This window comes from Vigna radiata, chromosome 5 (assembly GCF_000741045.1).
Source record: "Vigna radiata var. radiata cultivar VC1973A chromosome 5, Vradiata_ver6, whole genome shotgun sequence".
Classification (NCBI taxonomy): domain Eukaryota; kingdom Viridiplantae; phylum Streptophyta; class Magnoliopsida; order Fabales; family Fabaceae; genus Vigna; species Vigna radiata.
Window position 1 is genome coordinate 26,487,356 of NC_028355.1, and position 143,449 is coordinate 26,630,804.

Below are 143,449 nucleotides of genomic sequence, written 5' to 3' on the forward strand. Positions count from 1 at the left end.
GAACATAGTCATAACCCTTTCACCTTTTGTTTCCTGTCAAAATTTCAAACAAAGAGTTAAGGAACAGAAGTCAAAATGCAATATCACTCATCTTTCTGCTGAATCCATATTTCCTAACAGATATGGGGAAAACACTATGAACAAACCTTCTGGACATTCTGAATTAGTATACACAGATCTTAGTTTCAATAGATAACTGCTTTCTGCAAAATCATGCAATGATTTATATCCTCGTCCCCCGCCATCATCCTCAGATTCCGCAACATCCTTAATTGGCGATCTTCTACATTTATCAGCTTCCTAGTTAAACATCAACAAATTGAAACATAAATAATAATTGCTGAAGATATGATTTAATTACATTAAATTGGAAAACATGATATGATATGATATGATCACATAAAATATGGAAATATCTGAGAAAATGTTTTGCAACACTGGTTATCAATTTTGTTCCTAATTATTGTATCTCTTCTTCATTATAAATAAGAGTACAAACACGAGTACAAGATACACAACAATAAGCAATCTTTCCAATATAGTATCATCCATGACCATTTTAGTCACTGATCCCTTGATAAGCCATGACTTTTTCCCTAGAGGCAATGACGCTGTCTTTGCCACTGAGACTTTCTCTTTCAGGTAAACAATACCCGCTGCAACATTTTTACTTTCCAGCAACCACCGAGCATATTTTGCTCTCTGGCAGCCACCACATGCTCTGACCATTTTTGCTACACAGTAGTCACGCCTTCCAAGCACTTTTGCTCTCCGACAACCATCACATCCTCATATACCATTTTTGGTCTTCTGCAGTCACCATATCCTCCTAGCAACTTTTTCTCTCCAACAGCCACCACGTCCTATGAATATTTCTGCTCTTTAACAGCCACCATGCCCTCTAAGCATTTTTGCTCTTCAACAGCTGTTGTGTCCCCTGACCTTTAACACAACCCTGTCATCAAAGTCGACCCTTCTCTGACAACCACTATGCTGCTCAACACATGGCCAACAGCTGCCATGTGCCACCAGCTCCTTAGCATATGACCTTCACACCTGCTCCAAACTGATGCATGAAGCTTGACTTTGTCAGCTCCAGCAACAAACTGGCTTATCTGCTTGCTAAGTCTCTCAAGGAGTCTCATGTTGATGATATTTATCACAAGCTTGTCTCATATGAAACATATGTTCCAACTTGAAGGAGAGTATTAAAAATATGATTTGATTACATTAAATAAGGAAATATGATTTGATCGCATCAAATAGGGAAATAACTTAGAAAATACTTCTCATTAGTAGTTCTTGAATTTGTTCGTCACTACTATATATTCTCCATTATAAATAAGAGTATACTCATGTGTACAAGATACACAATGACAAGCAATCCTTTCAATAATAATAAAATCTAAACAAAAGCAACTGAGGAGAATATTTTCAGCAACATATATGAAGGACAACATAAACAAACAACGCATTCAGAAAGACCTATCATCTAAGGTTAAGGTATTACGCTCAAATCAAATGGCGCCAAGTACAATTTATAGAGATTCACCTGTAAAAAGCCTAGCATTTGCTCTTCAATTGTACCATGCATAGCTAGTGTTTCAACGTGAATAGGACGAGAAGCACCCATTCGATGAGCACGACTAATTACTTGCTCCTCCATACTGACAAGATTTCAAGTCAGAAGATAATGAAATTGGATAAACATTCCAATTTGAGTCAAAGTAGAAAAATCCAACAAATTGGTAAACCAAAAGATTCACTGCCAATCACTTTATGCATCTGCATGGCTACAGTTGGCAAGTTGAATTCCAAAACAGAAAATTCAGTATTGACAGATAATGTAAATTAACCACACCCTGGACCACAATTTTAAATGACTAAACCATTTATGGCAAAAAAGTTCACAAAATTTTAACATGCTCATGACTTTAGAATATCAATTTATTCCTCAGCCAATAAAAAATTATATCCTTGTTTGTAAATTAGAATAGTCAGATGTATTAACCTTCTGTCCCAAATTGGCTCCATTAGAAATACATGCGTAACAAAACTCAAGTCCAGACCCAATGCAGCACTTCCATCCATTAGAAGCGCCATACAACTTGAATCATGCTGGAACGTGGCTAAAGACTTCTTCTGAAAAAGGAAAAGGTAAATTAACCAAAGGTCAGACACCAAAAGTAAATTAAAATTTTCAGAAACAACCAAGAATTCCAACATTATACCTTGTTACTGGAATGCATTGGGCTATACATTCCAGCATATTTGATACCAGCAATAGCTAACTGCCAAAGAGAAACAAGTCCAATTTAATAGTTAGATCATTTGCAAAAGCATCCACAAATGCCAAAAAAGTAAAATAGAAACACTTCACAAAAGACCATACACATAAATGCACCTGCTGTTCAATGACATGTATATGCTCAAGAAATTGAGAAAATATAAGAACTTTCTCAAGGTTAGAATTGGTCTTTGTGCTGCTCTTCAAACATTTTTGAAATGCTGATTTATCATCACTTCTATGCAGAGAGAAACTATTCTCAATAGGCATCTCATCATTGTTATTGTCTGTACAGAAGCTAGTCTCTTCGTTGGTTCCTTGCAAGGCTTTCAACTTCTGGACAAGATATGAGACTTTAGTACTAGATGTAGATTGCCAATCTGGATCCCAATTATCCTGGGTTCAACAATCAACATTGCATATTAGCTTTGTAAAACAGAAAAATGGAAGGAAAAGATAAATGTGAATGCCAACTGAGCTCTTCATAAACCATGCCTGCTTATATGACGGTTGTAGCTCAATAAGATCTTTGGGTACAGGCCACTTTGGATTAGGATTTTCAGGTCGGGGAAGTCTACTTTGCATCTCATACAATTTACTGCAGCCAGGATAAGAACACTTCGTATGGTCAATAGAAACACAATCAAGGCACAACAAATGCCGACATGGTGTAATGACCGGAAGGCGGCACCATTCCTTGCACCTTCACAATTTATTTAGAATGATAAGATTAATAAGCAGCAACAAGACAAAAAAAAAGATACAAGAAAATACAAAACCTAGGTACTACCTGACACAGTGACCACCATACAAGAGATTACATCTTATGGAGGTATACTCTCCAGAAGTAGGATCCAGACCACTTTGTACTAACATATCCATTGTTTCTTGAATATCTTCACCAGCATGTGTAACCTTAATATGTCCAGCAACACAGCACGAAAGCCTGACATTTTTTATAGTTGCCCTACGAAACTTCCACTGCTTTGGATTCAGTAGACTCTCAACATGTGAGGGATCATTCCAATCAGCCATCAATATATTACGCCTTACAGTGATTACCAATTCATTGTAACTTCTAGCATGCTCCTCATTAAAATCCAGATAAACAACTTTCTTGATGCATGGTGGGATGCTTTGTAATTCTGTCTTTCTAGCACTAATCATGCATTTGTGAAGCAGATCTAACAGACGAGACCTCCCTTCCTCCATTTCTGCTTCAAATGGCCTGAGCACACCAGCTTCCCATGACTTTTGATTCAGTCCATAAGATTCTTCATGAAGGAACCTTAGCAATGTTTGCAGATGTGGAAGTTGGCTGTTAGGAGTGTTAGGTGTAGGAGTTCCTGTTAGTATCCATCGATTAGAAGCTATCAATGAAATGGCCATTTGCAACTTGTTTGTTAAGTTCAGGCTAGACCCAAGAGTGTGCCCCTCATCTAAAATTACCCGAAACCAATGTACTTGCATCAAAACACTCCTCTTACGAGGGCCCCACTCTGCACTCAGACGACTAAAAGTGGTTATGACAATGTCGTAATCCCATGCAAGACAATGCACAGATGGCTTCCGGTGATCAGTCCAAACATAAATCCGCAATTGACCGGGCCTCACATGCTTTTCTATTTGTGTTTTCCAATGATCAACCAAGTTTGCTGGAACAACTACCAGGGTAGCCCTTGACAAGTATAACCTGACAAAATCTATAGGCTCACGGAGTGCCATGCCAAGGGCAGCCACATCAAAAGTCAAATTGTTAAGATGTTGAGGATAGAACCACTTGCACACACCTTTGTCTACTCTCTTTAAGAGGCCAAATGCTTGAAATACTTTGTGGAAGGCATTAAAATGTCTGCCAGATGCAGTACACGTGTTTAAAATAGGACCTCTTATTCCATTTGTTTCCATAGCTGCAAGCTTGTCTGTTGAAATTTTAGCCAACCAGGCCAGGGCTTTTTTTGTCTGAGAATTTATCAGTGAGTAGTGCTCCTTAAGCACGCTGGTGAAAAAAGAAACATTTTGTCTGTCACCACCATGAGTCCCTTTTAAGTGAAACCCTGGCAAGTATGTTATCCTAGATGTAGAACGAAAATGTTGTTCAGGGACACTACAACTTTGATAAAGAGGGTCAGGGTTCATACTACAAAACCATGCTGCACTAGAACTAGCCATACTATTGTCTGCCAGCTTTCGCCACTTGTGACAAGCATCACACTGAATCCATGTATCACTGTACTCAAAAGGATCACCTTGAGGCTTCCCAGGCAGCTTCTTTTGAGATAAATGAGGTGTAACATCTGATGCATGTTTTGCTTTAATTAATCCTTCAACTTCTCTTTCCTTGGATATCATAGCTTCCTCTTCATTTGTGAAGCATAGGTTTTTCTTTATGCGGCTCAAACTCCTAGTGTACTGATTTGAATGCACAGATTCCTTAAAGCGTGCCTCCACAGGTGATTTGTTTACTTCCATGGAACATGAACTCTGAAGTTTAATCATTTGCTGGTCAGGATTTGACATTCTGGCTCTTTTGGAGGAGTATTCATGGTTATCATTAGTTCTACTGATATATTGGCTCCCGTTCCTTTTACCCAATGCAGAACAACCAGTTATGTTATTACCACAGATCTCATAATAACCACATTTCTGATTACCATTATGTTGACACCAGACAACTTGTGCCTCTACTGGTGGATCTGCCAATGTACCTCGTGTCTTCATAATAAGAGAGAGTGCCGTTACAGTCTTACCCAAACCAGGCTCATCACAAAACATTCCTCCTCGAAAATCCCTGATGGTGGGAGCTTCCCCAGTGACAATTTCACCAGAAACGGTATTTACATGGAAACTAAAACCATCTTCAGTTGAGAGAAATGCATATAAAGGGTGTGGCAAAAGCTCAGCATTTCGCTCACGATGCAACATCCACTCAACTGCTGCCTGCTGATGAGGAAACAGATTTAACTTTGTACAAGGCATTACAGAAGCAGCCAATGATCTTAGATGACGACACGTTTCAGAAACCCTAGTGAGGTCCATTGGGTCAAGGGAAGATAAAATTTTTGTTAAAATATCATCAGATAACTCCCAAATGCCTGCTCTGCATGAGTGATCCATAGGAATTATTTTGGAGCTATTAAACATCCGCTGTTTTCCTATGCCAGGTAGTGTCTTGAAAAGTTCATGAAGTTCAAATAGGCTTTTCCTTGAAGAACTGCTAACATGGGGATGGAGCTTGCAACAAAGTACATGACAATCAGAAAGGTTCCAAAAGCTCTCGTTTGCTCCATGAGTCTTTCTACAATAGTCTGGATATGAAAGCATTGAACTTCGCTCATCCCAATCACAGCTGCAAACATTTCTAACTGTTAGCAAACTAAAAAGTCAACGACATGTGTAAAGTATATTACACAGGAAAATGAAGGCAATAGATTAGTCAATTTAAATTATTATTACAAAATTATGAGAATATAACTGGTGAGTTTAATAGAGAAGGTATTAAGTTTGACAAAGGTTAGAATTTATGTAAACTCGTGAGAGCTCCATAAGAGCTTCATAAACTCATAATAAGTTACTTTACATGAAAAAGAAAAGTAATATCCATAGATAGCAAATTAATGCAACAGTTCAACACGATAATTAAGCAAAATAGTTAAAAAAATAATTCCACAATAGTAAAACAACTACATTCAATAGCACATGACTACTATATAAGTATAAAGCACACCAAATAAATAAGTTCATACAATGACAAAGCATAAATTGTTAAAGTCACATACCAATTAAATAACTAGACAGAGACATCATCTAATGTCAAATTTCAATGTCCAATCCTCTAATGACATCATCATCTTCATCAGAATGTCATCACCATCAAACTCTTTCTCACAAGAAAATTGTGTATCAATATTGGCATCAAAAGTCCTATTATCAAGATCAAGTGCATCTAGAATTGGATCTCTTGTTGCTCTATCTAAGTTAGCATTTCCACGTTCATCATCACATTGAACTTGCTCAATCTCAACAACATTATATCCCTTTGTAGTTATCAATTCATCATCAGACAAAATATCATCAAACAAAAGAGCATCAATTTTTCTAATTAGTTTATTTTTCAATTTCAAGTTATACATCACATAAACCAAACCATTCATCTTTTTCTGATAGAAACAATTACTTCTCTTTCTATGAATGTATAATAAATATCAAATTCGGTAAATATATAAACCAAATGTAGAAAACTATAAATTATAAATAACTTCAATTACTATTTCAAATAAGCTCCAATTATGCTCACACCCAAAAGAGCTACAAGTCAAACTCAACTCAAATAGCAAACCACTATAACTTTGGAGTTCTATCCCAAGACATCTCCCACCATTTTCCAAGAGGCAACACTTTCCTACAATCCCTCGCATGTTCCATGAAAGAAAGTCCTCTAACATAATGAAAATCAGCGAGTTGCAAACTAATTTCTTTTTCTTTATGCAACATCCTTAAACCAATATTTTCATGCATATATACAAATCCTCTTTCACCTTGGAATCATCATGCCAGGTTCATATTCGAAATACTGAGGTAATTGGGAAAAAAAGAATCCATATATGAAACAGAAGGATCTAGAATACAACCCGTCTTCGATTTGATACCCTTTTTGGTATTGCTTTTTTCAATCTTCTTTATTTAGACTATTGTCTAAATCAAATACCAATACGTTTAACCTTCCTTTTTGCGGTAGTAGTTGCATGCAGAGGCTTGTGAAGTTGATCTTTCCACCTTTCATCAATGATTTTCCAAACAGCTTCATAACTACTTTCAATACCAACTATCCTGTACTAGAAATAATTTCACAAATAAGTAATTAAATTTCAAAGAATTTTTACCTTTTCATAGTATTATTAAAGTAGCACTTAATCTTCTCTTTTGCACAATTTATCTCCTCATATTTGAAACCCATTGTGGGTTTTATACATCCACCAATATTAGGGTCACCATAAGAGGGGTAGCAACTTTGAGGTATGTGGTTACATTCTTCCAAAACCAACTATCCAATACTATATTTTCAACTTTTCTCCCCTCAAAGTTCCAAATTTGCTTGTTTTCCACTCTTCAAAGCTAAACATGGTCCACCATGGTATTTTCAATTCAGGAAGACAGGCTAGAGTCATGAGTCGTTACAAATCTAGTCATACCCAATCTTATCAAGTCTCTTCCTTTTGTGAACTACTTCAACAAGCTAATTAACATTGTTTTACATAAATGTAGGTGTTGATCATTCTTCCCTTTTTGATAGTAACTTGATGAACTTTCAAATTCTTTCCAAAAATCAAATCAATGCTATGGGGAGCACATGGGGTCCAACACAAATGCTGCTTTTTTTCAGCAACAAATCTCGAACTGCCTTAAAATTTGAAGCATTACCATTTACCTGCACTACATTTTCCTCTCTCACAAAGTCCACAACATTATCTAACATCTTAAAAAATTTTCTCTTGCTTGTGATAGTTTGCAGTATCCCGTGAACAAAGAAACATAGTTCCTTTAGGACTACTCACCAAAAAGTTACAAACAAAAACACTTTTTCCTCTCTAACAAATTGAACTGCTTGCACTACATTTTCCTCTCTAACAAAGTCCACAACATCTTAAAAACTTTATCTTTTGTTTTTTAGATGCTTGAAGTATCAAATGAATAAAGAAACACGGTCTCTTTAGGACTATCCACCAAAAAGTTACAAATAGAACACATTTTTCATCCATCCACCCATTAGACATAATTATGCAATTTGTTCTCTTCCACTTGCCAAAAATTCTTAAAGGACTAAGTCAGTTTTTAACACTGCTTGTTTCAAAAGCTTCTCTAACATAATAATGAGATGGAGGTTTATGGCAAACCCCATATTTACCAATCATTCCAATTTTTTGGCAAAAGTTGGATTTTAATTACGTTGAATGGAATGACACTCAGGTAAAAAAAAAAAAAAAGCAGAACCTTGAGCATCAACTTCTTCTTTACAAGCTTATAATCATTTAATTTATAGTTGCTTGAACTCTCGTCTACTACTACTAACTCTTTCTTTTCCTTTAAAACCCAACATTTGTTGTCTTTCTACAAACCCCCTACTTGCTTCCTAGTCTTCATTAATTACATTCAACCTTCTTTTCTTCAATAAAGCTTCCTTGGTTTTTGCAACAGCTTCTATAATCAAAATATTTATTTCTTCTGAAAAAAAAAACAGCACAATGTTCAAAATCCTCTCTGGTTTCCAATTGATGTGGAATCTCCATTATAGGGTGCTTGGCTGTTGGGGAGTTTTGGGGCACTCTTGGGTTGTTCTATCTTCTCTATGCATTGGTGCTCGCCAAAGGGGTGCTTCAAATGTTCCCTGTCATTATGAAATGGCTTTAAATACAATATCAGTGGCAACAAACCCAAAAAGTTTATCCAAGTGGTGGAAGCAAACCCCCAAATCTAGTAATGGAGTGAAGATTGATGTGGCATGGAAGCATTGTGTTTCAATTATTCAGAATGCAAGAAAAATAAAGTGTAAATACTATGACAAGGTGCTTAAAAGGAGAACTATTGATTGAAGATCATTGACAAGAACTTTGAAGGATGTTGGAGAATGTAGAGTCGTTCCTACAAAGTTAAGAAACTAATAGGGGAGAGTTCCTCAGTTACAGCAAAATCTGAATAAAATGTCACAGTTCAATAAATAAGGAGGTTGTAGCATTGCTAAAAAATCTCCTTATTTTTCATCTTTTAGGGAAACTTCTTCAATCTTTTCCTCCCCAACCAATTGCTTCTTCCTCACTACACAATATTGATCAAAAAGTTGACCTAATCTTCTTCCTCCCCAAATGCAAAGAATTTTTTGACAAACACCCCAAGGAAGGTCCTAATACACATTTTCTTGATACACATTAATACACATTTTCCTAATAATATTTTAAAAAGAAAAAATAGTGAATGATGAAAAAACTTTCTCATCTTCCGTTACATTTTTTCCCTGTACAAATTCTCCATTGTGCAATTTTTCCAGAAAAGCAGGGTTTTCCAAGAAAACAGAGCACTCTCAGTGTGACAATAATGTTGCTACAGTAACGGAAATACGATGAGGAGAAGTTGAGTGGAATGGATGATACAAGCATCTTCTCTTCCACTAGGGAGGATTTTGCAGGCTCTTGATTAAGGCAACACATGCCATTGAACTTGTGATAAACTTCTCCCTAATTTGTCAGTTTCAACATCTGATTCATTTTTTATTTATATTTATTTGTCACACCCAATCTCATAATAGTTTCAGCCTATAATTTGACTTCAACCTAACTCAACCTCAAAAGTTGAGTTATAAAATAAGGTTTATCTTCACTTGTATACTATAATTTGATCATATCTCTAACCATTACGTATGCATAGCCAACCAAAATTGTTCATGTATCTTTCTAACAATCTAAAGTTATTAACAACCAAATTGCACTAAACCAGTAACAATTTCCGGAACACAACACAAAGGAATGCCGAAGCGAGAAGATGAGAACCTCAAATGGCGAAAAACCGCGGCGGCAACTGCCCCCGACCGCGGGAACTGCCAGCCACTCCACACTTGAATAGGAAGATACACGTCAACCAGCAGCACAACCCTAGGCGACTCGACGCACACCACGCGTGCGTCAACTTTGGCGCACTTGCGAGTGACCATAGCGTGGAGCTGGTGAACCACGCTCATGCTCCCATTCACCATCCCAACGCTGTGCGTCCTCTTGGTTTTCGATCCTCCGCCGCCGCCGCCGCCGCCGCATTGAGACGAATTCAGCACCGTAGACAAAACGACGCCGGTTTGGGAGCGGAACCCAACCTCGCCCCCGTCGCTTAAGATTTCGCAGCGCTCAGCGAAGGCTGGATCGGAGTCCCGCTCAGTGGCTGTGAGAACCGCAAAGAGGAAACCGCAGAGCTTGTGGTCCGCGAAGGAGGTGTCGCTGGACATTGTGGGAAGGAACCGGAGAGCGTAAACTAGAGCATAGAATGCGGTGATTCAAGATTTGCACCGAAGACCAGAAAATAAAAATGAAGAGAAGAAGAAAAAATTTGAGGAAGGAAAGATTAAAGAATCGTCCACAGTTTTTGAAACGAAGGAAATAAGAAAAGATAACATTGAATAAAATGACAAAACGACGTTGTTTCAGTGGGTGATGATGACGTTGCTTCAGTGGGTGATGATGACGTTGTTTCAGAGTTTTAAATTACCCTTTTGTCCTTTCTAAATCCATTAGAATGGAATTTTTTTAATATTAATTCCACTTTTGGTTCTAATATAAAATTCAATTAAAAATGTAATTCTTATATGGCTAATTAACTTCTTTAACTTCTAAAAATATTCAACTAATTCATTTTCACTAAATTCGTATTAATATTGTATACATACACATCTTACACGGTTTTCAAAATTTTTTATTTTTAACTTGTTTATCATATGTCAGACTGTATGTATTGTTGTGTCACCTGACACATGATATGTGACGATGACAATTTAAATTTATTATACATCAACTTAAAATATATAATATATTTGGGATACTAAATTTATAAATAAGCTAACCAAGTAAAATACATTTTTTTTAATTATTTTAAATATTAAACTTTAAAAATTATAAGTCTTATTTTATATTTACATTTTTATATATTAAAAAAATATAAGTTTAAAATAGAAATTTCCTTATTAAAATTAAAAATGTATAAAACTAAATTAATTTTAATGTTTAGAGGAATAATTTGATGTAGAAATCTTAAAAGCATTATTTTAATATATAAATATATATATATATATATATATATATATAATATTAAGTTTAATTACTAATTTTTCTTATTTTAGTAAATAAACTTGTTCTATTAAAAATTAGTATTAAATTGTATTAAAATTTTAAATGTAGAAAATAAATTGAATAGAAGTTAATTTTATGACACGACAATAACTTAATACGTAACGCAATTTAACACTTGACAAAATAAATTCAAAAAATATTAAAACAAAATTTAAAATTAAAAATATTACAAGATGTCATGTAACGAAAATGACTTAATTGGATATTTTTTAAAAATTAACAACTTAATTGCATTAAATAAGAATTACGAGCCTGTTTGGAATTTTCAAATAAATAGGACTAAATAAGCCAACTTGTGCTATACAATAGACTTGCTGAATAGTGAGTGAATACCCAACTATGTGGATTTCAGGACAATTCCAGGAGTCAAACAAATATAGCAAGTTTATTATTAGTATTTTGATTTCTGCTTATTATTATTAATTGAAATTATTATTATTATTATATTTAATATATAAATTAATTTTAATCTATAATAGTAAATTAGTTTTAATCCACTTTTAATTGAATGGAATTATTATTAAATATATATCTATTATTTCTAATTTCATTACTTTTTTATAAAATTAAATTAAAATTATTATTACAATTTATTTTATTACTTAATTAATTTTTTTCTAGTTGAGAATATTAATTATATTTTCCGTTTTTATTTTACTTCTTGCTTAAATTATTAATTTTTAATTAAAATTATTATTACTAGTAATGTTTAGTAATATATAAATCAATTTTAATCTATAAAAGTAAATTACTTTTAATTCAATTTTATTTAAATGGAATTATTATTAAATACATACCTATGATTTTCAATTTTATTATATTCTTTTTTAAAGTATCTATTATTTCCAATTCACGTAATTTTATGAAATATTTTTATTAAATGGTTTAAAGTATATTATTTATAGATAAATTATTATTATATTTATTATTATTTATAGCATATCTATAAAAATAACACAGTGTGTTAAAATTGTTTCTTTAATTAATTTTGATAGTTTTGTTTATTATATTTTGTTTGAAGTTTGAACATTTCATGTTTAAAATTGTTCAAAATTCTACAAAACCTAATGCTACGTGTCATCTTTAAATATTGTCAAATGTCAATATACCATCCAACCACTTATTAATATTTTAAGTATGTTAAAATTCATTTTTTAAATAATTTTGGTATTTTTTATTATTGTGTTTGTTTTAAATTTAAAAAATTACATTTTGTGATAGTTTGAAGTGTATTATATATAGATAAATAAATAAATAGACAGGTAGAATCATCGACATTAATCATTATTCTTAAAATTAACAAAGAATATCATAAAAATAATCAAATTGAATTATTTTTAAAACTTAAAGAATTAATGTCGAAGAAAATAAAAGATTAAACTAAACGAAATCCAAGCTTTCGTTTGGAATGGAAGGATCGAAATAAAAATAGCAACATATATTAAAAATCAAAATTATATAAAGACATTCCATTTTACTTTATTAAAATAAAATAATACAGCAAAAAATACGAATACAATAACGTTGATTTGGACTTGTATTTTTTTAATCTATAATTATACAAAAATAATCAAAATGATTGTATTTTTTTTATGCATATTTCACTTTTGTAACAGTTTATTTAAATTTAATTATTACTTTTTAAATATTTATTTATTTAAATTTAACTAATTAATTTTTTCAAACTATTAAATAATAAACTACCTGAAAAAAAGGGACACACATTCCCGACGGTTTTTTTTTTTTTTTTTATCTCAGATCAAAAGGAATATTAAAGTTAATAAAACCAAATTCTGATTACAGAGAAAAATCCAAGTTGAAGAAGTAAGTTAAGCGAAAAATAAACAAGGAATGGCTAGAGACAGCGTCCTCACTCGCGTGGCGACCGGAGCTGCCGTGGGCGGTGCTATTGGCGGCGCAGTCGGTAAGATTGTACCTCTTATCCTCTGTTTGGTTACCTCCTTCTCACTAAGCCAAACACCGCACATCTTTCGCTATCTTCTTCGGTTAATCTTGTCGATATTGAAATTGGGTGTGTTGCATACAGGTGCCGTTTATGGGACTTACGATGCAATTAGGTATAAGGTATGTGATTCAATTCCTCTATTTATCTAATGATTAATTGCAAAAGGCAATTTGCCTCTTTTATAATTAGATTGGGGGCGGTTATGTCTCAAAAGACAATGTTGATGTTTTAATCAATGAAGAATTGGGGGAAAAAAGGTTTGTTTGTTTTGCATGAAGGAAATCATATTGAAGCCAGAAGCTATTGCAATGGGACATCAAGTTTGCTTCTGATATTTTTTTTTAACTTATCTTAAACCCTAACTAAGTGTAAAATTAATGTAATATGAAGCTGCTAATCTAGGGCCTTTGCAACTTCTTTAACTAATTGTCATTATTAAGAGAACAGTTCTGATGAGGAATTTAACTGTTGATTTTTTTTTCTTCTAGTAGAACTGAATCAGAATGTGGGCAAAATGGAAGACTTATTGAGTAAATCCTTCTCTCTCTTGACTTGTGTCTCTAAAACACTTCCCCATCCCAAAGTTTCACTTTGCAATCAAGATGAAATTTAGTATGTGAGAATATCATTTCTTAGTCTACTGAAGTTAGTTTATCACCAGTTCATTACCTGTAGTTCAGTTACCTGATGGTAAATAATTTCTCAAATCCCCATTAACCGTTTTAAATGGAGTTAGATTGCAGTTAGTTAGGCTTCATGTACTATAAATATATGCTGTAAGCACAAACTCGGTACCAATTTTACTACTTTCCTCATTTTTCAATCAACAGAAAGTTGTCTAAAATTCTGTGTTTTCTCTAAACTCAACATGACCAGTTATTGTCATGGCTTCAATCTACCTGTTGCAAGCACAAGCTCGGTACCAATTGTTTATTTTTCATATTTTTAATGCACAGAAAGTCCTCTAAAACTCTCTCTATGTCTTCTTTGAACTCAAAATAAGAGCCATATCATCTACTCCTTATAGATCTTCCTTCAGTAATTTTTTGACAGAAATGATTCAAGCTATATTTTATCATCCTTTACATCAAAGCTCTTTCTTATTGAGTTCATTTTGTATTTCTGCATCAACGTATCTCTCCAACTCCTCATTGGCTTTCCAAAGTACCTTTGGTTCTGGCTATTGCAGATTCTATCCCTGAACCTTCTGTTTGGGTTTATTTCTCCCAGTTTCCTAGAGCGCAACCTATATATTGTTGTTTTGGATGATTGATAACTTCTAAATGCAACCCTTTCTAAATGCAATCTATATATCCAGTTCTTATTATCTTTTCACATAGCGTAATTCGTCGTCTTTGGTAAAGAATCTACCCAGCACCTCTAAATGTAGTCCTGACCTCTTCAATCCATTAAGAAAAACACTCCCACGAGTTATTCAGGATCGGTACTTTGCGAGGGTCTTGTGTAGTGTTGCTCATGGGATCCTTGGCAAGTGTTGTGAGGCCCATTGTCATAGGGAAAATCTGAAGATGATAAGGTGATATACCTTTCCTGAATGATAAAATTCACCTTGTACTGGGATTTCCTTATAAAAAAAAAAGAAACAAATTTCTTACATTGTAAAATTATGCCTATTAGTATTATTTTATAGTGTGTTTGGATAGGGAATTTAAAAAGGGAAATTAATCTTTATAGAGAATTTGAAATGTTTTATAACAAGACAGTGTTTCTCATCTTGATTTACAATGTCGAAGAAAAGACAAGGATAATAATATACTCATCATTTTCAGGTTGTGGGTAGTTGAGTGTATGCAATTATGATGTTAGGAAGTATCTTACGAATTAACTATTTTAGGGGCTCCTCAGTCCTTGTTGCATATGTATCTAATATTCAAATTTGGATTACCTGTCAGTCATATGCATGCGCAGCCGCGAGGCATTTAAAGGATTTATCTATTTAGTCTCTGTTGGCATATATATGTACACATATATTCAACTGTTTGTCTGGTTTATCTTGAGAGTGCAATTGCTTGTATTTATGAGTTGATGTAGCTTCCGTTGTTTAGTTTCTCATATTTGATGTTGAAACCTTGCAGGTTCCTGGATTCCTCAAGATAAGGCATATTGGACAGACAACTCTAGGGAGTGCAGCTGTATTTAGCCTGTTCCTTGCAGCAGGAACCTTGATACGATCGCACTAGTTTGTGCAGTCATGGTGACGTGTTTTCTTACAATTTTAGCCAACAAAAAAATGTCATGTAACCTCACATTCTGTAATCTTTTGAGTGTTGGAATTAAATAAAGAATTTTTTAATATTATATACATATAAGAAACATATAATTAATTGATTTCATATTTTATTATCTATGCTAATGTCAAGAAACTTTCTCTATGTTGTGTTTCACTAGGTTATCTATTGTTAATCTTGATATCTAGAATCTACTAATTCCTAATTATGAAATTTTGTATTTGAAATTATGGTTTATCTGTTTAAACCTCACCTTTTTTAGTCTTCATACTTTAAAATGTGCCTATACAGCTTAAAGTTCTGTTCTAGGGTTTTAATGTATTCACTGCTAATGTAGGATTTTTGAAATGTGGGTCAGAGGCGTTATGATCCCTTATTGTTAACTACACAAATTTCCCTAGAGTATCTAATCATGTCTTATTGTTTATAGAGTCTCGTATCTTTAATACTCTTTCTTATATAAAGCATGTATATCACAAGAATCAAATGTGTTACGGATAGAGAAAAATTCATTATAGCTCAAGTTATTTTGATTAAATGTTTACGTAATAAATTATAATATATGAAGGCAATTTGTATTTTAGCATTAGATCATGACAGATAAAAGTACTTTTTAGTGACATCTTAAGCATTTCACGGTATAATTCAAATATTATATTTATTTTATATTGAATAATGTTTGTTCTAATTGGCCTTACAAAATTAGATATCTGATTTTTAAGTATTTCATGGTATAATTCAAATATAGGTTGAAGTTTCTCAAGGAACTTATTTAAACAAAATATCCAACTTAAAAAATTGTTCACTTAAGCGTTTACCAATCAAAAAAGAGATGCTACAAATATCAATATATTATTTTTCACTTAAGGGTTTCCAAATCAAAGAAGAGAAATGCTAACAAATATCAAAACATTCTTTGCTACTTTCTTTGAAGGCTTATAGAATTTCTACTCTCTATTAATAATCATGTCCATTCTACTGTAAAGAAAAGCATAAAATTCACTGTTTTAAATTGCGATGGCATTTCATTGATACAGTTTTGTTGAGATCTTACCATTGCAGAACACTATCAGATATGGACAGAGAGCACAAAAACTTTGACATTGTGACCTTTTCTTTAAATATTTGCACTATATACTTAAAAGAATTCGATTTATACATTATTGACCGATTAAAAATTAAAAATCCTGTAAGTTCAATTTCAAAATAATTATGGTAAAAGTCAAGTAAATTATAATGCATAATATGATTGAATGACGGTATATGGAATGACCACCCTTTACAAATCTATTTACTCTACTAAAAATACATGTTTTTCTTTATCATATTTAACAGTTTTACATCACTTAAAAATCGAAATTTAAAATAGTTTAAATATTCTTTTCTACTTTTTGATACTTTTTTAAAGATAAAAGTGTAAGAAGAATTATTTGTGTGTATTTTGTATGATTTGATTTCAGTGATGTAAACTATTCTTTTCTTTGTTTGGTTTGATTGTGAATGCATGGATTAATATAGGGATGTGATGTTTGAATAATGACCAATGGATTGGTAATAACCTTCCTTTTTAAAATATTATTATTGGGTGATACGATACATGTTTCTTTGCATGTTATGTTTTTATTTACAATGTTGAACCAACCTTGTTTTGATGAATAGACTTACTCACTAAAACAAGACTTGTCTCTTCATCAAAATCGAACGTACTAAAGTATTAAAATTAAAAAATTTATAAAATATATCTTATATAAAAGAGATTTAAAGGTTGAGAAAAGAAATAATAAAATTTTTAAATTTATAATTAAATTTGAATGTAATGTTTATATATTTAAAAAGTTTTTAAAGTATACAAAGGTTTAGTAGACAAAAAAATTCTTACTCATAAGAAATGACATACTTTAAACACAGTGATATTTTAATAATTTTTATTTTTAATTAAAATATCAGCATCACTCACTCCACTTCCCTCGTTTATCCAATTTGTTTCTCTCTCATCTTTATTCTTTTTCTCACTCACACACAACAACACGTCACACTCCAATTCGTTTAACTAATTGGAGTGTCACTTTAATAACCAAATAATCTATGATGTTGATTTTTTATTGAAGGGTTGTGTTATATCTTTTTCCTTTTCATTGCCATAACCAAATAGTTTATGAGGTTTGATACTTTGACTATTATTTGGCCTCCTTTGTTTGGTCGCTTCCTTTATTTGTTTTGCAAAACATTTAATAACGAAATAAATGATATGCTTTAAAAGTTAAAATCATGTTGATTTGCAAGGTGGAAAATCATGTTGATTTGCAAGGTGGAAAATCATTACTGATGTGAAAAATCATTACTTATGTTTATTTTATTTTAGTATATTTTTAGGTTGGACTTTTCTCTAAATTTTCATAAGCATAATAACATCCGAAGGAATTGGTAATTGGCCTGGAGTGCTTTTTAGAGATGATGATTCAACATCCGAAGATGATAAGATTGGAGAGGAGAGGTTCGTAAAGACGATGAAATTGAAGAGGTCTTGAATGAACCTTTGCCTAAAAGGGAAAATGTCAATGAACTCTTTACAAAGGTGAATGGTTTAACAGCAACGCAAATGCTTACAATTTGTATTGTTTATTTGCAAAGACTTGTGGTTTTTCAGTTAGACGTGGTCATAATTACAAACGAAACAAGAATAACATTAAAGATATATAGAAGAGAGTTTATTTGTCACCGAAACAAGTGTTGTTAAACAAAAAAAAAATACTGTTACATCTTGAACTTGAACTTTTTCGCTTCCTTTGTTTTTCTACTTTCAGTAATTTCTTTTTGTTTAAAGACACTTGTTAGATGACAAGTAAACTCTCTTTTGTATATATCTTCAATGTTATTTTAGTTTCGTTTATAACTATGATCACATCTAAGTGAAAACCACAAGTCTTTACAAATAAAAAATGGAAATTGCAAGCATATATGTTGTTGTTAAACCATTTGCCTTTGTAAAGAGTTGAGTCATTGACATTTTCACCTTCAAGCAAAAGTTCATTCAATATCTCTTCAATTTCATCATCTTCACGAACCTCTCTATATCATCTTTGAATGTTGAATCATCATCTCTAAAAAATACTACAGGCTCATTACCAATTTGTTCGGATGTCATTATGCTTATGAAAATTCAGAGAAAAGTACAACCTAAAAATATAGTAATATAAAATAAACATGAGTAATGATTTTTCACACCCCTATTCATTCTTCACCTTGCAAATCAACATGATTTTAACTAAAAGCATATAAATTATTTCGTTATTCAAATGTTAAGCAAAGCAAATAAAGGAAGTCGGAGGCCACATAATACTCAAAGTATCAAACCTAAGATAAACTGTTTCGATTGAAAAGGTTCGAGGGTCGATCGCCCTTCCTTGCGCTGCTGTACTCTGATCGTCAAATCCTTTTCAAGAACGCAATCCACACCAACCGGTTATTAACATGCAAAAGACACTCTCAAACTCACAGAGGTCTCTAGTTTATTAGAATAAAAAAAAGGTGGCTTTACCTAGACATAAATAGTATATTTATAAAGCTTATAGCAATCAAGCCTATTAATTAATCATTAATGTCAGATATTCATATTGTATATGGCAGTCAAACCACTAATGTCGTATATTCATATTTGATACAACAATCAAATCATTAATATCATATATTCATATATTAATGTTGTATATTCATATTTGATATGGTAGTCCAACCATTAATGTCTTACCTGCTAACTGTCCATAAATGACCATTGCGCTCTTAATTAAAATTTAATTACCTAAAACGGTTGCCTCAACTGATTGGCTACCCTATGGTAACTTGATTCCCACGGGTATATTTCATATAGTACATAAATTATTCATTCTAAAATTTAATAAAAATGAAAAGGAAAAAGATATAACATAGCCCTGCCATCAACATCAACACCATCCTTTATTTTATTATTAAAGTGGTAAACACAGAGCATGAACAATAAATTGCAAAACTCCTATGTGTGGGTGAGAGAGGAGATAGAGATGAGAGAGAAACAAATTAAATAAGTGAAGAATGTAAATTAGGATTAAGTGAGTATTTCTAATTTTATTTTTTTATTTTAAATTAAAAATAAAAATTATTAAAATATCTATGTCTATATGAATGGTAATTCTTTTGTTTATATATATATATATATATATATATATATATATATATATATATATATATATATATTATTTGTATTAATTAAAAACAGTATTAACCCATGATTAATGTAATTACCCATTTACAAAATAAAAACAGTTGATTCAACAAAATCTTATTATCAAATTAATTTGATAGAGATTTAGTATATTTGATAATGATAAAATATGTATTGAATTAGAAAATTGTCATACACCGGTGTTTTTTATATTTAAATTTAAAAATAATTTCCGTATAAAACTTGAATGGGTATATCATAGTTACTTTTAATCTAAATAAAGTATATGAATATAAAATCAAGTAGAATAGTAAATATTCATTGTTAAAAAAAATATTCTAGCATATTGGATAAAAATAAATTAAAAATGAGACTTAATCGATTAGAGAGAAGGTAGAGACTTGGTGAGCATGTTTATCATGTTTCTCGCTCTAGTGCTTGTTCTCACCTTTTTTTTAAGTATTCTTTGATAAATTTGTTATGATTTTTAATATATTCAGGTAAATTTATTTTAAAAACTGAAAGAAAAAAAATAATAGTTTTCTGTTTGGTGAAGAAAACAACTTGAGTTGTTTCTCTCATATAAAATAAATGCTCCAAAAAAAAACTATTTTTCTTTACCGTAAATAAATACATTTAGTTTGTATTATATAAAAACAATTTTCAGTCATCATTTTTTGCTAGTATTAGCAAAACAACATTTCTTATTGTACTTATTTATTTATATTATACTTTTAAAAATTATCTGAAATAAAAAATATATTTTAATTTATTTTATCTTTTTAGACACACATTGCAGTCGCAGTCACATGCTAGTACTTACTGATGATGACAAGACAAGGGGTTGGGTATGAATAATGTTTACTCGCAACTCGACTCATCGAATTAAATTGTACCTGTTACTCGTATTCGTTGAGTATCCGTTTAGAAAATATCCGTAGGTATTTTAAAACCCACGAGTACTCACGAATATCCACAAAAAAAATATTTTATATATTTTAAAATAAAATTTAAATAAAATTACAAATATATATATATATATATATATATATATATTTATTATAAATTAAAGCTTAATTTTGATTAAATTTAACCTAATAAAATATAATTTAATTTTATTTTTAATTAAACTTAATTAAAAAATATATAAATTAATTTTTTTATTATTTTTTTTGGATAACGGATACTCGTAAATCAGATAGTATAATAGCACCCGACCTGCTTAGAAGCATATATTAAAATACCCAATAATAACTACCTGATAGATTTTATCCGGAGATAACCGTATCTGGAGAATTTTTTTGCCATCCTACTAGTAGCTCTCTGATCCCATCATTTAAAAGTATGTAGATGGACCGGTGAGAGATATTTTTCTGATCCTAGATATATGATTATCTTTTTCCACCTTAGTTTTCACGTAGAGAAAATTTTAAAAAATCAATTACTAGGAAATATCTTTTGACTAATACAGTGAATCGGAATTTAAAATATGAAAAATAAATTCAAATTCAAATTAAAAATATTGCCTACCACATTCAAAGTAATTTCATATTAACTTATGAATTGGTTACCGTAAGTATTGTTTCTAACAAATCAGTTATATAATTATTGATATAAAATCTAATATATCAATTATTATATCTTAATACTATTATATATATATATATATATATATATATATATATATATAATTTGTTATTATTGATTATGGTAGTGTGAAATTCGGTGTATTAGTATTTTATATTCGATAATAACAAAAAAATCTAGATTACAATAATTTAAAAATTCAATTTCTTAAAAAAAAAATTCAAATTGATAGAATATATCGATATTTAAAATATAAATCAAACTTGATTAAAAACTATATTTGTTATACATTATACTCCAATATGAAAATCCAAGTTTGTAATATAAGAATTATTTTTCTAATTTCTGTTTTCAATGAAAGATCTATCTATCCAGTTATATGGTTTTCGTTCACAAAATTTAAATCCAACAATTTACTTTTTATATCATTAATGAAATACATTGGATCAATAGAACTATTCGTTTATTTAAAATTAAAAAAATTGAATAATTTTGTTAATTTTGGAGTGCTTTTATGAATAAAGATATTGCATTGAATTAGAGATTATATATATTGAAATAAAAACAACCATGGAAAAAAAAGATAAAATAATAGTAAATAGTAGTATTTAAGTAAATGCAAACACTAATTAAACACAACCCTCTAATTTTTCTCTCTCACTTTCTTTATTTTGTAGTATTTGAAGAGAGTGATGGCAATGGCGATGAGATCAACTTTGGCTCTTAAATTTGCATTCAAATGTTGGAAGGCATTAAAAAAATGGGTTATTTCCTGTTATTTAATGGCACGAGGCATTGCTCGTTATGTCTATCATATGAATTAGCTAACCCTAGAATCATCATCTTCATCAGATGAATATTAAAGTTTATTTTGTAAGTATTCTTTTTTTTATTTTTTTATTATACGATATAGGATGTTTTGATATATAACCATTGATGTTTAATTTTGATACTTGAGTGATTATCTAACGTGATAGTGATTTGTTTTTGTTATTTATGGTTTTATTTTGGATATACAGTAAATGTTAAGAAAAATTCTATTTTAATTTGCATGTTGAAAATTTTATATTGATTAAAAAGTTAAATATGTTTTTTTTTCATAAATTATTATAAAAAATTGTATTTTTCTCTTTAAATTATACTCACTCAAACAGCGTACGTACAATGGAATTTTGTTTTTAACGTTTTTGGATATCATTTAATAATTTTAGGTTTAATCATTCTAATAGTCCTGGTGATTTTTTTAATTAGGTTAAATTACTAGCTGATATGTGTCACCCTTCTTAACGTGACTTAATTACTTCAATTTTTCAAAAAGAAAAAAAGAAACTTAATTGAAAAAAATCACAGAATAATTATACCAATAATTTTATTTATTTAAAAAATTACCACCAATCGTATTTAATGTTGTCTATGAAATTTTAGACATGATGTTATATGCTGATTTTGTATTAGGAACATAAAATATTTAATCTCATCTTAAATAGTGTAAAACCTCTTACAAATAATGAAAGTTATGTATTGCCTCTTGAGAATTTAGGAATAAAAAATACATTTAATTCGAAAATGTATAAATTATATAATTAAAAGTAAATTTTAATTTACAAATTAGATTCAAAATTACTTGTAAAATTAAATTATATTTAAAATTGATTATATCTGTATTGAATTAACGTGTTGATTCTCTTATTTAAAAATGTATTTATTATATTTCATTTTGATATCTAAAAATTTAAGAGATCAGCTATTTATTCTACGTTTCACATTTTATTTTTAATCTTTGATGGAATTTACAGTATTAGATTTGTTTTTATTTATAAATTTATTTTAAAATTCCTCATACATAACGAAAATCATCGTACCATTTATTTACTATCCTTTTTGGTATCAAGAATGACTTTTCGAATTTCCATGACTTGCAAATAATTCAACACTTCCGATGTTTATCACTAATAACCTTATATTTATAAGTAACGCACGTTCTTTAACTTTTTTTTTATTCATTTTCTTTTTTGAAAGAAAAATATCTATCAAATTAGAGAAAACTCTCAAATTACATAAATTTGCTTTTATATAAAAAAAATAACTCTAATCAAGGGTTTGGTAGAAAATAAAATTTCTATTTTATAAAACTTTGAAAATGGAAAATTATATTTATCACCATTGCAAAAACGATTTTTAAACCGTTAAAACGACATTTTTACTATAGTCTATGAATTGTTGATTTATTATTTTTAAAAGTATGCTAAAAACAACACCATGATCCAATATTGTTATATTTTCAAACTACGATGATTTTTAAACCATCATTATAAATTGAATTAAGAAAAATAAAATTTAAAAATTTGCAATTTCATGGTAACAAGATTCTTATTATAAGATGTTCAAAAATATAATAAAATAAATGTTAAAAACAAAACATGACAACGATTGGTACTAAAATCTTCATTAATAAAGTAATATGACGTCGACTAGTACCAAAATCATTATTAAAAACGATTTTTTTTAACATGGAATTTAAAATCTTGTTCTATCACACTATCATAATTTTTCACAAAAGCAACCGTTTCAAATAGTTCAAATCATATAAACATAAAAAAAGTATATATATATATATATATATATATATATATATATATATATATATATATTTTTATATATATATATATATATATATATATATATATATATATATATATATATATATAATTTTCTAAATAAAGACTAATAATTTTTATTTCAATTGATAATCATTAAAATTCTATAAAAGAAATAAATTAAAGTTAAAATTATTATATAAGAAAACTAAAATAAATCGAAGAAGTTAGGGAAGAAGAAACAAAAAGGTTTTAGTTATAGTAAAAACAAAAATAAAAGACAGTCGTATTGTAAAATATTATTTTTTATTTAATTATATAAGCAATCCTTTATAAAATTTGAAAGATACATCAAAATAAAAATATGTGGGCATATATATACATTACGCTAATCACATTAAATTTTTGTATTGTTTATCTCTTTTCTTTTATTGTATTATTTATAACAAGTGGTATTAAGAGCTAATTTTTTAATATGTTTTATGGTTGTAGTTTTGTTTGATCTTCAACATAAAAAAAAGGTTTTCTTCTTTGAAATATTGGTTTAGAAAAGTTCTCGGAGGAACAATGGCATTGGAAGAAAGGAAGGTGAAGATTGTGAAATTCTATGGCAACGACTTTGGGTTCTAGAAGATGCAAATAGAGGGCTATCTATATTAGAAGAAGTTGTATCTATCCTTAAGAGGTCAGAAGTTAGATGACATGGAGCATTTAGAATGGGAGTTGTTAGATCGACAAACACTTGGTGTGATCTGGTTGACATTAGACAAGAATGTTGCATTCAACATGATGAACGAGAAAACAACTACATATTTGATGCAGGCGTTGTCAAATATGTATGAGAAGTCATCTACAGTCAATAAAGTGTATTTGATTCGCATACTTGTTAACCTAAAAATGTGTGAATGTAACTCAATGGGTGAAGTTAACTCGGTTACTCGTCATATTAGTGAATTTAGTACAATTAGGGCACAATTGACATAAATGTAGATAAATTTTGATGATGAAATAAAAGCATTAGGTTTATTATTGTCCCTTATAGAATGTTGGGGTGCAATTGTTACTACAGTTAGTAATTATGGGGGCCAAAAACAAGTTGAAGTTTGATAACATCCATGACTTAATCTTAGGTGAAGATCTTCGCAGGAGAAATTTACTGGAATCTTCCAATTCTAATTCTGGTTCAACATTGAGTGCTAAAAATAAAGGAAGAAATAGCTAGAAAGGTCATAATTAAGGTCACGGTAGATCAAAGTCTAAAGGGAGGCCACAAACAAAAGTACAAAATATTGGGCTTTAAGGAAGAACAACAACAAAAAGAAGCAAATGGAGAAAACCTAATATAAAAGATTCTTAATCTTAGTGCAATGTCTGTTTTACCAGGACTTAGAGAATTCACCATGAGTTGAAATGCTTTTAGGTCCTAGGTTATAAACATGAGTCTAGGATCACATTAGTGTACTTTCAGGAACAATTGTAACATCCTAATTTTTGTCTCGATTACAAGTGAAATTTAAAATTTTTAAAATCATAATACCATCGTGGAAATCTACTTATATAATACCAAAATTAGTAAAATAAAAACGAAATAATATAAACCCGATTACATTGTATCTAACCTTTATAGTATAAAAACTTTAAATAACACAAGTCTTTTTTTCCCACTCTCGCGTCTTTATCATGCATCCAGAGCATCTGCAAAATTTGCTCCTATATAACCAAAAGTTATATAAGAAGTAAGCACAACTTAATAAGAAATCAATCATCTACAGGGCTATCCTACTAAAATAATCATTTTTACACCCTTACCATCACCAGTGTTTTCATTAACCCTATCACGACTATACCATTAAGGTTATCCTATCAATAACGTCTTCAACACATCTGTTTTTTTTATCACACAAAAAGTCAACAAACCCTAGTCCCTACTAATGTAGTATAGGGCAACCAGGGGATCAATCCGAGGATTCAACTAAAATTAATTTTCAAAAATATTTGGTTAAAGTCTTGTGTTATTTTCTAATTTACTAATTAACAGACAAGGTGGGGAAAAGAAATTAAATAAAACAAAGAAATTTGAAAATAAAATAATTAAGAAAAGGAAACTGTTTGAAAAAAAGAAAACAAGGAAATAAAATGTAAGAAATAAAACATAAGCTAACTATATAATCTATGTATACAAATCTAAACAGCAACTAAACTAACCTATAAATGCTATGAAACAATGACAAAAAAAGACTAGAAATAAACTAGATATGAAATCAAATGGTGTATGAAATCAATTTAGTGAAAATGAAAAATATATACACATAACAGAGCCAAATGAAAGAATAGAAAATCTCATTATCTAAGCTAATGTATCTAACCAATATTCACAGGAAACCAGAAATCAAAGAAACAAAGCAAGAAACACTAGTTAGAACAGAAATTAAAATCAAATCCATGTGAATCAGTTCAGAGAATGTGTGATCACTCTTCAGGAAGACATCCTGGGAAGTTAAGCCCATCACAGGGTCTTAAAGTTTATTTGATGAACTCAAACTGTGTGATCTTCCAATCAATTCACTAAACCACAATAAATCCAATTCTAACTCTTGTTTCTAACCAAGATCAGATTAAGAAACCTATCCTACAATTATCTCAATCAACCTATTAACATGAATTTTATCAAACAAAAACTAACTAAAATATGCAAGAAGAGTACCTAAAATCTAATCATGGAAGTCAGATTTAAAAACATAACCTAAAACACTGTACAGAACAAAGTCATTGGATAAAAATCATAAACCTGAACTGAAATGCTTGAAATGGTGTATCAATTGATTTGTCATTATACAGGAAGACATCTCGTTCATAATATGCCCACCTTGGGGACTCAAGTTCTAATATAGAACTTAAAATGAATAACAGTCAATTGACTTACTAAAACAAAACATATTCCATTCAACTTTATCATTTTTCTAAGTCTACAAACAACATCTAGTAGAAACTAAAAAAACATGATTAATAATAATTTTTTATTTATTGAACTTCTATCTAATTCGAAAAGACCTCTCGTGAATTCACGTCCACTTCAAGAATCTTTTAACTCCAAAAAAAAATTATAAAAATGTAGATTTACAATTTCAATTGATTTCCAAATCACAATATTCACCTACACACAAAAATACGAAAACATTGAAAAGAATTTAAACAACATAATTAAAACAAGGATAATGATATTTAGACAACATTTTTTTGACAACATTTGAACATTGATTACGTGTCAATCTGTGACTGGTCAAAAATTACTCCACGGAACACGTAATCAATGTTCAAATGTTGTCAAAAAAATGTTGTCTAAATATCATTATCCTTAAAACAAATAAACTAGAGACTATTAAGAAAGGAATTTGAAGGAAATTGAAGAGAAGAGAGACAAGAAGACATAGTGAAAATAATAATAGTAAAAAAAAAGCACAGCCTCTAGGGTTTATATAGCACGAAACAGACAAGCGGCGAGAGGTTCGGAGCGGAGAAGCAAAACAAGCGGAAACTGAATTAACAGTTTCGTTCAACGCACAGTGTTTTCCACTGAAGAACACGCCACAGTTCGTGATGCATTATAAGGTTCTGAAATCGAACGCCAAAACCCTTCCAAGGTCAAAACGCCGCCGTCAACGACCCAAATCATGGCCTATTACATTCTCCCCTTTCGCTCGCTCTCTCGCTCGCATGCATTCTCTACCTGCGCCTAAGCGTCGCTCTCAAAACCCTAACCCCACTCGCCCTGTTATGAAACCCCAATCGTCACAGTCTTCTCACCACCATCTGGATGTAAGACTTCTCATCCTAATCCTCACGTGTTTCTTATGGATATAATGTTTCTAATTCAACATTGAACTGGTAAGATTAATCGGAACAATGTGCGTGTTGTTTAAGGGAGTTGTGGGAGAAGATTTTTCCAAACCAGAACATTCCGAGTCTTCAGACGAGGATTCTGATGTAAGGCCTTTTACCTAAAGCTATTTTTTTTTTCATTAAAAGCTGTTTCAAATTCAACATTGGATTACTGAGATCAAGGTTTGCAGTGGCGGACACTCCAAACACTTTGAAGTTGTGGCTGAAAAAAAATGGTCACGGAGCATTTTTTAAAACCTGGACTGAGTTTAATTGAAATAGTTGTGTTGTTATAGGGAGTTGTCCAAGCCGATTTTTCATTTTTCGATCCCAAACCTGATGATTTTCATGGAGTGAAGACCTTGTTGCAAAACTATCTTTACAATGAAGAATGGGATTTGAGTGACTTTGTAGAGTTGATTTTGGAGCAGACCACCGTGGGAACTGTTGTTAAGATAGAGGATGATGAGGATGAAGGAATCTTTGCTCTTGTTACTGCCCTTAATTTCTATAGATACAGGGTAACTGGCCTTCTCTTATGCCTCAAACTTGCTATGCTTTGTGACTGGTTTAGCAAAGAGCATCAACTTTCTAACTGGTTGTAAATACTTTTGCTAGGAGCATAGGTGCATTGTGACACTCAAGGATTTTCTTCTCCATAAAGCTCACCAAGAGAAGGGTGTCGCTGACAAGTTGAGATTGCTTTTGGTGGAGCAAGAACGCGATGTAGCTCTCTTGGTATCTCAGCGCATGGTGAACCTTCCTCCCCAGCTTTTGCCACCACTTTATGATGCCCTTTTTGATGAAGTTTTGTGGGCCACAGAAGATGAGGTTAGATGTCAGTAGTATCACATTGGTGAGGTGTTACTGCGTGTTTCTTTTTTACAGTAGAGATGGTTTTCCTGCTTAGAACTTAAATTGTCGTGTTTTGTATTTAACAGCCAACTGAGGAGCTCCGAAATTCCTTCAAGTTTAAGCATTACATAATACTTAGCAAAGTTTACGTGGTATGTATGATGCTGTAGAATCACCCTTTTTCGTGTGTGGCTTATGTTAAGATGTTTTCTTATTCTCCTACTTCATTATTCCCTAACATTTTACTTATCTTTGGGTGTCAAACTATAGCTCAAGAAGGCAGCAGAAAATGATAGTGAGGAGAGAATAATTTATTTAAATATTGAGGATGAAATATTGCATAAGGTATTGATATTTTTGGGCATCATTTTGTGTTATTTTGTTTCTGATTGATTACTGATTATTTTCCTGATAATATCCAGTTAAGCTCGTGGTCCTTCTACTTTCCATTGCAAAGTCAGCAGCTTGCACCTCATGAGGCAAGTTTTATGTTTCTTTAATCTTAATTATCATTTTTATGTTCATAGTTCTTATTAATATGCTGAAAGTTACTTATTTTTTTAACTTTTTAATGTGACCTATAATACATCTACACTTTATTTGGCAAGGTGGTATTTTTTCGTGGTTGTGATTTTTACATAAATGGAGTAACATGCACAATACTGATTAGTGAAATTAAGTTATATTTTTGTTATTGAGGTAGTATACTTTGCCTAATTACAGCCTCACATAAGTAGTTTAGTAAGGTGAGGTCCACCATACGCTGAGGAAGGGACATCTCGAGCATGCGACTTGGAGAACCGATGGTGACACTGTAGACCCAACAAACTTGATTAGGATAGATTTTGAAAGACTTTGAAACCATTGAGGAAGTAAATTTAAGCCTAACTTAGCATCACACAATCGGCTTATTAAGAAATTTGTATTCACTTATATATTACATGTATTTCTGATAGAGTTTCCTAGTTATTGATTTCTTAATAAGTACTCCATGGGTATGGTTTATAGCACTTATTAGCAAGACCGACCCACCTATACCTGGGAAAGTTCCAATTGGTGTCAGGCCTTATAGATATCCTCACACCCACAATTGAAAAATTGAGAATGCAGTGAAGGAGATGCTAAATTTGGGGATTATATGGTACATTGACTGGGTTTATGACATTCCTGTAATTCCAGTGAGGAAAAGGACTCCGTATGACAAATGTGTATTGATTATTGTACTCTTGATATGATATTATGTGGTGGACGAATTACTTGATGAATTGCACAGGGCTAGCTTCTTTTCTAAGCTTGTTCCGATGAGTTGCTAATGGTGTATGTATGTGAATAAAATTTCCAAATATTGTGAATGAAAAAACTTGCAAGGAATTGTAATGGATAACAATGAGAAAAGTAAAGAAAAATGGTGAGGAGTCAAAAGTTGATAACTAAGGATGAGGATCTAGGTATATCGAATAACTTTTTCAAAGAGCTATAGGCCAATCCAAACTTTCATGATTAGAATTCGTTATATGGATGAATGATGGAGTAGATCATAAGTGACTTGGTTCTTCATGTGATTGAAAATCAATCTTTTGTGACTTTCATTGATATGTAATGAAAGGAGGAGGAGATGGTTATGTTAATTTTTCAGTTGGAATGATATGCTTAGTTTTTTTATCGGATGACTCCATAACAAACATGGGTGAGTTGGAGGATGGAATTAGGTAAGACTTGGGATCAAAGAATGTGACATCAACAAACGTGTAGTGTATCATCTAATATTCAGAGAAGAACATCAATACCCCTTTTTAAGATGTGAGTATTCAAGGAAAACATATTTGATGACCCTGGAAGAAAGTTTGTCCACACTAAGAGAAGCACGAATAACAAAATAAGTTCAGCCAAAGACGCAACTTAGATGTGACACAACTTAGATTCCAAATGTCCCAATGAATGATGCGACACAACTTTACTATGGACAAGAGGATTGAGCTTTGTTTTCTTAATTGACATGACTTGATCAATCTAATACTTGTAAGTTGTTGAGTCGAAGACCATTTTTTAAAGCTTTAACCCAATTGGATAACCTAAGAATCATGAAGAAGCTTAGGAGATGATGTTGCAAAACAAGAAACAAAAGAATTTTTTTCTAAAGAATGGAGGCCACATGACTCATGTCCTATGCCAATCAGACAGCTCTAACAACGTTTTTTTATAACAAAAAGAATTAGAATCAAATGTGACAAAACAAGTTAATGGTTTAGTCAATTAAGAGACAAGATTGGAAGGACAAATAGAAATAAAGGCAACAGACTTCCAAGTTTAGGGAAGGAGATGGAAAGACTTGGCCAACTCCTTTGTTGGAGGCAATCTCAGATCCGTTTGCTAAGGTAATTAGGAAATGTAGGCTGTTGAAAGATCACGGGTTGAAGATGTCTGGGCTTAGATTGGGAAACGCATGCCTATTCTAATAACACATACTGGCACATTGAATATCTCGCCGTGTCTAAAAGTTTGTTTCATGTCTGTTTTTCTTTGATTGTTATGAGGATCCTAGTTCTTAGACAGCAAGATTGGATGTTAAGAAAAAGACTACTGTTATAAGTTATCATCTAAAGTGTAGTTACCTTTATTTAACAGCCAAAGTAATCATGTCAAATTGAATTTTCTTTTCAATACCATTGGATATGATTGATTGCCTCATTTCTCTTCGCTGCTACATTATTAGCACGGGATTAAGTGGGCTATAAAATAAAACTTTTGCATTTTAATTTGCTCACTTTTAATTTTGAATAATTACATTCAAGGTTAGATGGGACTAAAAATTTAAAACTATTAAAGGGGAAGGCACGCAACTGTGTTTAATTCACTTTAAGGTGTAACTCAATAATTCTGAGTTTTGTCGGTGTCTTGCTAAATTTTGATATAGTCGAAGTGAATAGCAGTTTCTCATATCAACTATATTCTGAACGATAAATTCTTTCTGCTTGCTACAGCTTAGGAATTACAGGTCAATGGGATTAATCATGGCTGTTGAAGCAGACAAAATCCCAAAATTTCGTCAAGAATTAGCTTCTCTAATAAATGAAACATGAAGCCATGTAGAAGCTTCCTGAAGAATTAGCTTTCCTGAACATGCATTTCAACTTATATATTGCAAGGGTTTGAGCTGCCAAATTTTGAAATTTGCTTTTCATTATTAATTACCCTTTTCTTCTGGAATGATTGTCGTCTAGATACTGAAGACAACTTCCCCCCCGCTGTTATGCTTAAGCGAAGCAGCCAAATAGTGTGTTCTCCATTGCAATGACTATGAACACCATTTAGAATCAGTACGAAGCTGACTGTGAGTGTTGGTGACAATTTTGTTTAAAAGAAAAGAAAAAAATGGTTGAAAGCAACTTAAACTCTCGAATACTATTCTATAGAAACTTATATAGGCACACGCACACAATTTTGTTTACGTCCTAGTCAACATGAAACTGGTTTCTAGTTGTGGTAAAATAGTACAACATGAATGCTATAATAAGTTGAACTCTAACACTGAAATCCTTATAAATTTATACTTATTATTAAGCTATAAATTTTAGTTATTCTAACATCGACAAAATGCTAATATAATAGCATTTATTTAGAGTATAATATATAATTAAAATAAAATTAATAATTAAAAATGATCTACTTAGTTTACAATGTTTCAGTTGTTTTAAATAATTTCCTGTGTTAGAGGATTGCTAATTGAAAGATTCTATAGAAAGAGGAGATTTTAACGATCTTACTATTATATAAAATAAAATATTATAAATTACTAAAATATTAAAATAAACTGTCGTAGATGATATTATAAAAAGATTTTCTTTTACAAAGCATTTTTCTATTACTGTTCAAAAAGACAGTTATGTAAGTGTACTTTAATTTGCTTTAAAATTTAGTTATATAGTTATAAAATAAAACACAAAAAATAACTATTTGAAAATAAACCAATCTCATTATATAATTTCTATTAAATTTACAAAGCATGGTATCATTCTCATCCATACATGGATTAAGAAAGATCACTAATCATTCAATCCAAATTCTATCATTAGATAACTTTTTTTGGAAGATTTTTATTGATTATGAGTGTACGAGACCAACACACTTATACACTACAAATGGTTATAATAAAAGAAAATCATACATAAAGTCATCATTTAATGACATTTGTGTTGAAGTGAAAGAAACATTATTTTTTGTGGTCACTAAAAACTTCGTCGAAGACATTCAATCCGCAAAGAGCACACAGAAACAGTGAAGCAAATGTTTTTTATTAAGCTATTTTTTTCGTGATTAAAGAGTTTATAGACACTGATCAACAAATGTCTAATGAGTATTTTAAAATACCTTTGCACTCAGTTTTTTATTAATTTGAACACCTATAAAAGTATATTCCTTGACCAATAGACATAAAAAAGACAATTAACATGTTCCTCCAACCATCAAACATCCAATGGATTTCTTAAAGTACATTCACGCTCAATTTTTTATTTATTAATTTGAATACTAATAAACGTTGTTCCTTGACCAAAATATATCAAAAAGCAATTAACATTTGTTCATTGACCAACAAATGTATATGTCGTAATTTTACTTATAAAAATATCATCGATTATTTTTGTTGACTGCTTGATAATTAGACATTAAATGATAGATGTTGTACGTACAATTTGCACTAATGAAATTTTATGAGAATCATTGTTAGAATTTATTACACATATTATTTCACCAATATATAATTTAAACTATTCAGTAATATCTAATTTTATTCGTAAGATGTATTTGAGAAAAATGTAGTAAAAGTAATACACGAATTAAAAGATAATGTCAATTTGAAAATAGCACCTTAGAAATCAATTTAAAATTGAATTAGATATAAACCACTTTTTGAAGCACCTAAATTAAATACATCTTTTTCTCGTAATTATCAGACACACAAGCTTCTCAATTGTACTTAATTATAAAATTGATTTACAATTTTCTTCCTAAGACACACATCCTTCAATGTAGTACATACACTCGTTTGTGTTTTAGTGTATCCTCGTCCGAGAATAAGTGACAACAATTGTAATTGAATTTTCACTCGTAACCAGGGATGATAAAATATTCATGCCAATGTACTATTTATTTGTTAACTATTTTTGTCAAACAAATTGTATTTTGTTACTTATCATATATTCGTGGAAAAATACTTGTAAAGTTTTCTTTTATACATGCGATATCTATCCATGAATATGTATTTTTTATTTTAAATAAATTTATTTTAAAAAACTCAATTATTAATTTAGATAAAATTACACAATAAAATATGAATACAAATAAATTTAGTTTTTCTAAGAAGTAAATTTAAATAAGTATCATAAAATATATAAGTTTTAAAAAATAAATCTTTTAAAAACCTACATAAATTTAATAAGTCCAAATAAAAAAATATAAATATACAAAAGTGATTCTAAAAAATATAGTTGATATTTTTCTCACTCGTTTGATCTTTTTAGCCTATTCAAATAATATTCGCTTTCATACTGATTTTTTAACCAATAGATAATTACAATATTTTAAAAATAATACTCGTAATTATTATTTGCTGGTATAAATTATAAATATAATTTAATATGTATTACATATTTTACACATTCATAAGAATTGTTTTCCTATCCTTACTTTTTCTTCTGATACATTAATCTATATGTTATCTAAATTATTCGTAAGAATTAGGATATCCTAAACTTTTTATTCTTTTACTTAAAACCCTAATTGCTTACCCTCTGACTGCGGCACACACAGACTTCTCTCTCCTTCATTTCTTCTCTTCTCCATTTCCGTTTTCTCTCTTCTCTTCCTCCATTGGTTCCGTTTTCTTTCCTTCCATTGTTCGTGCTGTGGAGGACCGTGGGTGCTTGGTTGGTGCTTTATTCGCGGTTGATTTTCTCCGATCCAGGTTAATTTCTCTCTTTTTTTGATTTATATGTTTGTTTGATTTAGTTTGATTTGTATTTATATTTAGGTAGGTTTCTGTGAACATGTTTTGTTAAATATGTATATATATATATATATATATATATATATATATATATATATATATATATATATATATATATATGTAATCTGTATGAGGCTCTGAAAAAACGAAGAAGACAACTGCAAAAAGGCCAAAACGGATATCGTGTATTGTCTTCTTTTTATTTTTTATTTTTTAGTTTATTAATTTATTTTTTTCGTAGATTTATTTATTTAAATTTATTTAAATTTAAGTATTATTAATTTAATTATAGTTAATTGAAATTGTTTTGAATTGGGGTGGAGAGGTCAGGAAAAACGCATATCCACATCAATGCTTTAGATTTCTAGGTTGAAATACGACACTAATAGGAATGCGTATCTAGGTTGATTGTATATTGATCCGTACTAAGTTTTTATATTGATTTTGGGTTCTCATGACCACCATTTCTTGGGTATTTTTCATTGATGAGCATGCTGGGGTTATCATCAACGTTCATTTGAAAGATGGTTTGGCAAAGATGCCCATTTACATTATGTTTTTGCCTACTTTAGTTGTTTGCACCCACACATTTTATCATCGTTTTGAATGAGACTGTTTACTAATAACATGGATCAGGCTGCTGTTTATTTTGCACGAGTAAGCGTGGAAAGCCAGTACTAAACACCATGTAATTTTACCCAGAATTTGACATTGCATTCTGAGGTTGAAGCAGTGCATCAGAGACTAAGAATTATAGAGTCTCAATGGCAGCTTCAGAGAAAACTCTAACAATTAACAATTGCACAACAAATGAAGGTTGGACAGTCGTTTTGCCCCGTCGCAGCAGACAAAGAAGAAAAGCTACCAAATCTAGAGTTTTGGAGGAAAAAAAAGAGCCATGGACTCCATCAGATTCTCTGACTGATCCAAGCAAAGAAGCAACGTTGGTGCAGAAAATGGAAAGATGTATAAACAAGATTGATAAATCTGAATTCTATCATACTTTCAGGGATCAAATTCAAAAATCAGTTGCTGATTACTTCAATAGGGTTTTGGGCTCAGAGATAAAGATGCAAATGGTCATTTATGGTATAGGCAGCATTGACTTGTATGAGCCCCCTCGATTGCAGCTTAGCCTTGCAATATTGTTGAGAAGAGATTTCAGTTGGATTGGAAACGTAGAGGTATTTGATCCTATTCTTTCTGCAACCGAGTCTCGGGTTTTGGAAACTCTTGGTTGTTCTGTCATGTCCATAAACGAGCATGGGAGGCGGGAGGCACTAAAGCCAACAATGTTCTTCATGCCTCACTGTGAGGCAGAGTTATATAACAACCTGTTGCAAGCAAATTGGAAATTGAGCCTCTTGAAAAACATGGTATTATTTGGGAACAGCTTTGAAACATATGAGCAGCATGTGTCATTGTGTAAGAACTCACCTATTCTTAGTTCAGTGGGGCATATTTTGGCTGCTCGTGGATTTACAAATGAATTTAGAATCCAAACAGTTTCAGATGATTATTATAATGCATTCCATGATTCTAGTTGGCATATTTTCAGCCCTATCCTTGAGTCAGAGTTGCAATTTATCAATTCTTAACGGAGGGTTTCTGATAAACATCAATATTTGGCTGTGCGTCCTTTAAGCATACTGTAAGAACTCTTACCCTCCTATGGCTGTCTCTTGTATCGAAATATGCTAACCAATCGTTTCTTTTGATATTTGGCCATTTGTTTCTTAGGGTATCCTAGAAGCATAAATTCATGTAAAGTTGTTGGTAAATGCTTTTATATTTTTAATTTAAAATTTAAAGCAAAAGTATATTGTTACTAAGTCAGTTTTTTTTTTAAAATAAAATCTTACCATTATTACAATCGAAATGTCAAATGTATTTATATATATATATATATATATATATATATATATATATATAAAGATTTCTCAAAAACTTTAAAATAATATTATGGATTTTTTTTTCTTTATATATAACTCATCTTATTTATCGTCTCAATGTCAGATTTATTACTTTGACACTTAAAATTTTGTATACATGTGTTTAGAATAACTTTTATTTCTACTTTCATTCATTATTCACTATCTTTCTTAATCTCTTTATAAGGACACTTTGTTTTTCGTATTTTTCGTATTCATTTTTTGTGGTATATATCACCTATTTTTTTCGCTCCATTGTCGCAATTTTGTCTGCAGAAGCAAACAAACAGTTAATTCTTTATGCATGTGTTTAGAATAACTTTATTTTTACTTCCATTAATTATTCTATTTTTTAAATAATACCTTTATTATTAGAGGAATTAAAACTAGGTTTTAAGATACTTTAAAAGTTAAAAGCATATTTTATCACTGTTCACATGTTAATTTGTCATTACAACTGCCAACTTCTTTAAAGATAATCATTAAATATAATTAATTTTAATTTTAATTTAATGTAAATTTTAAGTTTTTAATGACCAAGATAAGTTTTTACTATATGTACAACGGAAGCACAAATGTTTATTTATTTATTTTATAAAAAATATTAATTGAAAATAAATATTTAAGTTTTTGAATAAATTTTCTCATACTCATTCATGAGAGTAATTATGAAGTTAATGGTGCATTTCTTATGCTAATCTATCTTGTTTTTGTTTGATTGTGATGAAAAGTTATTAGAAATAATTATAATGCATTTACCATAAGGTTTAGTCGTGTAAAGTAGGCCTGACTTTCACAATCAACACGCATACGACAGAACAGTTGGTACTAAGTTGCCATGACACCAAAAAAGAAGAAAAGTATTCTTCATATTTTGTAAAAAAAACTATTAATTAGTGTTCTCAAAATATTTAGAACCGTCAGCCAATCCAACCTATCATGGGTTTGGACTGAGTTCCATTGAAAAAAAATTAAAATTTTGATGATTAATTTTGAATTCGAATTATTAAGAATTCGACTTATTTAAGTTGAATCTGTGTTAGTTTGGTCACCAATTCAATTAATTTTTCTTACATGTTGTAATTTTTTTACATGCTTGTTTTTAAATTATATTTAGAATTTAAAATAATTTTGGATTGTATTATATAAATATGTATTTTTATTTTGAATTGTTTTTATAATTTAACATCATTTAAAATTGGAATTTATTTAAATTTAAATTAGAAAAAAATTATTATATTTTTAATTAAAAAAATAAAATAATAATCAAGTAAGTTAATCTATTTAATTAATTAATTGGATTAGGTTGATTAAAAAAATATTATATTTTTAATTCAGAATGCATACTTTTATTTCCTAATTTGTAATAGAAAAAGATGAAACAGAAGCTGCACCTTCTTTCCATTTATATTTTATAATTAATTGTTTATTATTATTTGAAAGGTTGTACTATAAATTGTTGGTGTTGTGGATAATAAACACATTCAACCCTTACCTCACCTTTTTCTCTTCATCTCTCAAGCATTCTCCAAAACTAAAGCAAACAAAACCCAATTCTTGTTTCAACTACAAACTGAAACACCACACACAGACACATAAAACCCCAAAACTCAAAACAAACACGAAACTTCAAACAACAAAATATACAAAGAAAGAAAACATCATCGCCTTAACCAAAGTAACACAACTTACCTTGTGGACTTTGTCTTTCCGTCATTCATTGCCGCCGCGTCGGAGCATTTTCGCTGCTGCCGGACGTCAAACGCAGTAAACTCTCAATTTCATCGCTTCCTTTCTTTTCTTTTTTCTTTCTTTCGTTTTCTTTTAAACTTTCATCCCTGAAATTCGAGCTCGGTTGTGATTTCTGATTGAATATGAAAAATCCTCAAAAAGAAACCCTGAAATATTCTAATTCCTGTTAAAATGAAGCTGCTTTGAAATATCAGCTGCCGGAAAACGTAATTTTGAGAAAATTTCGCTTCAGGAAATGCAAATGATTTTGAATTGAATCAATTTCGAATCAGATGATGAAAATTATAGCATTTCAAAGTCAATTTCCGAAAACTAACGCTAAATTCTTTCGATTCTTTGCGCTCAGGAGCTCGGAGAGTGTCGAATTTGTCCAAGATGTCGCGGTTTCCGTTCTTCAGCCGGTCGAACACGATTCATTCTGAGCAGTCGCAGAAACCTTACCTTCCTCAGAGCCAGCAGAGTCTGGACCGGTCCGGTTCGCTGAATCGGTTCTACGGATCCGCTGAGTCGGCGAAAACCTCAATCCGCGGGAAAATGGTGAGGAAGCTCTGTACCTTGTTCGAGTCCTCCTCGAAGAAGACTCCAGAATCGGAGTTCCAATCGGAATCAAAAGCGCATTGGGAATCGTGCACGACGACGACGCCGTTTCGGTTGTCCGGGACGGAGGAGCGGATCGTGGTGTATTTAACGAGCCTGCGCGGGGTTCGGCGAACGTTCGAGGACTGCAACGCGGTGCGCATGATCCTGAAGGGGTTTAGGGTTTGGGTGGACGAGAGGGACGTGTCGATGGACATAGCTTACAGGGAGGAGCTGCAGCGCGCGCTGGGCGAGAGCCATGTGGCGCTGCCTCAGGTTTTCGTGCGAGGAAAGTACGTGGGTGGCGCCGAGGTGATCAAGCACTTGTTCGAGACTGGGGAACTGGCGAAGATCATTCTGGAAGGCTTCCCCAATCTGAAACCCGGCTTCGTATGTGAGCATTGTGGGGATGCGAGGTTTTTGCCGTGCGAAAATTGCAGTGGCAGTCGGAAGGTGTTTGATGAGGTCGAAGGGTGTTTGAAAAGGTGTTTGGAGTGCAACGAGAATGGACTCCTAAGGTGCCCTTATTGCTGTTCTTGATCATGCCTTTTTCAATTCCTCCTTGAACGTGCTTTTGTTTTGTTCAAAGATTTGGTCTTTTTCTTTATTCAAAACGGGAATGTGGATTGTGTATATTGGATGCCATTCATTCCTTTGAAGGCTGTAAATATTTAGTGGTGTATAAAGATTTGCTAAATATTGGTGGTTCTAATGGAAGAAATCTTTCTGATCTTTTAATATTATCCCGTCTTTTTTAGGCTAATCTTGGATCAATCTTCTCTGTACCCTTTTACACACACGTGTGTGTTTGTGTGTTTATTGAACACTCTCACAGTTAAACATCGAATACCATCTTAGATCTTGAAATACTAGTGTGGTTGTGACATCGGTTAATAAATGCTGATGCAAGAAATGTGAGTTAATCTTTAGAATGTCTGTCATCTTCCCTGGGCTTTGTGTATGCTGCTTGTATGGTTTGTTCATGGCATTTTTATTGACCCTGGGATTAAGATTATCTGAAGTTATGAAAAGAAATGCATTGATAAGTTCTTTTAATTTGTTTGATTGAATGTTGAGTTTTCTTTTCAAGTTAAAGTTAATGGTGATTTAGACTACACATATTATCTGATTGACACTGTATTAAAGTTTATATTCAAAAAGAATATAAAGAAAATAGCATTGTTTTCCTAAAATGAGTTAACCTAAGTGTAAACATATACTTTGTAATTTACATACCTCGTTAAAGAGTGGTAAGTTGTCATTATTTAGTGAATAATAGTAATGACAATAAAATTCAAGTTTTTGAGAGGATATGTCATTCCATAATTTATTGGGACATAAATGTACATGTTTCTTTCTTGATGTTCAAAGCACTATTCTATGTTTTCTGTTTGTAGAAATGTGGTATGGAACTGTAGCCATTATTAGTCATTATTTCACAATTTAACATTTAAATATAAAGATTTAAAAAAAGGTTAAATTAAAATTTCATGGAATGCTTATATCTTTTAATTATTTTATTTCAGTCAAGAAAACATCACATACATAATAATTTATTTTAGAAAATTATACTAGTAAGTAACATTAAAAATAATATTAGAAAATGATAATTGTTTTCAACAAATCATACTTTTAATGAATTTTTTTACTTTCATGGTGTAAGAGACATAGCTTAAGATGTCCCTCTATTGAATATTTATATTATTTTAACATACTGTATAAATTACATTGATGAAAGGTTGACATTATTAATTACATATACAAATGCAACAGATGCAGTTTTAAAGAACAAGATATTTCAGACAGAGATTGACAATACAATATAGGTTGTCATTAATGTTATCAGACCTAAGAAAATGTTTTTCTTCATGTTGAAACATCATTGTTACTACTTGCCATTTAGGTTAACAATTTCTTTAACAATATATTACGGGTCATTACTTTCGTATGTTTATTTAAAATGAATTAATTACAAATTATTATATATACGTTGTAAAAAAGTTATTAAAAAAATATTTTTTTATATATTTTCTATCTAAATAAATGTGAATTGAAATTGTTGACATTTTATTTGTTTCTTCACATTAAATAGTGCAGGTGTGCACCTATAATGCTATATATCATATCACGAGATTTGAGACAGTGATTTCAAAAAATTGAAAGGGAAAGAAAGAAGAGAAGGAAAAGAACATTGATGATTATTCTTATTCTTTTCCATACCTAAATTAACTTCAAATAGTTCTCTCTAATATTCTGCCTTCTGTTATAATCTACAATATTCCATTAATGCTTTGTTTAATCTTTTATAAACATCTTATCTTAAATGTTTTCGTGTTGGTATACTGATGATTAGTTTTACTAAAATCTTTAATTCATTATAAATAAGAGTAAACTTAATAGCAGTTTTTTAACAATTAAATGTTTTTCTTTTCTATTTAGTTATAACTTAATGTGATTCCTAATTTTTAAGAAGATTTAATGTAATTTCTCAATTATAGAATTAGAGAATGATTAGTCGAATGTGTTTATTTTTTCAATTAAGATGAGACTGATAGAATGAAATGAACTAGATTGAGTTATTTTTAACAAATATAGAAACTAGTAAAGTTAAATAAGTAAATAAATAAAAACATTAAATTATTCTTATAAATATAAGAACACAATATTATTAATGCTAAAAAAGAATATATTAAGTAATTTTTTTATTTTAAAAAGTTATATTTTTGTTGAAAGTCCCACATTAATTAGAGATAAGACTAAATTATAATACATAAGATGCATACCTCGTACTATAAACCGATTTTATGGAATTAAGTTAAATTTAAACTCCACTTCTTAATAATTCTCACACATTTTTTTTTATTTTCTTGGAAACCATATTTTTTGAAAATGTCATTTTGTAAAATCCAACTTCAGATCTTTTGAAAAAAAAAATTATAGTTTTCATATGTTAGAAGAGTAAGACAAATAATGAAAAACAAAAGTATTTTGATTTTTTTTATCTGAATTTTCAATTTCTTGGATTTTTTTTGTACCTTCCAAACACAACACTGAAATGATTTTGGGTGGTCTGTGAGAAAATAGATATTTGTAATGTGAATGTGTTTATGGATGGTCCATGAAAGAGATTGGGAATGGTGAGAGAACCAAGTATTTTTCTTTTTATAAAGCACTCTTTATTGTTTAGGTAAATTAACATGAAATGCTACCTTATTTCCTAAATATTTTTTAAATAATATTTTCTTATAATTTATAAAGATATATCCATTGCCAAAGTAAAAATTTTACTTTTTTTAATAAAGTTTTCTTTATTAAAATTTTCTTATAATTTATCATTTAAGTTACTTTTCTAGTGTTGTGTGTTAAAGATCAAGCTCAAATAATAAAATAGTTATAAAATTAATTTTTGAATTTTTTTTTTTTTTTTATAAACTATGATTGATTGTTATGTTGTGGACTGTATAGACTTGAGAGCTCTGAAGTCTTTTTCAGATTTAATTGATGACAACGAAGTCCTCTTCAGTTACCATTGGTGGCATTAGCTAAAGGTGTCTTGAGATTATGGCAAGCCACCAAAAGTTTTTTTTTTTTTTTGAATAATCATTTAACCCTTAACATATTTCATAAAATAAAAAAATTTTACTTTTTTTTAGTTCATTTATTTTAAACTATTTTATATCTCAAAATAAAATTGTTATATTATCAAAAGAATACCATATTAGCAATAAAAATTTATTAGATGAAATTCTTTTATTATCAATAAAATACTTTTTATTGACAGATTTTACTAATAAAAAACATTGATAAAATAATAATTATCAATAAATTTTAAGATTTTAATTACTAACAAAAATATCTGTTAATAATTAATTCGTTAATAAAATATATAAATATTTTATAATTTAAAATATATTTATGGATATAATGGACATTAAAGTTTTTATTTTAACTTTTATCATATCGTGAAAAAATTTATTAGTAATAATTTTTAAAAAAAATTTATAGACAATCGATTTTTTTTAAAATCCTTTAATAAATTTGTAAACAAATATATCAGTAACTATTTTATGAAAATCTATCTTGTTATTGTTATTGTGCTTTTTAGAATCTATTAGTAATTTCATTGTTAAATTTGTCAGTAAAGTAGATCATAATTGTTTTACCAAATATAATAAAATATTTGTTATAAATTAAATGGAGATGAGAGAAAAAAAGTATTGTTAGAGTTCATCTGAGTGAAATTTGTTGTTTTTTGGACATATATTTTATCTACTATCAAACTGCTATCTTATTTTCCATTAATGTCTACTTCGATCTATTGTATATATATATATTTCGATGTGAGATGTGTGTGTTGGAAATCTCACATTGACTAGTAATAAAACTAATTTAGAATATATAAATGGATGTAAACCTTATCTTTTTAGACCGATTTTGTAGGATTAAATAGACTTAAAATTCATCTCTAATATAATGTGATATCTTCAATCCAGAATATTTGTATTTAGTTAATAATAAAATAAAAAATTGGATCTAAATCACTCTTATTCTTACACTAAAAATTTAAATTCTAGACAACCTTTGACATAAACTTACATCAACCCCCAATAAAAAAAATATGTATGCAGTGAAAATAATTTATAACATGCAAATACGTTGCTCATTTTACTTCTGAAGGCCGAAAGCCTAACGTGAACTTCGCATTTTTTGGATCAATCAGACTTAACTTTGATTTAACAGTGCTCAACTATAATTAGTTTACAATACACAAATCACTCTTAGGCACGTAAAATGAAGCATAAGAATTGATTAATTATTATGAGATTAAGTTAATTAAGAATGACTTGATATATCCGTATAAGTGAAAAATGTCAATAAGAATATTTGTTACAATTAATTGATTATAATTTATAATGGAACACTTAAAAGAGTCACTTGAAGGGAGAGTAAACATAACATAATTCGCGTGACAAAATTTTCAGAACATATAAAATGTCTTATGGAATAAATTAACAAGATTAGTTCTTACTAATTGATAAAGAGTGTTTATGTCTTTTCCTAGTATTGTGGGGGTGTAATTAGTAATTACGGGAATACAAAAAGTAATACCCTACTTGGGAATGTTTTCTTGAGCCCCATAATTTTTTTGTTAAGTTATACATTTTCCCTTTCTTTATTTTTGTCATCAATAATGAAAAAAGGGAAAATAAATTTAACAAACTATGATATCCTCTATTTTCCATAGCCTTTCTAGTCTATAAAAAATCACTTTATTACTATTGAATAGTATACTTCAATACAAACTCTTTTATCGTTACACAATATTTTTTTAATATATAAAATCAATTTTCAATATATAAATAAAGACAAACCTTAAACCTTATCTAATTGAATTAGTTAGGTTTAACTCTAACATCTATACGTATTTAAAGTAGTTGTGTAACATCAAATAACTTTTAATGTTAACCACTCACTTTATCATTATAAAAGAATTTTCTTGCTACATGTATATATATAATCAGACAATGTCAAATGAAATTTCCCATAATATAATGTAGTACGATGAACTTGAAAATTTGTTTCTTAATTTGCATGAAACTTTATAAACTTGATATTTACTTCATTAAAACTTTCAATTTTGATGGTTGGATTACTAATTACATATATTCACCTAGATTAATTACTCGATCCCGATCAATTAAATTTTTTTTTAAGATAATAATTAATGAATTGGTAATGTTACATGAATATTTTTCTAAATCATTTTTAATTATTGAGGAATTAATTTTTACACACACATATATTACATCAATTATGAGGTAAAAAAAATATTAAAATTAATTGATAAGTTAGTCTCTTATTGATAGTTTTGTATGTTGTGTTGATTAGTGAAGAATGATGATATGCAAAAAATAATGGTTGAAGGAGAATTGACTAAGTTTTTTTTTTAATATTTATCTGAATTACTGAGTTAAAGGAACACATTCAAGTTCAATCTCTAACACACCTCTCTCAACATGTTGCAGTCTCACTGAGACCTCTTGTTTGATTTTGCCATCTTCAAGGGAGATTATGCCATCTTTAATAAGAGTGTTGTCACCACTTGCTACCATTTTTTCAATCTGGACCATATTATCGACTGAACATTTTTCATATTCTGTTGCAGCTGAGACCAAAGGCTGAATGTCTATTTCAGCCTCACCCATAAAATCATCAGTGGAGAAAGTATCTTTATCATACACAATCTGCATATTTCCAAAATTTATTACAACATCACATCATAACAAATGATTAATTTTAAGAAAAAATGATATTTTAACACAATTTTGACACTGCACACGTGTCAAGATGTGGTTGGACGATTTCAAATTAAAAAAAAAACTTTAGTTTTTCTCTTCCAAATATACCCTTATCTAAGCTTTTTTAATTTGAAATCGTCCAATCATATTTTGACACGTGTGCAGTGTCAAAATAGTGTCAAAAAATGGTGTTAAAATATCATTTTCCCACCAATTTTTGACACTACACACGTGTCAAAACGTGGCTGGACGATTTCAAATTAAAAAAGCTAAAACAAGGGCATATTTGGAAAAAAAAGCCAAAGTTTTTTTTTTAATTTGAAATCGTCCAACCATATTTTGACACGTGTGCAGTGTCAAAATTGTGTCAAAAAATTGGTGTCAAAATATCATTTTCCATTTGGGATTTATGAGTTACAAGGAAATGATATTCAACTTACAATTTTAAGAGGAGGAATATTATCAGGAATTGACAACATTAGGCTTTCATTCCAAATTGGGTTTAAATTGTTCTTTATCACACGAGTCTTCACTGACTGCAATATATAATACAACATATATAGAATGTGTAAAATGTTAAGTTGAATTTGTATATGAATGCTGTGAAGTAATAATTTATGGATAATGATACTTTGACAACATTTGAACATTATCTATGTGTTATTATCTGATTGATGTTTATGATTATTATTATTGATTATAGAATAATTTTAAACCAATAAAAAAATAACACGTAGATGATGTTAAAATGTTATAAAAAAATGTTCTTAAAGTATCTATAATCTATAATTTATAGATGAAGAATCTCACTTGGTGACCAAGGGATATGATCACATAAGGATCACTACTCATTACATCACGAACAGCAAGATTAATTCCTTTAACCACATTCACCTTTATCAACCCAACAAATTCAGTCATACCTGCCTATAACAAGGACAAACAACCTTAGAATAATACATATTTTGACATATTGAAATAGGTAACAGTAGTAAAATGAAACATTACCAATGAAGTGCTATTCTTTGAAGTCCTAAAGTCATGAGTTTCTTTTCTTCCTCGACTATTTCGAAATGTTCTGCAAATACGATGTTTAGTCGGTTGTTTATTATCAGAATACTGTTTTTTTTCTCGTATGGACTGAAGTCTTGAGGAACCAATTTGAGAATCTGATGAACTTCCTGAATTGGATGGTATGAAGGGGCAAGACATGTTCTCCTCAGAATCCAAAAACTGCAGAAACTCATATTTTCTCCTGCATAATATATCAAATTACAGTTTTCAACTAAATTATGAATTTTGCATGCATGCATATGCATGCACAAGTACGTGTATTGTGTTGTTCTCCAATTACCTAATGAAATCAGAGCGTTCTTCAATGGAAGAATTAGGTTTTGGTTTTCTTATGTTACTTGGCAGGTAAGCTTCATACTTCTTGTTCACTACTGTATTTCCACCCAATTTCACCAATTCATCAACTTGCTCATCTGTCCATTCATCTAGCTTTAGGGACAGAACCTGTGTTCATGTCAAATCATTGTTACAATTTTTCTACTTACAACAATAGATACTCGTAAGAGGAATGCTAACACGACACACATCGACCTTCATTTAATACACCAAATGATCTTAAAATAATGAATTTTTGTAGTTTTTCGAAAGAGTAAAAAATAAAAAAAAATAGTATTAAAATGTCAAAATTATTTATGTCAAGAAAAAATAATTAATCTTCATAAATTACCTTGGATATATGGACACCGAGGCTTCTATGTACTCCAGAGCATTTGATGCAAATAAAAACTCCAAGGCTTGTAGACCTGATATTCAACCAATGGTGTGAATAGAATTAAATGCAAACACTATTACTTTTTGGTTTTACACATTTAACTTAATTTTTAATAATTTTTTTATCATGTTTTATCTACCTAAATGTTATTTTTTCATTTCTCTAGTAATTTCGAAAGATAAAACATATGGATTTTAAATTTAATTCAATCTTATAAAATTTATAAAATTAATTTATAAAATAAAATTTAACTTACTAATATATTATAAATAAGTTTTATTTATAATTAATATAAGTATAAATAGGTTTATATATATATATATATATATATATATATATATATATATATATATATATANTCTTCTATTAAATCTGTTTATAAATAGATATATATATATATATATATATATATATATATATATATATATATATATATATAAAGAACGTGAAACTATATATTAACAAAGTCTGAAAATAATTTAATAATGAATGGAATAATATATTTTATAAATAATAAATTTGGTTAAGATAGACTAACATATACTTCTTCCATGTTAAAGAGTAAAATTTAAACATAATTCAATTTTATAAAATTGAAATAAGATTTAACTAATTCATATATTATAAATTAATTTTATATTTGGGTTAAATATGTTTTTAGTCCCTATATTTTGGGGCGATTTTGGTTTTAGTCCCTCTTTCAAACTAAGGTACAATTTAGTCTTTCAACTTTAAAAAACTCTGGTTTTAATCCTTTTTACCAAATTTTTTTAACTTTATTTGCTGTTTCAACATGAAATTTTCAACGTAAAGAAAAATGTGCTAAAATAATATGTAAAGATTCTTGTAATGGTAATTCAGACTCATTATAAATTGAATAAAAGAACAAGCTTCCTTAGAGCGAAAAAAAAAATCAATAATTTACATAATAAAATATAAAACTTAAAGGAGAAATAGGAGTTTTTTATATTAATTTGGGATATAAAAATTTATAAGGATATATGAAATAAAATTGAATGAAAAAATCAATAAAATAAAGTCGTTTAAAAATGAATGTAATAAATACTTACACCCATTTTGGCTCTAATGATCCACAATCAGCACAATACCTGTTCCCAGCTTGACGCATCAAATTGTCTAATCTTTTCTGCGGTCCTTCTTATACATACATGCAAATCAAAATATATATTTATATATAACAAATTAGATAAAGATTATAATCTCATACCAATACTATTTTAATTATTTTTAAACTTTTTAAATGTAACAAAATCACAATTAATGTACCACTAACTTTACAAACAACATATAAAATAAAATAAAAATTTGAATAAAAGGATTATAGGTAGAATCACCCTAACCTCTTTTTAATTTTATTATATTGTTAATAATTATTATACTCATTCACTAGTTATTACTTCATTAATTATATTAATTACTTCCAACTTAGCATAATGAATAAATTATTTATTTCCTTATCAATTATTCTAGAATTCTTTATGAAGTTAAAACTTTTAAAACTCCTTTCTACTATTTTGTTATTTGTATGTTGGATTTTTCTCTATATTTTTTTTTCTATAAGTAATGCACATTTTGTAACTCTTAAGTTGACACTTATCATTTTTCCTCATTGAAAGGAGGGTATTTATCCTCTTTCTAATCTTTTTCGATTTTTTAATTTTAATATTTTGTTTGTTTTCTCATCCTTGAGTGAGAACTTCATTGCTAGTTTTATGGATTTATTTGAGTTATATGATTGAAGAAATTTATATAGGAGATCATTTTTCTTCTCTTATCATACTATGATCTCTAGCTAGGATATAAAATTATAATTTCTTATTATGAAAATCATAGGTTTATCTTTAATAAAGAAAGATTTACCTCTATTTATATAAATATGTTTCTTTTTAATCAATATAACAACTCTAAATTTCATAAAATATATTTATATTATAGATAAATTTGTCTTATTTTTAATTGATACTAAATCTTTAACGTTTTCTTGAAACAACGTTCATCAATAGTGAAAATTATCTACAACAATATTATTTTTCTATTATATTTAAAATCGTTAAAATAAGAAGGAATTATTAGATTTCAAAGTAAAAGCATTGACAACAAAAACTAATTATGTTGAAATTTTATTCATAGATTAACAACATAACTTAATTATGTTTCAAATTCAAAAAAAATATATCCAAAACTAACTATTATATTTCAAAGTGAAATTATTATTAATTAGAAAAAAAAAATATCCACATGCAAATGATAATTCAGTAGAAGTAATAATTCATACAATACCTATATAATGTTAAATATGTATACTTTTGATTGGCAAATTTTTATTGACTAAAAACATGGTAAATTAGGAAAGTATTGTCAATTAACATTGGATATTTCACAATCATCTAAAACACTTAAACGTGATATATTTCTATAAGATATTTATATAAGAAATCAAAATATCACCATTAATAAAAAAAATAATATGTTTGTGAATTATTCTATTTATATGCTGTTTATCTTACTTATTTTTAATTAATGCATACTTTCATTTTACCATGAAATTCTAACAAATCCTTGTGTATGTTTACACTTAATAATTTCACGCATCTTAATTGATTACTAAAACCATATTATTTCCAAATTTGTACTTATCATTCATAGAAACTTACGTTGGAAATAATTTTTCCATGTAGTTTATGAAATTTCAATGATAAAATATGAATTAAATTTGTATAATTTATTTGAAAACTACAATATATAATAATAAGGTTATCATATATTTTTTCCCATAATAAAATAAATAGTTATTTTCTATTAAAAAAAATTAAAATAATTATTTATTTTATTATGAGAATTTGATAATTTAATAAAGTAGTTTATTTATTTCGTGAATTTAAAATTCTTTGAAATAAAATAAGTTGCTTGGATGAGAAAATTAAAAAAGAAAGAAATTTATAAATTTTGAGAAGGTATTTCAAATAATTAAAAAAAATATGAAATTCACTTAAAAAAAATAAAAAGAAATTAAAATTTCACAACTAGTCACTCTTTTCTTATTAGAGGTGTCAATTTGACTTATGATTTATGAGTTACTTAACCCACTCAAAATAAGCTCCCATTATATAGTTCATTGGGTCAACTTTTGACCGGATTGACTCGGTTAAATCTCTTATGTTAATCAGTTTGACTCAACATTCAATTTGAGTTGCTTGGCATGGATAAACTTGGTTTGATCTTTTACTTAGCCGATTTAACTTAATTCTTCAACTTGACCAACTTGAGTCAATCTTTAGCCTAGGTCAACTCAAGTTAACCTTCTTCCAAGCCAGTTCTTGTTGATCTTGGTCCTAATAAGCTCACTCAACTTTTGAGGCAGGTCAACTTGACTCTTCAAACAAATCAACTTAAGTCAACCATTGTCCCGAGTCAACGTGGCTTGACCTTTGATTCAGTTAAAATCATTGATTTTTTGACCCGATCGACTTTGCTCGACCTTTAGTTAAGCCAACTTGGTTCCACTTTTAACTTAATATGGCTCGACTCAACCTATAGTCCAAACCATTTCAACTTGATCTTTGACTCAAGTCAACTCAGTTCAACCTTCAACCTAGTGTGACTATTTTGACTTTTATTACTCTTTTGATCATGTGAAATTTATGAACTTTTTTGTCTTATGAATTTTTTAACTTTGAGCCATGCATACTAAAGCAAACTCAAGTGATAACTCTACTTTCTATATACATTATACATATATACTATTGGAAAAAAAATTATTAAATATAATTTTAACATTTAAATTTAAAATACATATTTTAATATAAAATTTTATCTTAGAGGAATTTAATTACTTTATTCAAAAAGAGAAAATTAACATATAAAATATTTTAATTACTGTATCTAAACAAAATATTTAAAAAATATTACAAATAATGATATTTAAATATTATATATTTCAACTTGTTGTGTATTTTAATTTCTTAAATTATTGAAAAGGTGTCTATACATCATAAACTAACAAAATAGTATTGAACATAAAAAAAAGTAAAAATAAAAAAACAAAGATGAAGTGTATTACCAGAAGACATCCATCGTTCTCTTAGATTGTGAGCATTGATATTAGGTGTTTCTGAACAAAACAGATCATAAAGACAAGATCCTGATCCTGAACCTACAATTAATTAACCATTTCATTTCATCATCAATTACAACATTCTTATTCGTAACATCTAATAATACTAATAATAAATTGATACATTAATAGAATCAAATACCTGATATGTCATTGGTACTATGATGTTCTCGTTGAACAGACATTGGAATAGCTATGTCTGCCAACTGCTCCTCTGCAAATTGCGTCAAGAAACATAAAAACATGACCAATATAACAATAAAATAATTTATTTTTTTTCGAATATATAGAAAATCTTACAAATTAAATAATCTACTTTCTCATGGCATTCGTCAATGGCAGCTTATTCTCTACAGGAAATGGAAATGTTGTTAAAGAAAAGATAATTAGTGAATTGAATTGGATTTCCCAATAAGTTATTGTTGAATTTACGTTATGGGAAAAAGTAGAATAATGAATGTTTTACCGACCATAGAACTTTGATGTTCATAGAGAAATAGTTGAACGCGCTTCATGGGGGCGAGTTGAATCTTGTTCATCACAAAGCAACGTATATTTATCCAACACACATTGCTACATCAATTCCTCAACTACTATACCATAAATAGACATTTTCAAATCTATTTTTGTTTATCAATATTTTATGTATAAAATTCTATAATTAAAAAACTAATATGCATCAATAATTTTAATATTTTTTCAAGATTACAAAGGAACACGTTAGTTTTTATGCATGTTGGTATCATATACTTGACAACAATTTCTCAAAATAAACTAAATAAAACTATTTAAAAATTATTCCCATAAACTCAAATAAAAAAAATTGGTTTTGAAGTAATATTTGAATAAAATTACATAATAAAATATCAGAACAAATAAAATTAATCTTTCCAAAAGAATTAAATAAGTTATATTATACAAAATATAATATCCGATTAAAATTAATCTATTTAAATTTTTTTTTAATTTTATAAGTTAAAATAAAAATCACTATTCTTTTTTTTAATGTTATTTCACTAATTTATGATAGTGATTACCAACTGTCATTACAATATGTATACTTATTATCACATATGATTTGCATTAGAAATCAAAATATTTTTCATTTCATCTCTCCAAACTGGAGCTGTTAAAATGTCACAATCGGCGACCAACCCAACCCGACCCATCAGAAGTTCAGGCTGGATTGAATTTGAAAAAATTATATTATTTTATGTGGGTCAGATTTTAATCCAGATCATCAAACCTGGCTCATCCAGATTGTGGTGGGTTAGGTTGGCTCACAAACTTACCTACCTAATTTTATTTTGTTAAAATTTAATTTTAATTTTATAAAAAAATATTTATTTTTTTTGCTTGAAAAAATTATTGAAGTTTTCTATTTTCAAAATTAATTAAATACCTATGTTAGGAGTGCAATTTGTTTAAATTTGAATTATAGAAAGTTTGTAAATTTTTTTATTAAAAAAATTATAATTAAGTGAACATATGATGAGTCCGGCCGTATTCAAATTTTCTTATTTACTAATAAATAAAACGAATTAAATTGACTAACTAAGTGATTAACGTCTCATGGAACAGGTGAGATAGTTCGTTTTCATTGCACAGCAAACACATCCTAATAAAATAGGCATAAAAAGAGTAAAGGAAGATTTGAAGTTTTACGAACTTACCTTAACAAAATGTTCCACTTCCCTTGTTGCTGTTATTTCAGTCTTCCTCAAATCTTTTCTGCTTTAATGCTTCCCATTCTTCACAGGCCATGTTTTGTCTGAAACAGAAGGTATATATATGTATACACACATGCATATATATATATATATATATATATATATATATATATATATATATTAACATTATCTGATATGCATTATTGAAATATTTGAGGTTGTGGTGTGCATGTTTTCATGTTTGGGTCAACGGATCCTCTTGCAAGCTGTCAAATGGTATTCGTCTTCACATTTTTTGTTTATTCAGTATTTTGCTCATGACATAAGAACTATTCATTAAAATAATCAGGAAGTAATTCTGAAAAGACTAAATTACAATAGTGATGAAAATGTAATATTTAAAAATGACTGTAATATTTAAAAATGAATTAGTGATTTAAAAAAAAATAATATAGGGACTTCGATCGATTCTGATTTCAGAATAGAATACATTATGAGTTTTTAAAAAAGCATTATAACATTCAAAATAAATTTGCAATTGATAAATATTTCTATCATATATTATTATATCTTAATAAATATAAATATGTATTTCTAATATTTAATTGATGTTTTAAAATATTTAAAGAAACAAATAATTAAAATTTAAATAAATTTGTAATAGATAACAATATAATTTATAATATCTTATCATCATAAATATGTTTTTTTATATTTGATTGATAGATTTGAAGATTATTTTAGATTATGCAATGCATAATTTTATTATGCATATAAATATTTTCATATTTTTTTAAGGTTTAAAAGGTAAAAAGAATATGAAGCCAAATAACAATGAATTCCAAAATTTTGAAGGATCGTCAAATAATTGTTTTTCGTCTTAAGAATATTTGATTCATGAGAATGATCATAAAGCATCTTACTCACCACTTCTTACAAATTATAGAAACTATACTTATATCATAGTGAATAGCGGCTTGAAAAAAAAAAAACTCACAAAGCTGTGAATGTTAATTTAAATAGACTTTTTTCAATAAAAAATAGAAGTTGAAAAATATTTCTTACCAATATTAAAAGATGACAATGACATAGAAGAAGAAGAAGTAGATGTTTGTGCCTATGATGATTATGAGAATATTTATTCTCTGACTTTCAAGAAGTGAACAAACAAATACTATAGATTGAATGGTAAATGAAAAATTGTCTTCAAAAATCATAAATTTGCAAAGCAATGATATCATTACAAAGTGAATGTTTCATTGTTCAGAACATACAAAGTTCTGTCTTGTACTCAAATTTAAAAATATTGAAAGATAACCATAGTTGACTCAATAAAATATTTTAGAATTATATTAGTGTTTTATTTTCTAACAATAATACAATCTAGATGAGTTGTTCAATAATATTTCTTAAAATTTATATATTAAAAATTATATATTTGTTTTTCATAATAGTTTATATCAAATTGTTTGATATCACCTAATAATTTAATAAGTTATATATATATATATATATATATATATATATATATATATATAATAGAATAGGTTGTGATTATTATTTCAGTATAAATTTTTATAATTCATTTATAATATGGATTTTTTTTTCATTTGGAAAGGCTATGAATATTAATTAATTACTTGAAGAAGATTTTTATGCATTTTAAAAATAGGGTTTCAATATTTTATGATTTTAAAAGTGAATGAAACATTTATGGAATGTTTTAAAAGAAAAAATGCAATTTCGAATATATTATGGTGTTTCCAAAAGCCAACTACAATCCCAATCAAAAAAATGGTAGTTGCTACTAGATGACGAAATGGATTTTGAAATTTATTAACATTCTCCAAAAAAAGATACTGTTAATAATCATGTTAATAATCACCTAGGTACCGAAACCATTAAAAAAATGCCCTGATAATTATAAATTAGTATAGGCTACATTCTTTGCATAAGACTTGATCCAAACTCATAAAATATTGAAAATTAGATAAATGAAATTTTCTATAAAGTCTAATTATACTTAATAAAGAAATCATAGTTATCCTTCGATCAGCATTTTAAACCATTTATTAAAGATTTAAATTTATTGTAAATGTTTGAAAAATCAAATGTGTCAAATGTACTGTACAATCCGAATAAACTTATCAAAATATAAAGAATGTTTGTATTTCTAATGTCAACGTTTATTCTAAGTTCTAAAGTTCTTGAAAACGACATTGATAGGTGTATTTACAATATATGATTGATGGATTAAAACAATTGTGGGAAAATGGTGTACATAAATTTGATACTTCAATAAAAGAATAATTTCAATTATACATGCATTAATTTTTTAAACTATTAATGATTTTCTTATATATGAAAATCTATCGGTTTTCGAAAACCGATTAAAAAATAAAAAGAATGCAATGAATAAAAAGAAATAAAAAAAAAAATTGAAGATTATATTTATAATTTTGAAGGTGGATACAAAATAAATCACCCTTTAGTATCAATGGTTGTCATATTATATATTTAGCATTTATGATTATACTTTTGAACAACTTATGATGACGGTGTTCTTGGTCAACCATCATTATGAGACTGTAAATTTTTAAATTTTATTTTTCTTAATTCAATTTATAATGACGATTTTTAAAAACCATCATGATTTGAAAATATAACGATGATTTAGATCATATTCGTTGTTTTTATAAGACTTTTAAAAATAATAAATCAGCACTTCATAAACCATAAAATTATGGTTTTAATCGTCATAAAAAAAATCTTTTTTGCGATAGTGGTGATAAACATAATTTTCCATTCCTAGTGTTTTTTAAAATAGAAAATTTGTTTTCTACCAAACCATTCATTATAGTTATTTTTTTTATATAAAAACAAATTTATGAAATTTAAGAGTTTCCTCTAACTTGATAGATATTTTCCTTTCAAAAAAGAAAATGAATAAAAAAAAGTTAAAGAACATTTATAAGATTACTTAGTAATAAACATTGGAAGGATAAATGCAACTTTTTAAATATAATTTAAACACATGAAAACTGCTACGATGATTTTCGTTACGTATGACAAATTTTAAAATATATTTATAAATAAAAACAAATCTAATACTGCAAATTCCATCAAAGATAGCTGATCTCTTAAATTTTTAGAGATGAAATATAATAAGCGCAAACAAAATTAAAATTGCAAATACATTTTAAGTAAATTTCTTTTCCACCCACTGAGATTAAAAGTACATTTTTAAATAAGTGAAAACCACATTAATTCAATACAGATATAATCATTTTTAAATATAACTTAATTTTACAAGTAATTTTGAATCATCAAACTTTACTTTTAATTATAAAATTTATATATTTTCTGATTAAATATATTTTTTATCCTTAAACTAATATTCTGAAGTAATACATAGTTTATTTTATGGAACTTCGTTATTCGAAAGAGGTTTTATACTATTTAAGATGAGATTAAATATTTTATAGTATGATTTAAAGATAAAATACATTTTTTTTTATAATAATCTATAAACAAAAAATATATTTAACTTTTTAATCAATATAAAATCTTCAATAAAGCAAATTAAAATAGAATTTTTCTTAACATGGTATTAAGATAATTCATTGTATATCCAAAATAAAACCATAAATAACAAAAAAAAATATAAGATGAATCACTTTAGATAATAAGTATCCAAATTGAAATTATAAATCAAAACATAGTAAAAAAAATTAAAAAAATAAAAAATACTTACACAATAAACTTTAGCTATCCATATGATATACATAACGAGCAATGCCTTGTGCCATTAAATAACAGGAAATAACCCATTTTTTGAGTGCCTTCCAACATTTGAATGCAAATTTAAGAGCCAAAGTTGATCTCATCTTCATTGTCATCACTCTCAAGAAAACGAAGAAAGTGAGATAGAAAAATGAAGAAAGTGAGAGAGAAAAATTAGAGGATTGTGTTTAATTAGTGTTTGCATTTACTTATATACTACTATTTACTATCATTTTATCTTTTTTTAATACTATTAATCATGGTTGTTTTTATTTTCAATATGCATAATCTCATAATCTTTTATTCAATGCAATATCTTTATTCTCCAAAATTAAAAAAAAATTATTAAGTTTCTTTAGTTTTAAATAAACGAATACTTATATTGATCCTATTTCATTAAAAAATATAAACAACAATTAAATAAATTGTTGGCTTTAAATTTTGTCAACGAAAACAATATAGATAGATCTTTTGAGAAAAAATTATTCTTATATTTCAAACTTGAATTTTCATTTTGGAGTATAATGTATAACAAATACGGTTTTTAATCAGTTTGATTTATATTTTAAATATCGATATATTCTATCAACTTTTTCAAAGAAATTGAATTTTTAAATTATTTTTATGGAATATAAAATCATACACCATATTTCACACTACCATAATCAATAATAACAAATTATATATATATATATATATATATATATATATATATATATATATATATATATATATATATATATAAAATATTGTATTAAGATATAATAACTGATATATTAGATTTTATTTCAACAATTATATAACTGGTTTGTTAGAAACAATAGTTACTTTATTTGATATAACCATATGAAATTAGTTTGAAGGTGGTAGGAAATATTTTTAATTTGAATTTGAACTTAATTATTTTTCATATTTTAAATTCCGATTCACTATATTAGTCAAAAGATACATCCTAATTCTAGTAATTGATTTTTTAAAATTTTAGGGTGGGAAAAGATAATCATATAGAAATATAAGGTCTTAACGACTGATATGATTTTAACATTATAAATATTTATTTTAGATTGTAGAAAATTTTAAACACTTATTCTATCCTAATAACTTTTTGAAAATGATTGAATTGTTAAATCTCGAAATACTATCAACTTGACGCAACTATGATGAAAACTATTTAATAAGTCATGTCAGGTAAAATTAACCACTACAAACATTCGGTATTAAAATCTTCAAGCAATTCTTATGTCTTACCTGTGAAAAAGCACACTTTATGTGTTTCTGAACAACTAAAAAAATAAGGATAATGATATTTAGGCAACATTTTTTTATAACATTTAAATATAGATTATATGTCAATCTGTGATTGGACAAAAATTACTTCATAATAATGTTTATGATTATTATTATTATTGATTCTTGAGTAATTTTTTGACCAATCACAAATTGACACGTAATCAATGTTCAAATATTGTCAAAAAAATATTGTCTAAATATCATTATGAAAAAAGATATTGATCTTGTGTCCATCTTAAAACACTCTTTTTTAGTTGACATTGTGAGCTATAAATCATAAACTACTTTCTAAAGTCTTACTTAAAAATACTCACCGATGATATAAAAAAGAAGCTATGATGATTATGGGAATGGACAAAGAAATACTATAAGTTGAATGGTGAATAAAAAATTGTCTTCCAAAATCATAAATTGCAAAAATGTTTCGTCGTTCAAAACATACAAAATTATGTTTCCTACTCGAATTTAAAAAGATTGAAAAATAATAACAGTTGACTCAATAAAATATTTTAAAATTATATTAATGTTTTATTTTTTTAATAATTGTACAATATAGATTAGTTGTTACTCAATATTTCTTATTTTCGATGTTGTAAAAATTATATATTTGTTTTTCATAATAGTTTATATCAAATTGTTTGATATCACCCATAATTTAATAAGTTATATAAATTTTAGTTTTATATATATATATATATATATATATATATATATATATATATATATATAATTTTTTATAATTTATTTATATTATGGATTTTTTTTTCATTTGGAAAGGCTATGAATATTAATTAATTACTAGAAGAAGATTTTTATGCATTTTAAAAATAGGGTTTCAATATTTTATGATTATAATGGTGGATGAAACATTTGTGGAATGTTTTAAAAGAAAATTTGGAATTTCGATGCATGTAATTTTAGAATACACTATGGTGTCTAACTTGCTCTTATAATAATTATAAATTAGTATAATTTACATTCTTTGGACAAGACTGGATACAAACTCATAAAATATTAAAAATTAGATAAATAAAATTTTCTATAAATCTAATTATACTTAATAAAGAAATCATAATTATCTTTGGATAAACATTTTAAGCCATTTATTAAAAATTTAAATTTATTGTAAATGTTTGAAAAATCAAATGGGTTAAATGTAATGTCCAATCCGAATTAACTTATTAAGATATAAGGAACGATTTGTATTTCTAATTTCAGAAGTTTATGGTAAGTTTTAAGGATCTTGAAAATAGGTGCATTTACAATATAGGATTGATGAATTAAAAGATTTGTTAGAAAATGATGTAGATAATTTGATATTTCATAAAAGAATAATTTCAATTATACATGCATTAATTTTTTAAACTATTAATGATTTTCTTATATAAGAAAATTTTCTATGAGAAGTCGTCCATTTTTGCCACTTGGTCATTCTTGAAGAAATAATTCCAAAGCTTCCAATGGTATAAAAGAAATAATATATTTGACAACCTTTCTTTCACAACATTTTAACATTATTTAAACAAATAATTGGAGAGATATAGTTCAACAATTTGATTAGGTTAATACTAAACAAGAGAGTTAATTGGTTTTAAACAAAAATAATTTTTCAATATTTCAAAAATAGATTATAAAGATTTTTTTGAATCTTGTCTTGTTTAGAATCTCATTTTCAAAAGACACTAAAATAAAAGTTACAAATAATTTTTATCTAAAGAAAATATAAAAAAATAATTGTTAATTTGTAATGAATATCCGTCATTCCATTAAAAAAAATAATTAAAACTGAGAAAATAAAAGTTACCACGGAACAAGAAATCCTCTTGCCAAACCGGAGGCATGCAAAACTGAGAAAAATAATAGATAGATCATGCAAATTAGAGCTTATATATTAAAAAAGTAATGAGATATGATGATGTAAAGAAGAAAATTTGTGTACCAACATCTCTTGGAAGAAAGAAAACTTAATAAAAATATTAAAACAAAATAAACAAACGTTTTTATTTAATTATTCTTTTGATATTCTTTTTTATTTGTTTAAAAAAAAATTAAAACATTATGAACACACGATATAAAATTAAAAAAGGAACAGAAGAAAAAAAGGAAAATTGGTAGACCAGACCATCTATGACCCAAGAAGTTAAGCAGGAGAAATCAGGACAAACTAAATTCCACCCACTCACCCTCTTTCCCACCCTTAAGGAATATTATATGAAATAACTTATTACCATTCTAATTTTATTTTATTTATTAAACTTTCTTCAGAAAATTAAAAAAAAAATTCCCTTTAATATTGCAATTGAAAAATAAAATTAATAAAAAAAGATCCCCTCTAATATTGCAGTTGAAAAATGTCATCAATGTTATATTGTACCCAAAACAATCTTCCTCCGGGTGAGATTAGATGTCCATTAAAACATAATTTTGACTCATCCTTTTCTTATTCTGTAGGGTTCAGGCATCAAGAACACTTGGCCAAATATGCTTTCCACCCTTCAAGTCGGTATTCACGAGCTGCCTCAGCAGGATTTGCTGCTTTGATTATGCCACGTCCCACAATGATTATGTCACTGCCCCTATCATGAACCACCTGAAAAAGAAAGTGAAAAAGGAAAACTAGAATCAACTTTTTCATAACCTAAAATTGGTGTAGAAGTTATTTCATATTTTTCTATATTCTGATTCAGTTTTTTTCTATTTCACTTGTAGAAATTCAAACAAGTGAGCTTCTCTTTTTAATGCTCCTTTTCCTTTTACCTCCAATTTTTTTGTTTTCAATCCAAGAAAGAACAACAAATAATGGGGGCAAAATACTTCTGCAAATCATTGTCAAAAACAGTAACTTACAGAGTATGGAGTGTTGTATTGCTGGCCTAAAGCATCACCACCAGTTACCATTTGAACTCCAGGGGTTGCCTGAATGAAAGAGGGATTTATAGGTGCTCCTGGCCATGATGCAGGATTGACTGAGATGAAGCCAATTACAAAATCAGAATGATCCTCAGCAATTTTTACTGCAGCTGCAGTATAATCTCCCTTGGCAAAGTTACCTGCTGAACTCATTTCAGCAAGCAGTAACAGACCCCTGCCACGAGGTAAACCCTGAGTATAGTTCAAGAAACTAGTTAGGCCATGAGTTGAGGTGTTGCTATGGTGTAAAATAATTATATTTACTACTGGTGCAGACCTTCAATTTTAATCCATCAACAATTCCAGGACCTGAGATTATGTGAGCATTCACTATATGAGCCCAATCCAATATTTGAAAGATACCTCTGAGACAGTGGAATAGAAATATAAGTCATGTTGAATGCAGAAATGGATGAGAGGAATGCCAAAAAGGATTCCATGAAAATTGAGCAGGCTTACCCTGCATACTGCATGGTCACTGTGTTACCAATATCAGCAAATTTACGATCCTCAAAGATCAAGAAGTTATGCTTTTCTGCAATCTTCAATAGAATAAACCATATATTAAACTCAAGTAGACCAGAAATTTAAAAGATTGCTTGAAACATATCACAGACAATGCTCAAAATACATAACATAAGGCCCTTATTATCATAGGTTAAAAGCAGGAATCACCATCCTGTTTGAATAAATCCAAGCAAATAGTCTAGGTGTGATTATGTCAATGATATCAGGAACCAAAAGGTTTCTTGAGCTATCCGGAAAAGAGAAGAATATGAAAAAAAAAAAAAAAACTTCTTTTAGCACTATACCGAGAGAAGCTTTGAGCCAAATTCAGGAGTAAAATCTGGAAAAATATCCACATGAGTCTTCAGCAGGCAAATCTCAGGTCCAACCTGAGAAAGAAAACCAACCAAATAGTTAAAAGAAAATATATGATTACTGTCAATCTTCTTCTAATCAGAATCCAATTGATGTTAATAAGTCAGAAAACACCGAATTCTTTAAAGTACAAAAGCAAGAAAGAATTCTGCAAGCTGATGATCCGAGTGAGAAAAATAGTAGTGTCCAAGAAAGCAACATCAGAACTACCTTCTCAGCAATTTCAAGCAATTCAGCTGCAGTTCCAACATCGGCAGCTAGACATAAATTACTGGTCTTCGCAGCCATGATCTCAAACAACCTCTTTCCCATTGGATTCTTTGAGAGCCTAGCCCTCTCCTCAAATGGCAAAGCCTTGACCTTTGTTGCAGGCTTCTCCACCTTTGCCACAGCCGCAACCTTCCGATTCTCCTCTAAGAACTTTGTAACAACCCCTACCATCTCCTCATCAAGTTTCCCATGATCACCCAAAATTTTCACCATATCCGTCAATTTAATAATTGCATGCAGCTTGATGCCATTCTCCTCCAAATTTTCTCTCCCTCCTTGCTCTCTATCAATCAAGACAACAGCATCACTGATCTTCAACCCAGAAGCACGTAGTGGTGCCGCTGTTTCCAAAACCGATGTGCCGCTTGTAACCAAATCCTCAACGATCAAGCAACTTTGGCCAGCCTTGAAATCACCTTCAATAGCTTTAGCAGTGCCATAATCTTTGATTTCCTTGCGGCGCATGACCATGGGAATGTTTTGGGCAAGGGAGACACATGTAGCAATTGGTAAGGCAGTGTAAGGGACACCACATACAAGATCATAGGAAGTGGAAGAGACAGAGGAAATAAGGGTTTCAGAGATTTTCTGGAGGAGAGAAGGGTAAGATATGATGAGGCGTAGGTCTATGTAGATTGGTGAGAAGATGCCAGATTTGAGCTTGAAGTTGCCAAATTTGACAGCTGAAATCTCATGGAGTTGAAGAACTAGAGACTCTACCAATGATGATGCTGACATTTCCTTCCTTTTTTTCAATGTGTCTCAGAAAGAGGATTTATGATCTTAGAGATAACCTGTCTCACCCAGTATGCATAATAAAACTGCTAAATCAAAAAGTTCGAACAATTGGTGTGCAGAAGTAAAAATTGCATAGATATTTTTGTTCTACATTTATAAGCAACAGAATGGAATCCAAAACATAGACTCATAGTTACAACATTCTCACCTTACCTCTTAGATCAAATCATAGACTGACCAATTCGTACAACTTAATCACTATCATAATAATGAATAATGCGCAATGGCTAGAAGAAAATGAAAACTGGGTTCAGTAGCAGGTCACACAGACATAGATCAATCCGACAACCTCAACACAAATTCTTAAAAAAGGAGCCAAACCACAATCCGACCAAAATAATTATAAGACTTCTAAGCATATTTGTGGAATGCATTTCAAAAACATGGTTTTGGCCAAAACTTATTAGATCTTAGAAACCAAAAAAAAAAATGCAATCTACCTTCGAAACATATTAACAGGTATGAAACCTGGGAGAAATCGATGACTGAACAGACCGAGGAGAATGGCTTTCCTTTTCTTAAAAAAAAAAAATCAAACATCATCGGTGCTTAATCAAAATGAAAAGGAAAAAAAAAACACACAAAGCACAGTTTTAAACCAAAACTCAGAAAAAAAAATGCAACAACCCATATAAAGCTGCAACAATTTCAATAACATTTTAAACACACAAAATAATTAAAAGAAGAAAAAAAACTGTGCAGAAATAATACATGGCATGCAAAGTTCATTTTCATAATCTTCACTTTAGTTCGTCATTGAACTAAAAGAACACACACACCTGAGAGAAAGAGAGAGCTGTTATGGATAGAGATAGATAGACGGCGCTGCTTAAGTGGCTGCGTACAATCTATGCAATGCTCTTTATTCGTTAAGAAATGCCATGTCTGGAACTGCGTCTTTATATATTTATTATATATCATCTAACCCTTCTATTTTCATTTATTGCCACTTGGTCCTCACTAATAATAATTACCAACTCGGTCCGTTAAAATCTGTTCAGAGGGATCTCTTCCTTTCGCAGGCAATCGAAGCGCCTCCTCTGCTAGCGGCGACCTCCGAGCACGCCGGCGACGACGCATCCTTGTGACTGCCACTTGTCAATATATGATTGGAGCTAATTTTGAAGGGTGTATGAAATGTGAGTGATTTTGAGTGGGGTGTAAAAAGAAATGGAAGAGAGTGTAATCAAAATCATTGGGTTTATAACTTATTTTTGAAAGAGATCTATAAAAAACAAAAATATATGAGTGATGAAAGGAAACATATTGGACCACAAACATTGGAAAAGGATGAAAAAAAAGGTAAAAGAAAAACCAAGTGATTTCAACATTATTATATATTTTTTGTAAAATGGGCTTTCTAACTAGAAATAAAACATACTGATTTATTTTTTATTAAATGATTTTAATAAATTTTCTTTTTATAGTTTTCTTTTCCTTTTCTATTATTATTTTCTTTATTCTTTCTTTTTAAATTTTTCCCTTTCTCTTTTCCTATTTCTTGTTTTTTTTATTATTTTACTTTAAATTTTGAATTCTCGAATTTCTTGATTTTGTAAATTTTTCAGTTTCCTAACTTTCTAAAAAACATTTGTTCATTATTTTCCTTTTTATATATATTATTATTATTTATAAGAAAAACTACTTAAATAATTATATTTAAAAAAATTATTTGTTCAGACGAAATTAGGTGTTGAAAATAATGATAATTACTTTCAATGCAATTGTCACTAAAATTTCTTGTCATTTTCCTAATTGATCACACTATTGCATGGTTTTTCTTATTGCACAAGAAAACCCTCCATGCATATGAAACATATAGTTGATTAGTAAGAACACCAATTTATGTAAACTTATCAATAATGAATAACGATATATGTGTGTGTATAAACATATCTAATACAAAAAAATTATTAAGAGGGAAATTCATTAAATATCTTAAGGATAAAAAAAAATTATTAGAAGTTAATAATGTTTTAAATAATATTGCTTCTAGTATCGTCTCAAAACACATTACAAGCTAATGAAAAAGTTTGCTTATCGAACACTCTTATTAAGATCAAACAAGTTTTTCATTTAGGAAAAAACTAAAAGCTAGCTCAAAATCCTTCTCAAACAAAAATTACATGGTTGTCAAAACATAAGTAAACAATTGCATAAACAAGCTTCAATGTGGTCATTCTATTGTAAAACATAAATTTCATTTTTTTTTTATTTCTAATTAAAAACAACTTTTTGTATACATAAGAAACACAGTTTTATGATTTGTTTCTCTATTTCCTCTTTATCTTTAGGATAAATTACCATATTTCTTAATCCTATGATTTGTTTCCTAACTAATCAGAATTATGGTAAGTATAAATAAGAATCAATCCTATAAGAATTATGAATATATCAATACATTATAATAAATCTCAGTTACTATATCAACTCAGATTTTAACATTAACCAATTTATGATGACTTCTGACAATACGGACTTAAAATGTTAAGATACATCATGCTTGCAGCCAATAAGAACCAAAGGAATGGAAAGTTGATAAACAACATTTCTTGTTTATTCAAGAAGGTTCGATATGGGAACATGATCTTCCCAACAAAGCTAATGGGTGACCAAACATTTTCTGGAAAATTCCTAGGCTCAGCCTTCCACTCAAATACTGTACAATGCTCAATTGCTTGAAGAGCAGTAATGAAGCCTTTGCTTCTCTTCATGCTTAGACTGGCCACATAGCTGCATAATTATTTTAACAGATATTCAAGCTCATGAAGGTTTCAGAATACCTATTTGACCAGGAAGTTCCACACAATGGAGTGGCACTTTTCAGTTCTCCTGGCTTTTGCTCGTGTCTATTATCTTCTCCATCTGTAAATTAAGCAGTTCATGCACTCTCTGCTTCAACTACACAACATAAGCAACACAACGCTTATTGATCAATAAGCTCATTCTCTGTTACCTATAAATAGGGAACTCTTAACTGACAGTAACTGCCTTTACCAGAATCCATAGTGCAGTTAGATTTTAGTTAAATAATTTCATTGAAATCCATCAACACACATTATTTCATATATATATAATGTGATTGAGCATATTTCAAACCCAGGCGAGGGAAATGGCTTTACATCATGCCAAAGAGATTAGCAGTTGCCTCAAAAGGATGCATTATGAACTAAAAAATGGGATGGAGCACAAAGAATCCCACTATGGCTATCATTAGAAGTTTTCTGTTCATAAAAGAGTGATTTATTAGGGGAAAAAGTGGTTATGATTTACTAGGCTGAGATTCTGCAAGACTTTCAGCACATCTAGAATAATATCATAAGTTTTTATTGTTTCACAAGTAAAGAATTCCATAAACTAGCTTCAATGTGGTCATTGTTTAGCTAATTCTATGGCGTTATTCTAACATACACGCATCATATAAGAGATTCTAGTCAAAATGTTAAAATGAGAACAGATTCTCGTCACCTCAAGTAGCCCTTCTTGTGTTTTCACAGATACATTAATAGCTCCATCAGGACCTGATTTCCGGTAGTTCTCAAGCTCAGATTGTAAGGGATGCGGCTCATCTGTTGCATAGACCACAGGAGAAGTCTTCAACAGATCACATTTTGACACGACATCAAGCCATAAATGTCCAGTGAACCTTTCTCTGAGTTCTTTGTATATTGAAAACTGCATAACCAACCGTCATCAATTGAATGTAATAAACAAAAGTTATAACCAAAAAGCTTGTCTTTCTTTGTGTAAAAATTTTCAGATTAATTATACAAATAAATTCCCATTTGCCAAAAATTACCCAATGGGACGGCAAGGTTTTTCCACTAAACTGAAGTACACAATTACACATAAACAACCATAAGCCAGCAATGTGTCACACAATTTGAGAATAATAACATTGTGTTGGGACCAACCTTTTGAACTGTTTAATTTTCTACCCTAATCTAGAGTAAGCAAAGTGCTACACAAGCAAGAATTGAAGGAAGTAGCGCTTAATACACAAGGAACAGACCAAGAACAGATGTCCATCAACCCCATACAGTGGCCTCTTTTAGCTTATAATGGCTAGTTTTTTCATTTCCCAACTACCTCAAATGGCTATCTTTTTGTCTATACTGCATGTAAAACCGTCCAAGAAAACAAACACATGTTGAGCTGTGAAAAATAAAATTGCACCAATAGTTACCTGGGTAGAAGTAGCTGAACTGAAATAAATCTCCAGCTCCCATTCTATACCCCTATCTTATCCCTTTTCCAGTATATACTTCACATTGCAATCTTAAATACTGTCAGCATGGATGTGTTGGTACTCTTCATCATTTATCGAGTCCTTTAAGTTTAAAGACATTAAATAGCTTTAACAAAATTCTTCAAAGATAAGAATTGTAAATTTTTTTTCCTCTCTTGAATTTGGAACCACTTTTAACTAGTATGACAGGCTAAACATTTTCCCGTAAAGATCTTAATAGGTTGGTGACATTTTGCTGCCACTCCAATTTGAATGGATTGTTGTAGCGATCAATTAGTTTTATATGATTGAACCGAGAGCAATAGAATCTCATGTGATGCATCCACGTTAAGGTTAATGAACCCATTTTTTGTAATGCACAAGAATCCAATAACTTAGACCGTAGGTCATTAACAAGGGAACTTTCTCCAAGAAGGCATAGCACTTAATTTTTCCCCTTTACAGTAATATGCATAAATCAAAAAAGGATAGAAGCAGATGACCATAAAAAGCAGCACAGAATATCAAGCATCCTCACTTGAGTCCATCCCAATTGCTTCATCATCTCTAATTTCGTTATTGTTTTATTTCTGACTGCTATCAGATATACCTTTCATAGCTTTCCATGGAAGTAATTACATAATAAATAACCAAAAATTGATAGCCCCACAATACATTAGAATGAAGAATCACTGAAATTGAACACAAACACAAGTCTTTCATTGGCAACTAAATATTATGGAGCCATAAGTCCAACTTAAGCCTATGTAGACTAGATAACTACATAATTCAACCCTTGAATGAAAATTGTCTTTTTTGCATTTTAAGTTTGAACGCAATGAACCAGATAACTATCTATATAGCCACTTGAAGAAGATTTATATTTCACACCTATTTTTAGTTTTAACAATTCAGTTGCCAAAGAAGCACACCTGATCGGAAGGTGAGGTCCCACACTCCCCCGAAAGGTCATGGACATACAAAACTGCTGTTGGCAGGTGTGAAAGGACAGCCAGAGTCAACTTTTCCAAATTATTCCTGTCCTCTAAATATCCAAACAAGAGAAACAAATTAAAAGGTGGGAACGATTGTGCTTAACTAAATAAAAGGGAAAACAAAATCAACAGTAAAATTCATTCATAATCACAAACGGTGATTTATTGGAGCTAACTTAGAGGATACAGGAGGTCTAAGATCCTCCAACAACCCGTAGTATTATAATATATACCATACCCCTCCTCTTAGGAAAACTGATCCTAAAACCAATGGACTAAAAAAATTCCCCAAGAAAAACTTTGGAAATATAACATTCACCAAATAAGAAAAATCAGTACCACTAGAAAACTGATAAAAACAAATGAAATGTTGATTACCATCATTCCTTCTCAGCAGGCCCGGAGTATCTGTAACCTACAGACGTGCAAGGTATAAAATTACAATTGCATGATATGGAGTTCACAATGAGAAAAGAATTCTAAAAACAAAATAAAAATTCACAAATTTGCTAACCTGAAATTTCTTAATGTTCAAAATAATATGACCCATAAGAATTCCTCTTGTTGTGAAGGGATAGTTACAAACCTGAAATTTTAGGTAGAAAGCAAAGGAGAAAGGATGAGAAATAGTGTGGGTGATGGAATCTATAAATACTCAGCAACTAAGAAGTTTTGCTTAAGCTTGAAGCAACATATGTCAAGATTTAATTTAGTATCATTCACTGTACATATGATTAGTTAGGGAAATTATATATACAAAGTGCTACCTCACAGTCTAGTAAAAACCATTCCTTCGAGAACAAGAGAAAGAAAAAGCACAAGTATAACATAAGGCAGTCGAACATTTCTGGACCACAAACACATAACCATTGGGAATGGTCACAGATCAACCAAGTAACAACATAGAAATATTTATCCTTTAGTTACAATTATAACCAAGGTGGTTGTATCCTGATTGATACCGCATGCATTTTTAATCTTTTAGGCACACCAAAAAGGAGGAAATTTAAAGAGATGTACATTTATTGGAAACATGGATAGGATACATAGTAGGATAAACAATTCCATTCAAGCCCAGATTTTTAAAGAGGCTAATACAGTTTTAACAAAGAATTATTATAGCATTTAGTTGCATACCTCAGGCTTGCCGGTAGAGAGTACATGGACCAAAGAAGATTTGCCTACATTAGGAGCTCCAACAAGACACAGAGTTGGCATTTCCAAATTGATTACTGGCATTGCTCTGAGAGTCTGTAACATTTATCATTATCAGCTGGATGATATAAATTATGTCGATGGATTATTATTTGAGAAAACAAAATTAAATTTCACAGGTCACCCAAATTGTGAAACCTGATATGTATGTTTGTAGAAAACACAGTCAAAACCTAAGTATGTCATTTGCTGAAAATGCAGAATACCTTAGCTATGTCTAACAAATCATCAACAACTTTTCTTTCTTGAGCAAAAACCTCTTCAATTTTTTTAAGACCCTGCATAAAATCACGGCACATACTGAAATCTTCAGAAAAATTGGGAAGCAGATGATTCCTCAAAAGATTTACACCTCACCTCACTCAACCTTTCCTCTGCTTCTCGCTTTGATGAAGACTGTTCCAAGATGAAATAAATCAATTATGTTAGCAAAGCAAAGGATAAAAAGAGAAATCACCAATTTAAAAGATAACATAAAGAGACATTGGAACAGTCCATCTGAAAGAATTCAATTCATAAAAGTAACAGGCTGAGGCTGACACGATGGTACAGATAGTGACATAAGCAAACCTCATACTTTAAGGATGAAGCAGTGAAGACTGTAAAAATTATATAAAAATCTCTTTTCCTGAAAGAGTTAAATAGCATAAAATCTTGCCATTGGGGAAGACAAGATTTCATACCTTCAACAAGAACAAATTAGTATTGACATCAAGACCTGGCATAAAATATTCCAAATTTTGCTACTAAGGCTTCATGAATATCATATAAAATAATACTTTCAAGCAGCATGATGAAAACTACATAATTACCCAGCAAAGAAATAGATCAAAATCAAATGCAAATTATTAAATAAACCTTAGCACAAAGTGAAGCATGTTCCTTTCCAACAGATACTACTCTCTTCCTTAAACCATCTACCTTCTGTAGCACCTGTAAAAAATATTCAAAAACAAATTAGACAAAGTCTAAAATAACAATTTATATGAATGCAGCCATTATCCAAGAATATGTATCCATGCGGCCTTGGGAATGATAAATAATGATAAAACTATTATATGTCATGTAATAACAAAGGGAATGCACTAGTGAAAGTTATAGAACATGTCTAGTACTGCAAGGCTGCTTTACTACATACCATTTCATAGTATCCATCTCCAAGAGTAAGCTCAATCAGAGATCTTTCATAAGGATGAAGATATGTTTTGTTAGGAAAACGCTCCACATAAGTCCTCAAGGGGACAGCAATTTCCTAACAACAGCTGCGCTATTAACTTATGATACATTCTTTTTCCTATAATATGGACAGTAGAAACTGGCATACAAATTATAGCTCAAAGCATGACACATTCAGAAGTAAAAAAGCATACTTTCATCAATGCATCAAGTTGCTTTGCACCCTTGTTTTTCTCCCTTTTCGCAATGTTGGCAATTCCTAAAGTTTAAGCAAACTAAAAGTCAATGTCAACCATAGGGTTTAAGATGTAAACACAAATATCAACCAGGAACCGAAGAACATAATGGCAGCCAAGTACCTTTCGTTGAAGAAACCTTCCTCGCCTTTCTCAATGCAGACCCTAGAATGTCAATTGATGGCCACACTATGGGCAACTTTTGAAATGCCCCAATAGATTCAGTTTTCCTAAATGGTTTCTCCTACAATTAAAAGTTCCTTCAAACAGTAAAACTAGCAAATCTTTCTTCCAAATTACCACAAAGACTATTAAGTGCCATACACACATACATACATAAATATACATAATACTTAAGCAATATGCTCATACTACATAATCACATACCATTGTATTTATTTCTGTTGGGTGTTGAACAGTAGGATGATAGCTTCCATTGGAAATTTCATATGAATTAGTTTGGATGGCTTTACATAAGTACAAAACGGGGTGCACTTTTACATTAGGTGTCCCTGCATTATGTACCCAATAGCAAACAACACTCTTTAAAGTGTATTAACTCAAACTAACCCAACAAAATAACATATTCAAGTTCATTGCAGCAATAGTTAGAGCATGAAATGGTTCAATTAAGATGAGGGCTGAAACAAATCCAAACAAAATTGAAGGAGTGAAGCGTTACTTACGTTTGGTGTTTGTGAGGAGAAAAAAAGAGGAAGGGAAGACGTGGCCTTTGAGGAAAAGAGAAGAAGGGGCTTTCATGTCTCTGCTTCTTCTCTTGCTGTGGGTTCGAACAGAGGAAGCAACGGCTAAGGTTACAGAGAAGCTAGCGACCACTTTTATAAAACTCTGAATGGTGTTTTTGTTCACCGATGATATTGTACTCTGCATAACATGAAATGTTTTTTCTTTTCTTTTATTTTAAAATTTGTTTGGTCGAATTTTAACACGATTTTTTTTATTCAATGCCAAATGAAGAAAACCATTTATCCAGGACAATGCCCTTAAATGGAGATAGTTAAAATGATTAGTTAGAGGGTAGTCCAAAAAATAAAAGGGATGTATATTTCGTAAGTTTTAATATGATTAATTACGTAATAAAAAATATAATATAAATAAAATTCCAAAATTATTATTATTTTAATCTTTTACACCATAAATTGCAAATGTTTATTTCTTTTCACATATAGTATACTATCGTGAGTATCCTATTTAGTTTATATATATACATACATATATATATATATATATATATATATTTATTTATTTATTGGAGTTCTTTTTAGTTGATCATTTTCGAGTATTTTTGGTTTAAATGTTTTTGGACTGAGTTCTTATGGACTAATTATTACAGACTGAATTTTCTAGGTTGGATTGACTAAATAGGTCGTATTTCTCAAAATCGAGCTCCTTTAAATTGAGCTCTTTTAAACCGAATTTCAAGATCGATCACTTTCAAACAGAACTCTTTTGACCAACTCGTCTAAATTTCTTACTATGGACCGACTAGTTATAGAACGATCATTAATAATAAAAATGATTAGTGACCAACCATTCTAACCAAACAACATGGTCAACTAGTTATAACAATATCATATTAACAAAGATAATGACAAACCAACCTCTTAATTCAGATTAAGGCATGATTTTGTCATGATTAGATCGGCAAAAAGATAAAAACCCATAATAATTACTATATAATATAAAGGTCTAAGTTATAACTTTAAAATAGCTTGCACATAATATGCATTATAGCATTAATTGCAACCAAATGGTCATTGTTAACTTTAATATCGAAATACATTTTATAGATACCATTCAAGTAAACTTTAAACGATGTGGAAATCGAGTAACAGAACAAAAGCAACTTAGAGAGTGGCTTAACCCGTCGAGTCTACAACACAACTTGTCCGATCTAATCATCCTCTTTTTCTAAAACATGATGGTCATCTTATTACCACTCTTCTCATCTATATTGATGATATTGTTGTTACGTGTAACAACACTGAGAAAATTCAATGCATCACTGCTCTTTTACATTGCACCTTTCACATAAAATCTTGGCGATAACTCGGTAGCATAGCCCAACACAGCCTGATAACACAACTCGACAGTATAGCCTAGCAGCACACCGTTTTCCCGTTTTTGTTTTTCCTTCTTCTTATATAGAAGTTCACATAGTATCAAATAAATATACACATTAACCTTTTTAGTTCTTTTCAATAATATTTAAGTTTATACCTTTTTTGTTTTTTTCAATAATATTAAGTTTCTGATTTCTCTCTTCCCTCTGATTGTTTCTTTTCCTTTCTAGCAGCCTGGTACCCCATGACATTTAGATAAAATCAGGAACTTAAGGATCAAATGCACGGAAGAGCCTGCAATATGAGTAGAAAGCATGTGCCTTTTGCAGCATAGAGTGGGAAGAATGCAGAAGATTGGAGCAAACTAAGATTGTACATCTATATTAAAATATATCATAATGAGTCTTCTTGTTCATGTATTTGATCTAGAGCTAAGCAAAGAGATGTTGCCACCTAAATTACAAAATGCAATACATGAACAGAAGATTCATACCACTACAAAAGAATTAAGAAATAGGTACACTACAAACTAATGTAGCTAATACAAATAGGTCATCACTGTTCACTGCTCTTTCCAAATTCTCCCAGTGACTCGTAGTTTCAGTTCCTTCTTGTCACCCCCAGAAAAGAATAGAGCCATGCTCCTCTGAATGATGAGACCATCAAAACTGTCACGAACCTTGCGGTGGCTATCCCTAATGCTTCTGGGCACCCCTTGCCAAATCATCTTCCTCCCATTTCCACCCACCTCCAGACTATACGTGTAGTTCTTCGCCTCATTGTCGTCCCCCATGAACCGCAAAAAAGCGATGTAGACAGGAGCCATTCCTAGCTGAAAAGCTTCAAAGTGTAGACAGAAATACTGACCAAAGCAGCTGAAAACCTACAAACAAAAGTCACCTCCAAAATCAACTAAGTGTTCACATGTTTTGCACAAATCTACACTATATGAAGGCAAATTGTGTTGTGTTGTGATGTGTTTTGTTATGTTGTGTTAAGTTGTATCGTGTTATTGTGTTATGTTGTGTTGTGGTGCTATACAAAATGTTAAACACAAGTTTGATATGTTGCAAGATTGAAAAACATTAATCTAATGACTTTTCTTGTTGAAGCATAAGAAATTTACAAATGGTGATTTAGTTTAGTTTACTTCAATTCTGTGTTCCCATCAAGGTATCTGCTAACGAAGAGAAACGTATGTGGTTTATTTACATACTAACACAGCTGAAAATAACACAATTTCATCACTGGATTCTTCAGGATTGCTAACAAGTAACAACACACTATTATTATTGGTTAAAGTTTAATTGAAATCATGAGACTGTGAGAAAGACTCATCATACCGAAAGAACCACATCATTTTATGAGTCAGTCACAACAAACATCAACCAATAATAACAAGACAAAGGAATAGAGAAGGGAGTTCGGCAAAACATTACCGTTAACATCCATGTGGCATTTTCGACTTCTTGTGGATTTGTTTTGACATAACGGTGATTGAAAGTACAACCATTGTGCATGTCCACTTTATGATCATCTTTCAGATGGGTCACAAGGTAAGGTATATCACCCATAACTGAACATTCTGAACCAGCATATGGGCAATTATAAGGTCTAAATGCACATTGAGATTCATGCTTTAGCTTGCTGTAATATGGGTATATGCCCATGCACCCAAAACCTTGATATTTACAGGGAAGTTCTAATGATGCAGCCACCTTTTCCAGTGCCAGACATCTGATATTGCCAAGCTCGTGCCTACATGTAGGGCACCGATCATGGACTCTGGGTTTGCAACCAGAGCATAAAGTGTGACCATTTGAACACTGCAAAAATGATCAACAAAGCAAATGCTGTTATGCAAATTTCAAAAAGGTTCTTTGCTATAAAATTGTTAAAGGATGATTATTTTGAGTTGAAAGAAACATAAATAAATTCCAAAAGTTACATATGACAAACATCATTGAGTCCTTGTTAAGTTAAAAAATGTGTTTTCATCCTTGTTCCGTGCATGAGAGTATCACATCCTCTAAATGAAGTTCAATGGATTTATTTGAAATGACATGAAACTTATGAATCAGATTTAGTTATTTGACATTTCAAATGAGACATCGCCCCTAATCATGAAGAGGGGATTACTTTTGAATCACAATTAGTTCAATCACATGTTTTTGGAAAACTACTGCAGAAGTCCTCTGATTTTATAGTTTTTCACAATCAGTGGTTAACTCTAAAAAGTTAGACAAGCAAAAACACCATATACAGTGTTTTTCACAACAATTACATAGGAAAAAAAATGCATGGAAAACAGTTAAATAGGTGATCCAATCATAGAAAATGGCAAAACATTGCAAATCATGAAACAAAATCAAGGGCAAAGTACCTAGTTTTCAAAAGTCAATAGGACATCACAATCAGTTTCATAAATCAAAGCATCAAAGCACAACTGACCCCAATACTACAAAATTACAACCACATGCTATGTTAGGAACCAAACATATCAGAGCAATTAACAGCAACAAAAACAAACCTGGTGGATTGGAGGGTACATAGCATTTAAACACACAGGGCACTCTAACAGCTCACGAACACTGCTTGTAACAGTCCCATGAGGTTTAAGGGCAGTCTGCAGAGGCTCATTCACAAGTTCACCAACTTCAGTTGGCTCTTCCGTTTGAGGAGGATCGACACTGCATCTGCTCCGGATATCATCAAAGAATGGATGACTAGATGCCATGCTTGTCCGACCAACCCCCAGCAGCCCTTTCCAGAATGAAAAAAGAAAAACATTTCATTAATCACAATCAATCACATCAAATCTGATATGTAGAATTCATATTTCTTACTATACAATATACATTATCACAGTTCACATAATTAGTAAGTTTTACATACATATTACGAACTTATTTTAACTTAGGAAACTAACATTTATATCCCTTCTCTATCATTCTCTTGAACTAGAGTAGCTTTCCTGTGTGGGAAGGATCAAGGTACAACAATTACTGACGACAGTAATATTGATTTTGAAATATAATTTAGCAACTTTGTATGGCTGAATAAAGCATAAAACTGATGAATATAATTCACAAAAGCAAACAAAAGAAATCTAACTTCTAAAAGCTGCAATCATCATTCAAAAATATTCAAAGTTCAGTCCACTTTTCTAGCTTAGAAATTATTTTCAAAAGCAATGATCTACTGGGTATGTTTATCAAGTACACATCAAAATAGCTTAGGTTTTCCATTTGCCTTAGAATTCAAGAAAAACATGAACGGTAAAGTGAAATGAAATTACACAAAATTGAGACTAAAGTCACCAACACCATTCAACTACCAACATTAGCATCAAATTGTGGCCTAAAGAAACTAACACTTACGAGTTAAAACTAACAAAATAAAAAGGGAAACATATTATACAACAATTAATTAACATAAAATTAAGTGATGAAATGGCAAATAACTAAAAGATAATACAAAACAAAGAAACCAGTAACCCAACTGTTAATTGATGTATGGCTGTCCACAAAAACCCACAAAAATCATTCCAATGCACTTGATTATCGAATCAAAGTCAATACACAACAAACACATGAAAAAGGTCAACGGACACAGTGCCATCAAAACCTAACCCCCAAAGCCAAAACAAGCCACATACATGCATGATAATCCAAGGCACCCATTTTGAAGATTTACATTTTTTCCATGACCCCGAACAATCCAAGACACCCCAATGGACCAAGCAGAAACTGAATCACGCGGATCAATCACAAGGGGTAGCAACAAACTGTTCCATCAATTCCAAACGCTCAATAACCAAAATCCCAACCTTAGAAACATCAAACAAATTCTTCGGGTTTCAGACCAAACCTACCACAAATCTACTTACGGCATACAAAGACAACACTCTTACCAAATTTTTGTTTTTAAAAAAAATAACAATAATGAGGTGGGTCACACGAAAATTTAGTTCAAAACTGAAACTTTAAACACCCCGTGTATGAAATGTTTCGAAAAATCAAAACCCAGAAACGAAAACATACAAACTTCTTTAAAAAANAAAAAAAAAAAAAAAAACTCAGAGAGAGAGTGGTAGAAAGTTGAACAGAAGAGACAAATACCTGAAATGATGGTTTGATCAAAGGGCCATTACAGAAACAGATAGGAAGGGTTAATGATGAAAATTTTGGTGGGTGAGAGCGTGCATATGATCTGACAAGTGCAATAAATAAGAAAGAAGGCACGAGTGCGCGTCTGTGAGTAGAAGAAGAATTCAAACCAGAGACAGACAGAGGAGAGAGAATTTTCTCTAGAAAAAACAAATCAACTAGTTAAAAATAAAACAACTAAAGACCGGTTTGGTTTCTTATTTGAAAATTTGAGAACTTTTCATATTTTTCTCCTTCCTTGTCATTTTTCTTTCAAACATAATATATTGTCTTCATCAACAACAACAAAAAAAATCTTATTGTTTTTTAGTCATTTGAACAAAATATTTCCAATTATGTTAGTCCATTATGGTCTATGATTATCCCTTTTCCATGAAAATTTACAAATTTAGCTTTAAACCAAAAATTTATTATTAATTCCTCTCCATTTATTAATTATTTAAAGATCATTTAAGAAAACGCATTACAATTATAGACAAATTTAATTCTTTAAATTAAGTTAAACAAGTAAAAACTTGCTTAATAAACATTAATAAATTATAAATGTCTTATAAATGTTTGGATTATGATTATATTAAAAGTAACATACCTTTTTTTTCTCAATTCATTCATTACAATTGTTGCTTCTCTTTTATGTATTTTGGAGAGCTTAAATTTCTGTTTAAAGCTGGTTAGATGATAATCCATACTAAAAATTAAAGTAGACTTCATTTATATAATAACTAAAAATTAAAAATTATATAAAATTATTTACTATTGTCAATGCCGATATTAATTAGGTTGTGTTTAAATAGAAGTAAAAATATGTTTTAAGAATTTAAATGAGATTTTTAAATTCTTAAATTTAAAATGTAATGCATATTTTTAAGGAAAATGTAATGAGTATTATTAATTAGGAAAAAACTATGAATTCCAAAAATGATGAAATAAACGTATTCCCAAAGAGTTTTAATTTCCTAACAGCGAAAACTTGTATAAACTAATAATGTACGTAAGTTACACTGGAAAAGAAGAAGATGAAATTAATTTTATTTTAGAATCTATTCATTTTATAAATTAAAAAATAGGCTTAAATTAAATTTTTATTTATATTTATATAATTATTTAATTTTTAGAATCTATTCATTTTATAAATTAAAAAATAGGCTTCTACTAAGTTCCTCAAATTTTAAATTAGTGTCAACTTTGTTCTCGCTATAAATTAGATGTATTGATTTGTTTTTTATATTGAATATTTATCACAATTAACGTGGATTCATTTTAAGAGGAAAAGGAATTAAAATTTTAAAGAGTTTTAAAAAAAATATAAAAAATAAATGATTAATCTTAACGCATAATTCAAAGAAAATTAATTTTGATTGTAAAAAATTATTCTTAATGATCTTTAATTTTTCATAATTATATAATATAGATTTTTATAGGACTTTTCTTTCTTTTAAAAGTCATAATTATAGTATTTTTAATTTTTGATGTGTATGGTCAAGATCAACTGTCTAACATTAAGTAGATCATATAAGTCTTTTCGTAACTATTAATTTAAATATTTGGAAGAGTATTTGAAGAAGATAGTAGATCATATAAGTCTATTACATAAGAGATCTCGTTTTAATTGCATACAATTACTAAAAGAGATCTCACATATCAATAATTAAAAGAAAAATTACTCAACAAAATATATACATAAGGTTATTATAGACATTTCTTGAAGTAACTATAACATCAAATATACACATATACAAGGATCTTATAATACTAAGAGTATTATTGCACTGAGTCAAAAGCATAATATTTTTTTATAAATTTGAATAAGATAGAAAATCTAACAGTTTAACTCTAAACTTCAACATAGCTTCAGTCATGCGTTGGATTAAATGGAGCATCTTCATCTGCTCACACTATTAAGGTAATCATTGTAAATAAGGAGGAACACATAGACAAACAAACAAAAAGGAAAGGGTAAACTAATATGTACCAAAAACAATCATATATCATTTTCATAGAAGTAAGCATTAACACATATAAATCATTCAATCTTAAGATATACAATTATTCATTCTAGACTTGACTATCTGAATACACGTATTGATATCAAACTTTATGAGTTTAGCACACGTGTGTGGCTACCACAACCACTAGACTAAGGACCTATTGTTACTCTTCACAACATACCCCACCCTTCTCTACTTGAGACTATATGATTATTAAGAGTGTCAGGATAACCCCTGATATGGAGTCCCTACATTAATACATACATTACTGAAATGCCACCATAAAATCTCTCCACGAGATTTATGGAATTACGTCAAACATATATATCATACCAATAACAAACTCGTCATCATCACAATCTCATACTTGAATAAACATCATACGTGTTCACAATCATGTTATTAACCAACCATGGTTTCATCATTCACATAATCACATACATTAAGCACATCATAAGAGGTGTAAGTAAACTTAGTTAAAATTTTAATATTTTCGCTCAATCACCAAATTTGTTTACAGAGCTATTAGTACCTGACAATACACTTGCTCAACCACCAAATTTGCTTGCTTAGTGAATAGTGCTTAATAGCACTCAACTACCAGATCTGCTCGCTCAACGAGTAGTTCCTGACAACATACTCGCTCAATGACTATATTGCTCGCTTAGCGAGAATATCACTAGTACTAACTGATTTAAATCCTCTTAAAAGTCATCCAACGAGTATATTCTCACCAGCAACTATCAAGTCGCTGAACTCTTTGACTTTGACTTTATCCAGCGAGTTTGCATAATTCTATAAAACAAGATTCTGCATATTTATGTCATTTCAATCTTACAAAACCAGTATAACACTAACTATAGATGCTCAAAACAACCAAACATCATATTATACATAATTCAATGACTCAAATCACCTCAAGCGACATCTTAAATATACAAATATTTCCAATTCAACATATAATCACCAAGGACAATTCAACCTGCCTAACCTAACTCAACATGTCATATTTCATTAGTCATCTTAATTACAGAAACCAATTATCATACAAACATACAGTCAACAATTAAAAGTTGTCTACCAGTTAAAATCAAGATAACTAGTTTCCCTTGCCTTTTAGAAGCTCAACCAACTTTATAAAACTTAAATTGCTCTCACCAACAAAACTCTATCTACACCTACAAACCACCTAAAGATGATTAGAATACGTCGTTAGGACCACTGATCAACAAATAGTCTTATAAAAGACTCAGACAACACATGCAAAATACAATTGGCTCACATGCATGGAAAATGAAACAAACAAAAAATGAGCAAAAACTAACTATTTTGCATAAACTAATTAGATAAACTTGAAGATCTCGCCTTAATGATCACTTAGACAGTATAACAGATGAACAATGAGTGAAACTTCTATAAAAAGGTCAAAGAATTATAGAAAAATGACTTTTAGAAAAATTATGTGTTTTAAAATAATAAACTCGTTCATAACAAATTTATTTATATCATACTTTTTTAATTTAAAAATAATCAAGTTTTACTATTTTTAAACCAAAACCACTTCTAAAATAATATTTTGTAGACTTTTACATACCGACAATAAAAGAATTATTTATAATAAAATTATCAAAATTATTTATTATCTTTTTGTAAATATAATTTTATAATTTAAAAAAAAATTAATAACATTTTTTATTATAAAAGGTTAATATACTATTCTATATGTGTTTTCATTAGTTATATAAAAAAAATACCAAAATAATATATATTTTATATATTATGTTTTAGTTCTATAATTATAACTATTATTTCTCTCTTAAAATGTTCCACAGTTATCTCACCATGCATGTTAGAACTCTTTTTCTCCCATTTTTTTTTTTTGCTAACCTTTAAATGCTAACATTACATTATATTGATAGAAGAAGTTACATAAAATGGAAATAATTTCTTAAAACAAATATATCCTGCCTCACCAGGACTAATTCATAATCATTACTAAATTATTTCTTAACATTGTTTTGAATTTTCTCTGCATCATTTCATATACTTTTTTTTTATTCTTTTTCAGTAATTATACTTTTATCCAAACACTCTTAACTATTATAGTTTGAGTAGTAAATATTACAAAGTATCCCACATGTTATTATTATAATATGTATTATATTCCAAGACAATTTTCTTTTGCATATTCAAAAGCTAGAACATGAGACCTTATTGTTACAAGTAATCGATACAATTTCTAAGCATTTTCACAGTAACAGCGGTGGCGGGTATCTCGGATTCAAAACTGGATTATCGGATTCCACGAATAAACTCAAACCCAAACACTAACTCTCCAATTTTGAACTCCGTATTACTAACTTCATATTTTGGTATTCTAACTCTTCTTTAATTAGGTCACCATTTTACTTATATTTTCAATTAGTAAATTCCTTTTCCGTTTTTCTTTATTGTTATTATAATATATAGTGTAATTTTTATTGTGTTTTTTTTTTCCAGGAAAATGCCAGATGTTCAAGCCCTTGTTAATGAATTTGTGAATCTGCTCAAGAAGCGGTGAGTTTTTCTTCTCTGGTGATGTCTGAGTTGGATTAATGGTGTAATTGGGATCAGGGTGTTACTTTTGAGGTTTAGGATTTTTTTTTTCTCTGTACGTGTGTTTGATTTGGTGTTAAATTGTTATTTTGTAATTTCTAGTTATTGATTTTGTTGTTGTGATGTTAGTAAAATTGAAGGGTCTCAGGCCACGGCGAAGCAGACAGCAGAGTTGCTCCGGTCAGTGATTTCGCATCAGCGGCTGCCACACACAAACCAGGCCACATCTCTGATTAATGCAGTAAGGGCTGTGGGGGAGAAGATTATTGATGCTAATCCTATTGGTATATATATCAAGTTTTCATACTTTTTTATTTTATAACAGAAATATACATTTTATGGTATCTGTTAGTGTGAATTGGTATTTATTTAGCTTGTGGGTAGGGGTTTGGTCTTGAACTTCATGTATATGGAAAAACATTTGTTGAGAGAGATAAACACCTTAAACGGATATGTACCATTAGTGGGATTAGTCTCTGGTTCTTGGCTGGTACCCTGGGTACCCCAAACACATTTTGTGTGTGCTGTGTTTAATGTTTTTTTGACAGTCAAAGTATGTATATTCTGATTTATGTGCTTCCTGATTTCCTGGTTAAGTAGTTCTGCTTAAGGATCCTTTTGTCATTTGGAATTGGGAAACATTAATTGTTTGCATATTGTAACATGTTATGTATGGGATTGCAGAGTTATCTGTGGGAAATATCGTGAGGCGTGTTCTTCACATTATAAGGGAGGAGGATCTTTCCCTTGTTACAGATGCTATGGCTGGTTTTGGAAGTGATGATGAAGATGATGTCGAGCGAGATGATCATCCTGCATTATCTGCTGCTGCTGTTGCAGCTGCTGCAAGAAGCACCTTGCGTCCACCCTCATTACAAACTCTTCTAGAGGACGTGACTGATTCAGCTGCCGTTCCACCAACTCCCTCCTCGACGGGTGACTCTGATGGGAAAAGTAGATGTGAGGATGAAAACTTGAGTTTTGTTATAACTTTTCAATCTTTTTCGTGATATATATTCTTCCTGCCTTTTGATGAAAAATGTTGATATTTCATATGCAGAAATCCAAGCTTAAATGCAATAGAAAAGTTACTTTTTCATTTCATCCTTTTTCATGCAAAAATATTATGCTAATACACAAAAGAGGTATTCTTTTAGATAATTATCACCGATAAAGTTAATGCTAAAATGCAATATGTAATTATTTTTCTTATTTTTATAAAATTATTAGAACACTTCATTGACATTACTTGATAATTTTTTGGTTGATTGATCCCATTGATTATTGTAAAATATTGGGTCCTAGTTGCTGTGTGGCATTTGATGAAGAATTTGTTGTTTTGGTATTCAACTACGTTTATCTTTTAGTTTTCTGTTATTACAGCTGTTGAAAAGGGTACAAGAGGTCGGAAGTTGAAGCATGATGTCATTGAAGCAGTCAATGAACTTATTCAAGACATAACCTCTTGCCATGAACAAATAGCAGAACAAGCAGTAGAGCATATTCATCAAAAGTTCGTTTCATCCGAAACTACTCACAGACATGTTTATCTCTTGCTACTTTAAAGTGCTTGTTCAGAATATGCCATTATAAGATCCCAAAAGGCAGATTGATCTGAGATTCAAAACTTAAGAGGAAAAACATATTTACATGTCAATCTATTTTACCAAGACATAAACTTTTCTTTTATCATCAATGATAAGACTGTTGGATTTCTTATCACTGGTCATAGATACGCATTTGTAAAGGGTTCCAGCACCCAAGAATTCTCTTTGGTTAATGGAAAGCTTGTCTTGTGAGCTGAGAATTGTTACCATGTCATATAGTGATTAATAACGTTACAAAAGGTTATCAAACTCGTGAGTTTATGTAAACTTGTGAGAGTCGAGTAAACTTGTGAGAGTCGAGTAAACTCGTGAGAGTCGAATAAACTCGATTCGTACACTTAACTCGTAAACTCGTAAGAGTTTACTTCAGATGAAAAATACTATATAAATAATATCTTAATTCAAATAAGTCTACAAAATTATATAACTTTAAATAAATAAAATTTATAGATATATAGTTCATAAAAATAAATATTGTAAAACATAAATACTTAGATTATTGTCATTTATTTTGATGCATTTCATTAAATATATAATTAAAAAAGACTAAATGACCTTGTTTTTCTTAATTTTCCCCCCTTTCAAGCTCGTAGAATCGGTCCAAACTCCCGATTCTACATGATCTCACCGATTTCACAATTAATTCTACAGAGTTTACGCAGAAAAGAGTTTACTTCCGAGTTAATTCGGAAGTCATGTCTGGGAACGTAAACTCGTAAGAGTTTAAGAGTTAACTCGAGAGTTTGATAACCATGCCAACTATTTCAAGATGGGTTAAATTCTTAAATCGCAAACTAACTGTTGTGGTGATGTAAGAAGCCAATGCATATATTCAATACTTGGTGCTTTCTGTTAGGACACATGGAGAAGAGAAATTAGTTAAGATAATTAGAGTGAGTTACTTGAGGTGTTAGTTAGATATAACTAGGAAAGAAGGAGAGGAGAGGAGGAGGTGAATTTTTGTAGATTGAGTTTTAGCTCTTTGTGAAAAGAAAACCTTTGAAGGACAGAGTGCTCTCCTATTTTTGTTATTTTTAGTTATTCAATAAAAAACCTTTCTTTTCTTTCTCTTCTCAATTCTTGGTTCCTAACAAAATGGTCTGACTTGTCGTATCTGAAGAAGGGGGAATTATGGAAAGTAGAGTGTGTTCTTTGGAAATATTGGCCAGCGAGCAAGGAAGAGTGATTGTGGAGATGAAGACAGATTTGTCTAGTATTAAAGATACTCTACAAGGACGTGAAGGAGATTGAGGAACTTCTTCAAGATATCAAAAAAGGAAAGAAAGAGATCAAATAACGTTTACAAGAAATCAAGGAAAGCAAGAAACTCTTTGAAGGAGGAGAGTACTTGGTTAATGATGAAGAGAAGAAGGAATAAAGATATCTACATAATAGTAGATCAGACGAGGAGGGAGAAGAATTGTCGAGACCTTGGGTTAAAACAGTGGCGTTGGTCATATTTGAAGGGAATGACTCCTCAAGGTTGGTGTCACAAGCAAATCAAATATAAGATCAATTGCAGGATATTTTTTTGCAGGGCTGCAATCTAACATTCAAAATCAGATTCCACAACAGGATCCAAAGGACTTGATTAGAGTTATGGAAATTGCTCTAAATGTGGGAGAAGGGTTAGCAATGAAGAATCACACCCTTTGTAGCGAAGAAAAAACCAAAAGAGAAGTGAGATTTGTAACAGACTAAAATTATGATGGAGGAAGAAGGGGATGCACCAATAAAGAGAGTGAAGATTATGTGCTGTGAAGGTCAATTTCTTGATATCCCAATTACAGAGTTAACCAATAAGAGAGTTGAAGGTGGAGATGCAGCCAAGCAACATTTTTCCCCAAAATCAGATTTATGTAATATGAATAAGAAGTCATTGTTGAACTTAGATTTGATAATGGTTGGAACATCAATGACATTTTTTGGAATTCCAACTTGTTGGGTTCAGAGTCTGTTATACAAAAATCACTCTCATCTCCGGCACCACCCAAGCCTCTAGACTGAATTTGCAGGCAGTAGCCAGTGGGTTCCCTTCCTATGATATGACAATATTACAATGCTATCAGGAAGGGTAGATAACATGTTGATGAAGATGAGCCATGGTATCAAGCTTCCATGTTCCAACCTTGAGGACAAGGTTGATTTTTGGCGGAGTGTACTGTTAGGACACATGGAGAAGAGAAATTAGTTAAGATACTTAGAATCAATTACTTGAGGTGTTAGTTAGATATAAATAGGAAAGAAGGAGAGAAGAGGAGAAGGAGGTGAATTTTGTAGATTGAGCTTTAGCTCTTGTGAAGGGAAAACCCTTGAAGGAGAGAGTGCTCTCCTATTTTTGTTCTTTCTAGTCTATTCAATAAAAAACCTTTCTTTTCTTTCTCTTTTTAATTCTTTAAACGAAGGCAAACATTACTCTGTTGATTGATGTGATTATGTCTTGATTTTATAGTCTTGTATTCCTTATTTCTTAGAAAAAGTAAAATCTTATATTCTTTTTCTTATTTGTTTACACACTGCTACTTTTCAGTGAGGTAATATTGACGCTAGGCAGTTCAAAAACAGTGTTCGATTTTCTTTGTGCTGCAAAGGAGAAAAAGAGATCATTTAAGGTTTTTGTTGCTGAAGGTGGCCCGAGGTTTGTAGTTATGGCTAATTAACATTTGCAAGGCATGATTCTGGTTTATTAGAGAGTATTTGTTTGTGTTCTTCAAGAAACCGCTGAACGTTATTTGCATATGCAATCAGGTATCGCGGACATCTCCTTGCGAAAGAATTGGCTGCTAGAGGCTTACAGACCACAGTAATTGCTGATTCTGCAAGTTTTGCTATGATTTCCAGAGTGAATATGGTGGGTGATTCTAACGTAAATTTTTTAATCAAGGCTCTTTGGCAGATTTTTAATTAATTTCAGCTCATAATTATTTAGGTTATAGTTGGTGCTCATGCCGTCATGGCTAATGGTGGAGTAATTGCCCCAATTGGGTTGCATATGGTTGCACTTGCAGCTCGTAGGCATGCTGTTCCTTTTGTTGTACTTGCTGGAAGTCATAAGGTAAATTGTTAATACATTATCTCTAACACCCTAACATATGGGATGTTATAGGAAGCAAGAATTCTTTTGACATTTGATGTCTCTATTATTTCTTTCCCATTCTGTTATAGAGTGGATAGGTTACCGCCAAATCTGTTGGAGGCAATGAGTTTGATATTTTTTTTTAAACTCGAGATTTTAGAAATAGTTGTTATGTGTCTGTGCATTTACTGATCTAATAATAATATACATAAATTTGTAAATTGAAATATAAGAATCTAATAAATGACTGCTGTGTTTTTAGATATCATACAGAGTTTTCAAAATGAATTACCATACAATAATTGATAGTTCAACCAACGTTTATACAACGTAACAATTTGATTTGAATTAAAATGAAGTCTTAACTGTGAACAAGTTTGAACCAGATTTTTTTTTAAAGAAATTTAGAAATTGAGGATAGTCATAGAAATATTTAATTAATTGGCAATGAATGATCAATCTAAAATGTTCCATAGCTGTTAAACCTTTGTCCTTGTTTAGGCTATCTAGACAACTTATTATGCACTAAAAAGGTAATGAGGGAGAGGTGATAAATGATGGACTTTGGAATTTATAAACAAGTGAGTCTTTGAAATAGATCTATGTTATGGTATAGCTAATATTAGCTGCAGTAGACATAGTTCGTTATCTGTCTCTATCAGCCAAGTTATTCAGTTGTGATGGTTATCTACAATTATCAACTGTGTCTGTAACTTCTGTGCGTATATGATACTGATACTTTCGTATACTTCACCATGATGGTATCACTAATACACTTTGATGCATCACTACTTCAATATGCTTCATATATCCATATCCAATCCTAATACTCTATGTTACTTTACCAATATATATCAATGAAGTATCTAGACCTATGAAGCACAAATACTTTTATTTGTTAACGTATTTGATACTTTTAATACTTCACCGAAATGTGCTGCTGAAGCGTCCTCACTTTTAGAGCATGTATATCTGATAAAACTACCAGATACATACAAGTATATATATATGTAATATAGAAACTGTCTTCTCATAAATCAAAGTGGGAAATTGTCCTCTTTATGAATTATTTTTAAAAAAGTAATGAGATTGATAGTGTTATTTCTTTATGTAAATAATAGGAAGTAATATTTGACAATAAAGATTTATTCCTTTTTGATTTTGACAGTATCTAAGAAATGTGATTTTAATTTGGATCTGCATAATTGCAATTATATGTTTGCAGTTTCAAAAATTTTATACACTTTTAAATATGTACCATCGTATCCTATTCTTAAATTAGTTATCGCTGTATGGTATCTGTGCATCTTAGCTAATACACATTACCTCAAGCATTTCCCTAAATTACCTCATCCTGATATGGAATTAAGTTGTGATCTGCTACTTGTTACCCTACTATTTGACTTTATTGAAAATTCATTTATTTTATTGACAGTTGTGCCCTTTGTATCCTCACAATCCTCATCTCCTATTGAATGAATTGAGATCCCCATCCGAGCTACTAGACTTTGGAGAATTCTCAGATTTGATGGATTCTGCAACTGGTGTTGGTTCTCTTCATGTTGTTAATCCAGCATTTGATTATGTGCCACCAGACCTTGTTAGTCTCTTCATTACTGGCACGTAAGTTAAACTGGAATTAATCAAGAAAACTAGGTCTACTTCATTGCTGAATTGAGAAAGTAAATGTATTAATCTTTTCCTTTTCTTCCATTTTCTGGTTTTGGAACTTCTCAGTGGAGGGCATAACCCATCATATATGTACCGGCTAATAGCTGATTATTACTCTGCCGCTGATTTGGTGTTGAAACAGAGACCTACTACAGGGAATTGAGTTCAGCTACCCCAAAGTTTGGTCTATAACGGTAAGCAATCTATTAATATTTTTAATATGTTTGCATTTTGTATTTGTGTTTGTAGTCTATTGCTTTAGAGTACTGATTAAGCAGCTGTATCAATTTAGGAATAGAAAAGATACGTGTAGAACTTGGTTTTTATGAAACAAAGGCACGCAACTCACCTAGTAATAGTGACCTGAGTTTCTTTCTTTCTAAAATTGTATACTCCATGTTTCACCAGTCTTCATTCTTTTTTATGAGGGCTAATTTTGAATAAACATTTTAATTAGAAATTCAACATGCAATTCTTCACTACAAACATATTATCGATGATTTTTCACAGTAACAGTCAATTATCAACGTTGTTGTTACCCAACCATCTTAAGGATTTTGTACTGATATCTGCAATGGATTTTGTTTTAAAGGAACGTCTATTTAATGACATTTGGTGCTCAATTTTCAGGTTGTTTGAGATGTTCTCAGAGAATGGCAGGATAGTGATATATATCTACAAGAAAATAAGTCTTGTATGAGAAATTATTACAGGGAAAAATATATAGGAAGATTCTATCATTTCAATTTTTTGTCTGGTCATAGGTAATCACTTAGGCTTACTAGTATTTGTTTACTAATTAATAAATTATAACAGCTTCTTAGACATTGTATACAAATATCTTGTCCCGTTGCTTACTAATTAATAAAAAATATTTTACTTAATAAGCTAAAAGATGACTTAAGAAAATAAAATTCAACTTTAACTCAATCTGTAAAGTGAAGATTTTATTTATATATTATAATTTAGTTATATAGTTAGTTGATATGAGATTTATAACACCTTTTCATGTTAAGAACGGAATATCTTAGAATGAGCTTAGATAATCTGAAAGTGAATGACATGATAAGTTTATTAAAGTAAATTAGAATATAATCTAATAACATCTTAAAGAAAATAAAATTTAGAGATTAATTTAATTTAATAAAATCAATTTAATAAGATAAATTTTGGAACCACTTTTATATAATAATAATAATAATTGTTAGATATGTAATAAATGTGAAATTTTCAAGAGAATGTTTGCTGGTAAAAATTAGGTTAATTTAATAACTAATTATATTATTATTATTATTATTATAAATTATTATAATTGTGTTTTGATAATATTACTAAAATCTAATTTTAAGATAAATGATTTTATTATCATGAAAAAAAAAAACAAGTTTTTTTGTAAGAGGAGTGTACGAAGCTGGAAAGGAAAAATGTCGCTAAAATATGATTGACAAAATTTTAATATTGTAGAAGGTAACTTATTCATTTAAGTTTTTTATTTACAAATATAAGTTATTATCCTAAATATAGAACCTATTCTATAAACCTATTCTTTCTTCTTATTCTTTCACTTAAAAAAGAAACAGTTGAATGTGAGATTTAAGCTGTTAAAATCATGTTAGAAGAAGGGATTGTCTTCAAAAATGCATATGAAATTTTAATCTTCATTTTTTGAACTTTTACATATTTCGGTTGTTGACAATAAAAACAAAAATACATTATGTGTTGATTGAAGCTTCGAAAGGTGTGAAGACCGTATGAATAAGCATCAAACTTTAACTTACTACTCAACAAACATAAATTATTGCATTAAATGTAGACAACTGATTATGAAGACCATGGTAAACTGAATGTTTGTTGCTTATAAGACATTCTAATGGTAAATCACAAGAACCAAAAGAGCACAAGTCAAAGAATGAAAATACCATAATCACTACTAAAGTTACAGACAAGTCTTGGTAACCAGAAGAAATAATGATATCAGAGAGGCTTGTCATGGTCAATTTGATCACACATCTGCTCTACATCAAACCAGAAAAGAAGTGAAGTTCGAGCATAAATCACTCTCACACGTTGCAAAGCCAAATCCCCACTTGTTAGAACAGCTTTGGCACCCCCTTCAATTCGGGTCTGTGAAACAAAGACACCATCACTGTTACTCTTGGTTTGTGAGGGAAGCACCTCACTGCTACTACTGGCTGTACTCACAATGGGACATGAGAGATAATCCAGAGGATTAGATTCACATTGAAGTATGCATCCATCTATAGTTAACCTTCCCTTTCTATGTAGCAAGCAGCAACCAAGCTCAGCCCTCACAGTTAAGTTTGCTAATTTGCATGTGGATAGGAACTCTAGTGCACTGCTCCAACAAAACAAAAAACACATACCAAGTGTTGTAGAATATTATATTATCTGGTGCTACTTTTCAAGGGATAAAATTAATGTTGACCAATATTATAAACATTATAGTGCATGATGATATTGTGAAATTTTCACTTCAATCTTTAAGGATGTTTGGATTCCAAACAAACAACTTTTGACTCAATGCATTGGAAAGTGTAAAACCTCTGTTCAGTTCAATGTTTCAAATACACCCTAACTTTGCAAAATGGCATTGGCTGAAACCAATTTATCCCTTATAATTTTGCAAAATGTCAGTGAAAAAGGTAATGATCATCAATGACGAAAGTAAAAGACATTTTTTAAAGCCAGGGACTAACAAGGAAGGTTTGCGGAGGTCAAGGACTAACGAAACAAACACTTATAATCAACACGAGTACCTGAGACTATGAGATGGCTACAGATATTATGAACTAACATTCATTGAAAGAGGATATAGACCTTTCTGTTTGGCCAGGAATCTTATCCATTGAAACCCAGCAGCATAGAAGTGGTTCCTAGGTACTACCTCACAAGAACACACTATACAAAGTTTAAATGAAAGGAAAGCAAACCTGTCTGAGCCTCGAGAACAAACAAGTGTTGTGTCATCTGGAAGTTCACCTGCACCAATCTGAACAAACAACATTGATTTGGGAAAACCAAAAATTTGGAGATTTTCTATCATTAATGTTTCCTTGAGAATTAGAATAACGAGAAGGTAGTACAATCTCTAACTACCAGTGATGAACTCGAGTGCATGAAATTAGCAGTGAAACCAGTAGCACTGTTTGTTTTAGTCCTTTTATTAATATTATTTTAAGACAGTTCTGAAATATCATTTTAGAAAACAATAACAAATGAAAAATCTTGTTTTAGCTCCCTATTTTCTCTCCACTGGGATTAAAAGCACAAGCATCATCATGAAAAGAGCACTTCCAAACTTGTCATCAACCTCAACCACTTTTGAGGTGGCGATTGGATGCAGAAGAAAATAGTGCTTCTTTATCTCCATTGTGATGGTAGATGCATCCGAATCTGAGAAAATTCTTCTTGTTGGCAATGGAGTCTGAACATTCTTGCTGTGCTTCTGTTCTGCATTCTGATTCCATTTTTAATGTTCTTTTTGCCAATTTGATCACCTAATCACTCCAATTTGTGGTTCTTACCCATACTTCAATGAAACCAACTCCTGATCTAGTGTTAATAATAAATCCAATCCACGACATAGAAATTTTTGAAATTTACTTATTTGCAACATCACTAGTTGACCCAAACAAATTGGGATAACCTTATAGAGAGCAGAAGGGATGCACGATCATTGTCTTATTTTTGTGAAACAAAAAATTGAGATGGGAGTCCTCCTCAGTACTCAGAAAAATAACAAAACAGCAAACAATAAAGAAAAAAAAAGGTGAAAATTGATGCAACAAACAATAAAGTTTCCCAATATCAATCCAAATATCTTGCTAAGAAGTACCCAAGTACTTGGAGAACCCAACCTTAAAAGCTAACTATTAAGGAGGGAGAACCAAACACTTGGAGCATCACATACCACTCTCTGTGGGACTCACGCATCCCCGAAAACCCAAGTTCCTATCATATCTCAACCAGTGAAACCCCATTAAAAAATGCACCTTTGGTTAGCTTTGGATAGACTCTAAAAGTCAAATGCCTAATCTCAAGGATGGTTGTTAGGGGAAACTGGATGAGATTCAAAAATCTGAGTAAAGGTAGAATAACCTACGCACACACACAAATTGGATAACTCACTAAGCAAAGTGGTTTCCTTATTTGAATGTTTGCGACGTGATGACTTCCACCAGCTGCTATTAAAATGGTATCACCTGGTCTGTAAGAAAGAAAGTGACAGTTAGAATCCATACCCTGAAGAAAAATCTAAAATCATACACAAATAGCATTAATTTTACATGCCTTGAAGCAGTAACGGCAGTTTCAATGTTGGGGAAAACACCAGGTTCGGATGAGTCTTTCACTGATCTATCTACCCGAAGCCACAAGCGAGGATGACATGCCAAATAATTCCATCTGTGGCAAACGAGGGCGGTATTAAAGCGATCTGCAAACTCAATAGCAACTTTGTGATAGAGAATGCTCTGCAGTATGTTATTAATTTCTTAATTTCTTCTTTTTTCCATAGAAGGAAAATTAATTGATGAGAATATCCAAGTATAAGGACCAAGAGAGAAAGGATATAACATCATCTCAAACAAGCAGAACTAATAGAGAAAAGCTAAAATTGTGGCACGGCTTTCACCTGCCCAATCTCTTCAAAAATAATAATATCATGTCCTTAAAACAAATATGGGCTGAACAAAAAAACCATACAGAGAGAGAGAGAGAGAGGATAAAAACACAATATTGAGCCAAAATAGATTTATCAGCAAGGAAACACTCTCCAACATGAATGCATTCGGCACCAAATTCATTTCAGAGGCTTCACTAAACTTGCATAACATGAAATTAAACATGAGCATGGTTGTATTTTCATTTCACAATTATCCATCTTAAGACCCCAAATTTTGACAACATACCCAACACACAAGTTTGTTCAGGTATCAAATTTTAAGCTTTTCATTCTCGTAATACAACAAAAGCGAAGCAATAAAAAAATGTTAAACACCAATTAATCAAAATACTTACAGAGAGGGTGAGAAATGAAAACAAAACCTAGTTCATGTTGCTAATTGCCAGCTTAAAAGCAGGTTAAGTACCATAAATCTCACCAAGGCACATCAAAGTAGCAAAATTGAACAAAACAAAAACAAGGGTGTTGTTGAATTGGGCGAAAAAGATTGAAATTTTAGAGAAAAGGAATTAGAAGGTGAAGGGGAAAAAAAGGAGAAAGAAGGGGGTTATACCTGGAATAGGGAGAAGGAAGCTGAAAATGTGCATAAGACATCCATCATCGAGATTGCTGATATGGGAAGAAGAAGAAGAGGATGACTTTGTCCTTTGCGACCTCTTGCAGTGTTGCTTCAGTGGTGGGTCATCCATCATTGGCCTCGTGTTCTTCTGTCAACCAACTCCATGACCCTCTTCTTCTTAGGTTCGGTTTGGCTTTTATTATGCATCCACCGAAACGAATATTTTAGTTATTTTTCTTTTCAAATATTGGTTCTTGAATTTATTTAATTTAATTTTAACTTTTTTTTTTTAATTTAATTCAATTTTTTTTATTAATTTTGTTTAATAAGTTTTTTTTTTCTAACACTCTTTAAATGTGATCTTTTAAAATCTTTTTAAATTTTAAAAAAATAAGTTAAAAAAATTGTTCGGATGCAAAACTAAAAGTTGGATCAATATTTTATATTTAATTTTTATATAAATGTTATATTGTTATTTTTATTAAATATTTTTTGTTTAGAGTTATAATTAGTTTAAATTTAGATTATTAAATATTTTTATTTAAATTATTATTCTTACACTAAAATGTTAGTGATAGTTTATTTAATTAATGAGATTGAAGTTTTATCTATAATATTTTTAGGATTAAATATGTTTTTCGTTCCTTAAGTATCACATGATTTTGGGTTTAGTTCCCACTCAAAACTTTTATTGCTTTCAGTCCTTATAATTTTAAAATCATTACTATTAGTCCTTAAAATTGAACGTGTTAACTTTTGCTTGATGTGGCAAATGGCGAAGCCACGTCTTATGTCAGCTTGCCTCTTCACTCTCTGTCACATTGCTTATACTTGAGAACTTCGTTCATCTTCTTCGGCAAAGCAACCACGGTTTTGCTTCTCGTGCACCATCACCCCAATCATGCAAGAGCCCAAGCCGCAAATTAAGTAAGCATCTCCATTCTTCACCTGCAAAGAATCCAAACAACAGAGCCCTTTCTTCTTCATCGCGAGTCATCCATGGCATTCCCAAAATCACCTGAAACTCAGACAAATCCAAAAAACGCGAGCAACCCCAATCGTAAATTGCGCCATGCCAGAAAACGAACACCGAGTTCACTCCAACCAATCTCGCAAGCTCCCTTGCAACGACGCCATCCTTCATCAACACCACCTTCAATGCGCAAAATCCTTGCAAGCCGCGACATCCTCCCTCGCATCATCATCGTCATCTAGATGCGCCATCACCTGCAACAGACCTGCAAATCCAAAAACACAGTAGAAACTCCATTTGCCACCTACAAGAGAGCAATCCTTCCCTTCTCGCGTTCTTGGCTCATAACGGCGTAAGATAGAAGAGCAAAATCGTGCCGGAGGTGGAGGGGCAAGTTTTCCTAATCTGGAACACCCTAATTTGGGGTGGAGGGGGGCTGACACGTGTCATATTCTTATGGGCCAAATAAAAAGAAAAGCAACGTGGTAGAGAGTGAAGAGGGAAGTTGACATAAGATGTGACCTCGTCGTTTGCCACATCAAACAAAAGTTATCACCGTTCAATTTTAAGGACTAATAGTAATAGTTTCAAAACTATGAAGACTAAAAACAATCAAAGTTTTGAATAAAAATTAAACCCAAAATCGTATGATACTTAAAGGATGAAAAACATATTTAACCTATATTTTTATTATGTTTATTTTCTTAGTTATGAAAACATGAGAAGTGAGTTCATCTCTCATTTGAACTCTAAGATTGACTTGACTATAATTGTAATTATAGATAATAGAATTTGGTAAATAATTATGTATATTTAGTTTATTATACATAAATGTAGAGTAGCATATTTTATTACATGGTTAGATAATATATCACATATGAATTATTCTAAGAGTTAATAAGTTTGAAAATTGTCACTTTGTTTTCTTATTATACATGTATTTAAAGATTAAATAATAATATAATATTTTGTTTTCGTATGAATAATCACGTTTTTTATTATTTTATCTGTGTCAAAAAAAAAATCAGTTGGCAATTGATATTTTATGATGATACTTGGGTGTTTGAGTTTATTGGCTTATAATGTGTTGGAAAAAATAAAGAAAAATAAATTGTGGATTTAGATTTTAAATAATGTAAATGGAATAAGGATTGATGCTTAGAACTAATTGGGTGAACATTAATGTTTTGTACCTGAGTGTTTTGCTTGAGCTAAAAATTAAATTGGTTAATAGTAGGGATAGTAAAAAAATTCGCGTATGCAGATAAAATCCGCGAGGAATAGTTGGCATATTGTAGATAGTGAGTATTTTAATATCCGCTTCTAAACAGGTCGGGTGTGGATATTTATAATCTGTACCCGCAGATATTCGTTACCTACAAAAAATAAAAATAAAAATTAAATTTATATTTTATTAAATTAATTTAACTAAAATTAACATTACTTTATATTTTATAAGGTTAAATTTAATTAAAATTAAATTATACTTTATATTTAATTTAATTTATATTATATTTTATAAATTTTTTGTAATTTTATTTAAATTTTATTTTAATAATTTACAAAAACATATTTTTAAAATATTTGTGGGTATCTGTAGGTTTTAAAATATCCGCGGATAATTTTTAAATAGATATCTATGCGGATAGCGGGTCAGGTAGCGAATGATTTTTTCTTTTGTCGAATCGAGTTGCGGATAGGCATTATTCTTACCCGACCTGACCCGTTGTCATCCCTAGTTGGTAGTTGCAGAATTATATAATTTATTTTGTTATTGATGTATGGTATCAGCTAACAAGAGATTGATTGTTTTAATTTGGATTATATATATATATATATATATATATATATATATATATATATATATATATATATGAGATAATAAATAATATTATTTTATTTTGTTAAATATTAAAATAAAATTGGAGACATTAGAATCAATTTTACAGTTTGACTTTAATAATAGAAGGCGATTTATTTGAATAAAGTTGAAATTGGTTTGGATATTGATATTTGAAAGTCATTTTTATGCATTGATGTTTTAGGTAGATAAAGTTCGAATGCTTTTTGGTTTTTTCATGTTTGAAATTATTTGTTTTAAAAATAATTGTGATTGTATTTTAATTACAAAATTGTTCAATTACTATTATGTGAGAATCAATGGTTTATAATAAATAAAATTTCATCTGAGACATAATATTTAGTTATCTTTATGACATATATATGTGTATCATACATTATTGTTCAATTTATATTTGTATTATAGTGTTATTAATACAATTATGTGTTAAGTTGGTGTTGGGTGTTACTTTAATTGTATATTACATGTAGTAATGATATGAGTTTATGGGAATATGCATTATTGTGAATCTAATGCTTGCATATGTGATGTGATGGTTTGGATGAGAAACATGTGTCTTTTCTAGAGATGAAAACTAGGAGCTGATCCTAAGGGAACTTCAGGAGCTAACCTTGAGGACTCTAGTTGTGGTCTTTGGGAGAACAATAAGGAGTAGTGCCTATTTGCTAAAGGTGATGGGGTTTTAGGAGCTAAACCTATGGGGGTGTTGAGAGTTGACCTCAAGGACACCAGTTATGGTCTCTAAGAGAGCAACAATAAGTGGTGCTTCTCAACCAAAGGTGAAGGGCTTTGAGGGTTGACCCTAATAACTTTAGTTGTGATCTCTAGGAGAGTAGTGGGGAGTGTTGGATTCGACGTAGTTGTACCGAAGGTAAACATCGTTGGAGAAGCTTTCTGGAAGAGTGATCAAAAGTAATACTTGTGTACTTTGTCTGTAAGGCTTGAGAAGGAGTACGAGAAGTGACCTTTGTTTAGAGACTCATAGGAAGTAAGAAGAAATAGTGGTTTTAACTCTAAAGGTGAATTGATTTTGGATAGTAAACTATGTACTAGGGTTATATTGATTATTGAACCTCTTGAGTTGTGTATACATGTTGATTCATCATTGTTATATATATATATATATATATATATATATATATATATATATATATATATATATATATAAAAGTTTATTTTAAGTTGATGATGATGGTAGGACTTGTGTTAATTGTTATTTTCGTTTTAAGTTTAATTATTAGGTTTTTAATAACTAAATTAAATAAAGTAAGTATTAAAACTAAACAAAATAAATTCAACTAAAATATAACTACATCAATATTTAACTTTTTTTATAAACTTATGTTTGTGTTACTTCACTATTTTCACGTGCCAGCCATGGGTTTTATAATTAGATTTTAATAATTAACAATTAAAAATTTAACACATATATCATACTAACTTCATTTTTGAACAATGTCGAACAAAATTAGTGACCTTTTAAAAAAAAATTGATATTGTCATATATCAATAATTTAAGATTTGGAATAAATATATACAAATAACTAAAGTTAATATTTGTTATTGAATGAAACTTACGAATAACTTATAAACATGGATGAAGTTTGTCAACCTGCATGAAATGCAACGCTGATATTTGAAATTATCTTTGATATCTTTGTAGCTTTCAATGTGCTGCGACAATAACTTATAAACATTACATACATTACTTTAGAGACAATTTTAGAATTGAGTATGAGATAGAATGTTTAATTATGATTTCAAATCCTATATCCGAAATAAAAATCTTGATGCTATCATCAACAAACTTCAAGTTTGTTCTTGATATGACTCTTAGATACAAACAAAATTCCACATCAAAAAAAATAAAAGATGAATATAGATTTATATACACATAAAATATTTCTATTGATTAATTTGTTTTTAGACATGACTGTTAGGTACAAATAAAGTCTCATATTAAAAAAAATAAGAGATAGACATTTTATAGTAGAAGTTTGTAATGTTTTCTATATCCTACTACTCATTTTCTATCCTGGTTTAAGTTATGTAACTACTTTATTTTAGGTTTAATTGCTTCTTTTGTCTCCAGTTTGGTTGAAGTGTGTCAAATTTGTTCTCCTTTTAGAAAAATGTCAATTTCGTGTCCATATAGAAAACATTTGTGTCAATCAAGTCATCTCCGTTAAAAATTATTCTTTTCAAAACTCACTTTATCCACTGCAAAATCAGGGATCGGACCATGAAGTGATTATTATTCAAAACTTACTTTAAGTTTTTAACACCATTAATTTGTATTTAACGGAAATGACTTGATTGATACAAATTTTTTCTATATGGGAACGATATTGATATTTTTCCAAAAAGGGAGCGAATTTGACAAATTTCAACCAAACTGGAAAAAAAAACAATTAAACCTTTATTTTATTTGAAAAGTTCTCACATTATGCAATTACACTTAATATATGCTATTTATTACTTTAATTTGTAGGACCCTGCTAACAGAGCAATTCAACCTTTATATACAAAATTAGAGTTGTTACATACACATTACTTTCTTTACAAAATCTTCATTTTTTATACAATTTTTTTCTTTAATAGTTTTGGAGATTTAAATTTCTTTAAAATATATATTTCTAAATATTGATTTTTCTTCAGTTTTGGTGATTTATATAACCATTTTTCTAAATATTTATATCTATTTATGTATACTTTTCCTTAATAATTTTATTTATTTATTTGCATCTATTTGTAAACATTTCTTTAAAATATATTCATTTAAAAAAAATTAATTTATCTAATCAATTAAATATTATATAATTAATTTCAATTTTTTCAAACAATTATTTTTAAATAACTAAAAGTTAAGAAAATAAAATACAAAAGTCAAATAATAGTTAAATTTTCCAAAAATCAAATTCTAATAAAATTTAAAACTATACTATTTCAACAAAAATAAAATTGAAAACTATGGTATAGTAAGATTAAAAGGATAAAGGAAAAGGAAAAAGTCACACACACTATTGGCATGTGCCTGTTGGTTTACCCTCCCACTAATATATATACGTTGCCTCGCTCTCTCACTCACAACAGAAAAGTGAGAAACGGAAACGACAGATAATTTCATTTGTATTTGCATTTGCATTTGCATTTTGCAGCATCGACAATGGAATGCATCGCAAGTTTGATAGACAACGGGAGCGTTGAGAGCAGTCGCTACTTCCTGAGCCGTCGAACGGTGTTGGAAATGCTCGCCGACAGAGGCTACGACGTCGTTCAGCACGCAAACCTCACCTCCTCGCTCAGCGACTTCCGTTCCCGCTTCGGCCAACAACCAAACCATGAAGCCCTCGGTTTCTGCGTTTCGCATCTCTCCAACCCCTCCAACACTGTACGCACGTTTCTCTCTTCTCTCCTCGCCCTTTTATCTTCCATTCTCTGTATTTTTCCTCATCGTTTTGGCGTGCAGGTCCAGGTCGCGTTTGCCGGAACCGATGCTATAAAAATGGGAACCGTCATGGAAATATGCAGCCGGATTGTCGACAGTGGAAACTTGAAATCGCTCATAATCATTGTGCAGAGCAAAATCACTTCCTTCGCACAGAAAAAATTGATGAACTTGGCATACAAAGTTGAGATTATCAGGGTAACAAATCATTTTCATTCTATAAAAATTACTTTAGTAATTGATAATTTTCTGTATGGAAATTAAGTGGAGAATCTTTTGAATAATCGTATAATATGTGTAGAATTTTATTATATATAAATATATATAATATTGAATGACTTTGAAATCCAACCGTCATTTGCTTCATTCACTAAAGAGAACATAATTTAATTATTTATTATTTAATTTTTTAATGTATAATATAAAGTAAGCTTAATGTTTTTTAACTATTATAATGTTTTTTTTTAATTTTGTCTTGCTGATTTAATTGTTTATATTTTAGTAATACAGTGGCTGTAGATTTTACGAAACTGATTGTATTAACTCATTTTTTGTTCTAAACCTTATTGTTACTTTTGTTATCAAAATTTGACATAAGTTCTCACATTGATTTATTTTTAATTTTTTTTAAAACAAATTGAAAACATCAACAAAAATGAAAAAATCAGTATAGCAAAAGGAGAGAAAAACAATTAAACCCATAAAATATTTTAAAATAAGAGACGTTCCTCATTTTTGTAAAAAAATGTGTTTATATATAGTTCAATGATGCATTTTTTTTTTCTTGAGAACAATAATTAAATTCATATGATAATCTTGTCTTTGTTTAGAATATATATAAATTTTGATGCATGAGGGTATGTGATATATTTACTTTTTTTTTTCTGTCTTAGATTGAAGATTTGCTTATCAACATTACAAAGCATGTTTTACAACCAAAGTATGAGATACTAACTGATGAGGAGAAGAAAGCACTGCTCACCAAGCATAACTTGGAAGAGAAGCAGGTAAAATATATGTTTCTAAACTGTTCTATATTAATGAGAAAGTTATGAGAAAATTTGCATTTGAAAACTACCTTTAACAATATACATTATGAATTTGAATTTGATATGTTTTAGCTGAAAAACAAATTAAAGCATCATATTCCTTAGTTTTAGAATTATGTATTAGATATGTATGCATTTTCTATTTGAGTGAATTCTTATAACTCTGCTAATGTACTTTAACTAGTAATTTAACTATTTTAGGTTAGGTATTTATTATGTTAACTTGTTTCATGATTTAAGAGTTGAGTAATAGACATTACTAAATGTGTTTTGGAATTTCATGCAAAATAGTTACTGTTTTTGAATTGGTAGTGGCATAAATGAGGATGTGTTTTTCAGCTGCCTTGCATGTTAAAAACTGACGTTATAGCTCGCTATTATGGGCTGGAGAAAGGACAAGTTGTCAAAATCACTCATAGTGGTCCAGTGGTTGATTCTCACGTGACTTACCGTTGTGTTGCATAGTACATCTGTTTCCTATGATGTTTAAGGTAACAAAATTATATGTTGTTATATCTCTTTAAAAACTGTAAGCAACGATGACAAAAACTTTATTAGGGTGGAGCCTATTAGTAGAAAATTTTTAAATGTCCTAGAAATATAGAAGAATTATATTATAATCACATATGTTAGATATTAGTTAATGTGAAATTTAAGGTAGGTTAATGATTTTTTTTTTTTTTTATAATCTAGGCTACTAAAAATATGTTCTTGGATGTTTTCTTAACTAGGTCAACTTTTTTGGGTCACCACATGTTACTTTTCAATGTTGTTTACGTCCCAGAGTTCCTTTCTTTTAATTATTTTCATTAAATTATTTTTTCTAAAATTTTTAGTGCTTTTCAGGGTTTTGAAAAATAGAATTCAAAATAATACTTTTCAAATTATATCAAGAAGCTGTTAGATTTTGAAAGTTCATATTCTAATTATTTTAAAAGTAAAAAACAACTTCTATCTTGATTTTTCTTTAAAATATAAAGCATACCTATAACCCATCTTTAGTGTGTCGACCAAAGGATACATATAGGTCTTATTAGGGAACATATGATAAAAGAAACTTTTATATTCGATGAGCATGGTTTTTATGACTTATTAAAATGAGCTAATATAATTTCTTCTGAAAATCGAAGATAATTTGATATTTTATAATATTTATCGTATTATATACCAAATAAAAGTGATGTGATATTTGTATTACAAATAGGTTATATTTTTGTATTTTTTATGAAATAGAAAGCCGTAATAAAAAATTCGAACTTCAAACTTTCAAAAAGAACTTCATTTTTATATCAAGCACCCCGATATAGGTTTGCTCTAAACTACATTTTTTTACGTTTTTTTATTTATTTATATAATTGTAACTAATTTAGTTGATTTTTAAATAACTACTCGCAATAACTAATAAATACAGTCATGAAAAATTAAACTGCTCTTGTATAAACATAACATTATAAGAATTAATGAATAAAATATGACGTGCTTTGCGTACACACTTATTTTTATAACTTATTTTAACTTTAATATTAATTTTTCATTTTCATAATTATTATAATAATGAAATTTTGGTAAAAAAAATTAAAACATAGAACGATATGGGTTCTTTAATCAGAAAACGCCGTGAGTTATACACATGCATTACCTTGTTTATGTAATTTAAAAATGAAAAAATAACAATAGGTTGTATACATTTTAAGAATTATATATTACTTCAATTTAGATATAGATATAATTGGAGTAATATACATTATTTAAACATAAATTTCGTTATAAATTGAGTACAAATTATCTAATTAAAAGTTACTGGAAGTGTAATAATTGAAAGAAACTATTCTTAAATCATTTTTTCTATTTTCTTATATGGCTTGTATAGTGTGTCTTGAATACACTTTAATAACTATTAAAAATATTTATAATTTAAGAATATTAATTTTAATTTTTATATATAGTTATTTCATTTAGACCTTTTGATTTTGACTTTTTCTCTCTTCATAAATTTAATTAAGATGAATTTTTAATAGATTTAGAAAAGATTTAACTAAGTTTTAAGTTTTGTAAAAATGTAAAAACTTTTAAGTAATTATATTGAATTCCAAACTTTTTCAATTGCGTGTTTATTGTTAGATTTTCCTACTTAACTTTTTCCATTTGTAGTAATTTTACAATTTTATAAGTTTATAATTTCATAACTATATAATTTCATTATTTTATAATTTTATAATTTATAATTTTTTAATTTTTGCACACAAAAAACTCCTAATTACCTTTTGTCTTCTATATCTTTTAGACCTCCTCAACAATGTCTTCTTTGAGTATAAACTTATCTTCATATATAATACTTTTATTTAACTTCTTCCTCGTGGTAATTATGTCTAAACTTTAGTATTGTGCTTACATAAAAAGATTTTACTGTTCAGAATCTTTTTTAGCGACAAATTGAGATGAAATCTCTGTTCATTTTAAAAGAGATCACACAAAAAATTACTGGATGAAGAAGTTTTCCATCACTCGTGATGAGATTTGGAGGAACGGAGGGTATAAAGTCATTTGCCCTCTAGTAATTCTATAATTCCCCATGTTGACATATTCGATTCTAACCAATAAAGAATCGATTCCAAGTGCATTAGTAATACTAAAAACACATTGAGCTGACCACTTACCCTTATTGTTTTGACATTGCAGGAATGCTTGTTGGAGTTGAGGAGGATCAAGAATAAGTCTTGTGTATGGTAGATGAGGTTCATGGATAAAGAACAAAGTGATTGAAGATGAAGATGAGTGTTTGAAGATGAAGAAGACAAAGAACAATAGCTTAAGTTTTTTTGAGATGTATTTGATTCCGTGAAACTCGTATTCAGTTCCAAAAAGAGGAGCCTGTATTCGATTCCCATTTCTCTTAATTCAATTCCTCAATGTTCAGAATAGGTGTATTCGATTCTTTTCAATTCCATGGCACTTTGGCGTGGACATTGGATTTTGTATTTGGTTCCCTTGGAGAAGTTTGGGTTGCAAGCGTCGTGGTGGAGGCGCCATGATCTTTGACGAAATTGGAGGTTGAAAGATTCCTGGTGCACACCCCCATTATATGTGAGGAAGGTGGAGGATGCCGCTTGGCTTGACCTTTCAGTGCTTGGTTCCAAGGTTGGTGGTGGAAGCATTAACAAAAAAAAAACACTTAACAAAAAAGAAGAAAAGGAATAGGCAATTGAGCCTTGGAGAAAAAGAGCAGCAATTGGAAGAGGCAACAACGACGTGGGAGAAAGAAGTGATAACTAACAACAAAAGCCTAATTACATAAGGGAGTTACTCTCTCCACCACCACACAATACTCCCTGCACCTCCTCATTCTATTTTTACCCTTCAATAAACAGATGTTAACATTCGTTGTTGGACAAACGAATCTCAACAAATTTTGTTGGACAAACCGATGTCAACGGATGTCACCTTTCACAGTGTTCCCATGGCCCAACTCTCCCTCGACAGTCTTCCCTCCCCCCTCACCTCATCTCCCTCGAACTCTCCCACCACAACACCCAAAACGTTGCCCTTGAACTCCAAAGCATCATAGACTTCTTAAACTTCAGCAACCCCAAAACTCTCACTAAAAATCTCACCACAAACATCCCTACTTTCTTCTACTACACATCCGCAACCTCTAGTCTCGTTGTGCTTTTTCATTTCTCCACCACTCCACCACAAACATCCCCACTTTCTTCTACTACCCATGTTAAGCTCATTTTCGACCTCAAGTCCTTTCATTGCAAGACCTAGAAGAAGCAGTTGCAGGACCACAAACATTCAACTTTTTTGTTCCCTTTTCCTTGTTTGGGGTTTTCTTGGAAAAAAAGGAAAAGAAGTAATTAAGTATAATATAATTAAAGAAAAAAAATGACAAGAAATGAGAAGACGTGAAACGAAAATGGGGGAAAATCGAGAGAGAAGAAGTGAAACGGAAATGAAAGAAGAAAATAAAATCCGTGAGAGATGGGTAGGGTGTAACCGTCCCAGCAAAAATAAATAAATAAAAGAAGGATAAAATTGAAATTAAAAGAACTTGGGGAGGTGAAGGAAGCATGATGTGGGGGTGGAGGGAACAACACCCGTTACATAATGTTTGTAAAATAAGTTCAATATTTGGTCTAAGCCCACTAAAAAAATTATTTAATCTAACTTAATGTACAAAACTCCTTTTACCCTAGATTACTGCATCCACTCACAGCTACAATAAAATTAATGTACAATTTTTTTTTATATTTTTAGAATTAGTTTTTAATTTTTTCATCTTTATAAACATCTTTACTCATAAATATAACATTAACAACTATCATTTTACATTACTTTAATAACTAGGAACATTTTAGTAATCTTTATTTTCTACTAATTAAATTATTTTTTGTCACATTGATCAAATCTAAGATTAATTTTCACAAACTTTATTTCCATATCCATTCAAAAAAACAACAATCAATTTACCCTAAAATTCCTTCAAATCTATCCACTTACTCTCCCTAAATCCATCTTCTAAAGCAAACACAGCCTAAAAGGTTTCGTTTGCATAACTAGCTTTCCAAATTGGGTCCCACTTCCATGTTTTTGCATTATTCACTTGTAAAGGATGAGGGGGTGAAGGGCTGAGGAAGATTGGGGTGAGGGGTTGAGGGATTGAGGGGTATTTTGGGATTAAGAGTTTTATGGGGTGCTGGGAGGAAAAAAGGAGAGGTGCAGGAAGGAATCCCTACCTTGATATATCTCACGTATTTATTATTAATCTTTTTCCGTATTCTATATAGAAAAAAGAATAAGAGTTTTAAATAAAAGGAAACATGCCGAAGCAACCCTGAGTGGAAGGTTATAGCTTGGTTGCTCAATCCTAACCATGTGTCCTCATCGGCCATTATCTCCCCATAATCTATTTCTTTCATATTAAGAACCTGGACAGTCTTCAACGTCAGACAACATAAAACGCGGTAACAACTTTCAAAAAATATGAGAATTAAATAGATGATTTTTTTAGCTTATATCATGCACTCAAGCTGCAGTCAAGGACAAAAATAGTTTACAGCACGTATTGAGTGCACTATCAAAATGCCACTAACAATCTACTTTACCTTCAAAAAGCATGGCAAAATATAAGCATCGACTTGAAATACAATCAATGGGAATTGGGGAGACTAACCGAGTAAACTGTCCCATATAAGAATGCCAGTCAACCTGAAAATTCAATTAAAATGAACAGAAATATTATGGCTTGATATCTCTCTCTTAGTATTTTGACAGAAACGGTGAAAAAGTTAAATTCATATTAAAAATCGTAAGTTTATGGCTCAATCTCAAATAGTGACAGAACTTACAGAAATATGACATAAACTTTAAAGTCTGGTCTAAGTCAGTCAGTCAAAGACTTAAATTTGACATCTGAGTGCGAGGCATTTTTGTTGCAGTTATGAACGATACAACATAGCACTCGCGACCTTAAGTATGGTCAGATACTGATATACACAGTACGTCATGTTTGAAACAGAAGAAACGATAATAATATAACAACCATGAAACTGGTTCCCAGGATTCTACAGCGATAACTGTGCTTGCTTATGATCTGAGTGGCTGACAATAAAATAAAACATTTGAATTACCAGTAAATACATATATAATTGAAAGAAATAAGGAAGGGTTTACCTTCAAATATCTGGAGAGCCCTCTTTCTTCTTCATTGAGAGGCTTCAAGTTCCTGCGTGTTGGATGCATTCTCAGAAGTGTCTACGCAGGGACTGTTTCTAATTTGATCCATAGACTGGGTATCAAACCAAGAATTCTTCAGCCCAAGGTGAGAAAGTTGTTGATTGTTTTTCGAGTCCTCGTCTGGTAAGCAACTCATGGGAAAGTTCACCAGGTTAGCTGCTTTGCTTTCGCATTGCACCTTAGTAGAAACAGGTGACTCAAGGTTGTCAGAATAGTTCTGGGTTAGCTCCACAGGACTATGAAAAAGTAAATGGGCTACGGTTCTATCAATGGGATTCGTTTCTGTTTCAACATCTGGCATCCTGGCATATCTGTAATACCAACATGGTTCATACAGTAAAAATAGTTAGCAACATAGCAGCTTTAATGTTAAATCAAGCTGATGATACATAGCAACTTGTGCAATCAACCTACTTGAGATCATGGCTGATACAGTAAATTCATACAGTAAAGATAGTTAGCAACATAGCAACTTTAGAGTTAAATCAAGCTGATGATACATAGCATCTTTAAAGCGCAATCAACCTACTTGAGATCATGGTTGATACAGTAAAAACAATGACGGTTCTAAATTCATTGTTGTTTTTTTACAAGATAAACATGCTTATAGTTATACTGGAGTTTGGAGATAATACTGAAATATCAAATAAGGTAAACTATAAAATGAAGCCCTACTCCATGAATTGATGTTTACTTGGTCTAACCTATTTAGCTACTATTTATGAGTAAAAGTGGCAGACTTCCTAGACACGAGTGTGATAGGTTCAGTGGTAAAGTCTATACTAGGAGAAATAAATAAAGGAGGCAGTTATAACCTCCACAGTTGTAACCTTGTACAACAGACTATATTATATATAGTCTGTGTTTAGGCTTTTAGTCAGTTTTTGGAGTTTAGGAGGAAAAAGGTTTGGGAGAGTTAAGGTCCTCTAGGTAGACTTGTTTGTTCTGAGACATGTTGGTTGTATTTTTGCCACATTGGCAAAACAGTTGTGTTCATAATAAAATCATTCAAGAACCTGTCTTTGATCTTTCTGTAGCTACTGAGAGCCCTATCAATTGGTATTCAGTGCTCCTTTCTTGGCCCTGTGATAGCAGTGTAGGATGCTTATGGTCAACCAGAATGGATTCAAGATTAGAGGCCTTGAAATGCTTGTTTCAAGAATCGGTGCGTGATAGAGAAAGATCAGAAAAGGAGCAAAATGAATGTTTGCGGAGGATGGAGAATTTGATCATTGGGTTGTCAGGTGGTGGGAAAGATAACATGCACTGAAACATCTGGGTCAAATCAGAACGCATTTTCAGCCCATAAGTCAGGAGAAAATGAGAAAGATTGAAAACTGCTGGGAGGTTCAAGATGGCATAAACTAGATATTCCAATCTTTGTAGGGGAAGATGCGTTTGGTTGGACTAATAGATTGGAAAAATATTTCCGTTTGCAAGAAGCCTCTGAAATTGAAAGAATGCAAGCAGTGATGGTGGGTTTGGAAGGAAAAGCTTTGAACTATCAATGGTTGGAAACTTGCAACCCATCTCGCACTTGGGAATCTTTCAAGATAGTAGTGGTGCAATGTTTCCAGCCAAATATGTTGAGAAATCCCTTCGAAGTGTTGCTGGCATTAAAGCAAACAGTAAATGTAGAAGATTATGTTGCTGGCATATGCAGATTTGTTAAAAGCAATGGATCAAGATTATCTCATTGGGATATTCTTGAATGGGTTAAAGGATGAGATCAAAGCAGAATTCAAGTTGTATAAACCTTCAAATTTGGCTGACCTGATGATGACAACCCAAATGGCTGAAGATAAAATTAAAGTTTTATCCAAAGGAAACAGTTCAATAGAAAATAAGGCTATGACAGTATCCAAATCCAATTGGATGACTAGGAGTTTTGCGAGAGACGGAAATTCTCAAATGGCTGCTATGGAAAAGGGGAAAAATGAAGTGGGAGGAATAAACAATTAAGTGGGAAGAACCTTTCAAAGATTGAATGATGAAGAAATGCAAGACAAAATTGAAAAAGGATTATGTTTTAGATGTGATGAGAAGTATAACTCAAATCACATTTTCCGCAACAAACAATTTCACATGCTTTTCATTACCGAAGCAACAGCAGAAGAGCAGGAGGGGTGGTTGGAAGAAGTGACAGATGGGGAAATTAAAGAAGGGAAATCAATGCAACTGTCTATGTTCACCTTGGCTGGTATGACCACCAAGAAATCATTGAAGGTTTGGGGATGCATTGGTGAGGAACAAGTAATTGTGATGATAGCTTGCAGGGCTTCCAATAATTTTCTCTCTAAAGATTTGGTGAAAAGATGTGGGCTGACACATGTAGATACTCCTACGTATGTGGTGGAAGTAGGTGATAGGAGGAAGCTAAAAGCCAAGGGAAATGCACAAATTTGATGTTCGAAATTCAAGGATTGAAAATTTGTCAAAATTTCTTCATCTTTGATATAGGAGGGGCATATGTAGTAACTAGTCTGGGAGAGGTTAAGGCTGAATTTAGCAAATTAAAGCTCACTATTGGTGGAGGTGACAATCAGTCACAGTTGTAGGAGATCCAACTCTGTCTACCACTACTACTTCTTTCAAAAGATTGATCACAGAATTGCAGAAAGGAGACATGGGTTATTTGGTTGAGGCAATTAATGGGAATACTGCAGAAGGGTCAGCTGTAGTACCAATTGAAGTGAATCAGTTGTTAGATTCCTACAAGGAGATTTTCCAGAGTTTAGAACGACTACCTCCAAAGACGCACCAAAATCATGCCATTCATCTTTTGGAAGGAGCTTCAATTCCTAATTTGAGGCCTTACAAATATTCTCACCAGTAGAAAAAATGAAATAGAGTAATTGATTGCTGAGATGTTGAAAGCTGGCATCATTCATCCAAGCATCAAGCCATATTCAAGTCCTGTAAATTTAGTAAGGAAAAAGGATGGTTTGTGGAGATTTTGGTGGACTATAGGACCCTAAACAAGTTGACAATCCCCAATAAATTTCCATTTACAGTTATTGAGGAGTTATTAGATGAGTTAGCTGGTGCAACCATTTTCTCTAGGTTGGACCTTAAATCTGGCTACCACTAGAATATAATGAAGGAAGGGGGTATTGAGAAAACAACTTTTAGGACTCATGAAGGCCACTGAGTTCCTTGTCATGCCTTTCGGGCTGACAAATGCTCTAGCTACTTTTGAGTCCTTAATGAATGATGTTCTAAGACCTTTTCTAAGGAAATTTGTTTTAGTATTCTTTGATGACATTTTTATCTACAGTTCGTCATTAGAGCTGCATCTTCAGCATTTAGCCCAAGTTTTACAGCAGCTGAGTGAGCATCACTTGAAAGTTAACAAAAAAAAAATGTAGCTTTTGCCAAGATAACATCGAATATTTGGGGTAAGCAATTTCTGGTGCAGAGGTGTCTGCTGACCCTAAGAAGATAGAAGCCATTTGGAATTGACCAACCCCAAAAAATGTCACTGCATTACGTGGATTTTTGGGCCTCACTGGTTATTATAAGCGGTTTGTGCAAGATTATTGAAAAATAGCCAAACCTTTGACACAATTATTGAGGAAGGATGCATTTCAGTGGAATGAGGAGGCTCAACAAGCTTTCACTATCTTAAAGGAAGCAGTATCACATTTACCCACCTTGGCTATTCCAGATTTTTCTAAGCTTTTCGCGGTTGAGACTGATGCCTCAAGCAAGGGATTAGGTGCAGTCCTCCTTCAAGAAGGTAGGCCTTAGCTTTTTGGAGTCAAGCTTTGTCAAACGTAGCCCAAAACAAATCGGTCTATGAAAGGGAATTAATGATTGTTGTACAGGAAATGCATAAATGGAAGCACTATTTGCTGGGGGCTCATTTCATGATTATAATAGATCAGAAAAGTTTGAAATTTTTGACTGAACAGAAGCTTTTGAAAAGAGCAGTTCAAGAGGGAGAATAAATAAAGGAGGCAATTATAACCTCCTACAGTGTAACCTTGTAAAACAGACTATTATATATAGTTTGTGTTTAGGATGTTGTTAGTTAGTTTTTGCAGTTCAGGAGGAAAATAATTTGGGAGAGTTAAGGTCCTCTCAGAAGGGAGACATCTTGTTTGTATTCCTGCCACATTGGCAGAGCAGTTGTGTTCAAAATAAAATCATTCAAGAACCTGTCTTGGATCTTTCTGTAGCTACCGAGTGCCCTATAAGAGTGAAACAACTCCTACGCATGAATGAATAAGTACCCCAAGTAGAGGAAGATTTGAACTTCCAAGAATATAATAGCAAGAAACTCAAGCACCAGATAATTTACAAATAATGTACTCCCAACATTTTCTGTTTAAATTTGCCCATTTGTCCATTAGTGAGGTAAAAGGAAAAACACAACTCAGTAGCACCAGAAATTTTCACATAAACCTATGGCATTTTCCTCCTATTCTGCTTTTGATGTTAATGATGATGTAATCATACTGAATTCATAATAAGTGCTCTTTGTAAAAGCAGAAAATAATGGCCTTTAAAGTTGTAGTGCATTTGGTAGTTTTCCTACCTATTTTGTTTGTTGCTTTCTTCTCTTGCCACAAATTCAAGTTCGTCTCTGCTACTTTTGTTTGTACTGTTAGTATCACTAGCATAATGCCTTTGAGTTGCACTTTGTGCTAACCGGATCAAACTATCTCTGATGCAGAGTCTTATTTTGATGTCCAACTGTAGAAAAAGTTTGCCTCGGCATTGTAGCCATGTCAAGATTAGTATACAAGGAAACAATTCAATATATTATTTAATATTAGCTAGTATCAATTCAACCATACCTTTGATATAATATCCTGAAGCTGATAAAATATGGTGTCTTCAACAAAATCATTTCCAACGGCCACTGACATTGTATTAGAATCATCTTGTTCAATAGGTGGATCTGGAGCAGGAAGAATTCTTAGATCTTCATCAGTCCCGTCGTCACTGAGATGACTTGGGATTTTTGGAGGGCATTTCTGGGTGCTTGATTTGCTATTACTAGGGACTTGATGGCCCAATTGTTGCCGTTGTTTCTGAATAGCAATCATTGCCTGCATTTGCTGCCGCCTCCTCAATTTTTCAATTTTCTCCTGAGGAGTCATGATTTGAGGTTTGACTGAGTCCACAGTATTTTTCACAGAATTCACTGTACCAGGAGACACTTTGTACCCAGAAAGCACAGGCTGCTGCCTAAGATCACCTGATGAAGTCTGTGACAGCATTGGCATAGCAGGATATGTACCAGTAAGGTTCTCATACACAGAAGAAGCCACATATGGATTTACAATATTCTGAAATAAGGTTTCAGCTCCTTGGATCTGCTTTTGTTGACCAAGAATTGGAGAGGGAGAAGATTGTATGACAGATGGTGATAATTCATTCTCAAATTGTCTTGCCGGTGCTGCTGAAGGAGACCAATTACCATAAAAATCTTGCAAGTTATTCTCCTCCTGTTTTACCTGTGATTTTTTCCGAGTTTTCAAAAGATTCTTTTGCCTAAAAACCTGCATATATATGAAATGAAAGAGATCAGGTACTTACTTGACCTTGAGAAGGAAACAGGTATAAATCTTCTGCTAGAGCTGTAACACATAATTATGCCAAGGAGATTCAGCCATGTATGATAGACATACACATCTAATCAGAATAAAAATACATCAAAGGACACAATATAAGCGCAATTCTAAGCACAAAAATGTTTAAACAAAAAAGATATCCATCAGAGAACCAATGCTTTCTAAAGAAGTTGCATATTTCAAATTTCCTCAACCTAGAAACCAAGACAAATATCCCCTACTATATAAACTCCTAAACAATGTAAGTTGTTTTTGGATATAACAAAACCATATATTGCCAAAATGGTTGGAGCTTAACTTTAAACTTTCAAAATGAGAAGGTATAGAAATCAAACAACCAAAGTAGTTCACAAGTGACAGGACTAGAGATATCAAACAAGGAATGTTGGTATGGTGCACTTAGGGATGAAATCAATAATATAAATGAACTATGCGTCATTTGCCCATGTATCATTCCTTTTCATTTACAACTAGCAGTTGTCCATTGCAACAACAACATGGTCACTATCACTATCCATTCCAACACCAACATGGTCACTATCACTACTCTAGTACCTCCGGTGGACATACCTTATTAACACAAATTACACATGATTATCAACATTGCTGAGCAAAAAACAAAACAAGAACAAAATACATGATTATCATTTTTTTTTGTTAGTGTAATTTGAGAATTGGTGTTGTATGAAAGCGAAACCCTTGGAGGAGTGTCTTATTTCTTGCTCTTTTCAAGCTATTCAATAAATTTTCTCTTTCTTCAATTGTTGGTTCCTAGCAATGTCTATGAGCTTATTTCAATATATAGGTTACTACAAGATCAATTTATTCCACTTGAAGCTCCTGTAAGTTCTACATTGATAGCAAATCAACTATCAGTCCTATTCAGTGTGATAGAATGAAGCATGAGAGGATTGACCTAAACTACATAAAGTCAAATTGAACTGGGAACTTTTTAGGTTTCTTGGTGACAAGAAACCTAAATTCTATCTCAAAATAAACAATCACAAACAGAGACAAGAAACCTCACTGTGAGGCAGCAGTTTATTGAATGAAAAATACAGAAAACATTCAACAACATCCAAAGGAAAACATTCCCTTCTACATAGGACAATCCCTGTTCAGAAATAAAATATTTAACAACCACCAAAATACTCACCCACCCACTTAAAAGACAAACAAAACTAACTAACATAGGAAACTGTCAACAACCAAAGAAAAACTACCCCTAACTGCTATGAAACTCCTCCTATGAAACTCCTCCTAACTCCCCCAACCTACTTACTAACTGCCCTATTTATTTTTTCTGACATAAACCTTCCAAGACCTATAAGAACTTTCAACCAACACTATGTGCCAACCAAGTGACATGAAGCTAAGATGTTTACAAAGTCATTACTAAAGTTAGAATTTGATTCAAATATTTGCAGGCTGGGAATGATTGACGTCTATTCATCAGATTGAGGGGGACTGTTTGATTTGGTTTAATGCCAATAATAAAGGAGTGGTTAATTATTGATAGAGAATATTGCTTCCTTTTTATAAGATATAGTTTAGTTAATGTTCAGGGATTCTTTTCTGTTTTTAACTCCTACTCTTTAGCTTCACAACAACCCGTCTGTTGTATATGATGTACCTTGGTTTTATAGCAGAACGATGATCAGATTTACATAGTCTAACCATGAGTTGCCATAGGCAAACAAATGGAGAAACCTATTGATAAAGAAGCTTCCCCTTAGTTGCATATTCATTTGTGTAAAAGAAAAACAAGATTGTCCGTTGCAAATGCATCCAACATAAAGGACTTGCTCCCTGCAAAGGTTTCCCTGTAAACTTAATCCAGCTACTATTTCTTTCATAAATTGTCCCAAGGGTCCAAGTTTTTCCATTTTCCTCAAACACCAACATATATTACAATAAACAGCTATTGAACATGTTGTCTAAAAGAGAAAAGGGAAACAATTATTCATTTAGTCCACTTTGCAAAAGGATAAATAATAAAAAGATTAGATCATTGTGAAAATTGGCATACCTGCCGTTCCTTTTCAGTAGGCTTGCTTCTAACTCCATCATTTCCCGCATTACCTGTGATTGTGCATGAATTTTGTAAAACTTGGGATGCAGGAATCCCAATCTTCTCATAGCTGAGGTCCAACGATTTGTCACCATTACATTGAACATACTCTTCTTTGATTTCCAAAGGATCAGTTCCGTTCCTCAAAGCACCAGACGAACTTGGTGTATCCAATGGTAAAGGTGCTGGATCGTTGGTCACATCTTTGGAGGACCAAAGGTCATTAGAATTATCAAGACTTACATGACCGAATATAGGATCATCATTGCTGCAAAATCATCAGTTGTGAGAATACTCAGTCAGATAGATGTCACTGTCAAATAAATGTCTAATAACTGTAAGAATAGATGTATGTCTAAAAATATTTACTGTTAATCAAAACTCCGAAACTTCTTTCCGATGTAATACATCACGTGCACCATTCTAAATTGAAACTTTGGCAAAATGAAGTCATCCTAGTTTAAAGTGTAAAGTTGTTATAAAAAAAACTCATAATGTAATCCCCTTTTTTCACTTTTATTGATATACTTTATTGCTGAACCTTCAAAATTTTCCATTCATGTTTGATAGAAGGAGCTAAAACTATGATTGAGCAAAGTGAGAGCAGTAATGAAAAGTGATGAATACTACCACAGTTCTCATAAATTGGATGACAGGTGAGAGAAAAGTTTAGACCATTTTAGGCTTCAGTAATTAAGTAAAAAGAATGAAATGATATTAAATACACTGGTGGCAAAGTGCTATAAGACACATGTATTATATAATGCAACAGAGATAATTTACTTTACCTAAAAATTCGATCAAGGTCATCAAAACTTCCTATGTTGGCCCATTCATAATCAACAAAATCACCTTGCTCTTTACCTTCATTAGCACTTTGGAAAATTTCAGCATCCTTTTCATGCTGTTTAGATTCTCCTGTCAAGCCTTAGTACAATTAGAAATGGCCAAGTATAACTACATATCTTGCATGTTTATTATTTTGTGAGACAAGCAGAAAAAACATCAACAGATAAGGGCCTACATAAACACAAAAATGAATTCACAGGTTTCTGGTCAGAATTCCAGTAAATAGCAATTTTACCAATTCTTGAACTGAATTTGCCAAGTTCTCTTAAATTTTTGGATACTTCAGTACCAAGGGATCCCTGATCAATTTTAGCTGAACTGGACAAAGACAAGTCAGGCCAGGCATGTGTTCCATATCCTGAGACAGGTAATTCTACACTATTATCGAGGTTGGAACTGCTTCCAAGCTTTCTTTCATAAAAATCAGTTTTAGCCTCTGGTCTTTTCAACTCCGTGAGCTTAGTCGTAGAAGCTTCCTGATTGAATTCTTTGTTGTTGCTAACATCTTCGTTTATCTCTGGATAAGGCACAATATGATCATCACTCTCACCTCCTTCACCCCATATTATGTTAGCTAGCTGAAAACAATCCATCATTAAACATTATTATTGATTAGTTTGAAAATACCATTAACAGAAGTACACTCTAGATGTTGACAGTAGTAACATAAATAGACACCAGGAAGAATAGTAATGTGCAAAGCAAGTGAAAAAGACATAACAAAATTTCCAAAAACTTCACTACCAACTACATTCAACATTTCAACCGATGAAGGATATCCCCAATTTAATTGTGTATTTCGGTGAAACACCCAACTAATTTGGTATTATCAGGTCGAAAATTGTAATATGGTTGTGATTAATGGATATTAGAGTGATCGTCAGATCAGTTCACTACTCCCCTGTTATAACTTTTAGCTAGTCATGCCAATGAGGCAGTGTACAAAGCTTTATGTTTTGCCTCCTTCTAATTGGTTTGATTGTGTCACATGTATCAAGTACAATGATTGTCTTTTTTGGTTCAGACTTCTTTTCTTGGGTTGGCCTCCGCTGGCTCTTCTACCTCATCTATGGTAGACACTACTATTTTTTAAAAACTTCTGTCCTTCCATTGAGAAATTGGATGGTTCAAACTAGTCTACTTGGGCTAACATCATATTATGGATTAGTGGTAGTGGTCCAGGGTATAAATCTCACCTTATTAGTATCACTAGTTTTGTACCCATAGCTAATTGCCCAGACAAAGGAGAAGATGCATACCCAACTGTGTAGAGTCATTTATTCACCATCCATCATTTCCACTTTCTAGCCACATGTAACATGTGAATCAACATAATGATGACCTATATAATACCTCAACATTTTGACAGGCCTATCTACATACCTTGGTTGTATTTATTAATGTCATATGTTTGTTGTTTGATTTTCTTATTTTGTAATACAGTTTTCTCACTTTTTCTGTTTTTTATTTCTCTTTATTTTGTAATTTTTGGAGGTTACACTAGTTTGTAACCACCCATAACTGCTCATAATTCTTTCTCTCTATAACTGTTCTCTTCATCCTCCGTTGAGCTACTGTTCTGATATGGTATTACAGCTTATAAAGCCTTGTAAAGAAGTGGATAGAAAATCAAGACTATAGGTGATGCCTGAGGAGTGAACTTGTCTCACTGTGATTTTAAGGTGGCTCCATAGCATAGGAAACCAAAAGCTCTCATCGACCCACACTAAAATAATTTGTGATACAAAATCTCAAAGAGTAACTGTTGTTTTAAGACTAGAGAAGGAAGTCAGTTGATGATATAAGCAGCTGGAGAGACACATTCTCCCCCAAAAGAGATAGGAACTTTAGGTTGAAGTACAGAACAACATCATTCAATAAGTGATGGTGATTTGGTTTAACCACTGAATTTTATTGTGGCCTGAGACCTGATCCTATAATTAATCGCCTGCACAGCATACTTAAAATCCAGCTTCAATTTGACCAACCAAAACCCCAGCCTGCCCAAAAGATTATTCCTATCTTACCCATTCAAACAACATCTCTTATCCTAACCAAAACTGCCTCGTCTATGCTAAACTTTCCCCAATTAACAGAAACTGCCAAATTTCCACTACCTATTAATTCACCTATTGCCACCAGGCAGTAATATGTCCAGAATGGGAAAGAGCTATGAAGGAATAATTACAGGATTTAGAGTGTAAACTTGGTCCATAGCACCACTTCATCCCAACGAAAATTGCATTGGATGTCATTGGATATATAAGCTGAAATATAAACCACACAGTAACAATGACCAATACAAGTCCTCTTTGGTGGTGGACAGATACACACAACAAGCTGGAATTGATTTCAGACACATTTTCACCGGTTGCAAATCTCACTTCTGTTCAAGTTTTGTTGGCGGTTGCAGTGGCCAAACAGTGGCACCTTTTAGGGTAAGAGGTCAACCATGCTTTCTTGAATGGAGAATTATTTCTACAGCCATTTACCATTAGGATGTTCTACTTACAATAAAAATCTTGTTTACAAGTTGAAGAAGTCATTATAGCTTAAGGGAAGTTTCACAGCACTGCTTTTGTGAAAAATCATCCATCTTACTCGCCAATGGGTTCAACCAGCCAAAGCACAATTATTATCTATTTACTGTTGACTTAGGAACCACTCACTACTTGTGCATCACACAGTTCTTGATGCACTGCCAGACCTCATATTACCTTTGACGATACTTGAAACTTCCATCACTAATCCGTCTACTCATCCACCGCATCCTGCCAACTGAGATCTCTATTCTCTACCCTTCTCTTTTCATGCTTTATGCTCAAAATTCCCTTTCCTGAGAAAATAAATTGTTCATCAATTTTCTCTTCACAACTTTTTATCAACTGTTGGCAATGGACGGTGGCTCCAAGGTTCAACAACCAAAGAATCTCTTTCTCTTAATGTTTACTTCTCTCATTCTTCTTCAACCAGCCACCGACCTTTGCTCAGGATTCTGTCGTTCAGGACCTGAGGAAAGAATCTGGCGGATCTGTGGATCTCAGCTGCTGAAGTAAAATTTCATTCAACGGTTTAGAGAATGATCTGGTCCTTTCGCTTGGCTTGGACTCCACCAGACCAGGACTCGTCAAAGCATTTTTCCCCAGTATACGAAGGATCATAATCAGTGAGATTGGGTTGAGACTTTTACAATAGCAGCTCTCATGACTATGCCAAGTGCCTTAGTGCCCTGATTACAATGACAGTGGCCTTTTAGTGACATGCCATCTTCCACTCCCCTAGATCCAATCTCAAATTAGATGGTCATGATGGTGACTTAGTTTCCAAGGCTTCTTCCTACAGAGGGCTAACAGGCCGTCTCTTGAATTTGACCATATCACGATGTTTTCATCACCCAAGTCACTAGTGTAAAGAACGCTATGGCCATCTAAACAATTAAGCAATATTTGTCTCTCTCTACCTATCTCTAGCCAAGGGTTAGGCCTCGACGACATCCCAATATTTGCACGACATAAGCATGTAACCAAAAGAGAAAAGTAATTTTACAGCTACAGAAACAACATCCCTCACCTCAATCCAGTAATATTCAATATTCAAACCACCGCGCACTGAAACTAAGCAGGTTTACTAATTCCAACAAAACTACACTAGAAAATGGATCACATACTAACAAAAAAATTAAACTAAAAAATTCCAAAAGAAAAGTAAAATGTTGAAAAAATGTACACACCTCTTCGTCGTTCCAATCAAACATTTCATATAATTCGAGGAAACAAAACCGCAAAACCGAAACCAGAATCAAGCATCAGGCACCGCATTAACACAATCATCGCCGGATTCCCCTTGAGATCACAGAGAAACGCACTCCATCAAACCAAGTTGAGAACGAAATGGCGTCGATTCACACTTCACCGATCAACAGAGGAACAAACAAGCATGCAACAAGTAAAGAAAAAAGCCGAAGGAGACCAAGAAGAAGCACAGACCTTCACCAAAGCAAAGCAGTAACGGAGTTTCGAGAAAGTAGAAGAAACAGAGTAAGATGTAGAGAAATGGTATGGTATGGTATGGTATGGGGTCGATTGCACGTGACGTCACGTGGGTAGGCGATTGGTTAACAATTGGAGGGTGGGTCTCATGCGTGCGACACGTGTGTGTGAAAACGTATCTGAAGTAGTGGTCAGTAATGGCTCTATCAAATACTAAAATTTGATTGGCTACGTGTTCTCCCTCTAGATTTTGCGTTTTATGATTTGGCAGTGTCGTTTTGGGATTTTTCTTTGTTGGAGAGCTTGTGAGCTGTGTGGGCCCCAGGAAGGATCTGTTTGGTGGCTTGGATCGCTTAAGGGGTCGCTTTCAGATGGGCCTGGCGTGGTTGTTGTGTCCATATTATCCGTGAAGAAAAATCAACTTTAGCATTCACATCTCCTACAATCTAACATTAATCAAATCAAATTCAAATCATAAACCGGACAGTTTGGTTCTTCTGCACTTCTGCTTGTGCTATTGTGTAACGCCTAATATTAGGGACTTTACTTTTAACTTATTCTAACAAAATTGGGAGGAAGAAAGTCTAGCTCAGGAATGTACCTACTGTAAATGGAAAATAACATGTTCACACACAATTTCATCAAAGAGAATATATATATATATATATATTATATTATATTTTCGATGTTTATTAATTAACTGTTGAAAATATATGAATTTTTAAATAACATATTTTATGGAAAAAAGAATAATAATAAAAAAAAACTAGCTCTAAATAATATGATGAACGTGTAGATACTCAATATAAAAAGGTTAAAAGTTTTCATCTTAGACCTATATGCTATATGCTATAGAATGATTGACAGATAATTATATATTTTAAATATGCAGTTAATGGTATGATAGGTATGATAGGTATGTGTGTTTATAATTTATGACAATTAATAATAGAATTGTTTTTTAACGACTTTTCTTTAGGCATTCTTTTTATCTTTTTTACATTTTGTCTTATTTAACTACTATAGAAATTTATAAAATAAAGTTCATCGTAAGAGTTCAATTTTTATCATAGCATTTATCAATCTTTGAAACAATTTTATAGCTGTCACAAGAAATATTTTTTGCATTGACATGTATATGATGTATGATATATAAAATTGTGTTAATATTTTAAATTATTATTTTACTTTTAAGCATGTTTGTTGACATTATTATTATTATAACATATCTAAATAACTTTATATTAAGTATTATCCAACTTTGATATATGTTGATAAAGTTCAACAATGATTATCACATGAAAAATTTATTAGAAATATAAAAAAATAGAACAAATAAGATTTATTATGAAAAATAAATAAGATTTATTATTTTAAATATAGACAAATAAGATTTATTATGAAAAATATTTTAAATAAAGGCATGGAAACTGCTTATGCTGTTTCTTATTAACAAAAACCAAGATAAAATAATTTTCACCACAAAAAATAAAAGAAACTTTAGAATCCACATGTCATGCATGCATTAGTAGTATCATAAATAAAAACAACTTATCACCATTGATCATGACAACAACAATCTATTAAAACTTATTAGTGCTTAATAGAAGTCTTTGTTTTGGAGGATTTAATATTTAACTTTTTTAATGGTTTATTCCTATTAAGGTTTTCTAATAATTTAAACTAGCTCATAACTTGTTTCAGAATGAATATTTCTCCTCGTGAATTAATATCATCCATTTAAAAGCTAAATTGGATTCATCCTTAAGACGAGCTTCATTAAATGACAAAGAATTAGGAATTATCCTAAAGTTATTGTAATGTGAATCAAGTTGTGATCCTTGTAAAATATTTACAATGAGAGTGACATTCTTTAGAGACGACATATCAATTAAGAAATCAGACTTCACTGGCTCACTATCGTTAGAAACAACTAGTTTATTAATAAATGAAGAATTTTTTCATATCACAAATGTTATTAATTAGACTGAACTACAACAACATGCTAAGACTAAACAATACGGAACACCATAACAAATTTAACCACAACGGGTTGTATTGGTTGTTGGACTTGTTATACCACAAATTGCTACAAAACAAGCTCTACCACACACTCAACCACAAGTTGCACCTCAAGCTACACTAATGAGTGTACCACAACCTCTGCCTAACTTCCCCATAAGTTCCATCACAAACTACACCATTGAAATAGATTGAGTCACAACAACCAAATCTTGAGAAGCAATGTGACAATAATGTTGTTATAGCTTTGCGCCAACTGTTTTCTTGCCACCAAAATTAGCTTTGATATGTTGTGGTAATATCTTACAATTAGATAAACCATAACCAATCATTTTACAATTTAAATCAAATACAAACAGTCTGTCATACTTCACATCAGTAATAAAATGCAGATCCTGACATTTTTATCAAAATTTGGTTAGGTAATTCAGATAACAAATCTACATTAACCAAAACATGAGCAAAAATCCATGAGACTTATTGTTGGTGTAATAATTCAAAGATAAATGTGTGTTAATTTTATGTTCAATGAAAATAATCACTTTCGCTTGTCAATATTTAAAAGAAAAATCATGTAAACAAACTCAACATTGAGTTCTCGTGAGTTTCATTGATATAGGAGCAAAATTCTTTGTCCAAGCAAAAACACGAAGAATACCAAGAAATAAATTTTACATTCCAACAACTAAAATCCTTCCCGTATCATCCGGTGAAGAGAAAAAAAATTCATAGATCCTTCACTAAGAGAAATGTCTTCCATTTATCCAAATGCATCCAAATCACATAAAACTTCTTATTAAAAATCTAAGTGCGTGAACCATTTGCCACCTCTTCTCTGTTAGAAGTGGGTTCTAGGCCTAACTCAACCCCACAAAACCGGCTTGTAAGGTGAGGTCTGCACTCCACTTATATATTATAAATTGGTCTTATCTCTAGTCGACGTGAGACTTCCAACACACCCCCCTCACGTCGATGTATATACATATCGAGCATGAGATATTAATGGGTGATCCGATAACGGCCTAATAGCGGGTGAACACAATCTGCCCAACAATATCGCTAAGATAGGCTCTAACCATAGCTCTGATACCATGTTAGAAGTGGGTTCTAGGCCTAACCCAACCTCACAAAACCGGCTTGTAAGGTGAGGTCTGCACCCCACTTATATATTATAAATTGGCCTTATCTCTAGTCGACGTGAGACTTCCAACATTCTCAACAATAATATTCAATTGTGGACACAAAAACATACATTTATTCAAATTCTCAATAATACATATAACATTCACTTTCTCACATTTTTTTAAGTAATAATAATATTATTATAAGTTTTTATTTTTATATTGCATAAACTTAAAATTTCCCGTGTTCAAGAGAACTTGTTAATTTCTCTTCAAAATCCTTCGCATATTATTAATTCTTGAATACAACAACCATTTCTTGTTTGTGATTTCAATTGTAGTAGTAATTGTGTATGGTGGACTAAATATTGGATTATCTAGGATTTAGATTAGACTAACTGGTTAAAATAATATCAATTTAGTATTCACCATCCATGTCTCCTATAGTAAAAGGGGAATTATTCAAAATAAAAAAATATCGGAAAAGACAGTAAGTTCATACCAACATATTAGTTTAATCTAAAATAGTAATAACAACTTTGAAGTTGGAAACTAGTTGGAGTGAAATTCAATTTTGCTTCTATTTTTCCAATATCACGACTTTTTATTACACAAAAGTCTTGTTTTTATGCCACAATTCATAAGCTTTGACATTCGCAATCGCTACCCAACACGTTTTTCATAATTGAAACTCTGAATTCTTTAAAGTACTTAAAAAGCTTAGATATTTTATTTAAAACCTCCATGACAAATATTTATTTTATTATCGCATTAATTATATCATTCACAATGGAACTTTCACTACACAATAATGAATAGATAAGAACGTATCAAAACAATTTTTTCTAAAACAAAAAAGAAGTATAAACAGCCCCCAATCATTAAAACATGTAAACTTCGATCATCACCTAGAAACATCCCTCTATCATTGAAATGAATTTTATTGTGGTTATATATTGATATAGGGATATTTAAAAATATAATTATATAATTTTTAAACATGTTATTATTATTATTATTATTATTTCAATTATAATTAGTATTTTGAAATAAATTTTTGACCTATATATTTGTTGTTTATATTAAATATTATATTATTTAATATATAATATTAAATATTAAATATTATATACATTTAATATATAATATATATATATATATATATATATATATATATATATATATATNATATATATATATATATATATATATATATATATATATATATATATATATATATATATATATATATATATATATATTCTTATCGAGAAAATGAAACATCACTAAATGAACATATAAAAATATAAAATACTTAGCATTATTATAGACTTCGAAAGATGAACTTTTAAGGAACGAATGATGATGTATCCAAAGCTTTTAAAATAATAAATTAATATATTAAATAAAGATTAAATATGTTTTTTCTTAATTAAGAGGTGATTTTGATTTTACTCTTTTATTTAAATTTTTAATCTACTTTATTTACTTTTGCAGTTTGTTTCTCTTTCATCTCTATATTTTTTCTAACTATACACAACAACTCGTGGCGACCGCAATTTATTGTTCTTAACTGTTGGTTCATTTGTTTTTTCAGTTTAATAACCAAATAATTGATTATGTTGATTTTTGATTGGATAACTGTGTTATATATTTTTCCTTCTGATTATTATTAAATTTGTAAAAAAAGTAAAGTCTACAATAATTTCAATAATTTCAAAACTACAACATATAAGTAAAATTATATTATTGTTTGGTGCTATAAGTTTTTTTTTTCTTTCTTTTTTATAATCAACTTATAAGTTTTTCATATTTTCTTTTTTAAAGGTTAGAGTTTATATGAACATTAGAAATCAAGCTAGAGAAGAGACAAGAATGCGGCAAAAGTATCATAATCCTCTAATAAAAACAAGTTTTGCAAATTATTGAAATTATTGTAGACTTTAGTTTTTTATAAATTTAATAATAATTAAAAGGAAAAATTTATAACACAACTCTGCAATCAAACATCAACATCAACGTCATCAATTATTTTGTTAGGAAAACATATGAACAAACAAAAAGAACAACAAATTGCGATGTCGTAGATTGTTGTGTGAGTGAGGGGAAGTATGTAGATGAGAGAGAAACAAATTGGATAAGTGAGGAAGGTAGATTAGGTTTAGGCGAGTGTTTCTGATTTTTTTCAATTAAGACTAGCTTATGGATGACAAAGAAAATGAAAATGTTGGGGTGAGAGAGATGAAAGAGAAAGGGTTGAAAGGAATGAGAGAATTATTATGAAAAATAAATATATAAGTTTTACAACATTGAAAATAAGAGATATTGATGAACAATTAATCTAGATTGTACTATTCTTAGAAAATAAAACACAAATATAATTCTAAAACATTTCATTAAGTCAATTATGACTATCTTTCAATCTTCTCAAATTCAAGTGCAAGACATAATTTGGTGTGTTGTGAATGACGAAACATCCACGTTCTGATGATATCATTGATTTGCAATTTATGATTTTCGAAGACAACTTTCCACTCACCATTCAGCACATAGTATTTGTTTGCCCACTTCTTGAAGATTAGAGAATAAAGATTCCCATCATCATCGTAGGCACAAACCTCTACTCCCTCTTCTATATCATCCTCAGCTTTCAATATTGGTAAAAAGTATTTTTCAACTTCTTTTTTATTGAAAAGAAATCTATTTAAATTAACATTCACATCACTTTTTGTGAGTTTTTTTTCAATACGTTCTTCACTATGATATAAGACATAGTTTCTGTAGTTTGCGAGATGCGGTGAATGAGAAACATTTTGATCATTCTCATGAATCAAACATTCTTGAGAACAAAAGCAATTATGTGATGATCCTTCAAAATTTTGGGATTCATTGCTATTTGACCTCATATTCCTTTCCCCTTTTAAACCTTCAAAAATAAAATAAAAAAATATTTATGTAAATAATAACAAAATTTTGTGCATTAGTATAGAATAATCTTCAAATCTATCAATCAAATATAAAAGAAAAAACATATTTATAATCATAAGATGTTATAAATTATATACAAACAATAGTTAACTATGGCAAATTTGTTTAAATTTTAATTATGAGTTTCTTTAAATATTTTAAAATATTAATTAAATATTAGAAGCACATATTTATATTTATTAAGATATAACAATATATACTAGAAATATTTGTTTATTGCAAATTTGTTTTAAATGTAATTATGTATTTTCAAAAACTCATTTTTAAGTACTTATACATATTTATACTATAAAAACACGTACACATATTTACACTTTAAAAACCCATTTATACATTTATATATACAATATATAACACACATTAAAAACACTTATCTATTGAAATACTATTTAAATGACTATTATGCATTACATTTAAATACACATAATAAATAATACGTAATTAAATATTAAATATAGATGATGTGATCTTACCCAGGAAGCCTTGTCGAATCAAGTCTGAAAACTCCTTATTGCGATTCTTTGAAGGCAGGTTTTGAATAATAAAAGAAAGACAAATATCAAATGAGAATTGATAAGAAAAAACTCTTGGAAATAACAAATATGAAATAAGAAAGAACTTTTGATTAGGAGAATGAATAGGTATTTTATGTGAACTCATGATTGTTTTTATAGACTTTTAAGTGTTTGATAAACAAACTAAAGATATAAGATAAAATAAAATAAAAAGATTAAAAGATTTATAATCATTATCAGATAGTTTTAATTGATAATTGATTAACTAAACTTTATATAACTAGATACAAATGTTTAAAATTTAAAAAGTTGATATCTATTAAGATAAGAAAATATTTATTAAGATAAGATAATATATATTAAGATAAGATAATATTATATACTAAATACAAAATTTCAAAGTAGTTATATTACAACGTGGAATTTCATCTTATAATAGTAATACAAAAGTAATAAAATATAATTAATGAATAAATGAAAAAAAATATTAAATAAATTTAAACAAGTAAAGACAAAAATAGTGAAATTGAGAAAATATAAAATCTAAAAATACGAATAAATAAATGAAAAAATATTAAATAAATTTAAACAAGTAAAGAAAAAATAGTGAAATTAAGAAAATATAAAATATAAAAATATGAATAAATAATAAACAAAATACTAAAGTGTGTTTTAATTTTTTGTTTTAAACAAATAAAAAAGAATAATTAAATAAAAATGTTTGTTTTTGTTTTGTTTTAATATTTTTATTAAGTTTTCTCTCTCTTTCAAGAGATTTTGATACGAAAAGTTTTTTTCTTCTTCTCTATATTAACACATCTTATTATCTTTTTTAATATACACTCCTTTAACATTACCTATCTCATTTTTGCGTTGCGGTCTCTTCGATCGGACAATAGGATTTTCTATTCTGTGGTCTACGCACGGATGGAAAAAAATATATCTTGTAGATATTTGAGTTAAAATTATTAAATAAATATTTCTGATGGATATATGCAAATAATGAATACAAATATTTAATTATTTTTTGTTAATGGGATAATGTATATTTGTTACCAATTAATAATTATTTTTTATATTTTATTTAAATAATATTTTTTAGTAACTTTTATTTTAATATTTTTTAAAAATCAAGTTATAAAAATAAGATTATTAGTAAAAAAAAATTATTAAAAATAGTTTAAAATTTAACTTATTGTAATTTTTATTTTAATTTAGGCCTATATATTTAAAGTTATTTTAAAAAAGTAAGTTTTTTTTAAAATTAATATTTTGATGTAACTCGTCCAAAGTAAATAGTTTGATTTGAAATGTATTTTAAAATAATTATATTTTAATCATTTAGTTTAATCTTATTTAAAATATATATATATATATATATATATATGTATATATATATATATATATATATATATATATATAAATGAATATTCGTGAGTATAATTAAGACTTTTTTAATATATGTGAATGATTCAAGGTTTGAATTAAAATTTCAAAACACGTGAAACATATACATGGATAAAAACACAAACAAGATATGGTCTATGCATATTTACACTTTAAAAACATATTTACGTAAACTTATGGTTATTTTTATAAATTTATAAATCTTTGATAAAAAAACTAAACATATAATATCAAAATGAGATAAAATAAATAAAAAGATTAAAAGATTTATTAATTTTAGTTAATAATTGATTAATAATTTATTAATTTAGTATATTATTGATAAAAAAATGAAATTTAATTTATATTTTATTAATTTAAATTTAATTAAAATTAAAATTAAAATTAATTTATATTTTATTAGATTAAATTAGATTAAAATGAAAATTTAATTAATATTTACTTTAACTTATATTATAATTTATATTTTTCTAAAAATTTATAATATATCTACATATATTTATAAATATTTACGTATTTTAAAATATTTTTCAAACAAATATTGGACAAATAATAAAATAGATAATAATGCATTGGGTGCATTTACTAATTATGAGGTGCAGGAAGTCAAAGGCGACCAGAGATTTGGGTTATTGAACCGGACTCGTGCCCCACCCGAATCGACCAACCCGTCCAATAGTGACCCGTACTAAATTGTGCTGCGCTTAGAATCAGATTTCAGTTACTTGCTTCGTCGGAATATTCTCACCTTTTTCAGTTGCCTGGATTACTGTCTGTCACCTAAATCACCTCACCCAGGCCCCATATTATCGTTACCCTTTTCTGTTTTCTTTTTTATTATTCTGTAATATAAATCAAGAATCGTCGAATCGGGTTTCAGTGAACGAAAGAAAACGATGAAGAAGGGCGATAATAAGGGTCGGACTCGGACCTTCCCGGTGGATCCGAACGTCCCCCGATGGGTTTGCCAGAACTGCCGCAACCCTCTCTGCATCGTCGGCGTCGATTCTTACGCTGACAAATTCTTCAACGATCCTTCTCGCTCCGGTTCGTTAGGGTTTTATTATTGTTTTGTTAATTTAATTGATTGTCTCTTGTTATTGATCTGGCTGATTTATACAGTTGCTTACGTTGTTGATTTTGAAATAATGTTGGTATCGACATTGGTTTTGAGTGAATTGTGATCATTCATTAGTGAATAGTTGTGCTGTGCTGATTTAATTTTTGACGAAGAGAAAATGAGTGTAGGGATGCAAGGGTCGTCCGTTCATGGTGCCAGCAGTGTGCTGAGTGCAACTAAAATGGACAATTCGTATGTTGTGCTTCCCAAGCAGAGACCCCAGGCTCAGGGAAATGCTCATCGCCCACGTGGTGATGCTGCCGCCGCCGCTGCACAGCCTGGAAAGGCGATGGAAGAGTCGTTTGTGGTTGTGTACAAGTCCGAATCGGGGACGGATGGAGGCGGGGCTCATTCGCCTGGGGCCGGTGCTGATTCTGGTGGCCATTTGCAGCCTCATAACTCTGGGTTTAATTCCACTATTACTGTCCTGACTCGAGCGTTTGAGATTGCCACGACGCAGACCCAGGTTTGTTGACTGAAACACGTAAATATGCAATGTATTTAATGTTTTTTTTGGTTATTGGGTATGATATGTGTGTTTTTTGGGTATGGTTACAGGTTGAACAGCCTTTATGCCTTGATTGCATGAGGATTTTGTCCGATAAACTAGATAAAGAGGTTGAAGATGTGAACAGGGACATTGAATCCTACGAGGCCTGTCTTAAACGATTGGAGGGGGAGGCTAGAGATGTCCTCAGTGAGGCTGATTTTCTTAAGGAGAAACTGAAGGTGCTCATCTGGTTTACCATTTCTAATCTGTGTATTACGTAACTATTTATATAATATTTAAACCATTAGTAGTGTTGACTATGGGGAAACATCCTAGTGTTCATAATCTCTTTGACTAATATCTGAATATCGGGCCAGTTTGCATTTAATGCTATGTTAGTTTGTTATGAGACAGAGGTAGATGGGTAAGGCATGATAAACTTTTTCTTAATGCATAGTAATTAGATAGGGTATTGCAATATCCTATGCCTTTTTCCTTTTTTGCCATACCTTCCAACTCCTGAAGTGGTTTCTTGTCTGCATCAGTGAAGATGCCATTTTCTCTTTTCCTCCTTCAGTGTCTGCTCCTTTTTGGCAGAAGTGCAGCACGAATTGGGGTTTTCGGACATATATAAAAATATGTTTACCAGAGAAAAATAAGTGTATGTATGAATATATTTCTAAAATTATATGCACCACTGCAATATTTTATGCAAAAAACTTGACCATTACAATTTTTTTTTATGATATAAAATTTGTGACCATAAGGATGAATACGAGGACATTTTAAATTCTTAAGAATTAATTTAATTATTGAGAAACTTTTTTTCTGATAAAACCTTTAAAAGACTAATATAATAAAATTTTAATCAAAACTAGTTTAGTATCAAGAATTTGAGTGATTAATGTAATGATTTGTAACATTTGAAATTAACTTGAAAGTTTAATGCAAAATTATGTTGTAGTTTCTTTTAAGTGATTGCAATTTTATAATAAATATAACAAAAAGTAGATTTTGACCTAACTCAATCTTACAAAACTAAGTTGTACATACTTATATATTATAATTTGACAATATTTTTAGTTGATGTGAGATTTCTAAGATCCAGTCTTACATCAAGAACTAGACATATTGAAGGTGAGATTAAATATTTTAGAGTGGTCCGAAAGTAGGTGGCATGATATACTCAACAAATTTTGTTAGGATAGACATTACTACACATTGTTTGTAATTTTTTCTTTCATGAGAGTTTTTCATAACATGTTAAGGTAGATTGTCATTTTGCAAGAGAAAAAATTGGAGTTTGAAGATATCAATGCTACATTTGTCAATTCTAGTGAACAATTGACTTGCATATTCACCAAATCTTTTAGAGGACCAGAGATCAATCATGTTTGCAGTATGTGGGACACATATGACTTATTTGCTCGAGCAGGAAGGGAGAGTGTTATAATTATAGAAATAAGGAGTAGATTCTCTATAATTAAGAATATCTTGGTAATAAATGTATTATTAGGAGCATTTTTTATTTATTCTCGTTCATATATTTATTATTAGAAATTACCAAATCTCCCCTTTTTATTGAATTGATTCCTTTTTTCTCAATATAAGTAAAGCATCCTTGTTGTCTTTTAAATGAAAATTTGGAGATCCTATATCGACTAGAGATATGACTAAATTATAGTATATTAGTGGGTGCAAACATTACCTTGGTTTTTGAGATTGAGTTAGGATTGAGGTCCACTTTCTTAGAAAATGTTAAATATCCTTTTAAAAAGAATCTTGAAAATGGTTCTTGACTTTTAGACGCTTTAAACACTTTGTTTCCCTGACATGGCATCCCTCCTCCCTTTACTTTTTCTTATTTGTCTTCTCTGTTGGAACTACATATATATACTACAACGTAAAGTATATTTATTTATTTTTATTTTGATGGGAGCCCTTTTCAGTTTTGAATCAGGAATGATCATTCAATAACGTTTTTTGAATTTAAAATTTGCAGATGTCTTTTTTTAGTGGAAATATGAAGTTTTGATTGGAAATGTCTTTATCCTAAGAAATAGTGGTTTTATTAAGATGATTTTCTTGATTGTACCATTAAGCTTTCTTCCAAAGCTTAATCAGTGATTTTGTACTTGGTATACCATTCAAGATCGAGGAAGAAGAACAAAGACTTGAAGCAGCAATTGAAGAAACTGAGAGACAAAATGCTGAAATAAATGCTGAACTGAAGGAACTAGAGTTAAAATCAAGTCGCTTTAAAGAATTGGAAGAGAGGTACATTTTTTTTTTTCTGTAGCTTGATGACATGATTTTTCCTGATAAAGCATCATAATCCCAAAATAAAATTTCAAAAATGTAGATAAAATGGTGCTTTTACTTATTTGGTTTATGCTGATGCTTGTGATGCTTGAAATCAATAATTGATTATACTTGTTTAAATGTGTAACAGGTATTGGCATGAGTTCAACAATTTTCAGTTTCAATTAATTTCACATCAGGTTTGTCATTGTCCTGCTGCGCCCTTCACATGCCATCTTGTTGGGAAGTATTGTTCTGTCATATTTCTTTTGTTTTTTATGTCTTATGCTAGTCTGGGAAAGTTCTAAAGGATCATTGTCAAATGACAAAAGTGGCTTCATCTGTTTCAATTAGTAGCTCTACTTCTACTGCTATCTTATTGGTCAAATATGTCACTGATAGCATAGAGGAAATAACATTCATTTTCAAAGGACCATCCTTCATGTATAAAATTTTCTTTCCGACTCTATGTTGTGTTTGTCGTATATTATGTTCTGTGTTAATATAGGTTTCACTTATTTTGATACTCTTGTAGTAAGAGTTTTAAGCATGTTTCAGAAAACTTTGCCTCTTTTTTCTGAAACGTATAACTTCCAAGTCTGGGAAATAAGCACAAATACTTGAATTAACAGGAGGAGAGAGATGCAATCTTGGCGAAGATTGAAGTTTCACAAGCTCATTTAGAATTGTTGAAGCGAACAAATGTGCTCAATGATGCCTTCCCCATTTCTCATGATGGAGAGTTTGGAACAATTAACAACTTTCGACTTGGAAGACTCCCTAAAATTCCAGTACGATTCTTAGCATGCTGTATTTCTGTCTTTTATTACTGTCTCCATTTGTTATTTAGCTAATATGCATACTTGGTTTTCTCTGTAGTAACCGTTGCCTTTGTTAAAGTTTATAATAATTGATAAGCTACCATGAGATATAAGTAAGATAGTGTATAAGTTACTCTCTAAGTCTTTATAATTATTTCTAGGTTTTCTTTGTTTTATGCTGTGCTTTGCTCAGGCTTCTTCTGCAAGTGGAATTTCAAATTCGTATTTTATGTGGTCTTATTTGGTATTAGATTAAGCTTTAGAGACATTTTGGTTATTGAGAAATTTATATTTTTGCATCCACACTCAATCGCATTTATACATATCATCTTAGGTAAAAACTTGTGATCCAAAGTGCTGGTGTTAGCATTCCATTCCAAACTTGGGAATTGTGGTGCATAGTGCTAAAAGGAAAGCCAAATAACATGTATTCACCATAAAATGAATGCAAACAACTGCCATGGCTCCTAGTAGTAGAAAATCTAGAGATTACTGCTAGTACATTATTGCATCTGGATTAATAATTTCTAGGTCTTTAGAAGTTTTGTGGTGGATGTTGATAAGAGCTGCTTTTATTTTTTTAAAAAAATCTTTTAAGGCAAAAAGTTAAATTTCTTTTGCTAACTGTGTTGTGCTTTTGAATCAGACAACTAATATATGGTGTTAATTCTTTCAACTTTGCGGTCATGCAGTCATGTTTTGCTTTGGAATGTTCCTTGATAAAAGTAAATATTGTAGCTGCACGTGTCCTTTCCTCATTTGGTGATTTAGAGATGTTATAATTATTTCTCCTAGAGGATTTATTAATCTTTAAATTCTTTTTTCTTTCTACTTTGAAGTTTTTGATTATGATGTTTACTTTGCTATTATGAATGTGTAGGTTGAATGGGATGAGATAAATGCTGCCTGGGGCCAAGCTTGCCTTTTACTTCATACTATGTGCCAGTATTTCCGGCCGAAGTTTCAGTATCCTTTGTCATTAAGCATATTGGATAAATGTAGTTACTTTTGTAAAATTAGCATAATTCTCTTTTATGTTTGCATGTTTATGCGTGTGCGAGTAGTGATGAATCTAGTTCAGGACTGGAATTTACATTACAGCTATTGAAGCCATCTACTAATTACTGTTTTTTTTTTTTTTTTTTCTCAAGTTCTTCTGAGTGATATCTGCCTGGGCAAAACATCACAAGTGATGATTTTAGGCGGACAAAGACTGTTGTCTTCATAGGCATATATCGTTACTTGCTAATATCTTTTATGAAATTCAAACCAAAATTTCTTAAGTATTGCCTCTTCTTCTGAATTGACACTACCAGGCCATTATAGTCTAGTTTGATTTATGATTATACTTCTTAAGTATTGCCTTTTTTTAATTTCCTCTTGTTATTGTCAGTTTTCATATAATTCAAAGGAATGACTAGTAATAACCCTCTCTGATCAATGGCATCATATGAATCTGTGATTCACATATCAAACTCTCCCAACGGGAATAACATTTTTGTTGATTTGCTGACTTGTAACTCCTAAACTTGTTACCTTTAGATATCGGATAAAGATAATTCCTATGGGTAGCTACCCTCGTATCACAGACACCAATAATAGTACCTTTGAGCTGTAAGTTTTTCGTTGTTCTACACTTGTTGTCATTTGAGTCTGGTTTTCTACTTCAATTGTAAAATATGATTTGATGCTGTCTGAAGTTGAGAACCAAAACCAGTAGTGCAATGTGTGAAGGAAATCAGATCTACCAGCTGATTGATTGGTAGCAATTTCTAAATGTCTGTTGTTAGTTTTATTACTTCTGTTTCTATGTATAAACATTAGGATAAACCTCTACATTGGGATTCTTACACTATTTAAGGTCTTGCCATTTACTTGGCAGTTGGCTCAGACTCTGTATGCGTGATGAGATTGTGGTTGGTGTTATGTATAAAAAGTTGTAAACAAAACAATTTAGTAAACTTTCTGTCTTTAGTTTTGTTCTTAAACTTGGCTACTGAATCATATTGGTAGATGGTATTATGTTACCAGGTTTGGTCCTGTCAACTTGTTCTGGAGTACACGTTATGACAAAGCAATGACATTGTTTTTAGCTTGCCTCAAGGATTTCGCAGACTTTGCCAAGTCTAAGGATCAAGAGAATAACATACCACCTGAGAAATGTTTCAAACTTCCTTATAAGTAAGTACTGAGTATAATATATTCATTCACAGTAGTGTGTTTTATCTTTGGATGCTATGTGAGAATTGGATACAGAAGAATTTTGCTTTGATGCCATCAAACTAAACTCCTTTTGAGTTAAGCATATTATGTCCTTTGGTTAATTGATGGTGGAGAGAGTAGAGAATAGGAGGGCCAGATGTGTAGTTCTACTACCCCTGAGCTTGTCTAATAGAGTAATCTGACTTCAGGCATGATGATTTAAGATCTCGATGAACATGTTGAGTCCTTAGCCATGTCTTAATACCCTGAAAGTGCAAACAGAGAAATAAAAGTGAAGTCTACTAAGTGTCTTTAGTTGTTCTGATGCACATGCAGGCCTTTCCCACTCTCTTGAACAACATAAAATGGATGTAAAATGGTCGGTGATGACCCAAGCCTTACTATGCTCGGTTTGGAATCGAGTTAGTTTTAACAGAACAACATTTGAGCTTTTTAGTATAGTATGATTGATTTTGCTTAATTTACATAGCTCTTCTTTTTCTTTTTTTTTTTTGTAACACAAATGCTCAACAAAGATATCAGGTGAAGATCATCATACATTGACTTTACTTGTTTTCCTGCATTAGTTTGATGTTTGAAAACATTTTTGGGTAATTTGTAGGATTGACAATGACAAAGTGGAAAATTATTCCATCACTCAAAGCTTCAATAAACAGGAAAATTGGACAAAGTCTCTGAAGTACACACTCTGCAATTTGAAATGGGCACTCTATTGGTTTGTAGGAAATACTAATTTCCAACCTCTTTCAGCAATGGTATCTTCACATGCATGCTGAAGTACAGGCCGTAGGGTCCGTGTACATAAAAATACATAGCCTATAATTTAGGCTACATTCACTTGTACATATCCATGCATGATAATGCTACAAAGTCTTTTAGAAGCTATACATACCAACTTTTTGTATCACTATCTTTGTGAGCTTCATTCTCATTGAATAAATCCCCTTTTTATTCAAGGCTGTTTGTGTGATTTTGTTTCTCTTTATTTTGCTTGCCCATTTTCTTATAAAGCAATTAACTTAAAAGTAAGATTGTACATGGAAACTCAAGTTTGTGGGTAGCTATTTGAAGCATAGAAAAATTCATACATAGTACTGAATAAATAAAAGGCTTAATTTCACTTTTGGTCCCATGTTTGGGGGATTATGTTCAATGTTGTCCTATTTTTTTGGTAGCAATAGATCCCACCTTTTCAAAAAATTGTTCAATTGAATCATTTTGCCTTACGGCGTCAAATTTTTAACGGTGATGATGCCCAATATTAACAACGTGGCAAGGTAATGTGATTGCATGGCACTGTGAAGGTACAGAGAAACTGAAGAAACCCTAATTTTCAAATCCAAACCCTAGCCACCCATGGCCGCCGCCACATCCTCGCCAGAACCCAAAATCCGACCACCACAACGCCTCAACCAGTCACCACCACCATGCCGCAAGGTCACCGTTAGGGATGGCAACGGGTCGGGTCGGGCACGAATAGTGTCTACCCGCTACCCGACCCGTCGGATAAAAGTGTACCCGCCACCCGACCCGCTACCCGCCGGGTACTCGCTTAAAAAATACTTGCGGGTATTTTAAAAATCCGCGGGTATTCGCGGATATTTGCAAAAATAAAAAAAATATATGTTTTATATTTTTTAAAATAAAATTTAAATAAAATAACAAAAATATATATATAATATAATATAAATTAAATTAAATATAAATTAAAATTTAGTTTTAATTAGTTTTAGTCTAATAAAATATAATTTTATTTTATTTTTAATTAAATTTAATTAAAAAATATATAATTTAATTTTTTTATTTATTTTTTGCAGGTAGCGGGTACCCGCGGGTCAGATAGTATACTACCCGTACCCTACCCGTTTAGAAGCGGGTATTAAAATACCCGCTACCCGTTACCCACGGGTAGTAAATATCCGCGGGTAGTAACTACTCGTCGCGGGTTTTACCCGCGGATACCCGTGCCCGCGGATTTTTTTGCCATCCCTAGTCACCGTCGCCATTAGCCACCACAAATCCTTCATCATCGCGCACCATCGTTTTTGCCGTGACTACCGTGCCGCCGTCGCACTGCACTGTGAATCAGAGAAATCGCACCGCTAGCAGCCACCTCTCCACAAGCACCGTGACGCCGTCACCACCATTGCAAACCCTTCACCCCACCGTCCAACCTTATGTGAGCAAGCAACAGTTTCGCCGTCGCGGAGAATCCAGAATCGTGTCGCCGTTAAGCTTCGAGCGTCATCCCCTTCGAATCGCAACCATGCTGCAACATCCATGGCTGTTTTCTTCCATCAATCTTCCTCCATTTTCGCAACCTGCATCGAAGCCAGATATGCAAGCACAATTCCGAATTGCAGAAACCCAATTCGTCTTCCACCACCGTGCAACTATCCGCGCAACCATGGCCATCATTCATCATCATCACCGCATCAGAACCTGCAACCAAAACTAGAAACAACCACAGAAATTGGAATCATGGCCATCATTCTTCCTTCTTTCTTTCGTCTTAAGTAAAATTCACTGAACAGTTCCCACATCAAATTACCCAAATCCACATCAAAACCCTGTTTTCTCACACCCAGAATCTTTCTTGGCCTTTTTCTTGAATTCAAGCACAAAGATTGGGTCTTTTTCAGCTCTGGTTGAATCCCCATTGAAGGGCTGGCATCTGGGTGTTAGTCTGCATGCCAGTTTTCGCCCAAGTTTGAAGCTTTTCCCCATTCTGCTGCGACCCAATTGATGGGACTCTAATGGGTTCCTTGAAATCTGGGATCCCATTGAAGAAGGGGAGCTTGTTTGGTACTCAGTTCACTAGAAAAGAGAAGAATCCTTTTTCTCACAGGTTCAGATCGAGCTTTTTGAGGTTGCTCTTTAAGAAGCTCGATTACTTGCAATGGATTTGTACGGTGGTGGTGTTTCTGTGCTTGGTTGTTGTGTTCCAAATGTTTCTGCCAGGGTCGATTGTGGAAAACTCCGGTGAAGAGTGATGGCTGATGGCATTCACGTTAGTGGAGGTGGAAGATGACTGATCTGTCAAGAATTTTTTTTTTTAAATTCAAAATTCACATAAGTGCCACGTAGAGACAACTCAGTATGTTTTGTCCAAGGTGTAGGTTCTACCGTTAAATATTTGACGCCGTAAGGCAAAATGACTCAATTGAACGATTTTTTCAAAAGGTGGGATCTATTGCTACAAAAAAAAAAAGGTAGGACCACATTGAACACAACCCCCCAACCCAACACATGGGACCAAAAGTGGAATTAAGCCTAAATAAAATGCATTATTTATAATGATAATATATTAAACACTATAGTTAATATAAAAAATCTCGGTAAACCCAACTCATGTTAAGTTAATTATTTTCTAGATCTGTCAAAATAAACCTGTGGACTAACTTGGTTTACCACGAGTTTGGATTGGGTTGAGTTTGAAAAATTTATATTTTTTATGCGGGTCAGATTTAAACTTGGTTCATTTAAATCTAATTCATGGGGTTGAACTTATAGTGGGCGATTCACCAACTTACCTACTTAATTTTATTTTATTAAAATTTAATTTTAATTTTATGAAAAGATATTTATTATTATTTTTTTGTTTGAAAAATTTATTTAAGTTTTCTAGTTTTAAAATTAATTAAACATTTATGTTGAGAGCGAAATTTGTTTAGATTTAAATTATAAAAAGTTTTTAATTTTTTTTTTTAAAAAATTGTAATTAAGTGAGCTGGTGAGTTAATTTGTTTATTCAGAAACTTGTGGTAGGTCGGATCGAGTTCGAATTTTTCTGACTTTGATAATAAATAAACAGTTTAAGGTCAGATCGAGTTCGAATTTTTCTGACTTACTAATAAATAAGTAGGTTACCTGTTTTGACATCGGACCAAGTTACCAGTTTTGACAATTCTATTATTTTTGCAGTTTTTTTTTGAACGAAGTAACACATACATTTAAAGTTGATATACCCAATTAAATAAATGCTGCTATTACATGTAGTTATGAATTATACATCATTTTGTAATTTCTGAATACTTATTTTTTTAATTTTGTCTTAATACATAATTCAATTTCTCGTAGTAATACAAGATTAGACAGATTTTTTTTTTCAAAGGTAATAAATTGAAATTGAAAATTAGTTTACTACTTTAGGAAGTCATTTAAAGTTTAGTAAATATTCGTTGGTCAACGGATTTGATTTCTTTTCATAATTGAAAAACTAACATTTTTGTAATTAAAAATTTTCATTTGAAAAAAAATATTAAATATTAAAAACCGAAATATTTTTCAAATGTAGATATTGTTTATCAAATATCATCAATAATATTTATTAACATTATTTTCATTTTTTAAAATTTAAAATAATTTAATTTTCCTAAAAATAACATGTTAAGACAAATTGAATAAATGAGCCTTTCAGAAGAAAATATTAGAACTACTATCATGCAAACGTTCAAAAATAGTTTTACAGTATAAAAAGTTAACATTAGTATAATATTTATATTTAATATCTCATGAAGTCTTTTTTAAACATTGCCTTGGGTGATTGAAATAAATAATAACAGAGATAGAACAAATTTACTTTTGTGCTTAAGAAATCAGCGCAAATAGTAAATATAGATCTTATTAAATATATTCTTTTAAGATGAAAAAAAATATGATAAGATAGTACATAATAAGAAAAACAAATTAATGCAAGTTATAAAGAATCAATATTGGAGATGGAAATCCCTTTCTGCCCCTTAGTGCATTTTCCACTTCTCATATATAAAACTATCAACTTGACCTATGGTTGATGTACAAGCTTAACTTACCCTTAAATAAATTCTTTTGAAGAGGTGAAAAAAAAAAAAAATACCACGATATCTTAATAATTTTTTGATAATAAATTATGTATCACAATTTTATTTTTAAAATAAATTATTACACACTGTTACATAAATGATTAAAAAAGTTTTAAAAAAATTGTCAAAAATATATTTTTAAAAAAATATATTTCAACTCCCAAAACTCCATATCAAATATCAATCAATTAGAATTAAAATTAAGATAAAGATAAATTTAACTCTACTAAAACACTTTAGTTAATTTTAAAAGCAATACTTTCAGACAAAAATTTCATTACAGTGATAAAAATTAAAAGTAATTTTATTATATACCTATAAAATTATAAAATTACTAAAATATAATATTCTTTTACATACAACCGTTTAGTAATTTTAATATAAATTTAGAAACCATTTTTTTTTTCATCATAGATATTTTCTATTATAGTAAAGGAGCGCTACAGGATGCATATGTTCCAGTATTGTGCACAGTTATTTCCGTCTCACCATACACTGCACTCTCGCTCACACTAAATCTGAGTTGCTCCAGTAAATCACCCTCTAAATTAATCCCAACCCGAAAAGTGTAGTTTGTTCGATTCCCTTAAGCTCTCCGAGATCGTACCCCTGAGCTCGATGTGATCATCAAGGTCGTCATGACCATTTGTTCCTATGTAAATTCATTTTACATGTTAATTTTCTAAGTATTTGTTCACTTGATGCTGAATTTGAAAATTTTGGTTATTTGGACTTGTTTCTGTGAGGATACTGGGTCTTGTGAGGCTATATTGGTTTAAGGAATTAGGAACTTGAAGTTAGGCAGTGATTTTTAAATGTTTGAATTTTTTAATAATTTTTGGTTTCTCATTTGACAGCATTATATGCTTCTACTTGAATCCCTCCAAGTGGATTGAAAAATATATTGGACATGTATTATTTATTTATACACGGGAGAAAAATGGAGGAGAGGAAAGAGTATCCAGAGTTAGGAACAATTGGTGGTGATGCCTTGGCCTCTTCAGTGGACTTATTACTGCTTCAATTAGTTCCCATTAACCTATATGTTGTGTTTTCTTTACTTTGGTCCTTCTTATTTTATGCTATTGGTGTTAATTAATTTTTTCTACATTTTTCTGCAATCAGATGTTGATTATTGTTTTGGTTGAACATTTTAGTCTAATCTCAGTTCTGCATTTAGTTACTTGATTTGGTTGTGTTTTTTTTTTTCTTTTATAATTCTGCCCTAGTATTGGCTTATGCCTTGTTGTTGGCTTATTATCTAGACTTTGCTACGATGCCTTATGTATACTTAATGTACAATTTTCTTAAGCTGAGATGTAAATAATGTTGTAAATATCTGGTCTTTTTCTGCAGAAGCTTGATGATTTGATCCCACCAATCCATAGCTTTTAATTTCAAATCCTTTGTGTAGTAAAAGGGTAAGTTTCTTTCTTACAATTCTTTAACTGTTTGTTCATAATTAGAATGCATACCCAGCTTCAGTGTAACAATAGAGGGCTATGATTTGATTGAAATATCATGATAGGTGTAAGATCAAAATAAAGCATACGGGTAGCAAATATAATTATCCCAGTAGTCAAAATATAACCCGTTATTTGTTTTGTAGATAAAATAATAAAACAGGACTTGTGTGCCGAGTTTGGAATCAACGAGTTTAAATAACATTGAGCTTTATTAAAGGGTGTGAGTTTGTATTTATTGACCCCGTAAATTTGTGTCTTGGGTTCTGGTTATGCTTTGGATAGAAAAGATACGCATCTAGAGTAATAAAGAAAAAGCAATATGACCTTGTTCTCAACCATTTTGATGTGTCTACAACAGATCTATTTATATAGGCACTAGGATTTAGGGTTATTAGTCATATGCTTCTCACAATCATATTTATCTAGGAAATCTGTATTGAAAGTTCTACATCGGTTAAAGATAAGACCAATTTATAATATATATGCAGATGCAAATCTCACCTTACAAGTCGGTTTTGTAGGTTAAGTTAGGTTTTGTTAGAATAATCATTAAGTCTACCTATGCTAGTATAGCTAGTAGGGCCTAAAGTAGGGAGTAGTGTGTTGGATTATCTATAATCATTGTACCTAGCAGTCTAGGACAATCCCTTCACCTTCCATCTCTCTATTGTATCAAATCTTTATCTATATAAATAATAGAACATGAGAAGGGTCTTTCAAGCCCTTTAGAAATATATTTCTCTGTTTTAATCTCAACAGATTTAAAGTCCACTTTTTAATATGGTATCAAAACCATTATTAGAGTCTATTCTAACAAGATTTGTTGTTTGTTGGACTTGTTCCACTTGCTATCAGATCACCCATTAATATCAAGTCCTACACTTGAGATGTATATACCTCAACATGAGGGGTGTGATAGAAGTCTCACATCGACTAGAGATAAAACTAATTTATAGTATATATGTAAGTGTAAACCTAATCTCATAAATCGGTTTTGTGAGGCTGAGTTAGACTTAAAGTCCATTTCTTAACAATTTGATTTGAGCTATCTATTTCACTAGTCACAGGATCTTCTTAATCATTGAACTAGGCAGGATACACCTTTATCCCCTATATATCAGGTTAGTGTATTATTAGTCTTCTTTAGATTTCTGTTAGTTTAAGGTTTATAGATCCTCCATTTATGTCTATTCTTCTAATCTTGATTTAGATATTTTGGACATTTTGATCAAGGATTTCCTGGAACCCTAGTTCTCAACTTCCTGTTTATTGTAAACTGAACTTCAATTTAACTCTTATAGTGGTTGGTAATATTCCATTCTATGTTTTATCATTATATATTCTTTCTCATTCAATTTCTTTGTTAGATGTTTTGTCCCTTTGAAATGACTACAAAATGTTGTTGTCTTTAACCATGATTGTTTTGTTTATTCCCGTGCTCAACCTATTGTTTGTTGTAGTTTACATTTGTTTGTCCATAAGACTTTGCTCATGATTTTAAATTAGAGGATCCCTTTCAGTGAAACTTTTAACAGTTTGCAGTTTTTTTCTTAGTACTGCATGCCCAACAGTTCGTTGTGGAAGTTTAAAATCTCTAAAAATGTAAACGTAAACACAAATAATATCCTCTATTTTGGTAGTGTGGCCATTTTCACTTTCTCAGGATACGAAGGGTGTTTATACATCCCAAGCTGTGTAAATTTTAAATTGTTATGTAAAAGGTTACCTACAAGCAATAGGGTGAGCCAGCAATTAATTTTTGCGTCCAATTCCAAGAAGTATGTATATTATGAGTGAAAACCGAGTTGCATATATTTAACAGAACAAACAGTTGAGAATATCTAGTTTGGCAATTACCTTTGTCAGTCCATGCAATGTCCGTATAAGGTCAAAGTAGGGATCAAAATATGAAAGACCATGTTTAAAAGAATAAATGGATGAAAAACGAACGCATGAAGAACTAACTCACTATGTTCAATCTTCATTGAAATTTGAGAATTGCAAGGCTGTAAGTTTGAATGATGAATCTTGTCCATGATTAATAGTGAAGGGGCTAATGTGGAATTGAGTTTTGGAACTTTTTCTTCAAATGTATGAGATAAGGTGTCTAATATTTGAAAAAAGGCTAGTTGATGAAAGGAGTATTAAAATCCACAGGTGTTCCAAAAATAAAATAAATTCACTTAAAAGATGCACAGATCTCACCAACTTACAGAAATGGTTTAAAGGCACGGTGAGCTGCAAATGCACTCAATATTCTATTTTCAGTTTCAGGGATAGGGGTTACTCTAAAGAATTCGTGATTAGGTCTTTAGTTTTGTCTATGTATGAAATATTACTTTTCAGGCTTTGTCTTCATGAAGAAGTTTTAAGTTGGGTCCAGTTTGAATATTTCATCATAAGTGGTGTACTTAGCCAAACAGACTCGGTGAATAGAGAGATTATTTTCAGAGAATCCTTAGCCACCAGAATTGGTTCTTTTTTCTCTTGGGGACATTCTGTCTTCTTTCCCTTTCCATCTCATCTACTATGATTCTAATTTATTTTCAGATAAGAAATCTGTTTGCTCGACTGATAAGTTTCCTAACATCTTAAAAGACTTTGTTGTACAAATTTTTCCAGCTCTCATCAATTCTGAACTACCATTATCCTATGATTTGTCTCATTATAATTGTCCTAAAAATTCTACCTTTAGTGACAGTTTTGTAATCTCCTTCTAGTGCTTAATCAAACTTTGATTTGTCTCATTCTAATAGTTATATTTTAACTTTTGTTTTGAACGTGGCAATGGTTGGTTTATGCATTGCCATGGCATTTGTACAAAAAAAATGCTCGTAACATGTATATATTGTATGTACAGTTTCTCAAATCTGATGTGACACTGTTCTTTTATGACCATATGGGAATGATTTATGGTGAAACTTGCTTAGTGTTTTTGTTTCATCAAAAACGGTGTGCCTTGCTTAATGATTTTCACTTGAGCATTACCAGTAGAAGGTAATGAAATCTCATGCCAAGTCCTGTATGTGCAATCCTTTAAAAAATTTATTTTGCAATCTCATTTAGTATACAACTACCGTGGATTTATCATTACAAATTTCAAAGAATAAGTACATAAAGGACTAAGATGCAACTTAAATGGGGGAGCAATCCATTTTTGTATCTTAAAATTGAGCTATACAATTGCATAGAAACACGAAAAGGGATTGCTTATTAAAGATTTTTATCATTCTTTGATTATCATATTTGTTTTATAAGAGTTACCATAACTTTTATCAGTTTCATGTGCAGATCTTCGTATGTTATAAAGTTTAGAGTAAATGGAGGCATTGAAATCATGTTATGGTGATGGATCTTCTGATTCAGATTCGGAAGCTGCACCTTCAGCTCCAACCTCTGCTCCCCCAACAGTATTCACACCATTGCCACCACCTCCTATATCTCTCCTTGACCCGACAACATTTCTTGGTATTATAGGTTTTAAGCTGATTTTATTTACTCATTACTAGAATGAAAAAAGAGAATGAAGCTTTTATCTTGTTGGATAGGTTTAGGCGATCCAATAGGGAACAATAAGAATTGCAAATTTTACCAACCTCAAAATCTTAGTTGATGTTACAATTTTTTTTCTGAATTCATAAACTCATTTCTTATGATGGAAGTTTCATTATAACCAACTT

General features: G+C 30.7%; 15 protein-coding genes across 46 annotated transcripts in view; 8 read left to right on the forward strand and 7 right to left on the reverse strand.

Moving 5' to 3' along the window:
• The window catches only part of LOC106761983 (F-box protein At3g54460), an 11,859-nt gene extending 1,430 nt beyond the window's left edge, over positions 1-10,429 (reverse strand). The window contains exons 1-10 of one of the 5 annotated variants that reach the window (XM_014645636.2): positions 9,829-9,967; positions 6,067-8,672; positions 3,078-5,636; positions 2,783-2,990; positions 2,405-2,683; positions 2,232-2,291; positions 2,012-2,142; positions 1,553-1,667; positions 147-300; positions 24-33 (exon numbers count right to left, since the gene is read on the reverse strand). In XM_014645636.2, the coding sequence (XP_014501122.1) occupies positions 24-33; positions 147-300; positions 1,553-1,667; positions 2,012-2,142; positions 2,232-2,291; positions 2,405-2,683; positions 2,783-2,990; positions 3,078-5,611 (3,491 nt within the window). In that variant the 5' untranslated portion in view covers positions 5,612-5,636; positions 6,067-8,672; positions 9,829-9,967. Of the gene's footprint in view, positions 34-146; positions 301-1,552; positions 1,668-2,011; positions 2,143-2,231; positions 2,292-2,404; positions 2,684-2,782; positions 2,991-3,077; positions 5,637-6,066; positions 8,673-9,828 lie in introns of all 5 variants that reach the window. The other 4 variants (XR_001375751.2, XM_022781229.1, XM_014645634.2 and 1 more) reach the window with 4 other exon arrangements.
• Positions 10,430-12,949: 2,520 nt separating this feature from the next.
• On the forward strand, positions 12,950-15,487 carry LOC106761435. The gene is made up of 3 exons (XM_014644988.2): positions 12,950-13,096; positions 13,220-13,257; positions 15,235-15,487. The coding sequence occupies exons 1-3, from the start codon at positions 13,024-13,026 to the stop codon at positions 15,337-15,339; spliced, it is 216 nt and encodes a 71-aa protein (XP_014500474.1). The 5' UTR covers positions 12,950-13,023; the 3' UTR covers positions 15,340-15,487.
• Positions 15,488-27,228: 11,741 nt separating this feature from the next.
• Positions 27,229-31,933, forward strand: LOC106759769 (protein BCCIP homolog). 2 transcript variants are annotated; one of them, XM_022781231.1, is made up of 8 exons: positions 27,229-27,585; positions 27,691-27,753; positions 27,945-28,169; positions 28,267-28,479; positions 28,590-28,655; positions 28,774-28,848; positions 28,926-28,982; positions 29,227-31,473. In XM_022781231.1, exons 1-8 carry the CDS (start codon positions 27,367-27,369, stop codon positions 29,251-29,253), a joined length of 945 nt encoding a protein of 314 aa, XP_022636952.1. In that variant the 5' UTR covers positions 27,229-27,366; the 3' UTR covers positions 29,254-31,473. The 2 variants fall into 2 exon arrangements, with proteins under 2 accessions (XP_022636952.1, XP_014498588.1); XM_014643102.2 differs by lacking the exon at positions 29,227-31,473 and adding an exon at positions 31,485-31,933 and having other exon boundaries at positions 27,230-27,585.
• A 2,331-nt stretch (positions 31,934-34,264) lies between these two features.
• On the forward strand, positions 34,265-36,223 carry LOC106762652 (protein SENSITIVITY TO RED LIGHT REDUCED 1). Of its 2 annotated transcripts, none has more exons than XM_014646669.2 (2): positions 34,265-34,465; positions 35,144-36,223. In XM_014646669.2, exon 2 carries the CDS (start codon positions 35,272-35,274, stop codon positions 36,103-36,105), a length of 834 nt encoding a protein of 277 aa, XP_014502155.1. In that variant the 5' UTR covers positions 34,265-34,465; positions 35,144-35,271; the 3' UTR covers positions 36,106-36,223. The 2 variants fall into 2 exon arrangements, with proteins under 2 accessions (XP_014502155.1, XP_014502156.1); XM_014646670.2 differs by having other exon boundaries at positions 35,210-36,223.
• Positions 36,054-39,509, forward strand: LOC106762653 (uncharacterized protein At5g39865-like). 2 transcript variants are annotated; one of them, XM_014646672.2, is made up of 2 exons: positions 36,054-36,158; positions 38,537-39,509. In XM_014646672.2, the coding sequence occupies exon 2, from the start codon at positions 38,566-38,568 to the stop codon at positions 39,304-39,306; it is 741 nt and encodes a 246-aa protein (XP_014502158.1). In that variant the 5' UTR covers positions 36,054-36,158; positions 38,537-38,565; the 3' UTR covers positions 39,307-39,509. The 2 variants fall into 2 exon arrangements, with proteins under 2 accessions (XP_014502158.1, XP_014502157.1); XM_014646671.2 differs by lacking the exon at positions 36,054-36,158 and adding an exon at positions 37,909-38,205.
• A 5,220-nt stretch (positions 39,510-44,729) lies between these two features.
• Positions 44,730-51,184, reverse strand: LOC106760543 (probable ADP-ribosylation factor GTPase-activating protein AGD11). The gene is made up of 9 exons (XM_022780328.1): positions 51,129-51,184; positions 50,933-51,025; positions 47,922-48,006; positions 46,807-46,882; positions 46,420-46,583; positions 46,074-46,320; positions 45,876-45,992; positions 45,506-45,601; positions 44,730-45,011 (listed from the first exon to the last, which is right to left on the reverse strand). Exons 1-9 carry the CDS (start codon positions 51,169-51,171, stop codon positions 44,730-44,732), a joined length of 1,203 nt encoding a protein of 400 aa, XP_022636049.1. The 5' UTR covers positions 51,172-51,184.
• An 8,831-nt stretch (positions 51,185-60,015) lies between these two features.
• LOC106762793 (uridine 5'-monophosphate synthase) lies at positions 60,016-63,505 on the reverse strand. 2 transcript variants are annotated; one of them, XM_014646859.2, is made up of 7 exons: positions 63,369-63,505; positions 61,732-62,585; positions 61,452-61,535; positions 61,099-61,181; positions 60,917-61,004; positions 60,577-60,831; positions 60,016-60,319 (listed from the first exon to the last, which is right to left on the reverse strand). In XM_014646859.2, exons 2-7 carry the CDS (start codon positions 62,527-62,529, stop codon positions 60,191-60,193), a joined length of 1,437 nt encoding a protein of 478 aa, XP_014502345.1. In that variant the 5' UTR covers positions 62,530-62,585; positions 63,369-63,505; the 3' UTR covers positions 60,016-60,190. The 2 variants fall into 2 exon arrangements, with proteins under 2 accessions (XP_014502345.1, XP_014502346.1); XM_014646860.2 differs by having other exon boundaries at positions 61,732-62,612; positions 63,369-63,501.
• Positions 63,506-65,007: 1,502 nt separating this feature from the next.
• On the reverse strand, positions 65,008-71,322 carry LOC106762829 (nucleolar GTP-binding protein 1). The gene is made up of 14 exons (XM_014646911.2): positions 71,126-71,322; positions 70,827-70,951; positions 70,563-70,683; positions 70,398-70,462; positions 70,166-70,279; positions 69,886-69,960; positions 69,385-69,423; positions 69,234-69,305; positions 68,950-69,063; positions 68,327-68,398; positions 68,191-68,227; positions 67,750-67,862; positions 66,058-66,264; positions 65,008-65,490 (listed from the first exon to the last, which is right to left on the reverse strand). Exons 1-14 carry the CDS (start codon positions 71,199-71,201, stop codon positions 65,413-65,415), a joined length of 1,308 nt encoding a protein of 435 aa, XP_014502397.1. The 5' UTR covers positions 71,202-71,322; the 3' UTR covers positions 65,008-65,412.
• A 1,537-nt stretch (positions 71,323-72,859) lies between these two features.
• Positions 72,860-76,850, reverse strand: LOC106762824 (E3 ubiquitin-protein ligase SINAT3). 4 transcript variants are annotated; one of them, XM_014646903.2, is made up of 5 exons: positions 76,220-76,577; positions 75,453-75,497; positions 75,054-75,286; positions 73,963-74,349; positions 72,860-73,406 (listed from the first exon to the last, which is right to left on the reverse strand). In XM_014646903.2, exons 2-5 carry the CDS (start codon positions 75,472-75,474, stop codon positions 73,086-73,088), a joined length of 963 nt encoding a protein of 320 aa, XP_014502389.1. In that variant the 5' UTR covers positions 75,475-75,497; positions 76,220-76,577; the 3' UTR covers positions 72,860-73,085. The 4 variants fall into 4 exon arrangements, with proteins under 4 accessions (XP_014502389.1, XP_014502390.1, XP_014502391.1 ...); XM_014646904.2 differs by lacking the exons at positions 75,453-75,497; positions 76,220-76,577 and adding an exon at positions 76,645-76,850; XM_014646905.1 differs by lacking the exon at positions 75,453-75,497 and having other exon boundaries at positions 76,220-76,576.
• Positions 76,851-80,874: 4,024 nt separating this feature from the next.
• Positions 80,875-88,513, forward strand: LOC106761185 (translation initiation factor eIF-2B subunit beta). 2 transcript variants are annotated; one of them, XM_014644710.2, is made up of 11 exons: positions 80,875-81,076; positions 81,180-81,236; positions 81,405-81,559; positions 81,960-82,235; positions 82,659-82,788; positions 85,413-85,520; positions 85,631-85,733; positions 85,812-85,937; positions 87,394-87,581; positions 87,696-87,823; positions 88,260-88,513. In XM_014644710.2, the coding sequence occupies exons 2-10, from the start codon at positions 81,184-81,186 to the stop codon at positions 87,790-87,792; spliced, it is 1,236 nt and encodes a 411-aa protein (XP_014500196.1). In that variant the 5' UTR covers positions 80,875-81,076; positions 81,180-81,183; the 3' UTR covers positions 87,793-87,823; positions 88,260-88,513. The 2 variants fall into 2 exon arrangements, with proteins under 2 accessions (XP_014500196.1, XP_014500195.1); XM_014644709.2 differs by having other exon boundaries at positions 80,875-81,052.
• Positions 88,514-89,403: 890 nt separating this feature from the next.
• On the reverse strand, positions 89,404-93,086 carry LOC106762475 (F-box protein SKIP5). Of its 4 annotated transcripts, XM_014646415.2 has the most exons (6): positions 92,888-93,086; positions 91,941-92,085; positions 91,779-91,857; positions 90,581-90,639; positions 89,832-89,985; positions 89,404-89,753 (listed from the first exon to the last, which is right to left on the reverse strand). In XM_014646415.2, exons 1-6 carry the CDS (start codon positions 93,024-93,026, stop codon positions 89,604-89,606), a joined length of 726 nt encoding a protein of 241 aa, XP_014501901.1. In that variant the 5' UTR covers positions 93,027-93,086; the 3' UTR covers positions 89,404-89,603. The 4 variants fall into 4 exon arrangements, with proteins under 4 accessions (XP_014501901.1, XP_014501900.1, XP_022636954.1 ...); XM_014646414.2 differs by having other exon boundaries at positions 89,404-89,985; XM_022781233.1 differs by having other exon boundaries at positions 89,404-89,985; positions 91,941-92,122; positions 92,888-93,081.
• Positions 93,087-98,833: 5,747 nt separating this feature from the next.
• LOC106760544 (DNA-directed RNA polymerase V subunit 5C) lies at positions 98,834-104,493 on the forward strand. 4 transcript variants are annotated; one of them, XM_022780329.1, is made up of 5 exons: positions 98,834-99,118; positions 99,197-99,373; positions 100,069-100,182; positions 100,564-100,715; positions 102,904-104,493. In XM_022780329.1, the coding sequence occupies exons 1-4, from the start codon at positions 98,894-98,896 to the stop codon at positions 100,687-100,689; spliced, it is 642 nt and encodes a 213-aa protein (XP_022636050.1). In that variant the 5' UTR covers positions 98,834-98,893; the 3' UTR covers positions 100,690-100,715; positions 102,904-104,493. The 4 variants fall into 4 exon arrangements, with proteins under 4 accessions (XP_022636050.1, XP_022636051.1, XP_014499453.1 ...); XM_022780330.1 differs by lacking the exon at positions 100,564-100,715; XM_014643967.2 differs by lacking the exon at positions 102,904-104,493 and having other exon boundaries at positions 100,564-101,123.
• A 726-nt stretch (positions 104,494-105,219) lies between these two features.
• On the reverse strand, positions 105,220-118,543 carry LOC106761989 (protein LNK2). Of its 4 annotated transcripts, XR_001375753.2 has the most exons (9): positions 118,193-118,542; positions 114,698-115,040; positions 114,402-114,531; positions 113,572-113,881; positions 110,763-111,470; positions 110,501-110,658; positions 105,898-106,271; positions 105,573-105,825; positions 105,220-105,432 (listed from the first exon to the last, which is right to left on the reverse strand). XR_001375753.2 is itself a non-coding variant. In XM_014645648.2 (8 exons), exons 1-7 carry the CDS (start codon positions 118,214-118,216, stop codon positions 105,929-105,931), a joined length of 2,016 nt encoding a protein of 671 aa, XP_014501134.1. In that variant the 5' UTR covers positions 118,217-118,542; the 3' UTR covers positions 105,220-105,432; positions 105,898-105,928. The 4 variants fall into 4 exon arrangements, 3 of the variants coding, with proteins under 3 accessions (XP_014501134.1, XP_014501135.1, XP_014501133.1); XM_014645648.2 differs by lacking the exon at positions 105,573-105,825; XM_014645649.2 differs by lacking the exon at positions 105,220-105,432 and having other exon boundaries at positions 105,498-105,817; positions 118,193-118,543.
• An 8,693-nt stretch (positions 118,544-127,236) lies between these two features.
• Positions 127,237-134,429, forward strand: LOC106762347 (beclin-1-like protein). Its single transcript, XM_014646215.2, is given in 11 exon segments — positions 127,237-127,551; positions 127,753-128,090; positions 128,183-128,353; positions 130,267-130,391; positions 130,567-130,615; positions 131,048-131,206; positions 132,117-132,202; positions 132,779-132,850; positions 133,268-133,417; positions 134,061-134,223; positions 134,225-134,429. Coding segments are annotated over 11 exon segments (1,521 nt in total). The 5' UTR covers positions 127,237-127,400; the 3' UTR covers positions 134,282-134,429.
• Positions 134,430-138,724: 4,295 nt separating this feature from the next.
• Positions 138,725-143,449, forward strand: part of LOC106762867 (U6 snRNA phosphodiesterase) — a 9,739-nt gene continuing 5,014 nt past the window's right edge. The window contains exons 1-5 of one of the 11 annotated variants that reach the window (XM_022781241.1): positions 138,725-138,959; positions 139,161-139,348; positions 139,660-139,724; positions 140,831-140,890; positions 143,061-143,237. In XM_022781241.1, coding sequence (XP_022636962.1) covers positions 143,090-143,237 — 148 coding nt within the window. In that variant the 5' untranslated portion in view covers positions 138,725-138,959; positions 139,161-139,348; positions 139,660-139,724; positions 140,831-140,890; positions 143,061-143,089. Of the gene's footprint in view, positions 138,960-139,160; positions 139,349-139,659; positions 139,725-140,830; positions 140,891-141,045; positions 142,767-143,048; positions 143,238-143,449 lie in introns of those variants that run through there. The other 10 variants (XM_022781242.1, XM_022781238.1, XM_022781240.1 and 7 more) reach the window with 10 other exon arrangements.

Bases quoted from the DNA above. Each gene is read 5' to 3' on its own strand.
- LOC106762653 (XM_014646672.2), top strand. From the start codon at position 38,566: ATGTCGCGGTTTCCGTTCTTCAGCCGGTCGAACACGATTCATTCTGAG.
- LOC106762824 (XM_014646903.2), bottom strand. From the start codon at position 75,474: ATGATAGAGAAGGGATATAAAT. The intron at 75,287-75,452 runs GTTAGTTTCCTA...CATTCTGGAAAG, and splicing joins GATAGAGAAGGGATATAAAT to GGCTGCTGGGGGTTGGTCGG. The intron at 74,350-75,053 runs GTTTGTTTTTGT...TCATTTTTGCAG, and splicing joins TGTACCCTCCAATCCACCAG to TGTTCAAATGGTCACACTTT.
- LOC106761185 (XM_014644710.2), top strand. From the start codon at position 81,184: ATGCCAGATGTTCAAGCCCTTGTTAATGAATTTGTGAATCTGCTCAAG. The intron at 82,236-82,658 runs GTGAGGATGAAA...CTGTTATTACAG, and splicing joins CTCTGATGGGAAAAGTAGAT to CTGTTGAAAAGGGTACAAGA. The intron at 85,734-85,811 runs GTGGGTGATTCT...ATAATTATTTAG, and splicing joins TGATTTCCAGAGTGAATATG to GTTATAGTTGGTGCTCATGC.
- LOC106760543 (XM_022780328.1), bottom strand. From the start codon at position 51,171: ATGTCTGTTCAACGAGAACATCATAGTACCAATGACATATCAG. The intron at 48,007-50,932 runs GTAATACACTTC...ATGTATAAGAAG, and splicing joins AGAACGATGGATGTCTTCTG to GACCGCAGAAAAGATTAGAC. The intron at 45,012-45,505 runs GTAAGTTGAATA...GGAAATATGCAG, and splicing joins ATATTCCTCCTCTTAAAATT to ATTGTGTATGATAAAGATAC.
- LOC106762475 (XM_014646414.2), bottom strand. From the start codon at position 93,026: ATGATGGATGACCCACCACTGAAGCAACACTGCAAGAGGTCGCAAAGG. The intron at 92,086-92,887 runs GTATAACCCCCT...TTGAGTTTGCAG, and splicing joins CTTCCTTCTCCCTATTCCAG to ATCGCTTTAATACCGCCCTC. The intron at 89,986-90,580 runs GTTTGCTTTCCT...TTGTTGGAGCAG, and splicing joins TGTTCTCGAGGCTCAGACAG to TGCACTAGAGTTCCTATCCA.
- LOC106760544 (XM_022780329.1), top strand. From the start codon at position 98,894: ATGGAATGCATCGCAAGTTTGATAGACAACGGGAGCGTTGAGAGCAGT. The intron at 99,119-99,196 runs GTACGCACGTTT...TTTGGCGTGCAG, and splicing joins TCTCCAACCCCTCCAACACT to GTCCAGGTCGCGTTTGCCGG. The intron at 99,374-100,068 runs GTAACAAATCAT...TTTCTGTCTTAG, and splicing joins ACAAAGTTGAGATTATCAGG to ATTGAAGATTTGCTTATCAA.
- LOC106762652 (XM_014646669.2), top strand. From the start codon at position 35,272: ATGGCAGCTTCAGAGAAAACTCTAACAATTAACAATTGCACAACAAAT.
- LOC106762829 (XM_014646911.2), bottom strand. From the start codon at position 71,201: ATGAAAGCCCCTTCTTCTCTTTTCCTCAAAGGCCACGTCTTCCCTTCC. The intron at 69,064-69,233 runs GTATTCTGCATT...TAAATGTTACAG, and splicing joins ATTTGTTAGACATAGCTAAG to ACTCTCAGAGCAATGCCAGT. The intron at 65,491-66,057 runs GTGACGAGAATC...TATGTTGTGTAG, and splicing joins CACAAGAAGGGCTACTTGAG to TTGAAGCAGAGAGTGCATGA.
- LOC106762793 (XM_014646859.2), bottom strand. From the start codon at position 62,529: ATGTCAGCATCATCATTGGTAGAGTCTCTAGTTCTTCAACTCCATGAG. The intron at 61,005-61,098 runs GTAAGCCTGCTC...CCACTGTCTCAG, and splicing joins GTGACCATGCAGTATGCAGG to AGGTATCTTTCAAATATTGG. The intron at 60,832-60,916 runs GTCTGCACCAGT...AACTATACTCAG, and splicing joins TTGATGGATTAAAATTGAAG to GGTTTACCTCGTGGCAGGGG.
- LOC106761435 (XM_014644988.2), top strand. From the start codon at position 13,024: ATGGCTAGAGACAGCGTCCTCACTCGCGTGGCGACCGGAGCTGCCGTG. The intron at 13,097-13,219 runs GTAAGATTGTAC...TGTTGCATACAG, and splicing joins TGCTATTGGCGGCGCAGTCG to GTGCCGTTTATGGGACTTAC. The intron at 13,258-15,234 runs GTATGTGATTCA...GAAACCTTGCAG, and splicing joins ACGATGCAATTAGGTATAAG to GTTCCTGGATTCCTCAAGAT.
- LOC106761989 (XM_014645648.2), bottom strand. From the start codon at position 118,216: ATGTTTGATTGGAACGACGAAGAG. The intron at 113,882-114,401 runs GTAAAGTAAATT...ATGATTTTGCAG, and splicing joins GACCTTGATCGAATTTTTAG to CAATGATGATCCTATATTCG. The intron at 106,272-110,500 runs GTAGGAAAACTA...TTGGTATTACAG, and splicing joins GAAAGCAACAAACAAAATAG to ATATGCCAGGATGCCAGATG.
- LOC106759769 (XM_014643102.2), top strand. From the start codon at position 27,367: ATGCATTATAAGGTTCTGAAATCGAACGCCAAAACCCTTCCAAGGTCA. The intron at 27,754-27,944 runs GTAAGGCCTTTT...GTGTTGTTATAG, and splicing joins CTTCAGACGAGGATTCTGAT to GGAGTTGTCCAAGCCGATTT. The intron at 28,170-28,266 runs GTAACTGGCCTT...TACTTTTGCTAG, and splicing joins TTAATTTCTATAGATACAGG to GAGCATAGGTGCATTGTGAC.